The sequence below is a fragment of the Falco rusticolus genome, chromosome 3 (genome assembly GCF_015220075.1).
Source record: "Falco rusticolus isolate bFalRus1 chromosome 3, bFalRus1.pri, whole genome shotgun sequence".
NCBI classification, from domain to species: domain Eukaryota; kingdom Metazoa; phylum Chordata; class Aves; order Falconiformes; family Falconidae; genus Falco; species Falco rusticolus.
Window position 1 is genome coordinate 111,311,058 of NC_051189.1, and position 137,222 is coordinate 111,448,279.

At 47.9% G+C, this 137,222-nt stretch overlaps 10 protein-coding genes and 1 long non-coding RNA gene across 27 annotated transcripts; 5 read left to right on the plus strand and 6 right to left on the minus strand.

The window, feature by feature from the left end:
* The first annotated feature begins 4,357 nt into the window (after positions 1-4,357).
* LOC119144174 (natriuretic peptides A-like) lies at positions 4,358-5,047 on the plus strand. The gene is made up of 3 exons (XM_037379146.1): positions 4,358-4,468; positions 4,597-4,897; positions 5,022-5,047. Exons 1-3 carry the CDS (start codon positions 4,358-4,360, stop codon positions 5,045-5,047), a joined length of 438 nt encoding a protein of 145 aa, XP_037235043.1.
* Positions 5,048-7,930: 2,883 nt separating this feature from the next.
* Positions 7,931-21,812, plus strand: LOC119145125 (natriuretic peptides A-like). Its single transcript, XM_037381255.1, has 2 exons — positions 7,931-9,456; positions 10,980-21,812. The coding sequence occupies exons 1-2, from the start codon at positions 9,337-9,339 to the stop codon at positions 11,295-11,297; spliced, it is 438 nt and encodes a 145-aa protein (XP_037237152.1). The 5' UTR covers positions 7,931-9,336; the 3' UTR covers positions 11,298-21,812.
* On the minus strand, positions 18,209-37,471 carry CLCN6 (chloride voltage-gated channel 6). 3 transcript variants are annotated; one of them, XM_037381237.1, is made up of 23 exons: positions 37,366-37,471; positions 36,526-36,585; positions 35,473-35,538; positions 34,867-34,932; positions 34,096-34,162; positions 33,582-33,688; positions 33,216-33,342; positions 32,551-32,618; positions 32,384-32,442; positions 31,675-31,807; positions 30,680-30,793; positions 30,242-30,408; positions 29,205-29,331; positions 28,711-28,837; positions 28,196-28,349; positions 27,942-28,101; positions 27,690-27,796; positions 26,910-27,096; positions 26,138-26,295; positions 25,146-25,302; positions 24,367-24,474; positions 23,571-23,696; positions 18,209-22,220 (listed from the first exon to the last, which is right to left on the minus strand). In XM_037381237.1, exons 1-23 carry the CDS (start codon positions 37,447-37,449, stop codon positions 22,140-22,142), a joined length of 2,610 nt encoding a protein of 869 aa, XP_037237134.1. In that variant the 5' UTR covers positions 37,450-37,471; the 3' UTR covers positions 18,209-22,139. The 3 variants fall into 3 exon arrangements, with proteins under 3 accessions (XP_037237134.1, XP_037237133.1, XP_037237135.1); XM_037381236.1 differs by having other exon boundaries at positions 34,867-34,935; XM_037381238.1 differs by lacking the exon at positions 37,366-37,471 and adding an exon at positions 36,759-36,916 and having other exon boundaries at positions 34,867-34,935.
* Positions 37,472-37,532: 61 nt separating this feature from the next.
* Positions 37,533-48,340, plus strand: MTHFR (methylenetetrahydrofolate reductase). Of its 3 annotated transcripts, none has more exons than XM_037381239.1 (12): positions 37,533-37,659; positions 39,985-40,236; positions 41,340-41,578; positions 41,883-41,993; positions 42,186-42,379; positions 42,859-43,109; positions 43,876-44,010; positions 44,317-44,497; positions 44,887-45,069; positions 46,515-46,616; positions 46,859-46,978; positions 47,500-48,340. In XM_037381239.1, exons 2-12 carry the CDS (start codon positions 39,995-39,997, stop codon positions 47,695-47,697), a joined length of 1,956 nt encoding a protein of 651 aa, XP_037237136.1. In that variant the 5' UTR covers positions 37,533-37,659; positions 39,985-39,994; the 3' UTR covers positions 47,698-48,340. The 3 variants fall into 3 exon arrangements, with proteins under 3 accessions (XP_037237136.1, XP_037237137.1, XP_037237139.1); XM_037381240.1 differs by lacking the exon at positions 37,533-37,659 and adding an exon at positions 38,058-38,184 and having other exon boundaries at positions 47,500-48,062; XM_037381242.1 differs by lacking the exon at positions 37,533-37,659 and adding an exon at positions 40,343-40,429 and having other exon boundaries at positions 40,122-40,236.
* Positions 40,136-46,922, minus strand: LOC119145126. 2 transcript variants are annotated; one of them, XR_005103309.1, is made up of 3 exons: positions 46,808-46,922; positions 46,521-46,653; positions 40,136-40,243 (listed from the first exon to the last, which is right to left on the minus strand). It is a non-coding gene; the product is annotated as an uncharacterized LOC119145126 (long non-coding RNA). The 2 variants fall into 2 exon arrangements; XR_005103310.1 differs by lacking the exon at positions 40,136-40,243 and adding an exon at positions 41,600-41,885.
* Positions 48,341-49,309: 969 nt separating the features above from the next.
* On the minus strand, positions 49,310-67,202 carry C3H1orf167 (chromosome 3 C1orf167 homolog). Of its 5 annotated transcripts, none has more exons than XM_037381234.1 (21): positions 67,053-67,202; positions 62,623-64,701; positions 62,053-62,096; positions 61,248-61,467; positions 60,899-61,074; positions 60,314-60,411; positions 59,764-59,950; positions 59,171-59,352; positions 58,664-58,850; positions 58,266-58,488; positions 57,549-57,730; positions 57,287-57,383; positions 56,746-56,888; positions 56,022-56,230; positions 55,114-55,258; positions 52,703-52,970; positions 52,075-52,183; positions 51,592-51,823; positions 51,348-51,483; positions 50,461-50,571; positions 49,310-49,740 (listed from the first exon to the last, which is right to left on the minus strand). In XM_037381234.1, exons 2-21 carry the CDS (start codon positions 63,904-63,906, stop codon positions 49,681-49,683), a joined length of 4,293 nt encoding a protein of 1,430 aa, XP_037237131.1. In that variant the 5' UTR covers positions 63,907-64,701; positions 67,053-67,202; the 3' UTR covers positions 49,310-49,680. The 5 variants fall into 5 exon arrangements, with proteins under 5 accessions (XP_037237131.1, XP_037237128.1, XP_037237130.1 ...); XM_037381231.1 differs by having other exon boundaries at positions 62,623-64,472; positions 67,053-67,190; XM_037381232.1 differs by having other exon boundaries at positions 49,312-49,740; positions 59,764-59,947; positions 62,623-64,472; positions 67,053-67,190.
* Positions 67,203-69,036: 1,834 nt separating this feature from the next.
* Positions 69,037-78,144, minus strand: LOC119145124 (angiotensin II receptor associated protein). Of its 3 annotated transcripts, XM_037381251.1 has the most exons (5): positions 78,073-78,144; positions 73,242-73,276; positions 72,903-73,014; positions 72,091-72,289; positions 69,037-69,929 (listed from the first exon to the last, which is right to left on the minus strand). In XM_037381251.1, exons 1-5 carry the CDS (start codon positions 78,097-78,099, stop codon positions 69,823-69,825), a joined length of 480 nt encoding a protein of 159 aa, XP_037237148.1. In that variant the 5' UTR covers positions 78,100-78,144; the 3' UTR covers positions 69,037-69,822. The 3 variants fall into 3 exon arrangements, with proteins under 3 accessions (XP_037237148.1, XP_037237149.1, XP_037237150.1); XM_037381252.1 differs by lacking the exon at positions 78,073-78,144 and having other exon boundaries at positions 73,213-77,919; XM_037381253.1 differs by lacking the exons at positions 73,242-73,276; positions 78,073-78,144 and adding an exon at positions 73,110-73,204.
* A 2,174-nt stretch (positions 78,145-80,318) lies between these two features.
* On the plus strand, positions 80,319-103,966 carry MAD2L2 (mitotic arrest deficient 2 like 2). Of its 3 annotated transcripts, XR_005103308.1 has the most exons (10): positions 97,704-97,802; positions 99,657-99,708; positions 99,943-100,061; positions 100,580-100,651; positions 101,536-101,636; positions 101,758-101,852; positions 101,963-102,036; positions 103,053-103,145; positions 103,457-103,705; positions 103,806-103,966. XR_005103308.1 is itself a non-coding variant. In XM_037381250.1 (9 exons), the coding sequence occupies exons 2-9, from the start codon at positions 99,669-99,671 to the stop codon at positions 103,496-103,498; spliced, it is 636 nt and encodes a 211-aa protein (XP_037237147.1). In that variant the 5' UTR covers positions 80,319-80,437; positions 99,657-99,668; the 3' UTR covers positions 103,499-103,966. The 3 variants fall into 3 exon arrangements, 2 of the variants coding, with proteins under 2 accessions (XP_037237147.1, XP_037237146.1); XM_037381250.1 differs by lacking the exon at positions 97,704-97,802 and adding an exon at positions 80,319-80,437 and having other exon boundaries at positions 103,457-103,966; XM_037381249.1 differs by having other exon boundaries at positions 103,457-103,966.
* On the minus strand, positions 83,630-97,681 carry DRAXIN (dorsal inhibitory axon guidance protein). 3 transcript variants are annotated; one of them, XM_037381244.1, is made up of 8 exons: positions 97,482-97,681; positions 97,012-97,091; positions 90,022-90,500; positions 88,483-88,670; positions 87,831-87,942; positions 87,385-87,474; positions 87,049-87,138; positions 83,630-85,007 (listed from the first exon to the last, which is right to left on the minus strand). In XM_037381244.1, exons 3-8 carry the CDS (start codon positions 90,476-90,478, stop codon positions 84,895-84,897), a joined length of 1,050 nt encoding a protein of 349 aa, XP_037237141.1. In that variant the 5' UTR covers positions 90,479-90,500; positions 97,012-97,091; positions 97,482-97,681; the 3' UTR covers positions 83,630-84,894. The 3 variants fall into 3 exon arrangements, with proteins under 3 accessions (XP_037237141.1, XP_037237144.1, XP_037237142.1); XM_037381247.1 differs by lacking the exon at positions 97,012-97,091; XM_037381245.1 differs by lacking the exons at positions 97,012-97,091; positions 97,482-97,681 and adding an exon at positions 93,511-93,633.
* A 604-nt stretch (positions 103,967-104,570) lies between the features above and the next one.
* Positions 104,571-109,404, minus strand: LOC119145119 (F-box only protein 6-like). Its single transcript, XM_037381243.1, has 5 exons — positions 108,586-109,404; positions 107,826-107,952; positions 106,409-106,504; positions 105,951-106,086; positions 104,571-105,260 (listed from the first exon to the last, which is right to left on the minus strand). The coding sequence occupies exons 1-5, from the start codon at positions 109,280-109,282 to the stop codon at positions 105,114-105,116; spliced, it is 1,203 nt and encodes a 400-aa protein (XP_037237140.1). The 5' UTR covers positions 109,283-109,404; the 3' UTR covers positions 104,571-105,113.
* Positions 109,083-114,706, plus strand: FBXO2 (F-box protein 2). Of its 2 annotated transcripts, XM_037381248.1 has the most exons (6): positions 109,083-109,188; positions 110,528-110,799; positions 111,881-112,007; positions 112,104-112,199; positions 112,576-112,711; positions 113,114-114,706. In XM_037381248.1, the coding sequence occupies exons 2-6, from the start codon at positions 110,550-110,552 to the stop codon at positions 113,246-113,248; spliced, it is 744 nt and encodes a 247-aa protein (XP_037237145.1). In that variant the 5' UTR covers positions 109,083-109,188; positions 110,528-110,549; the 3' UTR covers positions 113,249-114,706. The 2 variants fall into 2 exon arrangements, 1 of the variants encoding a protein (XP_037237145.1); XR_005103307.1 differs by lacking the exon at positions 109,083-109,188 and having other exon boundaries at positions 109,586-110,799; positions 112,576-113,010; positions 113,114-113,231.
* Positions 114,707-137,222: the final 22,516 nt, after the last annotated feature.

Below are 137,222 nucleotides of genomic sequence, written 5' to 3' on the forward strand. Positions count from 1 at the left end.
ATGGGAGCAGAACTCCACAAGCAGCTCCATGAAAATCAGTAAGGGTGCTCACACAAGTGTCTATATAGACGGTCACAAACGAAGGCACAGCTGTTCACTTCCAGCCTTTTGCTTGGAGCGGACAGATGGGCTACACAGTTGTACTCCTCCCGTTTTCTTGCCCACAAGACAGATGTTCCTGGAAGAAAATATTCTGGTAGCGAGCCTATTCCTAACAGGACCCCTGGATGTAAACTGCAACAGAGCACAAACATCTATGCAAAGCAAGTTCATCAGCAACCCTCTAGCCACACGTGCTCTGAATCTCTGGCAGTTCAGCTCTCCCTAAGAAAGCCTGTCTGCACAGAGCAGCTAGAGGTCTAGTTTCTGGGCCTGCTGCAATCGCTTAAACTCTGTGATTTGGTTCTGCTCCTTTTAACCACAATTCCCATAGAACAAAGATGACCCAGGAGCTATTAAGAGCCAAATTAGAAAAACTTTGCTCTTCTCTCATGCTATTTTCAATATATAGTTCCATCCTGATGCCACAGACTGCCTCTAGGAAGGACATCAGTACAAGCTCATAAACATATGTTTCTACACTTAAGAGATGACTATCAGACAGCAGAAAGCACAGAATGACTGGTTAATGGAGATACTCTCCCCTTGCATAAGCTACCAACAGCTTCTCTCTCTATTTTCTTGCAATCTTTTACCCTTCCAATCTCTTGTACATTTAGAAATTACCATTAATTCTACCTGTCTATGGCTATTCCATCCCTCACAATCTTTCTCTCCTCAGACCAGTAGTTACGAGGCTATCAACACAACGCCTGAGCAAAAAAATTCAACAACATATCCTGAAGGCTTCTCTAGTTAACAGTTTTTGTTAAGTCTTCTGCTGTTTAAGTTAACTTTGATAACAAAGTAGCAGCAACAGTGAAAATATCCTAAAGAGACACTCGCTGGCAGGAGTAGTCTCATCACTTACATAGGCAACCCTGCGTACAAGCTCTTGAACAATGGAATAGTCCATATAATGAATTTACTACACTCTGTGTTGCCTTTCCTAAGCAAAGCAACAAGAAAATGAAGGATTTCAGCAAACAGATAAAGAATTAAAGCCGGGAATGAAGGATTAAAGAATAAATCAGCGTTCAGCATAATTCACATATCAGCAGACAAGCTATGCATGTCTTAAAAGAAACACTACAGTCTGATCAGTGTGAACAGCTTTTCTAGATGGAGCCCCATAGACCAGACTAATTCACAGAAAAATTCTCCTGGAAGTCTGGAGTCTTGCTGGGCCATACAGATAACACTCTCCCTTGCTGTAGCTTCCATCATAGAAAGACCTCTGCCCTACAAAAACATGAGCAAAGAGATTTCTGATTCATTATTCTAACTTAACGCACCTTCATACAGTCAGAAAAGGATTTTTCACTTCTTTTCCCTCTATACCACTAACTCATGCTCAGAAGCAGCAGACATCCTTACTTGTGGGAACACGACAAGAAGCACCCAGCTTTCTTACATAGAGTGCCTTGTCAGGCGTGCTAGCCCCAGGGCTGGCCCAGGTGCAACCTCTATGGGTAATCCACACAGCCCACGGACATTATGGTGTCAAACAATGAAGAGCTAGCATCTTGTGGCAGTTGGTGCTAATGGGAAGGTTACAGTCTCCTTCCTGATAATCCTGGGTCTGATAGCTTGCTCCCAGCTCTCAGTAATCCCAGGAACAGGCACATTCTCATAGGCATAAAAGTTTCTGGATAATGCAGTTTCACTGAAACTCCAATGAAGGGCTACTGGAGTTTGTTTCCTGAACATCCTCAGCCTGTTTTCAAACTCAGCTACGCTAAGATAAACTGTGAGTCACTGAAATTATTTGCAGATAAAATAACAGAGGTCAGAGGAGGTTGAAGACTGAGCTGTGAGCACTTGTGAACGGAATCCTACAGAAGATGAATAAGAAACAGCTAAGAACGCCAATTCCACAGAGCCCGAGCCAGTAATGTGCCATCCCATCACCTGGCATTTTGTGTGAATATTTTTAAAGCCACTTTTCAGAAAGCAAGAACAATTTCTTTCACATAAAAGACTCCATAATTAGATCCCTAGGACTGAAGCCAGGTGTGTTTGTACTGCAGGTAATTTGCTGGGTTCTATTAGCATTTAAATCATCAAAGGCAACCTTTGAAGTTAGCATTCCAGTCAGATGGTGGAAGCTCATCTCTAGCTGTGTCATTTCCATCTCCACTAAACAGCAGTGCATGAATTTACAGATTGGGATTACAGAAGTTGCTGAGGAGAAAAGCCTGCAATAAAACCACTCCTAAACAGAAAGAAACATACAGATATCTTTCTCAAATGTGTCTGCTTTAAGGGTACCTGTTTATAAGTGATGTTAGGCAGCAATCAAGATTTGGTCTGATCCAAGACTCAAGATTGCTCTGCCTAGTTTATTATTAGAGGGCTAAATTGTATTATTTCCCTTGGTCATCACACAGATCCCATACACTTTTACTGCTTTATCCCTTTCCATTCCTGTCTAGTAAAGGACACAAAACTGAAGATGATGCACATCCTTACCTTAGCTATCTGCTCTCATTCTGTATCAACATAACACTCCCACCTGACACAAGCTTCCTTCGGTCATGTACCATACATTCAAAACATGCACCTCATTTCTCTGCCAGATTCTTCTTTGCTCTGATGCTTTAAACAGAACCACTTGCCAACTGTTAAGACTTCCGAATGCAGAGATTATTGTCCCACAACAGCTGACACTGCTAGTTTGCTTCCATTCTAAGATAAATTATGTCACCTGTAGGTAGATTTGTGGAACAGAAGGACAAGAAAATAGAGAAAGGAGATGTAAAAACATAATGTATATTGCTGCTTGTTCGTACAGCACCTAGCAGTAATAAGTCCACAACAGCTTGGTTCAAAACCCTCTGAACTCAGAGGAAAGGCTTTGTTTGGCTTTGCTGAGCCTTAGGACAATCTCTGAAACAAAGGCCCAAGCAGAAACTGGTACATATCAAGTGAAATCAGAGAGATTTATGAGTGTACTGGCTAAGCAAAAAAGGAGGGCAGAAGGCAGACTCTCAGTGTAACTGCTTTAATATTACCCAGGCAGTGACTGAAAGAACCCTGTCTGCTGCTCTTCCTGCTGGACATCATGGGTTCTGGCACTCAGTCTGTAAGGATCTAACAGGGTCATCTTGACTTGCACCCCAGGATCAGTGGAAATTGAACTCATTTATAGTTGAAATCTGCCACTCACACAGGAGAGATGCTGAAAGTTTTACTGAAAGTTAATAAGAAACTGCTGTAAAGCTCTGAGGCAAAATAAGAGAAAGTTTCATACAAACAGTCTGCCTGTTACAGGTGCCAAATTGGTAATTCAGAGACTTTTATCTCGGGAGTCTAAATCCAAAGAGCTACAAAATCTCTTTCTTGGCACAAGGCCCCTGGGCTTTCTAGAAAGAACATTTGTTCCATCAGAATTTCACACTCCAGCCCAAGCTGTGGGGGCCAGAAAACACCATCATTTATGGGAAAGATGGTGGGATGTCAGGAGCAGGTGGTGACTGATTCACCGCTGTAGCCAACGCGTGGCTGGAGAGCAAGTGAAGTTTATAGCAAAGCGGTCAGCTATGCCATTGCTCAGGGCAGACTTAGGCCACTAAAAGGTTAGTGCCTGTTACCTACGGAGGGAAGGGCTTGCAGACAATGACTGAGGAAGTCAAGAACCATCACATGAACTTGCAAGGAAGATCGCCTAAAGCCAAATCTCAGGACATGGTCTATTCACACAGCACAAAAATATGTGTACTGGGAAAAAAAGGCAGTTGGGAGCTGCTGCAGACAGGACAATTTCCAATTCCCCCCACTTCTCTCTCCCATGGAAGAGAAATGATGCCCTTGGAGGAAATCAGCGCCCTGCTTGGGCCAGCTCAGAGCTCCTGCATGCCTGCAGATGTGAGGCAGAGCAAACAGGCAGAAAGTGCAAGGTCCTTTCACTGCATCAGCTTCTACCTAACAGTGATGGAGAGTGTAGGGGGAGGAAATCACTGGGAAAATGAGTGCTGCCAGGAGGGGAGGGTATGACTCAGGGCAGTTCTCTCTCTCTGGAGGAGTTGCTGCACGCAGGGGACCCCCCTCTCCTGGAGGGTCACCTGTGGGACCAGTTGTAACCAGCTCCCTTATCAAAGCCGGGGGGCAGAGTGCGCACTGCGGCTCCTGCGGGGATCTGGCAGGAGGCAGCTGAGCTCCCTCTGGGCAGAGAGTGGGGATATAAGGAGAGGCATCCATGGGCAAAGCAGCGCCACGGTGCCGAGCCGGGTTAGGACAGGATTAGGACAGGCCTAGGATGCAGCTCCCGGCTCTGTGCTGCGGGGCCTCGCTGCTGCTGCTCGCCCTGCCATGGGCTGGAGCACAGCCGGCCGGCGGCGAGCGCGGTGCGGAGCTGCTGTCCCTGCAGGTACCGGGGCCGGGGCGGGCCGGGGCGCCGGGGCGGCCACCCCCGTCCCGCCGGGGCGAAGCGGGCAGGAGCGGGGCTCGGGTCCCCCCGCCGCGGCCCTCGCCCCTCCCCTCTCCCTCCCTCCCCAGGAGCTGCTGGAGGCGCTGGGGCAGCTCCGGGAGGAGGAGGAAGAGGGGGAACCGGGCTTGGAAGACGAGCCGGTGGCCGGGGCTGAAGACGGCGGCTCGGAGCGGGACGCCCCGGGGGCGGGGAGCAGCCCGCCCGGTGTCCCGCTCCCGGTGCCCAGCCCTCGCCAGCCGGCGGAGGGGCAGAGCCCGTGGAGGAGCCTCCTCTCCTCCCACAGGCGGAGACACTTCTCGGGCTGCTTCGGGACGAGGATGGAGCGGATCGGCGCGCAGACGGCGCTGGGCTGCAGCCAGCACAACGCCCGTAGGTGCCGGGTGAGGGCCGACGGCGCCGGGCAGCGGGGGCGGAGCGGGGCGGCCGGGGCAGCCGCTGCCCCCGGCTGAAGGCTCCAGCGCGGCCCCAGCAGCGCTCTGCCCTTCTCGCCCAGGTTTCTGGAGGAGAGGGAGAAGCTGAGGCCGGGACGGGCTCCCCCGCGGTTCCTGCTCCTCCAGGCCGGTGTCCAGCAGCCAGGCTGCCCGCAGCCCCCGCGGCGGTGGGGTACAGAGCAATAAACTTTTCTACAAAGCCTGCATTGCCTTTTGCGAGTGTTTTTACGGTCACGGCATAGCACACGGACAGGAGATACAGCAATCCCCTCCAGAGCGCTCCTCTCCCTCTGCCCTCAGGGCTCGGTCCCGACCCTGGCCAGAGCGTCCCACCGGGTTGGACAAGCCTTTGCCGGAGGGTCGCAGCATCAGGAAGGATGGTTGTCCTTCCAGGACAACGAGCAGAGAGTGCTGCACTGAAAAGGCACTGCCAGGCACCGATGCCTTGTCTGGGCCCGTGGCAGTGAGCAGGGATGCCTCTCCCGACGGCTTCACTACTGCGAGCTGTGAATCCTCCAGGAGGTGGGCACCGGGCCTGGGGTTAATCACATCCCTGTCCGGGGCCAGCCCGCCGGTCGCAGCGCCGGAGCTGGGCGGCGCGGGGGCCCGGACGGACGGGAAGGCAGCGGATGCCGGGAACCGGAGGCTTCAGCACCCGGGACAGACGCCGGTCGCCCCGCACGCGCAGCGCCGCCCCCCGCCTGCCCAGGGCCCGGGCCCGGCGCGCAGCCCCCCCGGCCCGGCGCAGCCCCCCAGGGCCCAGCGCAGCCCCCCCTCCCCCCCGGCCCGGCGCAGCCCCCCCACCCCCGGCCTCCCCGGCACAGGGAGCCCCGAGGCGGCAGAGGGGCTCACGGCACCGCCTGGCACCCAGCTCCGACGGGGCGCTGCCTGTGCCAGACCTGGGGAGCCCGGCAAAGCAAGGGAGAGTATCACAGAGATAATGTATCACCATCAGCGGGAGAAACAACCCATGTTTGGGATGACCGTAAGCTTCCCCCCCATGGAAAAAGTGAGGCACCACTCAGCCATCAACTGCAGCACGGCCTGTCCTATGATCTCGGTGCTGCATGCCCCGCACCGGACACCATGACATTTTCCTGTTTCCCACACCAACAGCCTTGTCTCCTCATTTCCTTCTTTAACCGAATTGCAAGGCAGAGAAAGAGAGCTTGAGTGGGCTACAGCACAGTCTTGTCGAAGGGTTTAGTCACTGGGAGATGAAAGGAACCCAAATCCAGCCTTTTCCTCAGAACAGGACTACCAAGGCTGCTTAGACTCAGCTACACCCTAGCACTCTCCAGCTGCAAAATGGCAAGAGCAGAATGGATACCACTGGAAGGATGTGCAGCATGTAGTGGCATCAGTTAGGACAGATCTATCAGCAGAAGGAATCCACATGACACTAGCACCTAAGCTTACAGTCCTTAACCTTACACAGCTGAAAACTAAGGACATCTCATGACAGCGCTGGGAAAGGGGCAACATCACCCTCAGCTCCATCCACGTACCATCCCCCTGCTCACAGGGTTCCATGCACAGGGCTGCCAGCAGCACCCGTGGTGCTCTCACTCTCTGCTCTGAGCAACCATACCCATACCGGGGAAATGTGCCAACTTCCAAACTCTAAAACCACTCGCAGTATGCTTTTTATAAGAACCTGCTGCGCTGCTAAGGCTCCCAACAGGGGTTTCACTAGGCAAATGGCCAGTGCCTGGATCTTGACTATTCATTGCTGGGCCATAAAGCCTGAAGTTCTTATTAATCTTGCCAGAGTGATGATATTGAAACCCCACAAGCAAACAAACAAGTAAGCTTTATGGCTTCAACAGTGATGAGCTGAGTTCTGACATTTTTACACTCCATTTGCTCTGGCAGAACTGTGAGATGGATAACAGAGGGCAGAATTTTGCTTTGAAAATACGGTAGCTGCTGTGACTGTCAGCCATTTTATCCCATATACATACTTCCATACATACAACGTGAAATAGTGGACAAAAATCTCCCCATCTTAGAAAAGCATTGCCAAGGCTGAAAGCAGACACCTACACCTCATTTATCTGCTGTAGAATATGGAAGATGGAAAAGGAACAAACCAGTGAAAGAAAGGAGTGTCTCTGGGTCCAGGTTATTGAATGCAATCCTAGAATATTACATTGTTTCACAGGGACAGGTCACTCAAAGCTAAATATTTTACGCCTATGACTGATACCATGTTCCTCAATTTCTTGCAGCTGGGTTTGTGCCCCAGAGGTTGCTTTACAGATGTGCTGAGCTATCAGGCAAAACACAGACCAAATGACAGAGAACATTTTTGCACAGAGACAGCACTAGAGAATACTTAATGGGGGGAGGGGAGGGGGTATGAAAGCAAAGAAACAAAAATTAAAATAATAACAGATCCTAGGTATTTTAAATTGGACACTCAATATTAATGAATAATTCTGAATTATTTTCTCACAGCGTCACAGTTTACAAACTGGTTATGCCCTGACACAAACACACACATACACACACCCAAGAGCAGCATTAAGATAATACTTGTAACTAAGTAGTGAATTATACTGACACTGCAGTATGGAGTGTTAATTAAAAAAAAAAACCAACAAACCTATCAGGATCTTAGTTCTTTCTTATAACACAAAAGAAGGATGTGTTGAGACATACAATAATACAGAAAATGAGTAATGCCTCCATGTACTGAAAAAAGAAAGCATTAGTGAAAAAAAGGGAGTGCTCTTATAATAAAGGGCTTCATCAGAACACATGCAGAGTTGGGCTGACTTCAGGCTATATTAGGAAAAAGTAGCCTTTGAGCTTGACTTCACAACCTTGAGAATGTCCTTTCTAGTATAATTTTGGTAGCTGATCACGTGAACAGCGTGTGCACACATTTGTACACAAACACCATGTTAATTTAAGACGTAAGAAATATTTTATTGTTCTATTCTTATTAAGAAACTGTACTCAGGAGATTCTTTCAAGATTTATATTCATGTTAAAAGTCAACAAATTATTACTAGACTGACATATTCAACATGCTCATATATTAATTCTTGTTTCAATTTAGAATAATAAGAAATGTTAGGAAAATGCAGGGTAAGCAATACACTTGACTATTTAGAACTCTTCTGCAGTTCTGTAAAAACAATTTTTAGTTGCACTATACGCACAAAGGCAATGCTGGAAGAGGAATTTGCAGGAAATCTGCATTTTTGTTATTTCTCATTTAAGCATAGGCAGTTGTTAGCTAATCGTGAAAACTTCAGCTCTCAAAGAAACAAATAAATACTTTTAAATATACTAAACGAAACATTTAATTTTAACCCCTCCCAAAACACCCATATACACAAATTTGTTCATTCTTCCTTGGGGCCAAATTCTGATACCTTTGCTGAATAACAATGAAAACCATCTATCTAAAGTTCTCGCCGAGCAAGTTGCTTTCTTGTATGACGGTACAAGAAGATTATTCCTGAATCTGATAATCTCTTCTTTAAATTTTATTGATATGGGGGCAAGTCTTACCATCGATGTTTAAAGAAATCCCATTGATTTAAATGTTTAGCTGTTAATAAAGGCTAGTGTTTTTCAACGGTGCCGAAGTTGTCGAGGGGGCTGGAGGTACTTGATGTCCCTGCGGAGTCAGTCTAGAAGTTACCGTCTGTATTGAGGTGCAGATCAGGGCGCCTCTGTTGTTGGCAACATACAAAGTCTCAACGGTGATACCACCTCAACAGAAACGGGAAAAGAGAAGTGTCCCAAACCTGGGATTTTCAGCACACTCCACGGTATGTGGTGGCTGTGCGTATTCCATATCTAGAAGGAAAGTGTGCACAACAACTTAGGTGTCCTAGAAGTAGATATATCTTCAGCCTTTACTCTTCATCAAAGACTCATCTGAAAAGCCTATTGTTTTTTTTCTGTAAAAGGCAATTTCCCTGTGGAAAGCTGCTCACTGAGCAGAGTTTAAAGCAGTTTCAGGGTCATTTCCCATCTCCGTAAATCTGACCATAGGGGTCTCTTGAAAGAAAATCGCTAAGAATTTCCAACTGGACTATGTAATCACAGCGCCTGGTATCAAGAGGAGGGGGAGTGACATGAAATCACTGACTTGTGACATACATTCCTCAGCAACAGCAGCTGCTGCCTAATGACAGCTAATAAAGGGAATCTTCCCTTGACAGAGCTGCATGCCTGCAGTGGGACTGGAATGTGCCCCAGATAAATCCACTGATAACCTAGGAAGCAGAGATCACACCCAAAGAGTATAAAAGACAAGCTTTGGAAGAGAGAGGATACAACAAGGAAGAGAGAGACCTGAAGAAACATCTCAGAAGAGACAGCTTGAACCTTCCTATTCCCAACAAGCCCAGCGCCATGGACACTAAAGGCTCATTTTCCTGCGGCTTCTTCTTGCTGCTGCTCATCCAACTTCAGTCCAGCAGAGCCAACCCTATTTACAGCCTCAGCCCTGCCAAAGAACTGGCCAGCATGGAGGTGAGGACTCTCTCCTTTTGCAAGGTTAAAGTTTTGGGGTGCTTAGCAGAGTGTGAGGTGGCGTTTTTGCCTTTCTTTCGCATGATCGGATAGCCACATCAGTGATCACATGCCAGGTACAAAGTCTCAGTTCCTCACAGGGGTTCAAAGAAGCTCTATAGAGCAATATCCTCTAGTGTTCACTTGATCTCCTGGGTAGCAGTGGGAAACAAAATTCTGATGTTGTGGGATGTCTGCTTTGGGGTTTCAGTTCTTTTTCTCTTAAAGATTGACATTCCTGAGAGTAAAGTCCCAGAGAGGGAAAAAATCATCTCAGTAGCTCTATAAGAACAAATAGAAAACTTTCAGGTGGGCTCCTGTTTACCCCACTAAATGGCAGGAACAGTGAAGCAGGACGGCTTCTAGCTTTGCGGATTTAAGAGAACTAACTGGCTGCATGTGCATGGGAGATGAGGTGAAGTGGAGCATGCAAAGTCAAGCTTTTAGAAAAGTTGCTAGAGGAATAGTATGATCATTAAGTGTGACTCAACCAGAAAAGCTTCTAAAAGTATGAAATTACCAGGTGCATATTTTAATGAATTGTAGAGGACATCCACTGTTGCAGGACTAATACAAGCTTAAGACTCAGTCTTGCAAGGTGAAGTCTGAAAGATCAAACCTTTCCTCGGACTGGTACCAGTGACACGGCATCAGATCCTGCAAACAAACTGCTTAAGATGATTAGGACAGTGTCAGCCAAAGCTAAAACTGCCCCACACCTCTAGGCTGTTTTCAGCAGCTAGCTGAGAAGAGTGGCTTCCAAATGCATTCACTGTCAAGCAAGCCATAAGGCTCACTCCTCTTCACCCTACTTCTAGAGATGGACAATTAGATTCTTCTAACTGGTTGAGCTGCCCTTGAGGAGGTTACCTGTTCCCTGTTACACAAAGCTTTAAAAATTACAGAAAATGGCACCCAGGAAGAAGTCATATAGCAGACATAAATTTAGCGTACAGCTATTTTCAGGGATATGGATGTTACTTTAAGGAGCATCAATCCTGCAACTCCAGGGGCAGAGCTTCTCCAAGTAACGTCCATTGAAATAGCCAAGGGTGACAAACAAGCAGATGGTCTTAGCCAAAAGAAAGAAGAGAAAAACAACTGCTGGCAAGTAGCATTGCAGGCAACTGCTGAGAACATGGGAGTGGACTATGGGTTCAGAGGTACTTTGGGTACCATTGGCAGGTTGAGTTGTATTTCCCTGTGCAACTTGGACCTTGCTTTTTTTTCCTCTGCCAAGAGCTCTTCTAACCTTGCTTAGTGGCAAGCAGCTGCATTCAGCTCTCAGCTAGAGCTACTCATAGGTGGAATTAATTTGAACAGGGATTTATTGCAGAGGAAAGAGCTCAAGTACCACCAGCAACCCTGATGATCTCCCTAGGGCTGGCTATGGGACCATTGATGAATTCAGAACTGGGTGACTGGAAGAGCTAGCAAATTACCACAAAACCAGAAGTTTCATGAAATTAATCCTTCTCTTGTAGGCTCTGCTGGAGAGACTGGAGGATAAGTTTGCAATGATTGAAGCCCTGGAGTCCAATCCTGACCTGCAAGAGCCCAAACCCCAGGAGGAGATCTCACCAGAATTCATAGATGATAGTGATGACCAGAAAGCTGAAGCTAGGCTAGCACCCATCACCCCTGTGTCCTACAGGGACTCCTTCCTCAAGAGACTGAGGGGACTGCAGATGCCCAGGATGATGAGAGATTCTGGCTGCTTTGGGAGGAGAATTGATAGAATCGGCTCCCTGAGTGGAATGGGTTGCAATGGTGAGTCCCGGCTAAGCCATTTCACTGAATAGAACAGACTGCATCTGCGTCGTGTGACAAGGGAGGAGCAGGTTCTCTTTTAAAGCCTTATTAAGACACAGTACAAGAAAGAATTTTAACCTAGTATTTAAGCTAGTACTGTTTTTTCAAAAGAAAACCTGCATCTATTGATTTGCTAGGTAAAAGCACTGCTGTCAACAGTTGCTTATACTGAGAGAAAAACAGATTCTAGTAACACTTCTTTCATGTTTGGCTTGCAGGTTCCAGGAAGAATTAGGACAACCTCCCTAGCCCCTACTCTGAAGAATGCTTCACAGTACCCGTTCCTCCCAAGATGAAAGCCGGATGCTTTCTACGCTCTTCAACAGAAAGTTATTCCTATTTTTATTTATTTATTTATTTATTTATTTGATGTTTTTTAAAGAACATTTCTTACTCTAGCACCAAGAGACCATCTTTAAATAAAACTAACACGTTAGACATCTATGCTGGACCTCTCTCCTGTCTGTTCCATTAAAATTTCTTGTATTTTCCTACAGTCAAAAGCCTATGTTTTATTGGTACTCCAGTACCCACAAGGCTGGATCAATCTTACACGAGACGGAGAAAATATGAACTTGGTAGAAATGAAAACGAGTTTTTCACTGTTTTTTCCCCCTGCACTAAGAAATTATAACAGATTAGCAGGAAAAAAGCTTGCTCAACATTGAAAGACTAACATGAGTCCTCCTCTAGACAGTGTTTCAGTAACAAGAGAGTCCTTTTGCTGCTATAGATTATTCAGTCAAGGAAACTGCCACAAATCCCTCACGTAAGCAAAATTTACATGAAAAGAAATAAGAAAAATCAGAACACTCCACAAATTTCAAAGGGAGAACAACTCCACAACCAAAGGGAGGAAAGGGAATTCACTGTATATGCTTTCTAGCACTAACCAAATAAAGGTTACAAGCATCAACAGAAAGATACATTAACTGTGTCTTGTCTCACTCTGCATGTGGCTGAGGTGCCAATCCCCAGTGTTTCCTGATGGATCCTCAATGGGCTGGAAACCTATCACGGTATTTCTCATGTGACGGCAGATGGGATCACTCCAATTACAAAGCAGCTTGTACATAACATTTACCACTTTCTGGGTACGGCCCTTCATAAAGTTGTTCTGAACACGGCTAACGGGAACACTGCAAGTCTGATACAGGTTTCCTATAAACCTTTGTAGCTAGGTTTCACAACTATGATCTGAATCTGGTCCAAACCTCATTCTCTCCCCAACCCCAAATAGGGTTATATTGCCAAGACCACATCCAGTTAGCACCCCAAGGACCACAAATTCCCAAATCGCCACAGCAATGGCATTGAGCCCAGGCTCAACGCAACTGTCCTGTGATTGCACATACCACTAGAAACTACATTATTTTGCACATCTAATTTTAGGTCTTGTTCCCAGTGCCCATTACTCAAGTACCCTGGAAAGCTCGTTCAAGGCCTAAGAACACAGCAGCGCCAGGACAGGCTCAGCTGCAGCAGAAGTCTAATTATGACTTGGCTTATGCATATGCACACAGGGAGAGGAACAGTACTTGGTCACAATAGGCTATGGGGAGGCAGATGTGCCAGAGCCATGACAGCTGCTGACAACAGCTCTCAGCAACCACAGCCACAGTGAAACTGTAAGTCTGAGTGCTGAATGGCACACCACTCCTGCACAGGCCTGTTTACAGCCAAGGCTGCTGTACCCACTTTAACAGAGCTTATGTCACACATCACATTTCTGACAAGCTGCCCTCCCAGTCACTCCCTGTGCTGCTGATATGGCCTCTGAGAGGAACCTGCATGCTACCCACCACTCTGGGCCTTGTGATTCCTCCCTAGGAAGAAGAGCAGAAGCCCACTCTGAGGGAATAATTTTGCTCCACTCTGATGTGAAACAACAGCTAGTGTGGTACAAATCACATGTCACAGCCTCTCCTGCAGCAGCACCAGCCAAAGATAAAACACTCTGTGCGACAGTGCCCACACAGGTTTCCCTGGCAGGAGAATTGATTCACAGGTCAAGACTCCCAGCAGCTACCATGAGTCATCTCTGCAGTGAAAAGCTACAGTGACTTTGCATTTACTCAAGAGATGGTTTCACAAATCCAGGTGGTGTGAAGTCACCCTTTGGGAAGCCTTCATGAGGACAATGAGGCTTTGTTTTCTCCAACAGGCTGTGCAAACAGCCCTGCAGTCTCCTGTTTCCTGCTGCAGCAAGACAGGAACACAAACATGGATCCTTCCACACTAGCAATGGGCAACAGCCTGACTTCCCATGTGCTGCTCTGAAGGACAGTAAAAACAGTCCTCGTACTGTAACAATAACAGCCCTTGCTGGAGCCAAATTTTACCCGGTCAAGCAAAACTTGTATAGACACTGTAAATTGTCCCTCCCTGTCTGCCCCTCAAGGCACAGAACACTAATTAGTTCAGTGGAATGTGCTAAAAATGGCAAGAAGAGTTGGTGCTGCCTGACCCAAAGCCAGGTGGGTCCAGTATTAACAGCAAGCCAGTTCCGGGTGGAACAAGTCTGTATTGGCTTGCAGACAGCATGTTAATAGACCCTGTGGTCTGGGAGAACCTAATTGAGTCGGCAATCTAGGAAAAAAGCATCTCTGTGGCTGGATTTTTACTGCTACTCCCATAAACACACTGAGCTGTAAAGCTGCCCCAGGGAAATCTCACAGTCAGGTCAGAATAGGACTTCACACAGAAACAAGCAATTGCAAAAGCTGAATGAGAGAAACCTAGTCCCAATCGGCTGTACAGACAAGGAGCATCACCCCCAAGAACAAGCAAAGCTACCACTGTTGCTGTGAGAGCTGGATCAGAGAGAGCAGGGAACAGTCTTTGGAACAGTCAGTCCCAAACAAGCACTCAGCCAAAAGCAGCCCACTGCTTATGGAGAAAGCAAGGACATCTGAAAGCTAAATATCTTTCCAGAGCTGCATTAATTGCCTTCTAAAGAGGGTACAGAAATCCTGTGGCCAAGAGGGTTCCTATAGAAAACAGAGTCCTGAAATCCTGCCCTCCCTGTCAGGCATCAGAGTACTTTATAAACCTTAATCAACCCCCACAACACAGCATCTAAGATACATGCAAGTGCTATCATGCTCATTGTGCAAAGGAAGAACTATCCCAGTGGGATCAGAGAAGGACCAGGCTAACACTCTCCACCCAGCTCTAATGACATTTGCCACCTCCTGCAATGCCAGACTTCATACTTCCTAATAGCTTCTGGCAGTAATGCTGACTGGCAGCACGTAATTCAGCAGCTTTCTTTCCTTTGAACTTTGAAATACAATAATCACACTAGCATGCTTCATGCACACCGTAAGGCAGGAGCCTCAGATGGAAAGGTGGTCTGGCTGGTGTGGGTTTTTTTGTAAATTAGATTTGAGGGTTTCTTTCCCCCCTCAGACATGGCACTATCCCTTTCCAGCTTCCCACTAGATGACACGTTTCACAGAAATCCCAGTCTGCAGGCAAGAAAGCCAAGAGGAGCTGTCACCACTGCTTTGTTTCTCTACGAAATCATACATGAAGTATAGGACACGTCCTCCGCTGCTGCAGAGAGGTGTGGAGCTGTGCCAATTTGCATAACAATCTGGCCATATCCATCTTGCTTGACTTACTTTCACTGAAGCTTGGCCCCCAAAGGCCTCGGCTGATTGACATCTACTCGATAAGCGTGTTGCAGTCATCCTAGGCAGCAACTCTTTACAGATGATAGTACGCTGGCTCCATGCCCAAAGACAGAGGCTACCAGCAGTATGATCATACAGCTAGCAGAAAGCCTCTTGACAGCTCTGCCATGCTGAGAACAGCCTCTCCCCAAGTCTCTCACATGCTCACCCAGAGGTACAGCTCCCATTAGATGGTTGGCACCCAGTTGTCCAACACTTGCCTTAATTTTTACACTCAAGAAAGAAAAGTCCAGAGGCATTGCTGAGAAATAAGGAAGGGGGATCTTTTCCTGTGCTTTTGTCACACCTTTGAGCTGTGAAACATCTTGGAACAAATCAAGAACATTTCTTGCAGCAGATGTCCCTGTGCTGTCATTCCCTGCTGGAACTGAACCATTGCCACTCCAGTGACAGCTGCTATGGACAAAAGACTTTAAAAGGGAATCTTCTGCTGGCTGAAATCCCCAATTCCTTACTACAGCAAGTGATAGAATGCAGTGGGCTTTGTTCTTTGAGTCTTATTCCTGCTGTGGTTGCAAACATAAAGAAGAAAGGTCTCAAGATCAGTCTCATAGTGAGAAGGAAAACATCAGAGCAAAACAAAAAGGCAGAAAGAAATTGTGACCACAGGATGGGCTCTTGTACTTCACTGCTGGCAACCAAAACCCACTGCTGCCTTTTGGTCCTTTTCAGTTATGGCCTGTAACAGTTTCTGAGGCCAGCCTTCCCATCATCCTATCTGAATGAAATGAAAGGAATTACTTCGACTGGAGTTCCTAGCTCAAAGAATCCTGAGCACATTAGTCCCCCTCTAAGCAGTTGTAACCACAGAGGGAGGAAGGAAGATTTGTAAGACCTTCCCCCTACCTTCCCATCTCCTGAATGCTCTCTTGGAAAACCAGCAGAATCCTGTATAGAAAAAGAAGCAGAACTGGGAGAAGGGAAAATTTTAAGAAAGTCAAAGGTAGTGAGAAGGCAGCTAGGGCCAGGCCTGCAATGCTGGGAAATGGGAAGAAGCAAAAGAAAGGTAAAAATCAATGTGTAAATTCAACCATCCCACAGTGATACTTTCTAGTATAAGCACTAAGGAGCTGTTGGGGGAGTCAGCAAGGGTCTCAGGGTTGTCCTGTCTTTTCTGTTAGTCAGGAGTTCTCCAACACAGTACTGTTTTTTGTGTTCATCTATTCAGACTGGTATATGTGGGTTCCAGTCTCCTGCTCCTAGATGCTTAAGAATCACTAAAATGTGTGTTAAACCATACATGGCCCATACAGTGACTCATGCTTTTATTTCTGCCTGTTTATTTCTGTTTTGAAACAGACTGGAGAAAGGGACATCCTGCTTACTTTTAAGCGTCTAAACCTCACAGACTGATAGCCCTTACTTCCCAGACGGTGGTGGAACTCACTGCCGTCTCATTCCAGCTATGAACAAGCTTTTTCGCACACTGCATGTGAAAAGCTACAGTGGAAGCTGAAGACACTGCGTGTATCCCATGGCCGCTGAAAAGCGCTTCAGCACCCTGGACAAGAAGAGCAGCTTCATTCTCTCATCTTACACGCAAGCACAGCCAAAGCTCGGGGCAGCCATCCGCTGTTTCTTCCTGTGCATGCTGCACGGTACACACCTGTATGTGTATGCAGACGTGCTAAAGTAGGCAGCTTGTACCCTGCCAGCAAAGCAAAACAAAAATAATAAAAAAAATATCTCACTCGACAACACCCAAGTTCTTCTGCCAGATGCACAGTTTACAGGTACAGCGATCATGACACATGGTTGGGTTTACTGAGTCTGTAAACCTCAGAAGAAAGAGATTTTAATCTAAACATGCAGTTTGTTGCTTTAAGCATAAATGTATTACACAGCTTTTCTAGTAACCACCCCTATCACCCACGATAAAAATGCAAGACAAACCACCATTTGTAACTATTTTTGATCTCTCCCTCTTGGCAAGAAACTTTACTGCTTTTATTCTCTGCATTAGGAATGACCTTGCATATAATCTTGACAACCAAAGCAGCCCTAAAGCTAGGTTAAAACCAAGTGTCTGTACCTGCATCAGTCCAGCTGGCTGCTTTAGTAGGTTTGGCTGCAAGAAAATTGCCATTACACCAAATTGTCAAGCTATCTCTGTAACCATGGACACAGCTCTTCCACCCTCTTTTTTCAGGGGTAGGAGGTGAGAAAGTAGATGAAAGACCAGACAGTCTATTATCTCCTTTGCTGTTACGCTAAAGTGGCAGTTGATGTACCTCAATTTTAGGAAAGAGATTCTTCTCTCATTCCCTCCTACACTACTGGATTTAAGCCTTTAGGCAGGAGCAGAACTCGAGCGGAGTTTTCCCCCGCTCTTTTCTCCTGACGACTCTCTTTACCCCGATTCCTTGCTAGGAGCACAGCTTAAGACCACCATGGCACTACTTACTTAGCTCCCAAACACAGACATTCTGCCATCCCCTCCCATCAGACGGTTTTATCTATTTCAGGCTCTCCCTATCATTATGTACACACCAAGCGAGAGACTGAGGGCAGGAGCCAGATAAGCAGCTAGCTAACTTCATATTCGAGTACATCAGAGTGCCCTGTACAACACTGCTACCTGATCCAGAAAAACAGCACAAACGTGGAAAAGCAGTGAGTTTTTTGGGTCAGATATTTCTGCAGTGTTCAAAGACTGTACTTAGATTTTTGGCCTGTAAGCATGTGATGGAAGTTCAAAAATTGTCACAAGTTCTTTCCTGTAAGGTAGACAGCAGGATAAGGCAGGAAAGATAGCCACAAACTAAATAAAAGCTAAAGATGGAATTAACGATTTTTCACATCCTGGAGAAGTTATCTGTAAAACGTGAGGTGCAATACTGCACTCAAAGCCTTTCATTCACTTACTGGGAAGGAGGGGAAAAGCAAGAGTTCTTAGGTAAGAAAAGCAGCCTCTAGCACAATGTGCACAATTCAGCTCATTATCAAGCAGTTGGTAATTCCCTCTTTTAAACAGCTGTTGTGAGAGAACAGTGGTCACGGCCTGAAGGATTACACCCGTGCCTATCTTTGCCCTGCCTCAGAGCACCTTCTGCACAAACTGTTAGATCCAGACAGCTCATAAACAGCAACTACTCATCTACCTCAAATCGTGCTCTTGGATAGTGCCATGTTCTACTAGCTTTGTTGTAACAAAAGGGCAAAAGTAAGACAACACTAGAAACATCAAAAGGCCTTGAAAGTGCTGAAGGAGACACACAAACATTTTACTCTCAGACATGTTATGGTTACATGAATACTTCCCAAGTGCCATAGCTCAAATAAAAATATATTTATACAAATTTAAAAAAAAATACAATTTATATACACTGTGGAATTAGCTTACATCATTTCATAACAAAAAACAGTGCAAAAAAACAACCAAATGGAAAGGTAAGTTGCTACCATTGGAATGGCTCACAGTAAGTTAACAAGTCAAAACTGCATAATTAACACTGCACAGGAAACCATGAGGCAGGGAAGAATGCCCCATACTACCCCCTAACTTTTGCCATCAATACTAATCCAGTTCTTGGTTACTACTCCTTTAGTGTTGCTCTGAGTTAAAGGTTACAGGCACCTATGTTAGAAGTAATTTTGTTGGTAAATCACTAAGCAACAAGAGCCAGAGTAGAAGCAGTTAGTGTGTTGTAAGAAAGGAAGTAAGTGATCAAAGTGTGGGAAAAGACTGATTCAACACAAGCCCCTTTGCATCAGTCCTCAGCAGAAGAGAAATGCTGCATCTCCAAACATCAGATGAACTTGTAATTCCCTTCCTGCAGGCTACATAACAGCGATTGCACACCGAGATTTCCCTTTGAAGCAGCTGACAGGGTCATCCACCATCCTCACTTAAAACTTCTTTACGGAAAGAGTGTGTTTTCCAGCTGGAACATTTGATAGATGCACAGGCAGAACAGATGGTGCTGACAGCAGGCTGAAGGCAAGTGGCTTTCTCATGGGGAAGCGCAGCTGGTGCTCAAACCTTGACAAGATTTTTAGCCTGTTCTGCCTGGATTGCCTAACTCCAGGCCTCAGTAGCCATGACAAGACATCCTGCAGCAAAATACACTGCTGCAATTTGTGTACAGAAATAAAATAGGACATGACCAGCTCCAGGCAAACAATCTTAAGGAGCCCTATTCATGCACAGGAAGAGAAGGAACCTTCCACACAATCATTCAACAAGAATAAGAAGAAACGGTGAGACACGGGGCATTCTCGACAGGTGCTCTGACTATATGGGATTGCTAATTCCACATTAGTGTGATCTGAAATCCCATCAAAGCAGGATTCTTGTGATTTGTAACTGTCCATGAGCACAAATCCTTTGAATGAATGGCAGGTTAACAGAAGTGTATTTCAAACTTGCAGTCCAGCTTCAGGAAGTGCAAAAGGGTGCTGAAAGTTTCTTGAAATAGCTCAGTGCAAGACCAGAGCTCAGGGAACACAGGCATTTTAGAAATCATCTGCAGAGACTAATCAGAGAGAACAAACATCCTTACTCACAATGAAAGAACTTGCGAGTTCAAAGCAGTAGCCAATGACAATTCATATGCTCTAAGGAACATGCCACACCTGTCCCAGCCAAGAAGCCCAGGTTGAAGGCACAAGATGGATACTGGCTGTAGGAAAACACCTTCGTTTTACTCTCGGAACTTTAAGAGCTTGTGTGACTTACGTGAAATGGAGCTAGGATATTCAGAAGTCAGCAAAACTATTTTAGTGGAGGAGACAAGAGCTTTTGCTGCAAATTCCAGAGCAAGAAAGGGAAAAGAACAAACATACTCCCTGTTCTTTATGGATAGGTCACTTCTCAAGCAGTGCTGGAGAGTGGCTGTAGTTAACAGAGGGTCCTGGGAGACACACAGCTTCCTTTGCAACAACCGCCATTGCACATACCACAGCCAACTCTTGCCTTTGAGGAAATGGTATAAATACATTCTTAAAAACAAACACAGATCTACCCTTCCCCTCTTAATGAGGCAGCAGGTGGGAAAGAACACTAAGTGAAAAAAGGGCCTCCAGATGTGAATGGAGAGGAACAAAAATTAAAATCTAAGTGCTTACAAACAGCTTTGCTAAAACCAAACTTTCCAACTGAGCCATGTCATGCACTGTATGACAAGGACAAATTCTACCCTAAAACTTGGCCTCAGGAACCACTTGTAAGACCAAGTTTCCTCTCATCTGCTGGACGAAAGTCAAGAGCCTCCCATGACTCAGCTGCCTTTACTGCAAGCACAGCCAGAGAATACATCTGTCTACCAACTACCTGCACTGCAAAGACTCCATGAACATTTAAGAGTTCCAGTGACTCAGAGCCCTATATCAAGACCATGGCTGGTGATGACCTGGGCACAAAACCTCCTCCTAACCCTAACTGTAGTAGGGCTTGGCAGCCAGCACTTTGCAGAGCAGTGCCCTGGAACAATCAGCTTCTACAATGTCACTCAAAGAGGCTGTTTTAACAGATTTTGTGTTTTGACACATGTAAGGAAAGGGTACAACTTCTTCAGGCTTAGTCAGGAAAATCTTCAGATGAGTTCCTGAATTCAAAAAATACAATAATGCTCCATTTCCTTCTGCCACAACTCTCATCTAGCTAGCTCCTTACGGCAGACAACAGGTTAACAGGAGTGCTCAGAGGCTGTGTACATTCCCCAAGTTACTAGGCCCAGTCTCCGGGCTGAGAGAATGCTCTGTGCTTTATCAAGCCAATCAGCTCTGCAGCCCCTGGAGGCACAATGCTGGCTTCCCACTGAGGGTTATCTGTATGCAAAACTCAGGAAGGCAGGTGCCTGCTGGAACAATACAGGTGCTGGCCAGGATGGTACCTGCTAAAGCAGTGAACTGGCTGCAACTAGCTTCTAAGTGCGCATTTTACCCTTACAGATATTCAGCTGTAGCAGTTCCAAACATTATCCCAAGCATTTTTAGAGCACAGACAGCCCCACTTATCACCCTGCAGCAGATCCTGCTTGTTAAGTCACCAGCACCAAGTATCGCTCCTGTATGGCAGCCTGAAGTTACGCCAGCTCCTCTCATGACACAGAGATAATTCAACCAAGCCAGAGACAGGGCATCAGTTCTATCTGCCTCCAGAAAGCAACACTTCACCATGCCCTGGGGATGTGGGGTTCCCTGGTCTCCAACCCTAGCTGGAAAGGTGTCCCAGGCTCTTGCTGTTGGATCACAAGGACAAAGTGCCTACAAATGCCAAGAAATGCAGGAGTGTCAGGGTAGTGACAAAGTGGAGTGCCACAAAGTGCCTTAGAAGAGTCTCTTAAAGGGAGATAATTGCAACAGCTAACATGGAAAGAGATCTTCCTTCTCCGAGATGCTCTGTAAATGTATTAAATATTTATAATCCCAAAGAGTAACTGGAATTGAACTGTTTTGAACTCCTGATTTGCTGAGCTGCTCTCAAAAGTCAGCTGCTGTCAAAAACATCACAGCAGGGACACTTCCCCATGAAAGAGGGAGAGAAACTGGGAACACATGAAGCCAGAGTGGAAAGACACAGGCAACTTAGAGCACCCGCAAAGAGAAGTATACTTCCAAAGAGCTGGATTTTTTAATACCACTTTTGAGGAAATACATCCTCCTGAGCAGCTATTTTACAACTGCAAACTTCAGTACCTCTTCTTGGCCTTTACAGAGACCCCCTTCTCACACAAATAAGGCAACAGTTGCAGGAACAAGGGAGGAAGAGGAAAAGGGAGACATACAGGACGATAGGGAAAAGATGCTGCAGTTCTCTGCATGGGACACAGCGGAGCTAGATTTTTTTTTCCAATCCTTAAAAAAGTAAACCCAAAATGGAACAAAATAGTGGAACGTACAGTGTAAGGACAACATCTGATGAAAGGAGATAACTGGGGCATGGGAAAAGAAAAAACCTGTATCAAGAGTGGTCAACCAAGTGCCTGAGACCAATCAACAGCTCTGGACTCAGGCAGCTCCTCTAATTCTCTGGCTAGCAAGATGTTTTCCAGCTCCCCAGGCTTGATATGCATGTGAGAAGCCAAACGGCAAGTCTTGGGCCTTGTGGGGTCCAAGCAGAATGCGAGCGCGTGTGCAGGCTTGGAAGAGGGAGGAAGCCACACCAACAGTGGGGCAGGGTGGGCAGGGGCATCAAATGGTCTGATAGTGTTGTCTCAGTCTTGCCTGCAGAAATTCGTGGGTCAGGTTGTGCCGAGTGATTATCCCAACAATCTTAAAAGAGGAAGAAAAAAGGAAAAAAGATACAAGTCAGTACCACAAATGTGCCACTAAGAGGCGTGCATGGTAGAGCTGCTGTTCTTTTCAATCCCCCAAAAAGAGGGAACCTGCAAGCAGTTCTTCACCAATGCTGAGTTTGAGTGGGTTCAAGTTCAAATCTCAACAAACCAATGCCCCTCCCTCTCCCAGCACTTATCTACAGGCAAGACACTGCTTTAACTACACCCAAACGGACAGCTTAACCATTGCTATCGTGTCTGGCCACAGCAGAAGTTACCCCTGCCTAGGAAGAGAAATTCTGTCCATGTTAGACATCATACAGATGTATCTAAATCCTTTGGAAAGTGAAAACTACAATTGGCAATAGCAAAGCTGTCTCTTATTGCTTCATTAAGACACATTTCTGGTATCCCACATGACATAACTGCAGAGAGCTCATATTAGATACATTCTAGGAAGCTCTAAAGACCAAAACAGAGAAATGGCCAAGTCTAGCTAAGTGGTGACTGCACGCTGACCATCACTAGCTGGCAATTCACAAAAGGGACCCTCTCCCAGCCTGTTGGGGAAAGAGTCAAAGCCACATGCTTCAGCTGATGAAACACCTCAGTGATTTTACACATTGAAAAAGTTTAGAACTAGGCTGCTCTCTAGTACTAGAAGAGCATCCTGTACTAAACATGGAACAAGTCAACATCTCTTGTTTTCAATGCACAGGCTCTGCAGAGCAGCTATTAGAAACCCCAAGAGGCAGAAAAAGCACTGCTGTCTCATACAAACCAGTTCACTCAATGGAAACAGTTTCTCTTCATGTTTTTAGGAAGTTACTGACACCTACTGGGTATTCCTGAGCATTGTAGATGGCAAAGACACAAGCACAGTGAATCAAGCGCAGATCATTCAAAGACTCCTTTCTTTTGCTGCTCCTATGAGTAGGAACAGAATGCAAGTTCCCTTCCAGCAGAAAAACCTCCTGCCTCAACACACAGGAAATTCTGCTCCTGTCCTTGAATAAAGCTGTCAAAGAGGAAGCCAAATTAGTGGCCTCTGATGAGCTCAAGGCCTCTCAACAGGTACAAGACAGTAAGAGCTTTTACATGCTGCCAGCCCGAGACAGGAGAAAGACTTCGAGGGAAAGCAGGAAGCAGGCTTGTACACAAAAGATGGTAACAAAAGTCACAGTAATCAACAATGCTTCAGGGCCTTGAGAAGATCACATTCTGATCTCTTTAAAGCATTTCTGTTTGATGTTAGAATCTTAATTCTCCCAAAGGTGGAAAACATTGCAAAAAACCCACAGTGGCTTCCTTGCTCAGCCAAGACAAAATGGAGATAAAGACTCACCTCTCCAACTGCATTCACAACCGGCAAATGTCTGAGTCCCATTGTCCTGAACAGGTTGAAGACTTGTGACACATGAGTATTTGGAGAGACAGCAAAGGGCGATGGGTTCATGTATGGAGTGACATCCTATGAAAGACAAACAATTATATTACTTACAAGAGGAATTTTCACTATCTCTGGGAATCACAAACAAGCAATTCCTGTAAGTCCTCCAATGCACTGATCTCTGGACAGGGTACTGGACTGTGGGCATCTTCTATTTCTCCACAAAGATGAAATTCTCTACAAGAACATGAATTTGTCACAGCTTGTTTGAACACTGTAACCCATGATCTTAAGAGCCCAATGCTGCAAAAAGCCTCTGAGCAGGATAAATGCAGGTCCATGAAAATAAGAATGGATATTAGAACTTTGGCTTTCACAGCAACCTTCCTGTCACAAAGGTGATGACAGGCCTGCCACTGACTGAGCTGCCAGCACACAGAGCTCCAAACAGGTATCAGCAATTTGCCTGTTCAATCTCACTCGGGAAGGAGTCTTAATCTAGAAGGAAGTTAAACTAGACAGGCAATGTATGAATCAACATAAAGCACCTGTGTGTGATGTTACCCCATAGCAGGTATGAGGCTTGATTTCCACACGCAGGCAAGGCTGACTGAATGCCTGAGAAGCACAGGATGTTGTTGGTCACTGCACCCAAGAGTGGGCTTAAACATGTCCTCAGCCTTCTATAAAGGCTTGGGACAGTCCTCAACATGTACCAGGAAACACTGTCAAACTGCAGTGCATCTCTTACCACTATCATGCGAGGGTTCAGCAACGTCAGGTCCAGGTCATGGATATCTGGATAGCGGGGGTAATCCTCTGACATCTCTGCGTGGGATAGACGAGGCTGACTTGCACTCTGCAATTAAAACAAATCCCGCTGAACTGATGTATTGCTGTCCCAGCTAGTATATGGGCTGCAAGCAGCACTTGCTTACCCAGACCTCACCCCACGCCCACAGATAGCACTTCTGTAGAGGCGCACTCCTAACAGTGCTCTCAGAATGCAGTGGTGCAGGCCCAAACCTACACAGGCCTTTAGTTGACACAGCAATGGATCTGCTCTCCAGACTGACAGATCTACACGCATCACTGGAGGGCAGCAACATTACAGCCTTGTGGAAGATGGGCCTCAAACAAATGCTCATGCTGATCTCGGCAATACAGGTGACACTTCTGGCAAGACCTTGGTTCGGAGCAGTAAAAACACACGGTATACACTGCTGTTGCTCTGTTTGTATTTAATATCTGCCCTCAATTCTCCAGACAGGATTGCAACTTTATGCAACAAACAGGTCTGTTCGTTTGTGTTTTAAATGGTAGCTGTCCTCTTTTCCTGGGGATAAACACAAATTCAATTCCCTTTATTCTAGAGCTGCAAGGGAGAATTCACACTACCCATCTACAGCTTGTAAAACACAGATGCATCCCTTAAAAAGTGTAAAAATAGGTAAATTCTTTTTGTCAGCCCATAATATTTTTCCCAACCTAGGGATGTCTCTGCTACAATTCCTGATTAGGAAGACTCACTGACTGGCTCTCGGAGTAACAAACACCCCTGACAAGGAGGGTGACCAGCTGTGAGCGCAAGATCAAGCCATGGAAGGTCAAAGGTCTGAAGCGTTCCTCCATGGTCCACTCTTCACTGGGAGACTGGTCAGGGTACAGGTTGGGGTAGGGAGTATATCTGTAACAGTTTAACAGTACATGTTATAAGTTGCATGAACTTAAGGAGAGATACATACCCCTGCCTCCAAAATAACAGTGATTTCAGTTCTTTGCAACCTCCTGAACATTTCAGGGACTCTGGCTAGAGGCAAGCAAGTCTTTTCTCCAACAAACAAAATAGCAGAGTGGTGGGTTGAGAGCCATTACCATGGGTGCAGTATAACAACAGCAGCAGAATGGAGACAGTCTCCTAATTCAATTTCAAATCACTTGCTACTAAAGCAGCTTTCAGTGCCGACTTGTTCAGATTCTAGTAAAAGCTGAAGCATCTGGCAAAACATCAGGGCCAGGACTCTACTTTCAATGTCACTAGGTTAGAAACTGACTCACTAGGCTGGGCTTCTGCTTGGAAGCAACTACAACACAAGCCTGGTGACTCAGCCCAGTTACCAGAAAGCTGGTATCACTATTATGGCACCAGGCCATTAGCTCCTCTCTTAGGAGAAGTGAGCTTTGCAGAGCCCTCAGGTTTCTGCAGACAAGAGGGCGGCATCAGTTTCTACAGACATTTTCCCAGGTATTCCATCCTCTCCAGGAAATATTCCTGGACAAGTGTTTGAAGGAAATGTAAGTTAACAGGTTGGACACCATCAAGGCATTAGCCTAGGACTCAGTCACAGGTGGGAGCCCTGGCACTGGCTCATGAGACCCAACAAGCCACTTCTTCTAAAACACGGATTCTAGCACTGTTTCCTCGGACATATGGAATGACTGGGACTGTATGAAGCACCACAACACATCTCAACATATGGAAACACCCTGTTGCCCTACATTTGTGCCTACCAGGATCTCACCTTCTCTCTAGCATCTGTTGCAGCAGATCCTCCTTTTCTGGTGGCTCCTCCGTTGCTATGTGCTCGTCACACATGTTACGCAATTCACTTGATGGGTAGGATTTCATAGACTGACTACGCTTACGCTGCTCTCCAGCTCGGGTGAGGATGCTGGATTTCTGGATACAACAAACAATTCTCAGATACTCACTAAGCAGGTCAACAGCTATCCAAGAGTGACTATGAACTACTTGATCATAACTTTATGTCACCAGGTAAGATGTTCCTTAGTCAGTGCTGTTTCAGCACTTGTAAGTATAGCAATAGGACTGTATTCTCCTTGGAAACAGAACCTAGCGTTTAGGAACTCAAGCACCCTTTTTTGCTAGAACAGGCATGTTCATTATTCATTCTGACTTTAAATTTTAATTTTCCCAAGAGACTAAAGCATCTGCCCCACTACCCCTCCTACAAAGCAGGAGTGTTTAGGCCCTTACTACTGATGTCAATGATGGGTTCAGTATTTCAGTGCCAAAACTGAACATTTTTTTCCATGTCTATCCTAAACAGGTTACTTAGCCCTCTTAACTTTTGCCTCTAGGAATGCAGCCCACTCCTCTGCCTTTACCATGACCCAGAGAATGGAATGAAATTGAGTCCCTGAAAATTTTGTATTGCAGTAGGTGCTTATCTCTGACCTGAATTCTGCACTGACAAAAAATGAGACAACAAAAGAAAGGGCCTTCCACCTGCAAAACAGAGCTCTCTACTCTTCAACTTATCAACTTTTTACCTTGAATTTGATGTTGTTACTTATCAGTTGATTTCCCTTCATGAACTCCCTCTCATTGCCCCGGTTCTCAGTCACTACAGGGAAGGCATGATGGACAGTTGTGCGCAGGATGCTAACAAGGGACTGGATCCTGGTGTGTGGGTAGACATACGTCAAGTTGGGTTCCATGATGTCACTGGCTCGTAGTCTGAGGAAACAAAAATCCAAGACTGCTGCGTGCATCACATGTGACAGAAGGGTGGTAACAGACAAACAAGGAAACACACCAGCCCCAAAATGAGATCCTGAAGGAGTCTGCTGCAGTTTAGTTCTGCCAGCTAAGGCAGGACCTGTGTGCTCACCTTCACTGTGTCATCAGTGGTGCTGGCACAATTGACTTGTTATTTTTTTTAACATAGCATTACATCCAATGATGCACTATAAGCAAGGAAAAAGTTTCCAACACAGAAGGTGTTTAAACCTGGTAAGATGACAGGTTGGAAGAAGATGAAATTCTGCAAGAAGCCAAGTCCAGTGGAACACTTTCACAGCTGAACCTCACAAATCTGTTCCTCAGATCTCTACCCATCCACCCCTCCTCAGAAAGGGCTCCAGCACCTCTTTCCTGCCACAGGCCTGATGCACAACTCCTAAATCTTCTCACAGCAGTCCTCCTCACAGCTGCTCCTCTCAGAGCACCCAGGTTCATTGGAGATGAAGTATCATCCCCCTGCATTACAACATTCTAAGAACCCTACCACAAACTCTAAGCCACAGCCCTGCCAAGGGGAGCAGACTTACTTATCCATTTCCACCTCTGTTTCCCACTCCAGAAGAGGCACTCCTCGCAAATTCACATGGATGTCATAGATGCCTTTGTTGAAAAAGTCTCCTGTCCATTTGGCTACCTGCAGAGCAAATGGAAGGTCTACTGAGTTGTTGCTCCAAGTGCAAGACTCCCTGGTTTATCACAGTCCTGGAAAGAAGAGAGATTCAGGGCCAGCACATGTCCAAGCAGTCTGCAAGAAGCCAGAGCTAAGACCCTGCACTCACCATAAGGGTGATCATTATTGGGAGCCCGTAGGTGATCTCGTTGGTGGATTCAATTAGGATGACAGTCAGGCTAATTGTCATGCGAACCACTCCTCCCAGGAATGCTGCTGCCCCAATCAGCGCAAATGTTCCTGAGTAGATGTGATCCAGGCCAATGTAGCTAGGGCAAAACACAGATCCCAAAGACTGGAATAACCTGAGCTCAGTATGCATCTGCAGCACATCTCTCGCACGCATACGCACACTCAATGCACCTTTTGAGGAGGTTGGCGACCAGGCGTCCGAAGGCAGCCCCACAAAGCAGAGACGGCACAAAAAGACCACTGGGCACAGAGATCCCGTATGTCCAGCAGGAGAGTAAGAAATAGAGAAGGAAGAACAAGGACAGTGTGACTGGGCTGAAAGTACCTGCAACACAAGAAGAATCATGACTAAAGGGGCACAGGCCTGTCGGACAAAGACAGTAGTCTTGCACCATCCACCCCTCAGCTTGCAGCAGACTCATCTCACAACAGCTATTTGTCTCCCAGTCCAAACATACATGAAGACAATGAATAAGTTGGAAAAAAAAAAAAGAAAAAAAAGAGAGAGGAAAAGTAGGCCTTTCTTTCCATGGAGGAAGCTTTCACCTGTTGTAATAGCAGTGCCCCAGAGCCATGAAGGCCTGGAGATGCTCTTAGCCCTGTGGTTCTTACGACAAGGCTGTTTCAAGCAAGATGAAGCTCTGAAGCCTAAGCATGGGATAGGGTACTACCTCCTAGCTACTCACCATCCTGGTGGAAGAGCTGCAGGATAGCCGACTCCTGCGGGTTGAAGAAAAGTGTGGCCATGTCATTGTAGGTTTCGTTTGGGCAGAAAAAAGTTTTGATGCTTGAATTCACATCCTCTGACACACCCTAACACAGGACACAGACACAAACAGTTAAAATCCACTCTCCTACATTAGCCTTTGGGTGCAGTGGGACTAACCTTCTGCATAGGGCTGTCAGCCCACACTTTGGGAAGTTCAGACCAAACACCAAAAGCAGAGCTGGGGCCTGCAGCATCAATGGGCTCCCTGATTCACAGTCTGAGCTGCTTTGCCAAAATCCGAAAGCACAAAGGATAGCTTTCACTGTTACTCTAAGTTCTTGCAACTGTCTCCAGGCTTTCACTGAAATTTTGTTATGTACTGCATGCTGTCAAAAGCTCATACGTGCCTGTGCTTCTCTGGAGGATGAACAATATGATGGGGACATATAATCTTCATGCAAGATCCCTCACCTGCAGGCTCAGAGTGTCATTGCCATTCTGACTGGTGGAAGACATCTGCCGGCATTCCCCCAGAACCATGGAGGCTACAAAGACCACGACCGTGGTAGTCAATGACACCAGCAGGCTCTCCAAGACTCTGCAAGTACACAATAGAAACCACACACTGAAGCCACACTCAGCCCTGTAACCCAGTCCCAGCTTTGCACATGACTGGTAAGGCTGCAAGCAGCAGCAGTCACCACAGTTTAACATCAGAAGCAGGGGGGACTCTGCAAGTCAAGCTGAATTACGATTTGGTTGCCAGGGATTGCGTTAACTCCCCTTGTTAATTGCCTGCCCCAAAAAGGCTATTTCTGCCCAGAGAACACATAGCAGTCACGTATAAAAAGCCACAGGGAAGGGTCTGGTAATGAGGCTGTTCACATGGAAACCATGTTCTGTAGATCCTTACAAGGTAAAAGGCTAGACAGGACTGGACAAGTTGATGTATAGTCTCTCATAATCTCTTTTCTAATTGCTGAAACACACGTGTTTTTTTAAACCTGGGCTTCTTATTTAGGAATTGTCTAGAGCAAACAAACAGCTGTTTTCCAGAATTATATGGCAATTCTCTCTCTAAATAGCACAGATATTAGCTCAGTTGTGGATTTAATTAACCAAGAAAATAATAAAAAAAAAGTGGGATCAGCTATTCCTCCCACATCTGCTTTGTAAAAAAATAAAACCACCAGATGAAGACAAAGCCCTGGTTTGTTCAGCTATAGCCTTTATGATAAAAAGCTCCCTTCGTAGCCCTTGCAAGGGGGTTTGCAGCTCTCTCTGTACCACCACAGCAATTACAAAAATGCACAGGGGCTGTAACATTTGGTTTCTGGTGTTCACTTTCAAGTTCGAGTTCTATGGAGGCTTCACTTTGTGATTTCAAAAAGAACAGGTCTAAGATTTCCTCCAATCCCACTCACTGGGTCTTCTGGACTGATGCTTTTGCTTTGGGACACTGAACACAGATCAAGAGATGCCTGCACAAATTCAAGAGGCACAAATACCTGACCAGCTTTGGCTTGGGATGCACGTTCCGCATGCGGTACTTCGCAAGTCTCTTGTTCAGGCAGTTGAAGGTGGCTCCAAGAAGGCCTCCTACAATCCCCATCAGAATGAAGAAGCCCAAGTCCACAGCCGTCCAGAGGTGGCATTTCTTATCAGACTCAGAGCACTACATGCAGAAAAGCATAAAAAAAAATTTAAAAAATCATTACAGTAGTTGCTGCAATTTCTACCAATGCATCTGTCTTCGCATCAGGAGACTTTTAGCTGCTATGACCAAAGGGGAAGAATTCTGTCTTAGGCTATCAATGTATTGCAGCTAAATACCAACTGCCCTTCAACGAAATACAAGCATGTATCAGAAAAAAAACCAGAAAGGAACACTGAACTGACAAGAGACTGGAGGCTGGGGTGTGGGAAATAACAGCACTAAACCTTACCTTAAACTCCCCAAAGTTCAGCAGCCCAGGGAGCTGGAAAGACCCCCAACTTCCAAACTGAATTCCAGAGCGGAAGAAATTCAGGGTGAAGGTGGCAGCCATGGAACAGAAAAGCTGAAGAAGTAAAAAATAAAATAGGAAGTAAAGACTCCTAAAATTAAAATTGGCATAGTTCACTTCCTTAAAACTTATGCCTGGGGAAGAGAACCTAAAAGCCTTCTCAGGCTTTAGCAAAATAATTCACTGTGGTTTAACACCCATTCTCTGCTGCAAAAGAGCACAGAGCTACAATGGACTACTAGAATCATCTGATTTGGTTTCCTGCACAAGAAGTTAGGAATTTCACCTAGTAATTCTTGCAGTAAAAGCTTTTTTTTTTTCTTTTGCAAATATGTTAATTTGCAGTTGCAAATCAATTACAAGGCACTAACACAGCTTGTTTTGGAATTGAGGTCTTCATTGGCTCTGAGCAAGTTGCTATGCTGGCCAGTCCCCTGGCTTCTTTTGCTGCTGCTGAGAAAGAACAGACTAACTGAATCCCATCAACAGGATGTTTGGCATAAGAAATGCCAAAAGTGTCATGAAATCCAACACATGTTTAACACATTTCATGAAAGTAGGCACTACAGGCAGGGAAACTGCCAACCTGAAGGCACAGGGCATTGCTGCAATACAGCTCCCCAAGGCAGAGAAAAGCAGAAAGAAATGCACCACCTGCCTACTCTGCTCCAAAAGGATGGGATTGCAGAGAGCCCAGGCACAGAAGCCCTTTCTCCCAGACATGCTAAATCTACTGCCTACGGAGCTGTCCCATAGTTCCAGACAGTACTGGACTCATCTCTGCTCTTCATCTGTAGTAATTCTGGAGTGCTGATAGAGCAGGCAATCTCTCTCCTGCCAGGAGAGCTCAGGAGACAGGATAATCTGAATGCCCTCATGGACAAACCCTCCCAGCTCAAGGAAGAGCCACACAGAAGAAGCCAGTCATCACTCACCACTTTCCATGTAAGTCCCTGGTTCCAGAAAGAGGAACCTTCTTCCAGGCTGAAAAGAGTGCCCCCAATTGGGGCTCCAAAGGCAGCCGCAACCCCTGCAGCAGCTCCAGCAGACACAAAATCCCTTTTATCCCTGAAACAAAAAGGAAAACAATCTCAGTTTAGTGAAGTGGAGCTCTGGAGACACCATCAGGTAACACCATCTATTCAGCAAGTCATTGCAGCATCATGCTCTTTCTGTAGAGCCCAACACAGAGCAAAACTCTGGCACTGCACAACTGCCCAGTATACAAAGAACCATCCTACAATGTGGGACTCCCACATCACTTGAAAGAATTACAGAGAAGGAAGGGCAAGATTTTGTTCACATCCAGGTGAACCAGCCTCCTCTGTACTGTATCTTGGTCATAAAGGGTGAGTAACTGAGCTTGTTCTCAACAGTGAAACCATTTAACCATTCAGATTAAAGGTTTTATATGGGTAGAGATTTGCTGAGTAGTACATGAGAACATTAATGAACATGGAGACCAGAGCAGAGCAGCATGAAAGAGTCAAGTCCTGGTGTTGCCTTGCTGCAGAACGAAACGGCAGGACACTAGAGAAAGACTGAAAAGACAACTGACTGATTCATCCCAGCCCGCCACCCCACTCCCAAGGAGGTCTGCTCACTCATCCTCCTCTCCCCTCCTCCACATCCTGGGTACAGTACCTGTCACTGCGGAAATAGGGAAAGTTAAATTGGATCTTCCTCAAAGAGATGCTCTGGAACTACAAACAAAGTAAAGATTTAGAAACATAGGAGATGGAAACTCTGTCCTCACAGTACCCTTACAAAGCAGTGGTGTGACCAGGCCAACGACCCAGGCCAGCACTAACCTGTGGCAAACCCGCACCCACAACAGCACCACTGTGAATCATTGGACCCTCCTTCCCGACAAAAAGACCTGGAAAAATAAGACTGATGAGGCAACACACTCCCTGGGCCACCCTCCCTTGGTGACAATGCCAGAAGAGATCAGCTCACCACTCCCATGCCATGGCACAGTCCCCTGTGCCAAGCCTGCAGGCCTGCAGCCCCTCCCCCCTCAAAGTGAAGGACAGTGCCGGCTCCTGCCTCCTGCCCCCTCACCCCTCAAACTTGCACTGACCTCACGTGGGTGGAACCACTCAAAGGCAGCTGTTACAAGGACTCTGAGCTCTCCAAGATACTCTGCCCTGATGCCTGGAACATAGCCTCCTTCAGGCTGCTCTAGACAATGTGTTCTGGAGAATTCTCAGGTCTCCCTCTTGGACTGAGCCACAGCACCACTTCTGACTAGCCCACCCAGAAAAGTACCAGTTCCCCCAATAGTCCTGATGCTCTGTCTATTTTCTACTCTATATATGCATTCAGGGCTCATGATTCTGCTCCAGTCCATCAAAGTAATTTCACTGGAAAGACATGAGAAGCCATTTGTGCCCTATGTACAGCAGGGACAGAATTTTTCCACCTTTGGTGAACCCTTACCCCAACAAGATCAATACAACACAGCCCTTCTTACCTCCTGCCACACTGAAGAGCACTCCCATAGCTTTGCACACCACTGTCCGGAGACGCACAACTCCTGGAACTTTTACCCCATTGAGGTAGCACTTAATTTCAGGAATTCCTGATCCAGCTGCCACAGGCTGCAGAAAAGAAACACTGATGTTGTGCTGCCTCGATTTCATAGCTGACCAACAATATCTCATCAGAGAGTACAGCAAGGGACCAAAAGACCCTGCTTAGCTAAATCAATCAGCACTGTGAGGCTAGTTCAGTGTCTCAGGGCAGAAAGTGCTTCTAGCAAGAAGGATATTTCATACGCAGGACCTGTGTGAGAGGAAAGGGAGGCTGCGTAAGGAGCTGCAGTGGACGTCAATCTTACTTGGATCAGGACCAGAAGGCTGGCAAGAAAAACAAAGGTCAGGTTGAACCCCAGCAGCTCCAGCAAGGACAACGCAAGACAGCCCTTCTCAGTGCATTCTTCCACCGCTGCGGGGACAGTCAAGGAAAACAACGTTCCCCAAACTGACACACAATAATTTGGTACTGTCTGGTGGTCCCACTGGCATCACGAGCCAAGCCTGCTCTTCCTAATCCAGCCAGGGCAGCTGACACAACCCATCAGGAAGCCCGGCTTCCTTTTCAGAGCTCAAGACTGAGCTACAAGGAAGGGAAAACGCTCATTCCTTCAGGGATCAGCCTTTGCCTATGTTCATGATATTGGACATATTTCTTGGTTTCAAGGGCTGAATTACATAGGCAAGATGAAAACTTGATTAATCATCAACATGACTGATAGCAGAAGTTTGAGAGTCAGCTGTTCTGAGCAAAACATGGAAACAGAATGGAAAAGGTCACTGAGTCTAACAGGAACCCATACACTAGGTGAAAGATACAGCTTTGTACCACTCGGAACTTGAGCTGGGTAAAGAGCCGTACGAAGAAATCCACAAAGAGGCCCACCTATGAAAAAGAAGACAGATTTGTCATCAGAAATTACTACATACAGGTAACAAGGGCCACCCTCTAGTAAGTCCTACCAGAAGTATGCATGCACGGGAGGACAGGATGAAGGTGGAAAAAGAAGTATTGTTCTGAGCAGAGTAACTTTGGAAGCTGAGATTTGCAGCCTCCCTCACTCTGACTGGGACAGATCCATCCTGGAATTATTCCTGAAGAGATGCATTTCAAGAGTACTAATCTAGCAGCATTTTTAACACCCACAACATACTTCAGGGTACAGAAGAAAGCTGGTGTTTAACTGAGGCATGCATACAGTCAGCAGAGCTAATTTTCAAACACTCATGAAAGCACGTGCTGTGACACTCGTACTGCCAAACATCAAAAAAAAAATACAGTTCAACTGTAAATTGGCATCCTTTTTTATTAAGTGCTCACTTTGGACAAGTTTTACTGTAAGCAGAGTTAAAGGACTTGCCAAAATACTTTGCAAAGAAAGCACAGCAAGTTCTAAAAGAAAAAAAGCCTTCCTGGAAAATAATCTAGCAAAACTGTGCTATAATTGCCAAAACACAACTCCAGCTACTAAGCTCTCCAATTCATGAAAGGGAATGTTTCTTATTCTTTATTCCTCAGCCACTGACTTCTAAATCATTCCTGCTTAGTCTCCTGAATTTTCCTCAACCCCCAAACAGCAAGATCCTTACCAGTCCTGTGCAGACTCCAATAGCAAAAACCATCACCCACTTCACTGCTTCGTATCTCTGGGCTTTCTGCTTAGGAAGAAGATTAAAAAAAACAAAAAACCAAAAACCAGCCAAGTCAAAGTAACATAGAAATGGAGATCAGAAAAAGGCCAATCTTGGATTCCACAGTTCTAGTACAGCTAGAGTAATAAATCAACAGAAGATGGTGACAACAGCAAACTGACAATAGGGAACTGAAAGTCCTGAACATCTTACTCACTTTAAACCCGAGGATCAGAACAGATGCTGGGAGCTATAATCCCCACATGTATTTTTATTCTTTTCATAGAGAAATCAAGTAGAATTTCTTTCATAAAGAAGAAAAAACCCACAAAACTTTCTGCAGTGGAGCATACTTAGAATCATAGAATGGTTTGGGTTGGAAGGGACATTTAAAGGTCATCTAGCCCAACCCCCTGCCATGGGCAAGGACACTAGGCCAAGTTGCTCAAAGCTCCATCCAACCTGGCCTTGAATACTTCCAGTGATGGAGCATCCACAACTTCTCTAGGCAGTTTCCACTGGTTTAACTCTGAAGCTAATGAAGAAGAAAGAACAAGGTCCTACCTTGTTGTCCATGCTCTCCAAAACTTCCAGGTATGGGTCATTGATACAGCGATCATAATCCAAGCTCTGAAAGAATGCCAAAAGGTCAATTTGAGAGAATCAGCTGCAACAGACTGTGCAAAAAACTATGAATAGAAAACATTGTTAAAGGTTACAGAAGTCACTACTACCCCCACAGTAGGTTTTGCAAACAACAGTAGGAGAAAGAACTCTTGCAAACAACTTAATTTAAATATTTCCAGCAGAGCTAGATCCTGCCAATCAGGAAGTGAAAGAACAGAACAATTTCACTGCCCAAGCTGAAACAGACAGGGAACTAAGCAGGAATACAACTGATTCATACAACTTTAAATTAAAGAAGTCACATTGTACAGATTTAGACTTTACTTAAGCGCCCCCAGTTTGACAGCGCAGGGGATAATGTCAGATCTTTATATCTAACCTCTCACTACAACAGGAACACTAGACAGGAATTCCCCTCCAGATGAATAGCATCAATTATTAAGCTTATCACAGCAGGGAGCTAAAAGCAATATAGAGTTGCCCAGTTGTACTTACAACATGCAACGGGCTTCTACCTAGATCAACTTCACCTTTTCAAGCCAAACAGGAACAGGCTAGGCTAGTGACATCCACGCTGACAGCAACTGCTCTAAACAGCTCAGGGCCACCATACGGACATGCAAAAAGCAAACATGTCCTGTAAGAAGCAGGACCCGATAGACGGGATTGATCTGCTGCAACACGACAACAGACATCGCAGTAAGGCAATGGTGACCAAGTAGCTACAGATGCTTTCTACAGTCATGGGGGAAACAAGACCACTAGGCTTGAGCTGTGGATGTTCAAGCTCTACTCACAGGGCTTTAACCCAGAAATGTATAACAATGAGGAGCAGTTCTTTGCAAGCACAGCAACTCCAGGTATCTTTGCTGATGCCAACGCAATCTAAGTAGTGATGCATTCTGCCCCATTACAAACTCAAGCAGATCAAAACCTGCCTGCGGTTCCTTTCACATTAATATCTCAAGCTCCTATCAGCTCATTTCTCACCTCATAGTCTTTGCGTGGAAGGATCTCATCCTCCTCTTCATGCGTTTCTCCTAGGATGGTCTGCAAAACAAACGTGGGGAAGGAAAATCAGCAGGGGAATGAATGCTTGTACATGAACGCCTCATAACCGTAGGCAGCCAAGCCAAAATCAGGGAAGGCCTATGCCACTGTTGCATATAAAGCCAGCGTGGATTGCCAGACCACCACTTTGGGGTAACGGTATAGGGTGTTACCTTAAAGCTTGCTCCTCAGCAAGAACGCACCACACTACCACACTACTTCTGTATGGGAGCCTCCCACAAGATCACACAGCCGAGTACTAAACCTACATGCCAGCTTCCTTCACAGCAACAGGCTACAGGGAAGCACCGGACAAAACCCTGCACAGATCGTGCTGCCCTGTGCCGGCGGCTGGGGAGCCGCTGCCAGAGCCACCCCGCTGGCAGGGCCCGCTGCACCGAGAGGGCAGCAGCAGGGCAGGCTGCGGCGCCGGTCGCCGGGGCAGGGATAGAGGCCGAGCCCGGGCAAACGCCGGCTGAGGCACCGGGGCAGCGCGGGCCGAAAGGGCGGGAAGGGGCTGAGCCGCGGGGCCGCGCGCCGCCTGAGGAGCCGGGCCGGGAGGCGCCGCGTGAGGTACCGCGCCGCAAAGCGCCGACACCAGGGGCGGAGGCACCGGGCCCAGCGCCATAGCAACGCTCAACACCCCCGAGCCGCCCGCCCTCGGGCGCTCCCCACAGCCGGCGCGGCGGCGGCGGGGCCGGCCCAAGGGCCTGCGCCGGGGCGCCGCGGGCGGACACGAAGCCGGGGGCGGCCGGGAGGCGCGCGGGGCCGCGGCCGTACCAGCTCCTCGGGGGTGCGGCTCTCCCGCTCGCCGCAGCAGCGCGGGCAGCAGCAGCAGCACAGTCCGGACCCGCACCCCGCCATCTTCCGCCGCCGCCACCGCCCCTTCCCGGCCCCGCCCGCCGCCGCCGCGCGTGACCCGCCGTCTGGCCCCGCCCCACCGCGAGCTGAGGTCACGGCGCCGCGTGGGAGAGGGGCGAGCGACGGCCGCGCGTCACTCGCCCCGCCCGGCCGCCCTTAAAGCGCCGCGGGATGGGGCCACCCGCGCCGTGCCGCGCCGCGCCCCGCTAGCAGGTGAGCGGGACCCCGGGAGGGGGGCCCGACCGCCACCCCCGCCCGGCTGCCCCGGGCCGCGCTGCCGCCAGCGGGTTCAGCCGAGGCGAAAGAGCGATCGGGCTGCAGCTTGATCCCTGCCTGGCCGCGAGGGACAGGGACCCCCGCGGCGGCAGGTACCCCCGGGCGCTGCCCGCGCCCCTTCCCCGGCTGCCCGCGGGGTGCCGGCCCCCCGGCCCGGCCGCGGCCCCCCCGGCTGGCACGGCGGCCCCCGGCAGCCAGGCCCCGGGCGCGGGCGGTGCGGGCCTGGCCGCGGTACCGGCAGCGCACGGCGCAGCGCAAGAGCCCCGCCGGCACGTCCGCGCCGGTCGGCATCAGCGTGCCGGCTGCGGTGTAGCAGAGACAGAGGAGCAGGAGCGCTGACGCGGCTGAGCTGGCGGGTGTTGAAGTTTGCCTTACTTTGCAGCTGGTTTTGGTGTTTAGAAAATCTTTTTTTCTTTTTGCAGTAATGACAACCTTCTGCCAGCAAATCTGGTGTATCTGACGGTAGGGGAACAGCTCCGAATGCTGCCTTTAGACAGAATTTAAGTGGGATCTTTGCCTTTGTGGTTCTTGATTGCCAGTACAATAAGGACCTTTCCTCAGGAGCAGGTCTCATCCTGTACTATAGAGACTGAACCCTTCCTTTGTGATGGGTGTTACATTTCAAGTGCAACAACAGAGGTCCTCTGATTTGCCAGTGTGGTGTGGCACACTTGCTAGAAGTGAGGCACTGGGAGCTGACTACACGTAATTTTGCACCACTATCTTGAGCTTTGGGATAATTCTCCAAGATTAGTGCCACGTGGATATCAGGGAAAGTCCTTCCAGAGAGCTTGGTCAGGGCTGCTACTGTGCTTTTGCTTCACTTGTCAATAGGTCTGTGCTGCTGATTCTTAACATGGCCTGCTGTGTTGGTAACACAAGAGATTTGAAACTTCCTCTTGGCAGCAAAGGACTGCATTCCTTTCTCATAGCCTCCTGCCAGCTGGAGAGGTCCCCAGGCGGTAAAAGTAGACTTTCTCCCAAAGAGTTTTTGCTTGATTGGCAACTCAGTGTAAACAGTAGAAGAGGAGTGCAAAGTCTTCTTGGATGACCTAAACCCACAGAGCTTATGATAAGAACAAAGTGCACACTAGCTTGCACAACCATTTCCTCTAAAACAGACTCCAATGTTATGTAATGCTCAGAGAACATGGTGCTTCCCTGTGACAATTTTAGGTTTTGGCAGGTATGTAAGCAAATAACGTAGTTCCAGGTTTTATGGTAGCTCTTCTCTAATTATCTGTAATCGCTACGTCATCTTACAGGCATAAGGTGACATGCTTTTGGGAGCCAAGTGGAGTTGGGTATCTATCTGTCCTCTACACCACTGATTTGCAGTGGTTTTTTACTTTCTGTGAAGCCAAGGAAGCACACCTGATCATGTTGCAAGCCAGGAAGAAGCAGATGGTCTCCTCTGACCTTGTTTCCAAGCAGCCACATTTGGTGAGGAAAGGACCACGAACGGCATATCTGGTCAAGGAAAAAGCTGAGTGTGTGCAGTGGTATTGGCGCAGGGGACAGTTTGTGCAGTGGTATTGGCGCAGGGGACAGTTGTCTGTGGAGATGATATGTCTTGTGGAAGAGGGCTGATGTTTGGAAATACAACTGGCTGATGCCAGCAAAGACAAAACAAAGGGCTGTATTTGTGGGGATAGCCTGACCAGAAGGTGGCTTTTTTTCCTGACCTGGGAATAGTTTGTGCATTCTTGCGTACCTGCCCCATTAACACTTGCTTTCCTATCTACACTGTCAAGAAGCACTGCCTTTTGGGAACAAACAGAACAGAAACCCTGAAGATGGACACAGTCGAAGAAGCAGCTGCTATAGGAAAAAAAAATAAAATCTGCTGGCATGTCCAGCCCAAGGGCACAAGAACAAAGGGCAAACAAAAAAACATGTGCACCTGATGCACATGGGTGTCATTGCTTGCTAGGTTGTAGTGAGGACAAAAGTGATGTTGACTCTTTTGAGAGCCAAATTTGACTCAGCAGGCACAGAAGAGCTGCATCAAAGTGGCATGAAGCCATCTGCTATGTTATTTCTTTCAGCACTATCTAAACACGCTTTCTTTTACTGTGTTTTCACCGGGTCCTCCACTACAGCTTATAGTCAGGGCTGGCAAAAGGGTGACTCTTTAATGATGGTTAATGTTGGGTCTTAGCTTAAGCCTACTTCATCTGCTGCTCACCCCAGCAGTAACTGCTCCTTGCTGAGATCTGTGTCCTGCTTCATACCCACTATGTTCCTGTTCCCCTCCTCCAGAGAGCTCACCATGGTCAATGAGACCCAGCATACCTGCACTGCCGGTTCCAGCTCCAAGTCTGATGGTGGCAGCAGTAGTGGAAGCGAGAGCTCCAAGGACAGTTCGCGCTGCTCCACCCCTGTCCTCGATGCTGACCGTCATGAGCGACTGCGGGAGAAGATGCGTCGACGGCAGGATGCTGGAGACAAGTGGTTCTCCTTGGAGTTCTTCCCTCCACGCACAGCCAATGCTGCTGTCAATCTCATTTCCAGGTGAGGGCTGCAGGGTGGGAGAGGGGAGAGTTGAGATGTCTTTGGTGGAGGGCTGGGAAGTAGCTAATGAGGCAGGCTTTGTCCCATGCTCTGTCTCCCCTTCCAGGTGACGAAGCAGGTAATGGGGCTGTGCTTTCCTGCTGAGGAAGGTAATGGACACCAAGTAACTTGTCGTCCCTGGAGGCCCTGAAGAGTTAAGTGTCATGGTGGGGTTACTGAGGAGGCCAGACTTTCCTCTCTCCCATGCCGGTGAAAATGGAGCAACCCCACTGTCATGCTCTGGGGCTGAACAGAGTGCTGGAGGACAATAGAGCAGAAAAGTACCTATTAAGACTAGAAAATATTACTTGTTGGACAGTGTGCCAATGTCTGTGGAACAGAGACTCCCACTTGCTTTCAGAATCATACAGCCACTATGGTTTGTGCCTTTCTCCTACTGAAAGGCCACATTTAGCCTCTGAGGTAGGTGTCCCCATCTACATGCTAAATGAAAGGTCATAGTTCTCAGCAGAGCTAAAGGTTATCCTGGAGCCCCAGGAGCCACCATGTACTCACCTGGAGAAGAGAGTGTTTTATAACTCTTTCTGTAACTGCTGTATACCAGTGCCAGGTTTACTTTAAACAGAAGAGCTTGTTTCCAACCCAGAGCAGGAGAGAGACAGGTTAGGGGGAGCCTTTGTCTCTTCTGTTAAGCATGCCTGGGGGCACAACAGAGATCTAGTCCATCTTTTCATAGTTGTGGCCTCTGGACTTAAACCTGGGAACAGGGGTTGCAGCATAGTCTCCCATCTCAAAAGGAATGGCATTTGCGCTGCTGTCAGAAGACAGCATGCTGGGGGAGGAAGTTTATTCTACAGAGAACATTTAAGTTGCCTCTTCAAAGAGATTGTGAGCTTTTCCTCATACAGCCTTAAAGGATGACTTTCCTTATTTACGTTTGCCACCTCCTGAACTCCTAGTTTGACACTTTTCTTGGTCTCTCCTGCTGCTGTCATGCAAGCTCTCTTTGCCTGTTGCTGGCATTCCAGCAGTGATCAAGATATCCCAGGCAAGGAGAGGGGAGCTGGCTACCTGGTAGGCTGACACAGCTCTAACTTCCACAGGTTTGACCGCATGGGAGCAGGTGGTCCCCTCTTCATTGATGTGACTTGGCACCCCGCAGGGGACCCCGGATCTGACAAGGAAACTTCCTCCATGATTATTGCAAACACTGCAGTCAACTATTGTGGCCTGGAGACTATCCTGCACATGACATGCTGCAATCAGACCAAGGATGACATCACAGGGCATCTGCAGAAGGCCAAGCGGCTCGGGTTGAAGAACATCATGGCACTGCGTGGAGGTGAATCCTTTTGTCCTGTGATGCGTAGGGCTGAGGTTGTACTGCTGTTGCGTTCAATTCCAGAGTAAAAATTAATAAATAAGATTTAGAGGTTCCTTCTGGTGCAGGAGTTAAATGTCAAGACTGCATTTCACCTGAACCCTTTGTTTGCAGTCCTTCCAACTCAAGCATAGACAAAAGCAGTCCATGGGTAAAACGGCAAACTTGGGGGTTTCATCTTTGTCTTCCTTTTGATAGCAGGAGGTTTTCAGCATAGGATAGTAGATCACAAGTCCAGCAAACAGTTGGTTTGTTCTCTTTTCAGATCCTGTAGGTGAGGAATGGGAGGAAGAAGTAGATGGTTTCAACTATGCTGTTGACCTGGTCAAGCACATTCGCAATGAATTTGATGATTACTTTGACATCTGTGTGGCAGGTAAGTGTCTTTAATTGCAGTCTGAAATAGGGAAATCAGCTCAGCAGTCCCTCTCTGGACCTGGGCAGCAAGTGACAGTACAATCAGATTGGCTACTTTCTTTTGTCTGATGTGTTGTTCTGCCTACTAGGGTTTCACCTTTTTTTTTTTTTCCCCACCCCTTCCCCGCCCCCCCTCCCTTCCCCTGCAAAGGCTACCCCAAGGGTCATCCTGAAGCAGAGAGCTATGAGGCAGACCTGAGGCACCTAAAGGAGAAAGTCCTTGCAGGAGCAGACTTCATCATTACGCAGCTTTTCTTCAGATCAGAAACTTTTCTCAAGTTCATGAAGGACTGTCAAGCCATTGGCATCACCTGCCCCATTATTCCTGGCATCTTCCCCATACAGGTGAAATCCAGTAATTCTGGCTTGGGGAGGGAATGAGGATCCAGGATGTTAGGTGTTTGTGGGTCAGGGGCTGAGAGAGGTCTGTAAATATCCTCCATGAAATTTCTGGGAAGTGAAAGTGCTAAATGTGGTAAATCTGTAGGTGGTTTGCGGAATTAAACTCTTAGGCATGTAATAACAAGCTTTAAAAGTTTTCTCTGCCCATATAGCAAAAAAAGATATAAAGGATAATGGTCTACCAGTCCTAAGGTATTTACTCATCACTGTCAGCATGCTAGGCTCAGGCAAAGAAGTGGGAAGAAACCACCTAAAATGACATGACCAGGACTGCCTTACCATACCAGAGATGGGGTTTAGGAGTAGAATCCAGGAGCCCCAATTCTAAATCTCCTGCCACAAAATTGAGATCAAGTACCTGTGTTGCTGGGATGTTAGAAAAGGGCCTTGGAAAAATGAAAATCCCCTGCATCCTCATCCAGGGTTACCACTCCCTGCGCCAGCTGGTGAAGCTATCCAAGCTGGAAGTGCCTCAGGAAATCAAAGATGTGATTGAACCCATCAAGGACAATGATGCGGCTATCCGGAACTATGGGGTGGAGCTGGCAGTGTCCATGTGCCGGGAGCTATTGGATAGTGGCATGGTGCATGGGCTCCATTTTTACACACTCAATCGGGAAGTGGCTACTACCGATGTCCTTAAGCGCCTGGGCATATGGAAGGAGGACCCTAGGTGAGCAGATTATGCTGGCTTCTGTTAGTTCCTCTTTCACATGCATCCATCCATCTCATCTACTGAAGGCTCAAGCAGTGGATGGCTTGGCACTTCTCTGCTGCTTTTTTTTTTTTGGTGGGTGTTTTTTTTTTAGCATCTTTCTGCACTTAGAATTTCACCCATCCTGCAGGTCTCAGACAAAAGCTGGGAGGAATAGAAGGGACAGCTGAAGGAGGAATTTTAGTTAAGTACCTTTAAAGTAGCCTGTTCTGGAACTTTAAAAACCTAGACTCTTTAGAGCTGCCACTTGGAAGAAACATGTTTTTTGAGGTCTGTCACAATCCCTCCTACAAGCTAGGTGCTATGTAAGCTCCTACTGTAGACTTCTGATGTTCTCTGAAGCTCATAAAGGGAACGTGGACTTTCCTCCAACTCCACAGGCTTTAGCATAGACAAGAGGAAGTGGAGGAAGATAGATACCTGTTTTTTTCTTCTTAAAAATAAACTTCATGCAGTGCTTTTCCCTTACCTCATCCAATTTCAGGTGTTAGTCCTGAACTTAAACATTTAATAGACACCTACTGAGCATCCTGTGAGGGAACTGAGTGGGAAAAGATTTTCCATAAAGAAAGAAAAGCTTTCTGTCCCACTTCTTGACAAATAGAACTCTTCTCAGCTGCTGTTGCTTGCTGTCCCAGAGGCAAAGTTCTCCAGGGGAAGGGCTTCCAGCCCCTAGTGGAAAGTCAGCAGAGGACCTGTGTTAATGTCTGCTCCTCCAATGCAGGCGACCTCTGCCCTGGGCAGTCAGCGCTCACCCCAAGAGAAGAGTTGAAGATGTTCGACCAATCTTCTGGGCCTCTAGGCCAAAGAGTTACATCTATCGAACTCAAGAATGGGATGATTTCCCCAATGGCCGATGGTAAGCTGTCAGCCTGCAACGGCAGTGAGGTAGAGGTGTGGTATGAAAGCCTGCTCCACAGCTGGTCTGTCGTTTGTGGGTGTCCTGGGCACACTTTGGGCTTGACAGAACAGGTGGCTTTGTAACAAAATGGTCCCCAGTTGCTTGGATTTGCGTGGTAAGGAGAATGGCACCAAGGTGTTGAGGCTTTTGGTCTCTAGGTGGATTTTGTTGGCTACTTCTTTTCCTGGGTGGCTGTCTCCCTGCATCACTAAATCAGCTTACTTCATCAGTGGCCTGTTAATTTTGTGTCTGCTCCCCTTACAGGGGTAACTCTTCCTCTCCAGCCTTTGGGGAACTGAAGGACTATTACCTCTTCTACCTGAAGAGCAAGTCTCCCCGGGAGGAGCTCCTGAAGATGTGGGGAGAAGAGCTGACTGGTGAGGAAAGTGTCTTTGAGGTCTTCACATGTTACATCACTGGAGAACCCAACAAGAACGGGCACAAGGTGAGTGGTGTCCCAGGAAGGGGTGGTCAGTGTGACACAGACAATAGCGCATATTTCCTTTTGCTCCTGGTACCACATTGTTCTTCTGAACAAGAACTGGCACTTCCCTGTCCAGAGGGCCTTGCTGAGATAGTGACTGAAGGGAATCCAGCACCCAGAGCTAGGGCTCAACATAAAAGGAAAGCTGCTACAGTATGACGGGACCAGTACCTATAGAATTCAGCAGTCTATGAGTTGAGGATATCCTGCCCCTTGAACCAAACCTGGGAATTCTCTCCTGAAGCAGATGTGTTTGAGACCATTAGAGCACCTCTGAGTTCCTTCAGCATCCAGATGGCAGCGAAAGGGTTGTTACAACCATTTTAAGCCATCTCTTCTCCTCACTGTAGGTTACGTGTATGCCTTGGAACGATGACCCTCTTGCTACTGAAACCAACCTTCTGAAGGAGCAGCTGGAGAAGGTTAATAGAAGAGGAATTCTGACCATCAACTCTCAGCCGAACATCAATGGCAAACCATCCACAGACCCCATTGTAGGCTGGGGGCCCAGCGGGGGTTATGTTTTCCAAAAGGTACTGCACTACTCTGGGCTAGGCAGCAAAGAGTTACACCTGAGCTGGGTCTCTGTTAGGTTGGGAAGTCCTAGGCTTTCACCCGGATAATCCTTCTGCCTGCTCCTTATCTTAATGCCTTCTTGCTGAGATGAGGCAAAGCTCCTTCGGTGTCTTAAACAGACTATGTCATCTCTATGGCTGACTTCATAGCTGTTTTCCCCCACCTGAAAACATATACTGAACATCTAGAGAGTTTTTGGGTGGTGTTTTTTTTGCTCTCAGCAAGTAATTATTGATCATTTCTTTCTAGAGCAGGGCATTATTGGTCATTTCTTTCTAGAGCATCTGATCCCATTCAGTGATGTAGGAAGCACCCAGGTTTTTCATAAAAATGGGAATCGATGAGGTAGCATCTCTACCATCCAGCTTCTCATGGTAATAACTGGGCATTTAAAAATTCCCCTGTCTGTCCTGTAAGGCAGAGTTCTCCACCAGTTGCCCCCACCCCACAGCACTCCTGCTGTGCTGTTCAGAGCGCTGCCAGGTTCCCTCTTGGGCCTGCAAGCAGTCTTACCTGCCAGTTTGCCTCCTACTGTCATGCATTTTCAGGCCCTAGAGCCTTGCCACTAATGTCTGTGATGGGAATCTCCCATCAAGGTAAATGCCAGGCAAGTGGCTCATACTAGGAAACAAAGCAGCCTTGTTCAAAAGGGATCCAAACCGATAAAGCCCTGAGACCAGCAGATGGCAAATGCAGTTATGTTTTCAAAGGAAAAAATTCCCCCGAGGTGAAGGGAAATCCATCATCTCACACAATAGCCAGGAAATGGGGGGAGGGGAAGCAGTTGTTGGGAGCAGCCAAGCACAGAGCAGCAGTAGATGGAGCAAGTGCAGAACTGGGTTGTGTATGTATACAGGGAGAATTGGGAACAAAAGATGAGGACAGGGAATGGTAGGGTGCTTGGGAGAGCCCAGCTGAGACCCCCAGCTTCTGCTCTGGCCAGACTGAGCTGCCTTGGCAGGACACTGCTGTTCATAGGGTGCCATGTACAACAGAGGCCAAGCTCAGGCTTCTTCCAAGCACTCCACTCTGTCTGGCACAGACTGCTTCCCAGGCACAGCCACTGTGGTTAATGCTGGAGCTTATTCCAGCCTGCTCATGTGGGTGCAAAACAGGAAGCTTGTAGCTGTCCTGAGCTGACTGCTCCTAGGCCATTACCTCTGCTCACCCCATCTTTTTATTTCTGTTTTCCCCCCCATCCCAGCTCTCTTACTAATTTGCTCTGCCCTTTGCTCAGCTCTCCTCTGTAGTACATGTTTCTGGGAACGGACATACAAGTCTTACGCTGCCTGGTTTCCAAACAGCCCAGACTCTGCCACTGTCCTCTTGGTTGCCTCTATTTGTCCCAGCCCTGCCATGAGTTAAGGCTCTTAATCTTTCCCCCTTCCCCATCTCCTTGTAGGCATACCTAGAGTTCTTCACCTCCAGTGAGATCGTCATGGCACTGCTGAAAGTGCTGAAGAAGTATGAGTTGCGAGTGAACTATCACATTGTCAATGTCAAGGTAGGCTGTTGTTTACAGGACACTTTCCTTTCACCACCTTAGGAGAGAGGTAAATATCAAAGATTCAGATATCACTATGATCAAAGTGGGACATGAGGGCTAATGAAGGGAAAGTGAAGCAAGTCAGCTGTGATGTGCAGCAGCTGTCTGACCTTAACAAGGAGAGGGTAAACACACTTATTCCAACTCACTTAATCCCTCTTCCAGTGGTTGCTTCAGAAAGGTTTTCTTTCCGTTGGCAGGGACAAAATATCACTAATGCTCCAGATCTGCAACCCAATGCTGTCACCTGGGGCATCTTCCCAGGCAGAGAGATCATCCAGCCCACTGTAGTGGATCCCGTAAGCTTCCTCTCCTGGAAGGTGAGTCCTGCCCTCCTGCCAGATACATTGCTGTGCTGCCCTGAAAGCTTGGTCTGGTTTGGTTTTAGTCTGTGACGCTTCTCATAATTGAGTACTGTTGTGATACTAGCTTGCAGAAGTCCAGAGATTGCTCCTTCTGCTCCCTCGGTGTAAGGAGAACTTTGCTTCGGCCCTTCACAGGCACCACGTGCCCAGTAAGAGGATGCTTGGGAGCTACCACTGTCACTGTGCTGGCCCCAGAGCTCCGGGCAGCGGCTCTTCCTCCCTTCTTCCACACACAGGGGCAGTGTTGAGCCATTTTTCTGCAAACGTGTCTAAGTCCAGCCCCGGGCACTTCCCACTGACTGGAAAGTGTGAGGCTCCTTGCTCACCTCTTGAAATTTTTACTGATAAGGAATAAGCCACAGGCTGGCCAGGCATGCATGACAGTGATTGTCCTAAATGAAGTCATATGAAAATGCAGCTGTTATATGTGCATTACACCACTGCCAGCATGTTTGGGTTTTTGTTTTCCTTGGTAGGATGAGGCCTTTGCACTGTGGATCGAGCAGTGGGCCAAGCTCTATGAAGAGGAGTCACCCTCTCGCATGATCATCCAGTACATCCACGACAACTACTACTTGGTCAATCTGGTGGACAATGACTTCCCACTCGAGAACTGCCTCTGGCAGGTTGTGGATGATACTTTTGAGCTGCTGAACTCTCCGACTCAGGAGTGAAGATTCCTCCTCTAATCTCTTACTCCATCCTTCCGTCCAGTGACTGCAGGGAGAGAAAAAGCAGCTCCTGTGCTGATAGTAGACCACACACTCCTAAACCCAGTGACCAGGCTAGCTCTCTGATCTACCCACACTACATGCTCTTCTGTCCCACACACAGAGATGCCCTGACCCTTTCTCACTGAACAATAGTCTACTTGAACCTCTGAGCTGAGGCTCTAGATTGAGCTTGAAAAGGCCAGCTCTGTAGGATGAAGAGGTGCTAATCATGGCTATGTTGATTACAGTAACAGAAAAACTCCCATGCATCAATGTGATAACTCAGTGGGATTCTGGTAACTTTCTTGTGCCAGAAATGCTGCCTTGGAGGCAGAAACACTCCTGTCAGCAGTGCCTATGCAGAGAGACTATTTTAGGAATTACCAGCCCTGAAAGGAAGCTCAAGTTTCTTTTAAATTGCACTCCTAAGATTTATTTCTTCATAACTGATCCTATCAGGCTCTTTTGCACTCACTCCAAAAGAAGGTATAAGTCTTCTCCCTAACTTTTCTCCTGTTATTGTATTTCCTGTTTTCTTTTTAATAGAAAAGTTAATTTCATATAGGAATCACACTATTTCTTAGATTAAATACATTAAAATATACAGGTGTCTCTTGTACTAGTCCATACTCTAGTTTGCAGACAACACCAATCTTTGCTACTTACAAATCAGCCTGGCACAAGGGAAGATTTTTAAGAAAACCAATTGTTTATGGAGCAATCCTGCCTTCACTTTCAACACATGCCCTTAGTAAAGCATGGACAGAGCTCCATGATGGAATATAGAAAGCTTAAATCCTAGAATTTACCAAAAGCAACCAGCTACAAACTTGGGCTCAGTTCTGGGAGGTCACAGGAGATGTGGTGGCCTTCCAGTGCCTGTAGGGAAAGGTGGCATATCTTTCCTGATCTAATGACTTTTTAACAGCCACAGGCCCCACAGTGTTGAAATAAGAGGTTAGGGGAGCTATGAAGGCTGCTTTGTGTACTTAACAATCCTGCAAAGCTACTACAGGCTAGGAAAACAAGACCCTGGGGCCGCTCCCAGTGGGATTTTGAGATTCCTGACCTGCTGTGAGCATCTCTTTCAAACAAGCAAGGAAGAAAAGCCTTTTCCAGATTCTTCAGACCCTCTCATTACAGCTGTCTGAGACTGGGCTCATATATCCAGGGTAATTACAGGGCATCAATCACAGAAGCAAGTAATGGGAAGGCTGGGGGTCAGACACGCCTGTCTTGCCTCAGCAAAGCTTTTGGTGCTCAGCTGTTCCCAGCAGGTTCCTTCATCCCTAGCCCATTCAGCACAGAAAGGAACCAGCAGGAAGCAGTCAAGAGGTTGGCCACCCACTGAAAGCTTTAATGAAGAGCTGATGGACCTAGACAGGGGGAGGAGGTGGGAGCCACGTGGGAAGCCACTCCCAGGGAAACAGCCAAATCTGAAAATAAACACCTGTGTTTGGACCTACCAAGGACAGTCCAGACTTTGGAATCGACAGGCTGTAGCGTTTGCACCGGCAGACTCCTGCTCATCTCTTTTAAGACTGATGTATTTTCTTACTCCCCTGTGTGACACTAAACTCCTGTCCAGGAAAAAAGACTGAGTAAAGGGACAGCGTATAAGGTGTTTTTTTGACCTTTAATCGGAACACCAGCAAAATCAGGGTCCAGAGGAGAAGGGAATACAACCTCACAACAAAAGGGAGTAACTTCTCAGTTTGTGCTTCTAGGGAGGTAGGGTATCAGTCCTTTAAAGAGAACCTTTAACTAGGTACCATCTCTTCCGGGTTGTCCTTTGGCTAGCACACTTCTGGCCTGTAGCACTGCTTCTGTCACGTGAGCAGAGTGTTTGCTTTCTTGGTTGGCAGGACCAGCTCTTTGTTGTGACAGCCAGCTGTATCCTCCACGTGTCCTGAAAGAGCAGCAGCTGCCGGCAGGCCCCACCACTCAGCAGCGTCCTTTGTCCTTGAGCTGGAATGCTGTTAGCTGGCGCCACCTTCCAAAAGCCTTCAATAGTAAAGTGGACAAATCAAAGACTCGGGTTACCTTTGAGGGGTTCCACCCACTCTCCCAGCACCCATCAACACAGCTTTTTCTCCAGCAAACGCCTGTGCCAGCTGCCTCCCCATTCACTCAGAGCCCTTCCCTGTCTCCCCTATGTTCCTGTAGCCAGTAAGTTAAGTGCAGAGTACAAACCCACGTGAGAAAAGGAAGAGCAATGTCCCCTTCTGCCCTCTAATTTCAGTACCTGCTCTCATCTCGTTAGAGCACATAATCCTGCATGGAACTTTGGGAGGTGGGCACAGCAGTGAACTGGCTATTTGAGATCTAAGGTTTTGCCTGCTCGCTCAAATTTATAGTGATTTGCCTGTCCCTGGGTGCAAGGCAGCACGGTCCTCCCACACCAGTGTGGAGCCTGTTTCTTCCCTGAGTGGGCTCTTGAGAGGCAGGGGATTAGTGGATTAACATCTCTGATAACAGTGAGGAAGGGGGCACATGTCACGGAAATTGACTGCTGAAACAAAGCTTTGAAAAACACCCAGAAATGAACCCATATAAAGCTGGAAGCTATTTCCCTTTGTTATAGGCAAGTCCCATTGCTTGATGTATTCAACTTCTCACGAGTGCTTTGTGCAGGGAGAGAGACACAGGGAATGCCAGTTGTCCCTTTGGAGTGCTTTTTGGTCCACTGAGGTCCAAAGACTTAAAGCAGTCATAAATGCTTACCTGAGATAGTAGGCTCCTGGCTTCCTCCTCCAAAAAATTCTGTACCACACAGCTTTGCAAATGTCGTCGTCTCCACACTCTCCAGGCGTTTTCTATCAGTCTCTTCTGGTCCTGCCCAGAAAAGAGGCAGTGCACAGATTAAATGGTCTCTGGCAGGAGAGACCCTTCTTCACTTCCCCTCTAGTTCTATCTTGCTTCCAGTTGCTTCCCCAGGTCCCTCCTGAATGACTTTGCATTGGTAATGAGCAAAACTGACTGCTAACAAAGCTCTTACTGAACTACTGTCTCCTGCAAATATTGTGGCTGATTAAGTCACAGTACCCTGGGGAAAGAACAGCACCCCATCAGTGCTTCAGCACAGCTCCTCAGTGACTGTGGATGTGCTTGCTACACTCACATCACTGTACTGCCCCGTGGGCAGGTCAGAGCACATCTCACACAGCTAATGCCCAAGCAGCCAGACAGATACGGGTTTGTTCCATAGGTGGCCAGGGCCTCAGCAAAAGGGGAAAGCAAGTAACGGCTCTTGGCAGGCTGTGGACACCAAAGGGATGTATCAGGAATACAAGGACAAAGACGGCAATACTTGCTGTGAACCTTCTGCACAGGCTACAGACAATCTATACAAAGCATCCTGTCTCAGCTTCCCTTCCGTAAGATGGAGCAAAGCACAACTAAATATGAGGATATGCTAGTCTGCCGTACTGGCATTTCAAAGAGAAAGACAGAAAAAGTAGCCACAGCAGCAAACCAGGATTTCTGGCGCACACTGGTACTTTTTAAATCCCCAGGTCTCATCTCCCAGGATGTATGTGAGGCTGCAAGCACAGTAGGCTCACCCAGTAACACCCATCACTGCCACCCTTGTGGCAGCACCAGATGCTCACCAACACTTGAGCCAGTATCACCACCTTGCTTGCTTCTTTCCACTGGTGCCATCCCCTTGCCAGACAGTGCAGTCTCCTGTCACGCAGGCACCGGCGAAGTATCACTGTGCGATGCCACCACCTCACATACTTCCTGCTATAGGGAAGAGGGGAAAATGAGCTTTATCAGCCCAACAGCCCTACAAGGGAGTCCTTTCCTGATGGGAGGAACAAGAGAAAGCCCAGAGCCCTCCACTCCACTTACCCAAGCCACTTCTCATCCCACTCCTCCAAGTCCACCTCTGCTTTGTTCTCCTGGATCCTTGCATGTGCAGGGGAGGGTCCCACCACACCAGGTCTCACTACCAAGTGAGGGAGAAGCAGCCTTTCAGCCCTGTTTTGGTTTCTGTAGATCACCAGCCAGCGGTGAATGGCACTGGGAAAAAGCCCAAGAGGGGCAGCTAGTGCTGAACCCTTTTCTCTGCCTCTTCTGCTTTCTAGGAAAGAAAAGAGGAATCACACAGGAGCTAACCTCAGATCAGGAGAAGGAGAGACCAGAGCTGCTATAAGCCCTTAGTCCTTTGGCTCCTGAACTCAGAAGCAACCTACTCAGAGTTCAACTGCCATGAGCACCTACTCCACAGAGGAATCCCAGTCATCTGCCTGACAAACACTACTCCCCTTCCCTCCTCACTCACACTCCACACATGGCCCCATGAAAGGAAAAGAGGTGGGGGCATCTTCTTACTCATGGACCAAGACAGAGACATCTTCCTGTTCTTCCTAGCACCTATCAGGGTACTGCGCTGCCGTGAGCACTGGGAAAAGGCAGCTGCTTTTGTCCAGTAGTTGCAGGCCTGCAAACAGAAATAACACAGCTGCAGCCAAGGCTAAACACAATGTGCGCAGAAAGCGCACGCACACACACACACAAACTAGCCTTAGAGATACATTCATGCTCATATCCCTGCAGGTAGTTTAATGTGCTAGACCCCAGGCTGGAAGCTGCACAGATGAGATCCCAGCAGGACTGACTCAGGCCTTCCAAATCAATCGACCTCTTTATGGTTTGCTGGCTGTGAGTCTTTGGAAAAAAGCTGCAGCTCTGACAGCTCGCCCTGCTCTGCAGGGACAGTGATTATCCCACCTCATCTTTGAGCACAGAGGAAGGAGCGCGCTCATCTCTCTGGTCAAAATGTCCCTATTCCTTATTGCTGTGCTCCAGATGGTTGCTGCAATCAACGCCAGATTATGGTGATGAAGGCAGGGACTAAGCAGTCACCATGAGTCAGACCAGGTTTTTATACAAGCCTTATTAGTATCTTAGTGCCTAGTGACTCACTGAGGTCTTCATTGGGACCTTCATCTTTTCTTACTTGTTTTACAGTAGCCACAGATCCTAGATGCAGGGCTTGCTGTCCTCTTGAGGCCAGTCGCCAGCGGTGACAGGCTTTACCCCGAGAGGGTTCCTTGCATGTGTGGTTTCTCTCTCCTGGCACCCGTTGTTCAGCTCTTAAGAATTTCACCCTCCACTCAGTAAAGCTCGTGACTAGGAGACGGTGCTCTCTGACCCGTTTAAAACAAGAGAGGGCTTCCTGCTGCCTCAGTCTACAAGCAGTGACCTGGGCCCAGGTGACTAGGCACCTGAAAAACAATGCAAGCACAGAAAAGCAGCAGATGCCTAAACTCACATTTCCATGTCAGCACCGAACAGGCTATAGACCAAATTCCACTTTCTCACCCCACCCTGCAGTGTCACAAGTAAGTGGTCAAAGCAAGTGGAAGAAAAAAAGGCTGTTCCCATTATTCCTTCTGCAATCAACATTTACGTATCTTGCTCTGTGATACTTATTTTTCCAGTGCTTTGTCCTTGGGAGACATAAGTTCAGACTCTTCAACTACAGTTTCTTTTGTGAACAACTTGGCCTCGCTTTGCTTCAGATTCCCAGCACTTTTGGCTCCTCAAAGCCCAGGAGCATGTCTGCTTCCTTCTGGCTGTTCTAGCATTTCTTCCTCTTCAAAGGCCTCTGCAAACTGAACACAACACTTTGCCTACAAAACAAATGCCTTTTCTTTATGGGATGAACTGCTGCTAAAATCTCCTTCAGCACGGAACCCAGCTGACTCCTTAAGCCTGCTTGCTGCAGAACCAGGCTGCATTTAAGACAGCAACTTGTTGTCAAGATTCAGATTTTAATTTTTTTCTTGGCTGTCACAAACTAAGGGCCTGCATACACGGGATGTACAGCTAGAATCTTTATGGAGACAATTTTATTCCAAAAAGTCAGTGTCTACAGGAGTTGTTATTAACAGCACTGTAAATCTGCACCCACAATAATCTCTCCGTATCTTACAGGCTGATGCACAGGAGGCCAGTTTTCCTCTGCAACCCCAGGAGCCAATCTGCTTTTAACTCCTGGCTTATCCTTTTGGTTCCTTGTTCCACTTGGACTTTCATTATGCAAATCGCCCCATTGCACCATAGGGCAGAGGTGTAAATACCCTCTGCCTGGCAGGCTTCTCTGAAGATCAAGAGAATCTATTGCAGGTTATCCTAGCATGAAAAATGCCCCCCTCAGAAGAGACAGGGCTCAGCCTGTACCATATCCAGGTGAGAAATTAGAAGCACTCTCTCATCAAAGGAGAGCTCAGAAGGAAGATTAATGGTGGAGACACACTCTACAGGAAGGAGCAATATTAAGGACTTCTCTCAAACACACTTCCTACTAGGGTGCCGCCGCACAGACCGATTTGCAGAAGAAAACGTAACCGGGTGGGGTGAGTGCAGAGTCTAAGCTTCACAGCCACTAAGGTTTTACTGGGTTTTTAGTTGTTCTTTCCTCTGCAGATCTTTGTCCCCTCTCAGCCCAAACCCACAATTCAAAAGGAAATCCGCTAGGGCCAAACCTGCACTTCTTGTGCCTTAAATGAATCCTTGGCGTAAATAATTTTATTCATTCTTATCCTCCTGACTTATCTCAAAGAGAACCACCTGAACAATTCCTGCTTCACTGCAGCTGGACACTTTGCTGTGTTTCAGGCAGGCAGTAGCCTCACACAACATAAACCACATAAATGAAACAATTCAATGAGACAGCTACTGAACAACAGATGAGAAAGATAAGAAGTTAAGGATTGACAGCAGACACCTTGTTCTTCAGATTAAACTAATATGTTTACAGGATCTGCACCATAACATAAGACTCCAAAACATACTACAGCTTCACCTACACTGCAACTTAACACTGAGATGAATTGAATATCATGGTTCTCCCTTCACAGGCTTTACTGAATATTGCTTTTCTGCAGGAATATATTGAACTCAATTTTTCACTTTAGTTTAAATTTAAATCAACATGCTGTGTCCAGAATTGGGAACATTCAGGTTTGTAAGCATCAGACCTCTGCCCACTATTTCTTTGAGCAAATACTGAATAATTCCAGTGGAAATTAGAATTTCACTTTTTTAAACTACACAAATTTGTTTGCATCTCCTTTGCTTAGTTTACAAATACCACACTGCATAACTAAGACTGAACAGAAGTTCTGGAAAGAAAAGAAGTTTTGAATGAGAAGAACAAGATGGGGAGTGGGAGGCTATGGATAACAGATCACTTAACATAGCAGCAACCCCAGGGTAGCACTTCTACAAAAGCTCCATTTACACACAAGTTATCTGTACTTTCAAACCCAAGCTCTGGTAAGAATACACTGAATTATCCGCTACATAAATTGTTCTTCACTCAAAGCTCCCCTCAGAAATACCATCTGAGAGCAGGAAACAAACCTGTGCAGAAGATGACATTCCCAGAACTGAGCAGCATATTTCTGCTTTCTTGTTTGGCAATACCATGTCTGCAGGACCAACCTCTTCTTCTCCTGGCAGCTGTACTGAGCCCATTGCTGCTGCAGCTCTCTCATAGCACGCCTCCCTGTGAAAGAATGCAAGAGCTTGCTGAGCCCAACAGGGTTTTTTTGCCACCACAGAATCCAGACAAGAGCAAAGAATACATCTGCTGCAAATACCAGATGGGATATCTATGATATCCTGTCCTCTAGCAGCTGAAGAGATTTTTCAATTCACCTTGTAGGTTTTTGTCTGCAAGGCAGTTAGACCTTTTTTCCCCTCCCCTGTCCTTTCCCAAGCAAGTGATCACAGATCAGTTCCACTTTCATCTGCAAGGCAGTTTTCCATAAAAAATTGGGAGTATTCCTTCCCTGGCACAGTGTAAGTACTTGGCACTTAAAGCACGTGGAGTCCCTTGAGGGACAGAATCAGGACTGTTAAGCAGTCCCAAAAGAAACCGCTGAAGCAAAGCCTGGCTGTTGGGTCTGAGGAGTCGTGTTTGAGCTCGGAATGCTGCATCTGAACTCTGTTTAACACCCCAGCTGCTGAAATGCACTGCTTGAACACTCCTTTGGTAGTGCAAGTAAAGCGAGATCCACCCCTTTTCCAATCAGCTGCCAAAGGAGCATCTCCCCTAGCATAAAGCACTAGGAAGCAGCAGGGCACATGTCCTGCTTAAAACCACAAGAAGGTGGTGACACAGGCGCTTGCTGACCCCTGGACTAGTACGTGCCATTCCAAAGGAGCAGCACACAAAGTTACAACAAGAGGTGGGACTTTCTCCATCCCAACCACCTCCACAGCATCCCTCTCCTACAGACACAAGTGCTGCTGATGGCATAACTCACTTTGCCAGCAGGAATGCCAACGCTGTAGAGCATCAGCAGTAATCTGGTGAATATGACACCTGAATCTCTGGTCAGCTTCCACTTTCTGGGCCAGTCTCTTCTTCCACAGGCTGAAAGCCATCTGGCAGCAATGAACTCGATGTTTTAGGGCTGCTGCTGCTTTTCGCTTCTTATTTTCCACGACCCAGTGGTGCCAGCTGAGAAAGGCTCTGAGAAAGACAAAGGTCATTGCACCAACTATAGGAACAACTCACACAGATTCACACCCTTGTAACTGCAACTTTAATAATAAATATACACATGAAGGAATTTAGGAAATACACCTGATCTGTTAGCATCCTTTCCCCATTAAATGTCAGAGGAAACGATGGACAGGGCAAGTTGTACAGTGTTCTGTCCTGGCTGTGCCAAACCTGTTGTGATCTTCAACTTCTGAATGAGTAGAGAGCAAGGCCAGCTCCATGGATAGGAACTTACCAGGGCTTGTTATCAGCAGTTCTAGGCTTGCTTTAATTTGTGAGGCACCCCATCAAACCAGAAATTACTGCGTTTATGTTCAGATATAATAATTTTGAAGCAGGAAACCCACAAAATAATAGGCTGCAAAACTCCCACTGAAGACTGAAAAAAGATAACTAGAGGAAGAGTATTCTTTTAAAAAAAACAAGTGTAGAGCTCTCAAAACAGACAGCTTTAGGAAACTTCTGGAAAGCACAATACCTACCGAGACAGCTGAATGAGCCTGCAGTACTGCTGGGCCTTTACAAGCTGCTGAGTCTGAGCTGACCAGACAATGAAGTACCTCTGCAGGCAGCATTTCTCTGCTTGGTGCCAGCAACTCTTCACCTCCTTGTCAGAACTACAGTCCTGTAATCCAGAAGCAAAAAAAGGCCTTGAACTACTGCTGTAACACAGTTACTCCATGCAGCCAGGCCTTTCTCCTTGCTACTGTAACTTCCATGCTTGCCTAATTTCCTGTTGCTAACCCACACACGCGGCATGAACACCCACACATGAGGATCTAGCACCTTCCTTTTAAATTCTTGACACCTGGCTGATTTCCAGCTTAGCTGGCAAATGGTAGGAAGAGTTACCCTGAGAAGTGCCTCAATCTCCCAAACCTTGTGTCTGAGAGAAAAGAACAAAGACAAAACAGCAGTGAGACTTCCATATGCTGATACTGAAACCCAAAGGCTCTTTGGTAAACTGGGCTTTGCAGAAACCACTTGTACATTTACATGTCTCACACCACCTTTCAGCCTTACCTCTTCCCATGCAGAGTAACTGGTGAGAGGCTGGGCGTTATTGTCTTGACTCTGCAGTGCCAAAGACTGGAACTGATCTCCCACAAACCAGTTTCTTCTGCAAGACAAAAGTGTCAGGGGAAAACAGAAAGAAAGAAGAGTATGAAGTACCTGGAAAGATGGTGTGAGGTGACATGGGAGACTATCCTGAAGGAAGGAATTCAGCCAGACCAAACAAGGGGACAGTGCTACGAGCATCCCAGAGAACCAGTCTCCAACTCACCCGGGTCCAGTGCTCTGTGGAGAAAAGGAGGCCTGCAAGTACAGCTCCCCACCCAGCTCAGCTGGCAGCTCTGCGCATTGGTGTAGTTGCAGGAGAGAACTGTAATGTGGCATGTGTGCAACATCCTCAGCAGCCAGAACGGAGGAGAAGCCCTGCTGACTGCTGTCACTAAAACTGTATTCCTGCAGGTATGGAGGGAAGAACATGCTGTGAGGTAAACGTCCTTGCACTGGAATCACTCAGCTAACAGTTCTGACCATGCCATTTACTCCTCTTTTTGGCAAGGATTCAGGGAAATCCAGGATGCATCCAAAGGAACTGCAGGTTAGCAAGTACAGCTCTGGAGTGCAAGCATATTGTTTCAACACTAGTTACTTCTACCTGCGAACAGGGGGAACAGGCATGTGCACTTGAGGCTTTTGTACCTCATCCCTTCCACCATGCAGCCACAAACAGAAGCAAGCATACAAGAGAACCTCACTAGCTCAATACCTTCCCATATCACTAAATGATGAACCAAGGAGGACACAGAGTGCAGAGACTTTATGATTTCTGATTACATTTAAACTCCACAACCAACAGGCGCAGTGCTCTTCAGGCCTAAATACTAAGCACAGTTCGCTGATGACAATGCCATGCTGAGACAGAAATTTTCCCCTGAAAAATCCCAGCAATATAATACCTCAGAGCAGTCTAGATGTATGAAGACCTTCTCACCTTTTCCAACGAGCTTTGAGAGGCCAGAGTAGCTGGAGCACTGCTATCAAAACCAGAAGATGTTGAGAAGTCCTCAGAAAAGAGCGTGGCAAGAGGCTCTTCATAGGCAGTCCTGTGCGACTGCTCAGGACTTTGCTCAATTGTCTTCAGCATGAGACACTTCTGGTGCCATAATTTCAGAGCTTTTCTGAGTCTACACTGCTCCAAAGTCTGAGAGAAAGAACTGAGACAGAAGATATGGAGACAGCAAAGTGACTGAAAAGGGATACCAGAGGGAGACACTAGTACAGACGTGACAGATGACGGATGGTAAAAGGGGTTCTTCCAGAAGGACCAAAAAGTCAAGAGGACACTACTAACGAGGGCAGGGCTCCAGGACCTGCCTCTTCTTTACTCACTTAGCTCTGTGATGCTCACACAACCTTGCTTTCCACAGCAGATATACTCTCTGGAGCTTCACCTTTTGGCAGAAGTCATCAAAAGAGTAGCTTGTTTTCTCTGGAAACCGTCTCTCTGTAGTCCACAGCAGCTGATTTTCAGGCCTCTTTGTCACAGTCTTGTCAGCTACAGAGCTTATAACTGGTCCTTAACCAGTTACAGAAAGCAACAAGAGACAATGTTTATCAAAAGGCATTCCTAAGAAACTCAGCCCAGCCCAGCCCTCAAACTGCTTCCTTTCAGCAAGGTTTAAGACTTTGTTAGGTTTACAAAGCAGAGCAACAAATCTCCCTGCAGCTTCACTGACACATCCAGAACTCTGCCCACTCTGGCTTGTTAATATCATGTATCATCTGAGCTTCTCTGTTATCAGGCTGTTTTCTGCTGGATTTTACCATACAAGAAGAGGAGGAAGGAGCCTAAGCACCTCCAAGTCTTAGATTCTGCACAGACCCCAAGCTCCTCACCGTAATTCTGCCCCCATCGTAGGAGGAGGAAGTTCACCATTGCCTGCTTATTGCCTTCTGTGACCTGCAGCATCTGAACCCACTGTTGGAAGTATTTCCTCAGTGATACTGCTCTGAGATGGGCCAGGTTGCACCTGTAAAGTGCCTTCTGCTCAGCAGTCTCCTTCCATGTACTGAAGCACCTGAGAAAAATGAAAGAAAACAGAACAACATGGAAAACCACATGTACAAGCTTGTCTCCCCCTGAAACTGGCTTTACTTCAGGAAAGACAGACAGAAGCTGTCATCTTCTGAGCTTCTGTTTATTTCATTAAAAAGCCGCTGTCATGCTTAGAGCACAGCAGCACAGTGAGTGCTTTCAGGTTTGATCTTTCAGGACATCAAAGGTCAGGACCAAAACACTTTGGCAGTACAAGGAAGGCAAGCTGTAATGTCTCTGGCCACAGTAATTTCTTTTCCTGTGTTTATCCCTACTTTCATGTTTATTAACTCCTAAAACAAAAGAATAGATGGCTTTAAGATGGAACAACACATCACCCTCTGTGATTCCTTGGACCTTCATGGGGAACAGATTTTTCACATGAACAACTTACCGGGAGACCAAGTTTCTTTGGATGTGAGTTGTCAGTGCTACAATCCGTTTCATTTCTGAGCATCGGGAACACCACATCCAGAAAACACTTTGTAGCTGCTTCTTTTCCAGCAGAGCACGGGCTTCCAAAAGTCTGGCTTCCTCTTTGCTCAGCAGCTCCTTCTGCAGGCGCCACAATCTGAAAGCTGCTATGTTGCAGGGCAGGAAGAGATTGACAGGAAGAAAAATACCTTAGAAGAACTTCAAACAACTTGTGTCATACAGCAAGCATCCTCTAGTTGAACTCCAGCTGTCTGAGGAAGGGCACCTAAGGGAGACGGCTGACATTGCTGGAGTAACAGCATCTGCTGCAGCTGAAGACAAGGAACAAGGCAAAAGGTGTATGACACGACAAGTGGGCCACCCTCTGCCATCAGAGATACTGGCCCAGCTATTTGCAGGATCAGGTTCTGTAAAAGCCAGATCAAAGCAACAACTAGACCCAAACCAAGAAGCATGGTGAAACAGTGATTACATCCAAGCTGTTCCAAGGCTACGGAACACGTGCTTACCAGCTAGCCGTCTCATATCTCTGATTGCTTCAGCTCTCCAGCAGAACTCACTTCCTCTCTGCCTACGATGAAGCTGTGTCCACAATTCTCCCTCCACCCTGAAAGAGTCACAAGCATGCTTTAACATCCGTCTGTCCAAAGAGGCATGCACAGAACAGAATCCAGAGCCTTCTTTCTCCTTAGGTAGCTCTCTGGTTTTGTCTGGACTTGTTCTCCTGCCTTCAAAATCAGAAAGCACAACAAAAGGTTTTTCTTTTGACACCTCTACTGTCCTGCTAGATGCTGTAGTATTGCCTCACTCCATTCTCATTTACACCTGTATCACATATGCAGGTGACAGCTGAACTCAAGAAATAGTGCAGAAGTATTTCTGTCAGACACTCAGATCAGATTGAAAACACTAGTACACAGAAGCTCTGAAACAGGATTGTTTAGTTCTTAAAACTAAGTAATTCTTGCAGTGCTTATCTGCAACAATTCATCCAAGGACCTGGAAACAAGTCTGCCACCCTTTAAGAAAAATTTCTTGTGGTGTTTGTAAACCTCCACTTGTCCAAGATAACAGAAAGAACATTTTCAGCTTACCTACAAGCCTGCTCAGCTTCCTTTGAGTATCCTACTGTAAGCTGGTGCTGAGCTGAGGTTGTCATAGTTGCTAATCTTCCTACTCCAAAACACCCCACCGATGAACTTGGGGTATAAGAATATGGCTCAGGCTGCAGAGCTTGCTTCTTGCTCTGTTTTTCCACAGCTTCCTTCCACTGAAGGAGAAACCACATGATTACAAACTGCAGGCTGAGTATCAGGGTCCACATCACTGAAATTCATACAGGGTACCCCTTCCTCCTCCCTATCCAAATAGGATTTCTGCCTCCTCTGACTGCACAACAGAAAACTCATGGCACCACTTTTACTGTCCCTAGCCCGTCCTCACCCTGTGGAAGCTGATAGCTAGCAGAGCCGAGGCATGTCTCTGCTGGGCTACCTCCAGCTGCATCCTCCTCTGGTGCACAGCCCACTGCAAAGCACCAAGGCCTTTCCGAAGTAGTTGCTGTCTGTAATGCTGCCTGGCTGCAGCCCTTTTCCAGAGGATGTGTTTCCTCCAGGCTTGGAAACACCTAGTTAGCATTTGTCTGTCACACAAGTGCTGGAAACTTAAAAAGAAAAAAACAAAAGTGAGCTCCAGTTAACACAAAGGAAAGTTAAACACAGCCGGGAGATGGCAATCAGAGTTCAGCCACCAAGCAGAAAAGAGGTATTTCAAGTGGTTCCCTCTAAAGAGTGGAAAACCTGCAGCCTCACACCAAATTAAGGTATCACCATTGCTAAATTGGTAGCAATCTCACACACATATTATCCACAGGTCACGAATTTGAATCCCATCTCATGGACAAGACCAGTTCTTGATCTTAGCTAACCATGCAGTGAGCATGCTGGAATTTGCTGCACCGAAAAGCGGAATACCTGGTACCAACACTTTTTCATTGCTAGCAACAACCAAGGTTGAATTTAGAAGCTAGAATTTAAAGGATACAGATATTCTTTTTAGAGCATGCTCCATTCTAGTTGGCAACCCTTTGAAGAGAAATGGATGCAGCCCCTGACCCAACCATGGCAGAATAATGTAGGTTAAGTCCTAAACCCAAACATTCCTAGGAACATGGCCTCCTTAGCCACTTTGCAGCAGTTTTCCTCCCCTGTTATGTACCAGCACACTCACACAAAACCAGTCTTTTTACCTTTGCTCGTTCACCTTCAATGACCAGAAGCTGTTCTCTGAGACCTGCAAACAGGCAAAAGACAGTAACTCACATGATTATTCTCACTACTCTTGAACAATTTGTCTGTGCCCAGCATGGCAAGTCATTTTAGATGAAGACCAGAACAGTGCTTCCTCAGGGTAGCATACTATGTTGGATGCCTTTGACACTACTCCCACCATTGCTCAGTGAATACTCTTACATACTTCAGACATGGAAAAGCCTGAGGACCCTTCACAGAGTAAGAACCAGTTTAATGCTTTCCCTCTGCATACGATCCAGAGAATATAAAAAACAGGTGTTTACATTCCCAAGACCAACCAAGTTAACATGCTGGTCTTCAGGAAGAAGCATGTGAGACAAAGTTGCATATGTTGGGATGGATCAGGACCATAAGAGAGGACATTCTGGCCATTCAGTGCCAGAAAAAACTAAGGGACAAGCATCCCCATCACCGTTGTACCTTAACTCTTTACCTCTAGCAAGAAGCAGAGACAAGTACATGTATTATCTGTGAGTAGGGATGCTACACAGTGAGCCCATCCTCACCTCCCTGGACACAGTTTCCTGTGTCTGGCTCCCTTCTTCACAGCACCATGGTTCTTTGGCACTCTTCTCCATAGAAGGTTCTTCAGACTGGTCGAGATTGGCATCAGCTTCCCAGTTCCTCCAGCTGCTTTGGTAGGAGTATTTGTTTCTCCTTTCTTCTCTGCTCACACTGATACAATCTATGTCAGAATACTCACCAAAGCCTTCCTCAACCTGAATACCAGATGGGCTGGACTGGCTGCTGTCCACCACAGCCTTTCTTCTGGCTGCTTGTGATCTAGAGTCACATACCTCTTCCGAGCATTTGCTGGACTTAACACAAGGTTCAGAGTTGTTGACTTCTACAGGTTTAATATTAAGCTGCTGGACTGGTCTAAACTGTTTATCTCCAGGAGAAGTGGCTGTCATGCACACCTCCCTCGGAGTCCTATACAAGGCTACACCAACATTCATCCGAGCCTCCCCTAAATCTGTCTCCAGTGACAGCTGCAGACCCTCTGGATACAGACTGGCTGGAAGGTCTTTCTTCCAAGATACAGCACACAGGGATGCCCTGTTAGACAGCTCTTCTTTAAGAACCTTTTCAGGGGAATGACTTTTTGTGTGAACACAAAGACTACGAGTTCCCAGAACTGGCTTTGCCTGTGACTGACACATGAAATAAGGGGAGCAGCTGTAGAAGGAATTAACTTCTGTATCCACTAGCCTGCCAGAGCACAACCCAGATGCAAGGGTTTCTGGCTGGCCGTCACCTGAAATTCTGGTTCTCCATGTGTTTGAGCCAATATATCCATATCTGTGAGAGACAGAGAGAGGTTCTGCATGACTCGTCACTGCATTAAGGCGCCAGTCTTTAGCAAATGGAACACCCCATTTCCATCTTGCCTGGGCAGCCCTTGTCTTTACTCCAGCTAGCTGTTCTCCTGTGCTCAGGATACTAGAAGCTGATTCATCAGGAGCAAAGCACAAATTGCCACTGAGTGGAGAAGACTTGGGCTCCAGAGGGAGGGAGCCCCGTATCCCCATCAAAGCACTTTCTTGCTTAAGCTTCTGGATTGAACAGTAAAAGTTCGCAGAAATCTGTGAGGAATGCAAAAGAGACTGAAAGGAGTCTGAACTAGATGGATTGAGATCCCCCAGTGTCAGGGCTGAACTACAACAACTGTTCACACTTTCACTTGAGCTCCTTGAAGAGGGACACACCACTAATTTGTGCCTAAGAGGGGAATCTACCGTATAAGATGACAAACATGCATTGACCAGTGAAGGGTTCACGGGATCCATACAAGAAGCAGCAGGAGGCTGATGCTGTTGTTGGTTTTCCACTGGATAGTCACTATTCTTGTTCCTACTTTCTAAATAGCAATGGCAAGCAGCATGTATGGGGCAGTGACCAGCTGCCTTTGCTTTCTGATGATGTTGCTGAAGAAAGTCAATAGTCTTGCTCCTTCTCCCTTCTAAACTATAAGCCTCAAGGTGTGAGTGTCTCTGAGGAAGATTCACAGCAGGGTGCACTGACAATGCAAGGTGGGGAATTCTATGAGCCACACACTTAGAGCTGTGCTGCTGCAGCCCGGAGCAGAGATTATTCTGCTGCAGGAAGCAGGAACTGGAGAACTGACCGGTGGTGTCCTGGAATGGCTGAGAAGGGCAGGAGAGATTAGTCTGTCTTAGACTGGGATCTCTCTTCCCAGCTGACAGAGGTGCGGTACACAGCCGGCCTCGTTCTGCTGTTTGGCTGGGGGTTACACTGCACGCTGCAGCCTTAAGCCAGTGATGAGAAATGTCTACTCCACTTCTAGTGCCCAAATACAGATCAACATTCACCTTCTTCTGAATGTTTCTTTGCTCTGAAGAAAAATAAGAAGAAATATAAACAAAGGAGCACGTATATTTCTCATCACATCTTGCCCAGTTTGCCAAAGGCTTTTGGTACTTTCCTTATGAATTTCTTGTCTCCAATTCACCAGCCTCAGTCCTGAAAGTATTATGGACACTACTCTCTTCCTGTTTCTCAGCAGACAATCATGTCAGAGCAGAAATGACTGAAGGGGACAGACTCAGTTCTCAACAGAAAACCTGGAAAACAAAGACTTCCAGCATTATGCATGCACCTGCAGCCTCAAAAAGAGTGTGTTGCTAGCAAGGCTGAATTATCCTGCTGCCAAGACAAGGTAGCCTGTAGCTGCTTTTCCAGAATGCTTACATCTAACCAGATCTGCGCGACACCAAACAAGAACAGGTCTAAAAGAAAATGTTTTCACAGAAGTCATTGCAACATGGTACCAGCTAGAGTACAATGCTTACCCGTCCTCATTGACTGGAAATCCAGCTAAGATCTCCTCCACACTTATATTTTCTCCAGGGATGACAGGAAAGTTACTGCCTCAACTTAAGGTACTGTTTAACTGCTTAACAAGTGAAAATTTGTTCACATGTCATGTGACAGCCCTGCAAAGGTTCAAGGCTATGCAGGCCAACTTCTTGTCCACACCAAAGGATGAAAAAATGTTTACACACCCAGAGAATCTCCGTTGTCCCCTTACCTGGAAGAGTTACAGCACAGATGGGAGCCACTAAGTCAGATGGCTATACATACAACGCTCATGCTGAGCACAGATCTGGAAGCTGCTGCTAACAGGTAAGTGCAATTTGAGGGGACTGTGCTTTCATTCCATCGAATTTTAAAAGCAAGTTGTCAGTCACTAATTCTAACCAACATTCTTTTCCATGCCCCTTTTAAATGAAAACAGTATTGTGAAAAGGCACACACACCTGTATCATCTTAAAAAAACCCTAGTCAATCTGAAAAGAGACAGCACAGCCTATGCAATCAGTGCCCATTGTCTTTTTCAAATGTACTCAAATACCAGAAAGCCTCCTGTCAAATTACAGTTTCTGAAATACGTTTATATCATTCCTTTCTAAGAAAGCACCTGAGCCTCAGTCATCCCTGTCTGCAAACAGCCTGCTTGTCCTTCTCACATGCAAACTCTTTTAGTAATCACCACAAACTGGAGAGTAAACTCAATTAATAAAGCAACTGGAAATAGTCATGCAGCGTTGCAATTATCCTTGGGAACTGCCATTACTACCTTTCATACATCACCAAGTGTACCATGAACAGAAAGATTCCGTTATTTTTTTGAGACAAGAAGTTGGCAACTACAGAGTGAACGTGGCTGCCTTCTTTAGGGTGCCTATCACTGCATGAACTATAACCACAAAATGCAGAGGACTGGTGTTCCATAGAAATACTCCTTGCACCTCAGGAATATCCAGCCAATGTATCACAAAAGGGTGCTATAAAGGATTTGAATTGTGAAAGGACATGAAACCATCACATTTATCAGTGCTGTTTTGCTCCATGAACACCTGGAATGTGGCACTGGACTACTTTATGCTCAAGAACCTAGACATCACCTATTTTCTCGATGACCCACATGATTTTTTTTTAGTTCTCCATTTCAGTCTTTTCTGCCAGCTACCAGGTTCTCACCACGTTGCCATGATTATTTTAGGTGGTGTTCTTCACATCACTCATTCCTGATTTCAGTCCCACTGAGAAGAGAGAGCATCCTTTAAAAATCATGTTCGTCTGCCTTCCCAAAATTACCATTCAGGACTTCAATATAACCACTTTTAAGCAGTGCTTAACCTTACTCAAAAGGCAACAAGATTTTATGAAGTGCTTTTTTAAAACTTCTTCTAAGGCAAGCTGCAGATTTTGTGAATTGCAAAATCCATGACCAATGGATTTCATATTAGCTTTTATGTTTCCGACTAAAATATGTAACACGTACTTACTATATATATACTTTGCAGCAACACACTAATGCATTAAAACCTGAAACAAATCCAATTAAGCAAACAAAAATTAAACCGATCATACTTCTGTTGTTATAAGCAAAAGGAATAGCACAGTTCATGAACAGTAAATCAAGCTCTTTAAAGCAAATGCCACTTTAGCATTATAATAATGCAAGACCTGTAAGAAATACACAGGCACTGCGTAGACCATGGGGATTGTCCCATCCCTGCAGACCAAGGCTGATCCATCTCACACTGCAGGTGGGGACCGGCGGCCAGCCCAGGATCACACTTCACGTGCCTCAGGTACAAGGCTTCTCCCCCACAGCTCAGCTTTGGGAACCAAACCGCCACCGCCTGAGCCCCCCGCTGCCCCTCACCAGCGGCCTTCCCTGCACTGAGGAGGGCAGTTAGTGCTCTGGCAGCCAGGGAAGAGCTGCACAGCAGTGCCTTTGCCTGCAGCCACCCCAGATCCAGCTGCTGTCCCGGGACGTGGTGGGCAAGTGGGAGGCCTGTGGCCCACCGACCCGGCTCGTTGGGAGCCGTTTGAGGCCAGGGGCACCCAGGCGCCCCCAGGTGCTCTCCGTGGGCACGGTCGCACCCCTCCTACAGGCACTTACTCGCTGCCAGCCGACACGGTGCTGGGCCCCTCCAGACCCTCAGGGACAGGCCACGGCCCCCTCTGTGCCCACGCCTCCTCTGCTGGGCCAAACCTGCAGCCTCGTCCCCCGCGAACGGCCGCGCCCCGGCAGCGGGCGCGCTGCAGCTGGGTCACCGTAAGCCGCTTATCCCCGCGATTAGCGGCGCCCCTGCCCCCAGGGCTGCAAATGGCCCGTGGCTCATTAAAGGCGTGTCCGAAGGCGGCCCAGAGGGGCGAGGCCTACCTGCAGCGGCCGCGCTGCCCCCCGCCCCGGGCGGCACCTCTCCTCACGCGCAGCGCCGGGCCCCACGCCCACCCCCAGAGCCCGGGGCGGGCTGCGGGGCTCGGGCGGCGGGCTCGGGGCTGCCCCAGTGCCTGAGGGCTGTCCGCCCTGCCGGCAGGCCCCGGCCGCCTCCCTCAGGCCGCCTGAGGGGCGATGCCGCTGAGGGAGGCACCTGCTCGGGGCAAACTGGGTTAATCCTAGAGAGCTGCCGGCTCCTCACGACCCGGGGATTTGGAAAAAAACAAGCAAAATAAACCTGAGGAGAGCATGGCACCTGCTGCACGTCTGGGTGAGGAGACCCAGCCGAAGGCTATGCAGAGCTCCCCGGTGAAGCCAGGCAACCAGCCAGCACAACCAGCTCTGTGAACCCCATGCATCCTGCTAAACCAGGTACTGATCCACGAGCGCGTTGGTGTTTATCCTAAGGACTGCTGAAATACACACTCTCCTCAGAAGCCAGGAGAGGCCCCTTGTTGTTACCGTCACCCCTCAGAGTCACTGCCTGAAATAGGCACCCCTAAGGGACAAATGCCAGCCCTGGCCTTGCTCTGCTCCCCTGAGCTCCCAGGTGCTGAATTCTCCTTAGAAAAGCTCACAGCAAGTCAGCTAGGTGGGCATTTCGTAATGGAGAGCGACCAGAAAGGCCTCACTAGATACAATTGTGCAAATACCCAAAAAGCATTAAATTTTAAACAGCTGTTCAGTCTGTGCTTCACAGGTCTAGAGAAGGAAAAACCTGAGCATTTAAATGCATTATTCGGGGATCTATAGTGTCACTGTACAGTTCTGAAGAGCTGAAAAAAACATGAATACAAAGGCCTGCTCTGCAACTCCACAGGCTCCAGAAATTTCTGCCTACCTATTCTTCCTTCCTCCCCATCTGACCATGAGAGCTGACTGATTCCTATTCCTGTGCTCTATTGCATGGCAGCCTGCAAAATGAATGCACAACACTCACCTCAGGAAAGCAAACCAGACTGTTGCACTTGTATGGCATTTACCATGTGTTTGGTCCAAGCATAAATGATGATAGTCCAGGTACAGCAGCAGGTCACTGTAGTGCTTGTGCAGCACAGTGGGGGAAGCATCAAGTTTGTGTTTAAAGTGATCAGACTTGGGAGAAAACTGCTTGGTTTTAAAAATACAAATGGCATGGTTCTAGAGGTTAGAGCAAAGTTAACAGGGCTCTTGGTCACTGCAGAATCAATGCAGCAGCAGGTCTTGTCAAGAAAAATGCAATTGTAGAATAACAGATGTAAACTTTGAAAATTAAACTCCTTCAGAAAAACACAGTTCTTTCTAGCACTAGTATTTCCATTCTGCCAAAGCTGTCATACTCTTTTACTTCTGAAGAAGAATCTTGTTTAAATTTCTTTTTTTTTTTTTTTAATTTTACCTGAAAGCCACAGCAGGGCAGATTTACTGTGCGTAAGATTAGACTTTATAGTTTGTCACGCCTCATGGAGATCACCACTGCGGTGTAAATAAACCCATCTTTTCCTTTCCTCAATCTTCGTTTTACTAGCTCACCTTCCCACCCACATATTTACAAGCAGCATGCTCTACTTGTCTGAGTAAAGCTTAGATGTAGACCTTCCCCCATAACAACTCTCCCAGACTGCCTGCCAGTCCCAAACCCTCAGGAATACCTACATTTTCAAATAAGACAGGTGACCAGTAGAAGTTTTTCTAACACAGAAAAACTGTGTTCCTTTTATATTTTTTTCTTAGAAAAATGTAGTATTTCAAGTTCTGTTAAGATAGTTAAGAACGTTTCAGCTGAAGGCAAAAGGACATTTCAAGGCACAGGATATCTATAACCTACATCCCTCAGCCATTTTAAGTGTCCCGAAGGACATTCAACTTGCATAAAAACATCAGTGAATAAAACCCAAGACTAGATACTGGGAGCACAAGCAGCTCCCTGGCCCAGTAAGAGCATCTTTATACCAACCCCAGCTTTGTGCAAACCACTACAGCTAGCATAGAGAGCTACAGTCATAAATCTTAGTTAAATAACACCATCAAAAACAGCACACAGGAACTCCCAGATGTTTCCTGGAAATATATCTGCATAAAAGCAGGCTAAACCATTGTTTAAGGGCAGTCCATAAGCCTTTCAAAGATAGCTTGTCTGGGAATATTTTGAGTGGTTTCTTTGCAATAGAGAGGATGCATGACACAAGGCTTGGAAGACTGCAGAAGGTGCATCCACTCACGTATACAGAGCGGGAGGGAGGAGAGTGCGGGGATTACAGAGTCACAGTGTTTAACATAACATCTCTTGAGATCTTCTGAACTTACTGCAGCAACCCATCTGCCTATCCTTCAGGGAGGCAAAAGAAATGAAAAGTCAGATCCTCTCCTGTTTGCTCTGTAGCAGGTCTTGCTCCGTAGAACAGACATGGGAAGAGCAGAAGGCTAGACTGGGCAAGGGAAGCATCCATTCCCTGTTGCAGAGGGGGCCTCAGTACGGCTGCTGAGCTGTCTTGCTTGAGTCAGGCCACTGTGGAGGGGCATCCTGCTGATCAATTGGCTCATAGGTGCTGCGATCCTGGCCTGCACAGGTGACACCTGAATGGAGACGGAAAAGAAGATTGGGGAAAAAACAAAAGCGCAAGAACTGAATCCTCTAAAAGAAACAACAGCTCCGACCATACCACATTAGCTGCTCTACCAGCTCTCCAGTACCTGTGTTTTGTGATCCTCACTACACAGGCAGGAGGTAAGAAAACTCACCCTTCCAACAAAGGCAAAATAACAGATGCATTTGAACATGCCTCTTCATTCCCTGAGAACTGCTCTCTTAGTAGCCACATGGCTGTGTGAGAGCAAGACCCACAATACTACATAGCAGCATAACAGGCTCCTGTAATAGCATATTTAGCATATTTCAGCAAGATCAAATTTATGAGATGTAGTGGAAAAATGAACAGACAAAACCATGGCTAGCTGACAGCATAGGTGCAAGAGCATGATTCATCCATGAACCACTCTTCCCAACAACGCAGCTATGCCTCAAGTGTGCCACACCACGGCACTTGATTTGAATCCAGCAGTGCTCCCAATTGAACAATTTGCCTGTGGTACAAGACTGGTACTAAACTGTGTTACTGTCCAGGGGATGATCAGGGAAAGAAGAGACAGGCAGGGAATGTGCATGGACACCTCTGCATCTACAGGCCAGGCGTCTGCCATGGCTAGAAAGCAATCTGAATCAAAGGTGGGCACCAAATCATATGAGAGGCTTGGTCCAAGCAGCAAAGATGCTACCAAAAAGGCGTTTTATGGGGAAAGAAAATGAGACAGAGAAGACTAGGAAAAATGCAACATTTAGGTTCAGAAGGATAATGCCAGGGCAGAAAAATGAGCAAGGAAATTTGTCAACCACATTCAACACAACGGCAGCACAGTTTGTACTGAAAATCTTGTGAGAAAGACAGTTCAGGAGAGGATATGCAACTACAAAGTGTCTGAATTCCAACCTGTGCCTAAGAGGACACTCTCAGACAGTATCATGCCTGTGTTGGGATAGTGTGGTTGAAAGGGAGTGCTCCCAAACTCCAAGCAAGGGGATGAACTCCACAACGATACCTACACTTTCCATGGGATACAAATGTCAAATTCCACTTACAAGCACAGTGAGCAGCTAATAAAAATTGGCACAACTATGGCAAGGCACTGCATTTAACTCACAGACATCCTGACCCAGTTAAGACTGATCTGTCAGGCATTTGCACAAGCACTGATGGAGAAGACATGCACATTCCACTAGCAGAGATGCACACAGCACATAGCAGCCCAAGCCATGGTTTCCTTCCATGGCCTCTCAGCCTCTCCTCCTCTTCAGGTATCTGCCTTTTTTCACAGGAAGCGTTATCTTCTTTGCTAGCATCCAAGCAGTGCAAGTGACAGCTTTTAAACACTGTAATGCAGTTATACCATCCATTACCCTTCACAGCCTTCTTAGGAAGGCAAGAAGATAACTGTGCCAGGCTGGTGGGTTTGCCAGCGTGAACTCACACACAGCAAACAGTCCCTGGCAGCTTCTCCAGCATGAACTAGCACCAGGCATGCTTGGCAAAAGTGACTAAGACCCTGAAGATCCAGCCACGGCCCCTTCTCTCCAGCAAGCCTACCACAACCAGAACAAAAATGAGCGCCTCTAGGCAAAGTCCCATGAGGTAAACATCAGTCCCATTTTCCGGGTAAGGAAATGGATGTTCAAAGCAATCAAGGTAGCTAGGACATGGGAGGCCCACAGAAAGCATGGAGTTAGAAATCCAGCTTCTTTCCCTCTCCTGCATAATCTAGCTAGTGGGGATGCTGCCCACCTCCCCCTAGAAGGAGAAGAAAGGGTTGGCAGAGAGAGAAGGATACCCAAAGGCTTCCAACAAGCACACACAAACGCAGGAGGAGGAAGAGAGGAAAAGCCTCTCAGTTATACTAAGAGAGTCTGCAGTCTCTCTCACAATACCATTGTGGGCAAAATGGCTGTCAGACAAGGACTCCAGGTCTGCAAGGGAAGAGAGGAAGAACATAAGTTTAAGGCCTAAGACACACCAGAACCACAAAATGGGAGAAAAGACATAAGCAAGAGAGAAAGCAGCACCCTCACTGGAAAGGGAGGCAGAACCCAGATGCGCAGAGCTTAGGCTGAAGGGTCCAAAGTGCAAGGTGGTCTCCCCAACACCAGAGCAGGTGGCCCACGCTGACGTGGGAGCAAGCATCCTACCTATGTTAAAGGTGTACTCTCCTCCACGCTCCCGATACATTCGATACACCAAACAGCAGGACACAGGTTTGAGGAGGAGGCTGAAGATGGCCATGCCTATACTGAAACGCTTCGCATCAGTGAGATGGTTGTTTGGAGGGTAGAAGACAGAGATGTGAATGATGTCTGTGAGGACCGTGAGCAGCAGGCCAGTCAGGAACTGGAAACAGAACAGGACATCGACTGAGTACCGACTAACCACTAGGAGTAACAGTTACATAGTCAATTTCCTGAGAGATTTGTGTTCACACAATCATGCCTCTGCCCCAGTATCAAACATTGCTAACCCCCGACACTGCCCCAGGTAGACAGATTCCTAGACAAATGATCCTGTATTTCATGCATTTTCTTCACATCTGTCAGACACCTTGTGATACACTCCAGGATTGTTTATTTTTGCTTGCCAATCTCTTTAATGTTCAGAGAAGGGTTTTATAAAGCCCCTCCAACTCAAGCATATTAAATGCTCTGAGTCCTCTTCTGGAATTACAAGTCACAACAGCAGGTCAAAAAAAAGTAAGAATCAAGCATGCCTCACCTCTGAGAATGAAAATAAGTGATAGCGAAAGCTTCTCACCATGGTTTACAATGCCTATAGATTTATATGCTCTCTTAAAAAAAAAGAAAAAAACACAAAACAATGCAAACAGGGAATACAACTTGCTCACTGTTTATTGGGAACAGCTGAAAATCATCACTGAGTCAAGGGAGCTGTCTCTGCTCTCCACCCTCTCCCTGAGCAGCCTGGTGGAGGCAAATACTCTCACACTCACCATCACGATGGCATCAAGGGAATCTCGCTGCACAATGGCCCAGATCCCCACCGCAAGGACACTGAAATTTCCCCAGGCATAGGAGGCTGGAAACATGTAATTCATGCATCCCCTGCCAAACAAGACAAAAAAATATCCAGCCCACATTCACAGTAAGCCTGCAACAGTTTGTTTGCATTCATCACTGTTCCCATACAAACATCTCACTCTTAGATTTAGGGTCTTCTTGCACACAGACAGGCACAAACAGGGAGTGCTGATTCCCTGAGAACATCCCATTTCCTCGTATCAAAGAATACCCTTTTCTCACCCAGGCCAGGCCAGTCACCAATCACTCACCACACTGTGAGCAGCCAGTGTACCAGAATGATGGCCTATGAAAAAAAAAAACAGAGAGGAAGACAGGTCAGCAAGTTGGGAGAACTCTGGAAGGATCAATGTGAAATGCACCATCTTGTTTCAGAGGGACGGTTGGAAGAGTACCCTGGACCCATGAACCAGTGCAGAAAGCTGGCATAGCAACTGGGACAGTGAAGACACAAAACCATTTTTCTTTGCTTCTGTTGCTGAGTATTTCCTGTGGTGCTACACTGTAGTCATTCATTGTTGTTGTCATCTCTGTTGACAGTTGATTCAGGGCCCACTTAGTCTTTTCTAAATGGGTTATTGATTTTGGAACTCCAGAAGAGTTTGTACAGAAAGCCGAGCAATCTGATTCACACTATGCTAGCACAGTTTATACATGACCAATCTGCCATCCCATCACCAAGTCGTCCATGGAAAGTCATGCCTGCAGCTCCCAGAAATTTCACTCCAGTCCTCAGTAAATCCTCCTTTTACCTCCTTCCAGTCTGTTCAGAGCAGTGGTTCAACCTCACTGCAATATTAACAGACGTGGAGGCATCTTCTAGGAATCTGAGAACCCAATCCTGCCATAGTACACAGCTCTTTTCACTCCCAGTGAAGCCACCAGGGCCCAAATGCTGGCAGTGCCCTAAGTAGCAATAAAATAATGCTGTCACAGATTCCGTACTTTGCAAATGTTCTTAATGGTTATGATCCTTGTGCTCAAGGGGACACAAAGCAAGAAGGAAGCATCTTACTGTAATGAGTGACACAAAGATTCTCTTCACCAGCACCTGACATTTCTGTAACCATGGAGACATACTCTACATGTTTGTTAAGACAGCAAATAGGAACAGAATATACAACTTCAGTCTTTTTCTGTACCTATATCCATGCACTCACTTGTTTTTGAGCCTTCTGGCCAATCACAACAAAGGGAGATCACTCATTCACTTTTTAAACATTTGTGAAGAGAACAACATGGAAGACAGGCTCTACTAGCAGCCTCATAAAAGAAAGGCTGAAGCCTGGACATATCAGAGGATCCACAGGAAGCTATGACTACACACCACCAAAATTCCCCTGAAGCACTCCTGCCACATACTCTGTCCTGCTCCCCACCCCCCCCCCCCCAAAAAAAAAAGGGTGGGTGGGAAGAGTGACTAGCAAAATGCTAAATTACTTAGTGGACACAGGAAAGCTGTATGCAGATAGGAGCATTAAGACACTAAAAAAATTTAAATAATTAAGATCTACTGACATCCTGCTGTATTCATTGACTTGAAACATCTATCCATGCTGTAATTTAATACAAAACTAGTTCCTCTATGAAGTTGTGACATGAGTGAAGCACAGCCAGGAAATCAACAGGAGTGACACATCTGCTCATACTAGGAGTGTGAGCAGTGTCTCATACTGCTCTGCCAAGATACCACAATGTAGATGTCTCATGATAAGACAGAGCTCTTGCTTCACTGCAGTACCCTAGTGCATCTGCTGAGCATTCACTGAGTAGCCTAGACTTTGCTGTAACTTCAAACATGGTTTAAACAGATTTTTATTAATGATTTTTTTTAATTGTTCATGAAAGCCTACAAAATGCTTCACCCCCACCCCCTGCTTTCCCTTCTCCCAAACTGTACCACAGAGACCAGGCAGAAACTGCTAATCAGTAAAATACAAGATGTTCTTGGATAAGAATGGAGACATGCAAATAGCATTTACTCAAGAGACCAGGACAACATCAGGGAAATTCTTAATTAGGTAGTATTTAATTGCATGCTACATACCCACAAGACCCCTCAAGGCTCACCAGTTAACATAATTAGGCAGGGTAACTTGTTTTTTTTTTTTTTAAAGCTGTCTAGATCAATATTGCATTTATTAAATTAAGAAAACTGCTCAGCCATCGGCATAAAGTCAGGTAAACTAGGGCTGACAGTATGCGGGACCGCTGAAATAAAAACAAGGTGTGTTCCCTTCCTGGTCACTAGTGCAATACTCCTAGGACTTGAGCTAGTGCTGAGAGCAGAAAATAAGAAAGGTGGGACCTTTGTCCCCATCCCTTCGGGGCAAAAGGATGACCATGTGATTAAAAGCATCCCATTGGAAACTGCAGAGACCTAAGGGGAATTCCTAGCTCCTCTGCAAATCCCAGCATGTGATGGAACTAATTGCCAAGCATAAAAAGTGCCTTTCTCTAGTCAGGTGGGAAATGCTTTGGAATAGGAACTCACTCCTTTAAACACACTTCAAAACAGAACCTAGCACAAGGTTGAATTTTGACCAAGTTAAAAATTAGCTGGTTCCAAATTACAATTATTTTCTTATAGTATCTAACTTCTTATTTTACTTACTTTTTTTTTTTTTTTTGAGAGAGAGCAAGTTCATCTACTCTGTGAGTGACATATTCACCTGAGGATATACTACCTGAAATACAGATGTGAGTAGTCACCTGTGAGTGAGCTACCTGTAAGGATGCTCCTTATTATTGTAACAGAGTGATAATGAGAGTGGTTAGGCAGTGGAACAAGCTATCCAGTGGGGTTGTCATGGCTCTATCCTCACAAATTTTTAAGTCAGCTGAATTTTGAGTTGAGCTATTTGATCTAACTTTGAAGTCAGCTTTGCTTTGAGCAGGAGGTTGGGCTAGATGACATACAGAGGTCTCTTTTAGTCTGAATTATTCTATGATTCTATGACCTAGCATTTAAAAGTGCCCAAGCACAAAATGTACATTTTCAGGCAGGTGGATTGTAGGGCATTGCGTCCAGGCTTGATCAAACTCAAACTCTGTATATCGAGGCTCTGCATAGTTATTACAATAATCATAGGTGTCAAGCATTCGCTGTAAAAATATGGCTATGATGCTTCCCACATGCTTTGCTGAGCATTACTATTAGAGCTGAGCCAGTAAATGCTGTTTCATGAGCATGTTCCTCATCCGCTCTAGGGCAAAGCCTGCTACATTAATTTTATAGCTCTGCAAGTAGCTTAAAGAGAGACCTCAAGGCTAAGACATTGCTATGTTCTGGCACAAATACAGCTCAGTCATGCAGTTTTCTTGGAGCTACTTCTATCACGAGGCTCATCTTTCTAATCTCACAGAAACTGTAAACAGATCACGCCAATGAATAGCAGTACTGTGCGTTACTTCCAGTCCCCTTCTGAATAAGAATCTTTCTCACCTTTGCAATAGGCTTCAGGGAAGCAGGCCCTAACTCGGGAACAGTACAAAGATGCAGGTACAATTATTAACTACCCATTCCCCAGCTCTTCAGCCCCACAGCAGTACCAGCAGACTCGACAACAGGGCATTTCTAAATCCTGAAAACAGTTTGCCCAGGACAAACTCACTCTCATCTAGTAAAAGATTTGGGAATGGTTGTCTGGAACCAGAGAAGAAAGGCAGTATTTTGGTTGTGTTGTCACAGTGACTCATTTGTTCAAGAAGCCTGTGTTTTTCAGCTCCCCTATCTCCATCTCCCGTGGCAGAACATGTATTTCATGTTAGTAAACTTTTTAATTAAATGTCATTTTTCACTACTGTTTTAGCACAAGGGAACAAAAGAAAAATCAAACCAAGATAAAAAACAAAGCAGATGGCAAGATCTTTTTATCTTCCTAGTGGCCTGGGAATAACACAGTAGTTCAAGCTCATCAGAACTAAGTATCAGCTAGTTTCCAGAATACGATATAATCCACATGCCAGGCCTTGAAAAACCCATTTGCTTACTTGTCTCTGACAAGGGAAGTTGCTTTTCTTGGTGAACTAGCAAGAGGGGCAAGTCATGATTACATGAAGGCCAAGCTTTTATTTAGCACAGCCACATGAAAGCCTGCCTGTGCAAAGCTGAATTCGTAAAAGTAGCCAAGATGATAGTATCCTCCCACCCAACCTGTAGGCAGCCTGCTCCAAGGCCACTGCTCACAGCTTTATGAATCAACAGCAGAAGAAAACTGAGGTGATCAGTGATGCTCTCATTCTCCAGGCAAAGTTTTAATCAAAGAAAGCGCCTAACACTTGCCGCACCAAGCAAGATACGCAGCATAGCAAAGCTGGAAAAAGGCACCCCTATCTAGAAAGCTCAGAGTTCTGAGAATATAATAGGAGAAAAATAAAAGAGGAAAATTTCACCTGTCTGTATCAGCTAAGTCTTTAATACCAAATATCAAAAGCAAAAAAGTTATTTTAATGTCCTCCAGCTTGTCTGCAAGGATATGCTCCTTCCCAAAGTGAAAAGCATAACATAACTGTGTTATGCTAAGTCCCTTATTTGCCATTTCTCTGGTTACCAGACGCTCACGAAAATTTTCCGGTGTCCCTCAAATGCCGCTCGCCCCCCCCCGCCCCCGACCGGGGCAGTTTCGGTGTGTAGGCGATAACCCCACGGTAAGCGCGACCGCCTTCCTGGGACACCCGTCCCGAGAAGCCCAGCCCTGCCCGCTCGGGGCTCACCCCGTGCCTGCCCGGGCCCGCTCGGGCCGGCTGAGCGAGGAGCCCCGGGGCCCCCAGCCCAGCCTCCGGCCGCCCCAGCCACGACCCTGCGGTAAGCGAGCGCCGGGAGCCGCCGCCCGCCCGCCCGGGGGACCAGGAGCTTTGGCACCGTTCGTCCCTGCGATGAACACGGCTTGGCCCCGCCGGCACGGGAGGCCAGGCCAGGCCGGGGAGGAGGGCTGCCGCCCCCGCGGGCCGCCGGCCGAGCCCCGGCCCCGCCGCCGGCGGCTGCCGCCTCCGAGCCCGAGCAGGCGGGCGGCCGCGGGGCAGCCGGTGGCCCCTCCTGGCCGGGGGAAGGCGGGAGCGGCCCGGCCCCGCGGCCCCTACCTTCAGGCTGACGGCGGGCAGCTCCATGGCGGCGGGGCCGCCTCACGTGGGGCCGGGCCGGGCCCCGCCGCCGCCACGGGCCGCCCAGGGGAGGGAGGAGCCGGGGCACCGCCCGGCCCCGCGCCGGCAGGGAGGTGGGCGGCGGGGTCCCTGCCCCGGCCCGTGCCCAGGGCCGCGGCAGCGGGGGCGCGGCGGGGCAGGCGGCCGGAGCTCGGGGCCGCTTGGGCTGGGAGCCCCAGGGCCGCCGTGCGTCGCACCGCGCCCGTTGCCGACACGGACGGGCCCCACGAGGGGAACGGTGTGTCTGGAGCAGGCTGCTGCCTCCAAACGTGCAGCCGAACGTTTCTCCCAGCTGCTCACACCCATCGTGCAGCTGAGGGAAGGGCTGAGTTACCCTGTGGCTGCACTCGGTGTCCGGGAGGGCTAATGCGTGTACAGGACTTAGCGGCTTTGGTGGGGGAAGAGAGCGCTTTTGTGGACACACCAGTGACAAAAATGCGAGGAGTGACAAAGAGACTCTCGGTAAAAAGCAAGGTGTTTGCTGTGCTCAGCTGTGTCATGCCATAACCAAGCCAAGCTGAGGTCAGTCGTTGGGGCTGAGCACTGGAGTCTCCAGCCATGTAGCTAGAATGGCTGGCAAGTACTTGGTTGCTTCCTTTGGCCCTAGATTTTTCCCTACAGCTAGATGACTGAACTTTTTGCTTAAAAGCCTGGTACAAATCATGAGTTCTTCATTTCTCATTCTGAAAGAAAGCTTGTCCCATTTTCAAGCTAGGGAAGTTGATAAGTGATCAACCTGACCCCGCACAGTGCTGCTGTAACTTATCATTTCCTGCCCAGTTGACGATAGCAGTCTTCTCCCCAAGTACGGCAAATTAACTAACAAAATCAAGAAGTCAGGATGACACCTGACAAACCCTCCCTTGCTTGCCCAATGTATCCTCTACTTGTCTGCAGTGTGAGACTACAGTGTTTTACTGGGTCAGTTGCTTTCTTGACATCATTTATTCTTACCGAAAAGATGGGACCTCTAAGGAATGAGCAAGGAATCAGAAGTTCATTGCAGAAGCTGAATGTGGAAATGTATGAGTCATCCTTCAATCTCATTTCCAGTTCAAGCAGTGCAAGGTTATGCATGAAAATTGCGCAGTGTTGAACCAACACTCAAGACATTCTCAGACAAGCCACAAATGTAGTCCTTGCTAGCCTGTCCTTCACTGCACCCTGAGTGCTATTGACTGCTAGTATGCAGCACGCTTGAAAATCTCCCAAGGCAAAGTATTAAATGTCCAAATGCAACAACCTAGAAAATGCTAAACAGAGGAAGCTGTAGAACAAAACTGACTGGGTTGCATAGTTCAGAACAGCAGTAAAAAAAAAAAGAAAAAGGCTGTGAAAGTCCCCCCTCGGAATCTCTGAATGTGCCACTTTAACAGATGAAAGATTGAAATATAAGTCACCTATTGCCACATGACACATCAGATGAGACTTCATTTCCATTTCTGTGTCTTGCAGAGAAGCATGGCTTCTATTCACAGAAGTAGTGGCATCAGATGGGATCAATGGTTAGTGGTCCCAGTAATGTCAAGGACTGGATTTTACCCTAAAAGAAGATGTAACACCGAGGGTGGAGGGAAAGATAAAGAGAGACTTTGAAAAGCCATATTGCTGGCTCACTGTTTGGGTGCAAAGTGCAACAGGGATGCCCTTCTGCCAGGATAGGTATCTATCAAAGGAGAACTGTTTGTTAGAAAGACAAATTCCACTGTCCCAGTTTAAGTATGAGCACTGCTTGGATGCAGCAGTATGTGGGCGTCTTTGCTCCTTTCAGCGTTCTCACTCAGAGTGAGACAAAGTCTCATTATCATTTATGCAGCATGAGCCATAATTTGGATTGATGTGACTGCTGTTTAATGCAAAGCATTCGTTTCCCCTTGTACAATAAAAGTACTTAATTTTGTTCATCAATGTATTGTGCAATTAATTCAGCCCTGCTTATTATAATCCTGGGCTTGCATGTCATGGACTCAAGGGACTTAGAAATGTCTTAATGATCTCATGGATATGAAAACAGTGAGAGCTATGATAGACATTATGCATTTGCACGTCTCTCACACCTATCTGATCTGGGGGGGGTGGCTCTTTTTTTTTTTTTATCTCTGCTTTGCTTTGCTTGTACCTTGTAAATTGCCTCTCTGTGTAACCTGCTGTCTCTGTTCCCTTCCCTAGGCTTGATAACTCAAAGCAACATAAACATGGTGAGAAAGATAAGCAGCAGCTTAAAGAAGACCTGCAGGGAGAAGCAGACAACCCAGGAGACCAGAAACAGGATACAGAGATTTTTCTGACTAGAAGACTGCTCCAGGTGAGTTCAGCTCACTGCAACTAATATCCAGCAATTAGCTGCTTTATGTCAAATATATCGGTGGTATGTCTTGTGCAGGCTGAGTAAAAACCTAACACACAACTGGCTTCCTTCCTGACAGCATAGAAGTGAGGCTAATAAGGCAAAAATGCTTTCCTTTGCGTTTTCAGGACACGGTACCCTTGGTGGGTAAGGTGATAGCAATTCCATGGGGAAGCAGAAGAGCTAATACAATTCCTCCTGCTGTCCTTATCTAGCCCGTGGGGATGGACACAAGCTCACCCCTCACAGTTCTGCCCTTCTCATCCCTCACTTGGGGTATAGTTTGAAGGTAACTAAAAACTGCAGCTGACACCAATGCCTTTGAGTTGTGCTCCTGGCTACAGAGCTGAGAGCAATGAAGGCATCAGCTCAGCACAAATCCATATATTATCAATAGCACCTTTCTGAATAAGCAGTGGGGAAGGGCATAAAGAAGTTGTCCTTGGCTCTACAAACTCCCTTTTAAATCCCAATGGGAAATCAGCAAGCAGAAACATTATTCGGATTGGAGGGGAAACTGAAGGCATTTTGCAATGTCGGAGGGGAGCCTCCTGCAAATTCACTGCAAAACAGTCTATGGCAAGATGATTTGGGGAGTGGAGAGGGTTACATTAATGTGATATCTTGACAAGCGCGCTTGAAAGTAATTTCCAGTCTCAGCAAGGAAGGGCTGCTCCTCTGTTTTTCTAAAAATCTAACTAAAGCTTTGAGATGTAATTGAGGGACTACTCTTCAAGATTCACTGGCACTCTAGAAGGTGAACTGACATACAAGGTTTGTGGGCTACGTATGATAACACTGAACATTCCAAGAAAACAAAAGGCCTCATTTTTCCTGATAAAAAAGATATAAAATGAATGCCTTTTCCTGGCTTTATGTAGCAGAGAGTGACTGGCATGGTGGTATAGCATGGATTTGAAATTGAAGCACTTTCACAGACTGTGGATTGACAACAGGGTGATTACTGGGGGCAGGGGGAGGAGAGAGGGTTTCAATAAAACACCCCCAAGCTAAAATGAATGCAGACTATTACAGACCTGAGACAGAATGATTCCCAAGTGTTTTAATTTGTGCTTCCACTCCTTGTCTCTCTTGCAGTCATCATTTTGGCAACTGCCAGCAACATCCCTGAGATTCGGCAGCATTTGCAGAGCAGGCAGCTGCTGAGATGATTATGTCAAATCAGCACGCTGTCCTTTCTTTTCCATGTCTAATGATTCTCACCCTTGGAGAAATGGTTTAAAATGATGCATAACCCTTGGACTCATTGTGAGGCTGCTAACAGCAGTAGCTGTAGAGCAGGAGTTTGGGTGGGACTCTGTCACTCACCTTTCTTGTATGTATGCCCTGCAATTAACTTTAAAAATTATTCCACAGTGCCCTGCTATGGCTGGTTTGGGCCTGATCCAAAGTCCTTTCAAGACAATAGAGTATCTTGCAACAGCTCTGGCTTAAGCTCTCCGGGGGCGATAGAGAAGCTGAGCTTGTGTGAATTCTTAATTTGAGTTTCTCAAACAATCAGTTGAGAAGAACATATAAATCAAGACTTGCTTGACATTCGTGTCTCTCTTGTTCAGACCTAATGCCCCCAAAGGCAGAACTGTCACTGACTGCACTGTGACTGGGAGATACTGGGAAGGAAGGGGAAAGTTGCTAAATGTAACCCAGTGATACTATCGCTCTGCAGCTGCTGTCATGCCCTTGAGACAGCACAAAGCAGCACTAAAAAGCTTTGCTACATTCAGAAGTGGGATGTATTTGTTGTAGAAATGTTGCCCTAGGGTTTTATATCACAGGCTGGTATTGCATTCTACACCTTAGCATGTTATTTACTCAACAGCTTTCCTTTGCACTGCAATTGCGAAGTCAGTAGTTGATCTGGCTGATACATAAATTGGGTTGTCTGATTCTTTTCACACTGCTGTGGCTGTGCAGCATGTGCCTGGTGCTGCTGCTCACCCTTTCTGCTTCACCTCTGCAACATCATAGTTTGATTCAGAAAGAACGAATCTCAGTCATGGGCTCTTTTTCTGAAACTCCAGTGTGAACAATCAATCCAGTAATCCTGTGACTTGATTTATAAAAATTAACTCGATTTGTACTGACCTTACACATTTAACTAATCCCACCAATCAAGAATGATCTGTTCTTTATATTCACAGTTAATAGCAAACCCAAAGCTGCAAAAGCAAGGGCTGAAGAAGCAAGCCTCCTTTTGGAGTCTGAAAGCTGTGGCTTAAAATTCAGACTTGCTGCTTAAACCTGCTTGTATTTCACATGATTTGCACCACAGCCTTGCCCAAAACACTGCCCAGGATCCTACAAGGATTTTGTGTATTGTATGGGGCAATGAATACCTGGATCACCAAGGATAAAGACCCCTGCAAAATTTCCTGCTTCCTTTCATTTGCACAGTTCCAACCATATCTCAGTTGCTATACTGGAAAGCAGTGTGGTATCAAAACCTGGCTTTGATAATGGCTGTGCACGTGATTCTCATCTGGTGTCACACAGACCAGGGTTTGAGAGCTCTGCCATTGACTGTGATCAATTAAGGCCTTTTTCCCTTTATGCTTCCACTGACAATAGCAGTGCCAGCACCACCCACTATTCTGTATCTGGGCTGAGGGTGAGGCTGCATTTCTCTCTCTGGGTTAACAAATTGTACCCCTGCTGCCATGGCATAGAGCTGGAGCCAAACCACCTTTCTTTACTCCTGCCTTTTGGGCTAAGACTGTAATGCTGTAAGCAGAAATTGAAATAGCTACATCCATCCCAGTGGCAGGTTTTGCCTAAATGCTTCTTTACAAATTCCTCCTTTAGTGTACCTCCCAGCAGTGCAGGTGTATGCGGGTCAGAACTAATATTGTATTCATAATGTATCTCTGTAGTCATGACTGGGCACTCGTCACATTAGAGGCATAAACTATTATGCTAGCAGCATTTGAGTGAATATACAATGCACTAACATTACAACAGAAACAGGAGTGCAAAATGGAGATTTGCCTACCTAAGTGGAACATGGAGTTTTAGGGAAGCAGTATAAAGAGGAGTCTGACCACAGCACCAGGATTAATATTTCTGTTCCTACAAAAAGTGCTCCAGGTTCTTGAATATAAAAGGCTTCAGAGCTGTCTCTCACCAGAAGCTAAAGTATTGGGGCATTAACAGTAGAAGAGAACATCTTTACCAGCTAACACTTTTACCACAGGTAGCTTGTGTTGCTCCAATGTATCACTGAAGTCAGTAATATAAAGAAGTTTTAAACATCTGGATGGCTATACCGGGCAGAAACTGATTGTTAGCTGCAATTTGAGTGAGGATACAGGGAAGCTTGGATCCTCAATTTGGGTAGAGAAATTTTCCTACCCAGTGGCACAATTGCTCTGTGTCATCAGAGCTACCTGCTGGCCAACTCCCCTGTAGGCCTTTTTGGCTCTTGCCACATCCTTAGGTGCAGTCAAAGAAGTGGAAGAGTTGCACAAAGGCTGTCTATCATATCTTTATTTACATATCATGGAAACACACATGCAACATGTCACAGGATTAACTACAGTGGAACAGTCTGTCCCTAACTCCTGTTAACCAAAAACTTTATTTTTGGCTCACTAGGAAAACTATCACTTCCCCAGAAAGCTCCTAAAAATAATCATTAAAAATAACAGACTTGGAAGGATAACTAAATGAGTGAGAGCTGCAGGCTGGGATGTCTTGCCACATCCTTGCAGAAACCAGGTGGTTCTCTGGAAGCAAGAAAGGAAGGAAGGAGTGGGACTGGGTGGTCCCAGAGAAGACAGGTAGGAAGTGGTAGGGCGTAACAGCTAGGGAATATCTGTCTGTGCATGAACAAAGGATTGACAAGAGCTCTGTCAGAGGGTCCCCTCCCACCTAGGCAGCCAGCTTCCTGCTGATCCCATCTGTTTCCCGATTCCCATCTTTGGTTCCACCTGGAAGCTACAAGTTTCCTATCCTCTAGGAACCTCTGATCTTTAAGGAGGATCTACCTTTCTTCTCAAGCAATAATTAAGGGGTAAAGTTTAAGCTCACATCCCCTTTGACCTGAAGGATCTTTCATATCTTGCCTCTGTTGAGAGGAGGAGATGAAACTGCAGAATGTTTTCCTGCCAGAACCATCAGAACAGTAGTCATGATCATCTCTTACTAACGGGGAGAGGGGGACCCAGCTCAATGGCAGGAATGTGCTGAGGGAAGGGAGCGGGGGGAATACAGTCTTGGTATGAAAAAGGCTGAGGCCACTCTATTTATAATTAACATGAGCTTCAGTCTAGTTGGAACCTGGCACATTCGGAGCCTGCAGCTTCAGTCATTTGCTTGACTTTTTCCTCTAATTCCCATTGCTAGGTATGAACAGTTTGACCCCAGCTCCTGACCATCCAGGCAGGAGTCCCACCCTCCTAAACATTAATGAATGATCCCTGCTCTCCGTTGGCCGATTCAGGCTCCACGCAGCGCCCTTTCCTCCGGGTCACTCTTCGGTTCCGGTGGAATTTGGCATAACAGCGTAGCCCTATGGAAAAGACATGCATAAGTGAGCAGGAGGGACCAGGGCTCACTACAGCAGCTGACATCAAACAATTAGCTCTGAGCCTCAGTTTGTGACAGGGCCGGCTGCTGTGGGGACAGTCCCGGGGCTGGGAAGCCTGGGCTGTGTCAAATGAGGTGGCAGAGAAACACCTCACATGGGCAGGGCACATTGCTTTCTGGGCCCTGATATTCTGTTTGGCTCACTGTTCTGGTTTGGGCTTCATTGGCTCAGGCAGGTTTCACTGGTTTTTTGAAACACCAATGAATTATCCTGATTGTTTCCAGTCATTTTATGGAAGCCCTGCTTGGTTTCCCCCTATTATTTCCCATTACTGTCTAAGTGATCTCTCCATTGGGAAATTACTATAGACTTAAGTGCAGCAGCAATGGCTAGGGAGCTCCCCTTGCTATTTATTTCTCTGAATCTTCGGGAGAGGAGGGAAACGACTTTGAAGCATTATTACTGGGAGGTCTGATCCAAAGCTCACTGCCAATCTCCTTCAGTTTCTCTGGTTTTGATGCTCAAAGTGGAGGGTCTGAAGGAAGCTATCTGACATAGCATTGATGAATACTAAGGGGGTGGGGGGAGGCATTTTATTTATAAAAAATATGAGTACATATTCTCCCATGGCAGTGGAAGGCAATGGGAGCCTCTGGTCAAGGTAACTCATTGGTTTCTGGCACTGATAGATTTATGTTTCGGTCTCTGTTATCTGACTTCATTACACTAGAATGCATAGCTCGTTGGGCCAGACAGGATGCAGCCTATGTGTAAATAATTCTCATGAAAGCCCTGATTTTCAACAGCCCAGGATCTGGTCACTGGAATTGGCAGGGGCTGATTTGATCATCCTAGAAACTGCAACTCTTTCTACTTCCAGAGCAGGCAGAAGATAGCAACAGTGCCAGCACCCCCAAAGCAGGGGAGGCTGAGGATTTATAGCTTTTGTAATGAGACAGCCCATAAACTGTCCTTGAGTACTCGTACACGGGAGACCTGGCCAATGTCACAGGTCACTGAGCAGCCTTTTGGAGTGCATGTCTCTGGGCTATGTTGAGACTGGCTACCTTAAAGCTGGGTTTCTGCCCCTCATTATCAATCCCCCCAGGGCAGTCTGGCCTCCCAGAAGGACAGCACACAAGATCAGAGATCTGCTTTTATCTAAGCATCTTGTCTATCTTATCTGGACCCTTCATCTCTGGGGATCTTTTTAATGCTACAGAGGATGCACATTTGGCATCAACTTACAAATAGTTCAAGTATAAAGCAGGGCCAGGGGCAGCCCTCGTTAGGCTTGCAAAAACAGTTTTCTAGGCTGATCTGTCAGAACATCACATCGTCTCTGATGAGGACCTTGAGGTGTTACACAACACGCCCAAGGTGAAGACTATTGTTTAACGTTACAACTCCAGGAAAGCAGTCTGTTTAACTGGTTAAAAAGTAGGTGAATGACCTGGTCAAAGTCACTAGGTACCTAACACAGGTCACAAAACTTGGCAACCCGAGTTTTGTTCTGGCAGAAAAGACCCAGTGGCTGGACCTGATCCTGAACATGTTTAGACTAGAAGAGTGCCTTTCAACATCTTCATAATGCAATGGTCTGTTAAAGGCTGCTGTGGATTCTTCAGAAATAGTTTTAAGAAACAAGAGTCTATGTCATGCCCACGCCTATGAAATTGCTATAAGTTCAGTTGAAATTAACTCAGGAAAGCCATATTAGGCATAATGTTAGGTAAAACAAGGGTAGTGGTCCATTTTTGTAACCTGTGATACTTGCAAACACCATTGAAGTGTTAAAATATTGTGGCTTCTTCTGTTAGGCTTGTAGATATCAGGATTTTTGTTTTCAAGAAAGAAAACAAGATATCCTGGATGACTCAACGGTCACATTGTGAGTCAATGGCAGGGAAAGGCTAAGAGCAGCAGAGCTTGGCTCCTATTTTCACGAACAAACCACTATCCCAAGTCAATGCAGCCAACTACAAAGCCAGCTAGAAGAGAGAGAGCAAAGAACTGAACTCACCTTCAGTGCACATACAGTCATCGTAACATTTGTTGTTAAGGCCTCGATTGTGTGGTTTGCAGAGGTGTTCACGCAAGTCACAGCAAGAGCCTGCAATGCAGAAACAAGGGTCAGCACAACTCATTTATCCCCTTCTCTTGTAGGGCTACTGATACCCATGACAGTGCATTGGTACAGACATCATCTGTTCCCACAACACGCCTAGAAAGCCTTTGCCCTTCCCTCTGCATACCACTTCCTATCAATATTAGATATCAGGATACTTGTATTAGAACATGGGCTGAATTTCAAACAATCTTGTGTTTGGAGAAATGACTCTACCAAGCCGATCCTCACCTGGGAGGCAGTCAAGGTGATGATCACATGGCTCTCCTTCAGCCGTCACAGTTTCATTTCCACTGTTGGGGCTCTTACTGCGCCGTTTTTCTAAGGAAGAAAACAGATGCTGATAGAAAATTTCATGCTACTATTTTTAGTTGGGAGACCATGTAGTTCCAGGGTAAAAACAGCTTCAAATTTCAAGAGTTTGAACTCTAAACTTTCATAGTCTAATCTCCTCCCTATTTCTCAACCCTCCATCTATCATTTCTCCTCTGCCCTGAAACTATGCATCCAAAATGAGAAACAATCAGAAACTGAACACAAAACACAATCAGCATTGTGCTTTTTCTCTCTTTCCCCACCACTATGATCTCACATCCTTCAGCACATCTGCGAACACTAACCGTGGGACAAGTCTTACAGAATGGTAATTTGGGAAAGAGGACAGGGAGGTTTAGCACCTTTCTTTTTAGCAGATGGCCACATTTCTGGTTTGAGATCCTCATAATCTGTCCAGTCAAAGAGTGCCATATCTAGGGTGGGCATCACATCCCCATCTTGCCTGAGGCGGGCCTGCAAACCACAAGAAACCAAACAGACAACAGATTACGCTTCTGTAGTGACACTGAAGTCTTAGCAAATTTTTCTGGTGCTTTTAGATGTTCAGAAGCCTTTATGATCCCTCCGTTCCTGCCTCATCTTGTCCACTGGGGATTCTTGGCATCTCATTTTCAAAAGGGAAGAGCTTTCCCTTGTTGCAGCTGAAGGCAAGAGGGAAGTTTCCACTGCTTCTATGTGAGGACAAAAGGTGAGCAAGGAGCATTAGGACATGCTGCCTCTCCAGCCACATGCTCCTGCTGCCTCTCTGGTCCTTGAAGCTGAGTGAAGATGGCTAGCTAAGGGAGAGGTAGGGCAGGGAAGAGAAGCAACTAAAGGAACCATTTATGAAGATGAGGTGTTTAGATGTCTCCAAGACAGAGAGCTGTCTTTGAGGGAGGGCTTTGGTGTTAAGCAAGCACTTTAACTGGAAAAAAAACCCAGAAACCGGACCTTATCTGCAGGAGATTTCTGTCGGTGTCAGAAGTACAGTGCAGTTACCAGCTGTCTCTTTACCTGTGACCGTGGTGATGTGGCTGGAAGAACAGGAGGCTCTTCTGTGGAAACAGCTAGTTCTAGTGCAGTGATGAGGAGCATGGTGGGAGTCAGACTTGTAGCTTCCTCTGCCTGAAGGTTTTGAAACTGTTCTTCAAAGCTTTCAGGTTTCTTGTACAAGGAGCTTGGCCCAACATCAGGAGTCTTCCCTGCAGAGGGCAACAGGTACAGTAGCATTAGCTTTTTCATCCCTTTTCTCCCTGTGTGCCATAGATTTGAGTGAAAGGAATTCAGATTTCATCCAGCCACTGGCCAGTGTTCCACCACCCTGAGCTGCTGTTTAGACCAGTCATATGCTACTAAATTAACTTGATAGGCCAGATCCAGAGTATATGCATCTTGATTTTTACACACTTAAGTGTGTAAAGCGTGTAAGATACATAATCATACCTTCTTGAAGATACGTCTATCTCTTTCTTAAGTAGTAAAGGGTTTCTTCTTCTGGTCTCAAGAGTCCAAAATGCACCTGTTCAACCATTTTTAAACCAATGGATTAAGCTGCTGCAAATACCTGTGAACACACCCTTATTTGATTTTAGTAGTGGGTTATTTCAATTTAGCTCAAGTCAGGAACTACCTAACCTGAAAAGAAAATATCTTCACAACCTGATCCCTGCTTTTCCAAAGTATTAATTTAAATATAGACCTGAAGTTAAACCAAAGAAACAAGTCCTGTTTTGTAGTCTGAAAATACTGCTTCAAAACAGCTTTGTTCCATACTCTTCTATATTGCTCAAGTCGTTTAGTCAATCCCCCGAAAAAACAATAGAGTTTTCTTACTGATGCAGGGAGGAGTGATAGCTGGGACTCAGGGATACTGACACCCAGATTGTCAAATAGCATAGACTGACAAAACTGCCTGGCTTTCACAGAACTAAAGATTTACCATTACCACACTGAGCATACCATACCACAGAGACACATACCCACAACTTGACCTGCAAAGGAAAGCAGTCCCAGTCAAAAACAGGCAACATTTTGAAGCAATTAGTGCAGTATCACATATGCAAAATGTATGTTTTTTTGTATCTCAGCATAAATGTAGACCAATACAAGCTCTGATGAGAGGAAACTGACTTTCAAGCAAAGTAGGGGTTTTGTATCATTTGTAATTCTGGTCATGTTTTGAAGTCAGTGGAGAGACTAAGCCTGGCTTAGACATGTTTGCTCATAAATTGAACCATTTGCTAAAAAAGCAAAAAACTAAAGCAGGCCACCCCAAAACAACCCCTCAGGTCCTAGGAACTTTCAGAGTCCCCCTGTAAGGCAAACCAGGTCATTTTCACAAAATTGCAGCCAGCAGTAAAAACCTCTGGTTCTGGAGTTCCCCTTTTTTCTTGTGCCTCTTTTGTTTGGCAGATTTCTCCCCAGAGCAGGCACAGATCCCACACCCTCCACACACCCATGTGGCTCAACCACAGCTGCATCTTCTTGCCCTCATACAAGTGACACTCATTTCCAGGGACCCAACAGCCTCAGCTTCCCCTGGAGCTCAAATACCTCTGTGGTGTTTCAGCCTGTCCCTGCGGCTGTGTCGGCGATGCTCTCGGTTCTGCTTCTTTCCTCTCTCAGACCCAGGGGACTGGTTCTCCCTCTCAGGATACGGGAACTCAAACCCCAGGAACACATCCTTATTCTGTTTCAGGGCTGCTGGCTGTCCCTCTGCCGCCAGCTCTTCCACACCTGGAGCTCCGCTACCCATTCTGAGAGCCTCTTCCCCAGCCAGCTGCCCTCTAGAAGCCACGGCATGGACCCTCTCTTTCTTGGCCAAGCCATGCTTGTGGTGGTATCCACTTCTGGGCTGCTGCTGCCACATCTCTTGGTTCTGAAGATGGTTGTTGTTCTCTGGGACATTTTTGAGCTTTGTGCCAGGGTCCAGTGAGACTGCAAGACTGATGTCGGAAAGAACCAGCACACACAGGAAGAGGAAAGGAGAAAAGGTGGAAGAAGTTGCCATAATCCTGGGTGCTCTGCCTCACCTGCAATTAAAAAATAAAAGAGGAAAAAGAAAAAGTAACTGACTTCTAGAAGCTGTAAAGGCAAGCAAGATTCAGACTTAGGATACTTAGATGAAAACAGTTATGCTGTCCAGAGCTGGAATGGAGTTTTTCCCTCCTTGGTTACCTCCTCCTTTCCCAACCCTGGTTACAGCAGCTGAGACACACGTGCAGGGCCTGCAGGGCTGAAAGGTCCCAGTTTCATGTGCAAATGAGGGCCATCAATCAGTAGGACATTTCCCTTTGATTACTCACAAGCCCCCCTACCCTCCCATTCACAGCCTACCATCTGAGGGGCTGGGGAGGCTGGCTCCTGCCAGCCACAGCTCCGGAGCCGCCCGCACAGCACCAGCTGTCTGGCTAGGGCTGCTTGCTGCCAGGTTGGCATCCTGGGCCTGGCTGGCACGGGCCCCTCCTCACAGCTGGTTTCCTTGCAATGAAGATGTCAGGATGAACAGAACTGGAGGCAGATGGTGGCCTCACAGGACCAGCAACAGCCCTGAGCAGCTCAAGGCAGGGAGACATGTGCATGCACTCACATGCTGCTTCAGGGTAGCTGTAACTGGTCAAGGGAAAAAAAACACACTGGAAATTTTGGAATGATACCTCACAGCATAGCAGAGAGACAATATCTGCTGCTGTCAGCAGAACAGAGGATGCTGATCTAAAGATCAAGGGGCAGGGAGGCAGTCTGAGTTTTCTCTAGCTTGTCCCACTTTCCTTTCTTGACCCTGCACAGGTCACTTCAGCTCACCCCACCAAGGTGAGCCTGTCACTGCAAGAGGGCAATTTAAGTCCAAAGAACACTGAGACTGAGTCCCTCAGCACAGTGGCTGCAGACTGTTCTCATTCATTCTGCTTCACTGTAATATTTTTGAGGGTCTTCCTTCATCCCTGTATTTGTGTAATAAGACATGGCTTTGGGACACTGCACAAGTCAGTGCTTTCTCTAAGTCATTCTCCCCTGTCCTTTCCCACAAAAAGGGGAAAGGGTTTTTTCAGCATTTCCAGTGCAGTCTTTCACTTTGGGGTAGCTTTCTTAGACTGTCTCTCTCAATCTGGGCAGCATGAAGGCATTCTTAAAGCCAAGAGTTCCCTGTGACACTGACTGTCAGAAAACCAGGCCTATGCTTACATTTGAGAAATACTGTCACAAAGTTACAGCCACAGCTCTTCACTCAACCTCCTCCCCATTTTTCCTGCACCCAAGCCCCCAGCTGCACCTCATTTCCATCTGTCTGTTCACCAGCTGAACTGTATTGCTGCAGAATTACAACAGCTTGTACTCTTTCCTCCACACGCTTCGCTGCTCGACCAGCCATTGTCACCTGTGAAGGGCAGCAGGTAACATCCTTTGAGGCCAATCTCCATGCCTTTTTGTGGAGCTGACAGGACACACCCTAAGATAGCCTCGCTTTCCTTTTCTTTCAGCCTGGGACACGGGTGGAATGTCTTGAGTCAATGATAACTCTGCCATCATAGCAGCCCCAGCCTTGTAGAGCATCTGGGGAGTTGAGAGGGAGATGTCTTCATCCTCTTAACTGAAAAGCCTGCTCACTCACTCACTCACCAGACAATTCTGCTTTTCCAAGATTCATCTCTGTTATTGCTCAGAGCCCAGGAGCAAATATTCAGTTCAGACCTCCCCTGGAAAGAGGTAGGCAGCACAGGGGCCTTCTCTTTAATGCAGTGTCTGAAAAGCAGGTCTTTCTACTGGCCACAAAAGACAACAAACTCCTACTTGAGGACTGATTTGGGAGGTGCTGCATAGCTCATTTGCTGAAGGTGTAACACTATGAAGTGGTATTTTATTGGCAGCTACCTGCAGCAAAGGAAAACCAGACCAAAAGCTAAATCTATTAAAACAACACTTGAAGTCCTGCTTTAAAACCAATGGAACAAATAGCAACCAGGCAAAACGCAAGCTCTGCATCCACAGTCTTTGTTTTTTCCTAGGATTTTCTGTTTAAGAACCAGGCAAACTAGCTGGATCAAGGCATCACTCAGAACAACTCAAAGAGCTAGACACAGCATCTTACCTTTTCATCTGTAGGCAAAATACCAAGAGGAGAGAACAAGTGCAAAGAGAGCGCGAGGCAGCTGTCTCCAGTCTCACTCACAGAGACACAGGCCCTTTGATGGTGAACCCGACAGACAGATTAGCTGCAGATTCTGGTTTTCAGCAGGAGCTAGGAAGCAGCTAAATGCTGCAGGGCAGTTAAACAAAAGGTCTGCTTCAAAGTGTAGGGGGCATTTATTTAAGCTGCCTAGCTGTCTTGTTGGCATGACACAGGATGAAAATGCAGCTAGAGCATGTGGGTTGCCTCGTCTCTGCACTGGCTGAGAGGGCAGGCTAACATGCTGTGTTCCTGTGTCACTGGGAGTCTTGCGTTAATAATGCAGATAAGTACCTGTACTGCACTATTGTCCAGGGAGAGCTGAGCTGTCCACCAAACCAAAATGGTGCATGGACAAGTTTGGGTACCTTGGGTTAATGTAACACTGCTGTCCTAGAGGCGCAGAAGCCCCAGCCTTCTTTTATCCGCTTGCTTCCATGCCCTGATCTATCTTTAACATCAGAAACCTCTTCCTACCTCCTTCCTTTTTCTTACCCTACAGAAGCCATTAAAGTCATACTTCCAAAAGGCAGCTAGACAGCACAACAGCATCCCTGGTACCCCTTAGTGCTCAGGTTCCTCAATGTCTGAGCACCCAAGTAAATTCCACCCTCTCCTCTGCAGGACCACAGTCCACAAAAGAAGCCCTGGGTTTGTTGCTGTAGGTGACAGTAATGCTCTCACACTGCTGAGGCACCCTTTCTCCAAAAGCTGAAATCCTGCCCTGAGACCTATGCCAGGCAGAAAGAAGTCTGACTTTGTGAGGAGATGCCTTTCCTACACTGATCTAAACCAATGAGTTTAAATTATGAGTTCAGAATCCATCCTCTTCTTAGGATTTGTATATTAATAAAGGAAATAGCTGAAGTACTTACCAAGTTAAGCTACCCCTGTAGTTCTTCACAACGCCAGACCTGCATCCTCCTTGCTCCACCCACAGCCTTGCACTTCCTTTATATAACCCCAGGATTACAAGCCACCTGCCTTCTGAGGTAGCAAATCTGCCTACTAACAAGAAAGTGTGCGAAGCACAGATAAGGTCTGAGAGCTACCTAGGGTGCCAGCTCAGGGCTGATGAGTGAGTTGCAGTGCTGTCTCTCAGCTGCTGTTTCTTATCCATTTCGGGTTAGTAGTGGATGGTCACAATCTTGTACGGGAAATTGGAGGTGGGAAGGGGTTGCATCTTGGGTAACTTTCCCTGTGGGCAGTCTCCTCCGGACTTGTGATAAAATTGCTATTACTCAGCTCTCCGCTTGTAATTCTGCAAGGCAGCCACAGACTGAGCAGATACACAGAAACTCAGGCAGTCCTATAAATAGGGTTATATCACCTTGGCTCTGAAATAGGCTCTGAAACCGCTCCTGCTGCATTTGTTTTGTATTTGACAAAGCAGGAACTTTGTCTACATATTCAGATTCAGACATTTAGATTGTCTACATATTCAGATTCACATATCTCACTTAAAACATGATACCTGACAGTTCTAGCTTTAACTTTTCACATAGGTTCTTCATGTCACATCCAAGAGGAACAAAACTCTTGGACCCAGAAATAGAGAATATCAAGATCCTTTATCACCCCAGAACACAAATGATGCAGTTTGTATGCTCGAGGGCTGAACCAAGCTAGACCCCAGCACATACGCTGGGCCAGATTTGGCTCTGATAAGCTCAGACTTTGGCAGGCGTGCGTAAAGATTTCCTGGGCTCCAGACAATCCCAAGCTGCAGCAACAGACAAACTGTATGTGCATCTACATGGGTGTTGTGTGTATGCGCGTGTGTGGCAGGGATGAGGATGATAGACAATAAACCCAGTTTTGTGTGCCAGGCTCCCTGTAAATAAGCCATAGGGTGATGGATGGGCTTGGGAAGGCCTGAAGCAGAATGGACAGGGTAGGTTCTATGGTGGCTGACATGCAGAGAGCTGGCTGGAGCCAGGAGGATGGCATTGTGCAGATAAATGAGATTGCACTTCCCTGCTGGGTCTCTTTCCATCTGTTTTTCTGTTTCTGGAGGCAAATGCTGGGAAGCTTCACAAACAATCTGCTAAGAGACCTTCCCATTTCAAAGGGGTCTCTCCCAGCTTTCTAGGGTCCCCAAAAGCAGATAGGTAATCTTATATGCACCCTTCTCTTTTCCTCCCCAGGGCAAAAGTAGTAGTACTTTTTCCTCTCCAATATTTCTTGCACACTCACATAGTAAACATTTTTTTTTTTTGCTGCTGGCCCAAACATCCTTGGGATAACAGAGCAGCAAAGTCCTCGGCTCACAGGTCTCCAGTTCTTTTGGGTCCCTTTTTGGAGCTGCCCTCCTTTCTAAGGTTTCCTGTATCCATCGTCACCTTTCCTCCCTACCTTGCCATTCATATATATCTGACTCCACAGTTTCCTTGTCCCTCGTGACTCTGTTTGGTGGGAGAGTTCCCCTGTGCAGATATTTAGGCTAGGCTACTCGAATCCCACCCCCACCCCCCTTTGAAACATCTGCTTTTGTTTGCCTGTGTTTTTTTCTCTCACAAATTCACTAATTGCACTAACGGCACAAGAGACAGAACATAGAGATTCAGGCTTGCAGGGGGTTGAGTAGTAGCTGTAGCTGCCCCTGTGCTTCCACAAAACATCTCTCTGGGGCAACTCGTATCCAGTGGCTACTGGAAATTCGTTGATGGTCTAGAACTGGGGCTCTGTTTTTGCTGACCCACTGGCGCAGGCAATCCCTTCCCCTCACCAGGCAGCCCTGGCCGACAGACTGCTCTCTGCCCTCCTAACCACTGAGGACAGAAGTGGTTTGTTCACGCAGCACGACCTGGGGAATACCTTTCCTGCAGTCCAGACTTGCGAGTAAGCTGGCAGCTTGTACTTGCCACAGTCACTGCTAAGCTCCAGCACCCTGGCGCAGATGAACAGCTTGCAAAGCCAAGTCACTATGTGCCTCGCGCCTTCAGCCTCAGCCATGCCACCCTTTCCCCTGTGCCTACCCAGACCTGCACAGAGAGCTTCGCTGTGCTCGGTGTCCGGGTGTGAGCAGGGAGCGCGCAGCACCAACATCCTCCAGGGACCGAGCAGCCCAGCGAGTCCCGTATTGAAGGGGAAGAGGGGCACATGCATGAATATGCAGAACCCTCTGCTCTGCTTCCCTCTGGGACTTCACGGAGTGGCTGACACAGCCATCATAGGCGACCTGCTATCAAACAGAGGCTACTCTACCCAATAATGAGATTAAAATAGCAATGAGTCTGAGATTAGCATCCAAGATATAGTCGCTTGCTGTCAGCACAGCAGAGGAGGCTCTCCAGTTTAATGCACAATGCTTAGTGACAAATGAGACACAATCAATAGAAAAAGGTCATTGCTCACCCGGCTGGAAAGCACCCGCCAGTGTGACAGGGAAGAATGGGGGCAGATTTGGTCCGATCTTCGGGGTTGGGGGCGGGGGGGGACGGACGGACGGGACGGAGAGGGGAGAAGTGGATGTGTCCCGACTGGCAGAACAGTTAGGCTGTGCTTTCAACATTTTTCCTTGCATGTCATTCTCACTTTGAACCAAACGTGTAGGATTAATGCCTCCTTCTGTAAGGGAGAGGAGATGGGAATACAAACCCATTTCCATTAAACCCTCTGGCTGACGGAAGACTTCAGGTGTGAATTGGATAAATGTCACTTAAATCCTACATGATGAATTACTAGCTGTAACAAACCATTAACTGATGCCAAATTGATTTAATTCAGAAACGAGATCTCACTTCTATCAACAGAGGAAGAGCAGAGAATCACCGGTGGGTACCCAGGGGCTGGGCGCACGGCAGCGCGCGGCTCTGCCAGCACAATGACTCGGTGGGAAAGGCTGCCCTCGCCCCCGGGCCACCGGCCCCCCAGCTCTGGCTCAGGGCCAGGGCACCCCGGGGGTGGGCGAGGGGCTCGGCAGCCACCTGCGGGGGGGCGACCTCTGTCCGAGGCGACTCGGCTCCCCGGGAGGGAACCGCGCCTCGGGAGCTCGCGCGCAGGAGCCCCTGAAGCAGCCGGGACTCGCAGCAGGGTGGCGGGACGCGACCTCCGAAGCCCCCCCGCACCCCCCCTCCCACCCCCGGACGGTGCTGCCCATGGCGCCGGGGGGCAGAGCCCCGAGCCCGCCGCCCGCGGGGCTGCCTGGAGGCACCGCGCACCGGCGCTGCCCGAGCGCGGCTGCCAGCGCCCGGCAGCACCGGGGCGGCGGTGCTGGGGGTCCCCGTCGCCCCCAGCCTTTGTTTCCCGCGGGGCGCACCGAAAGTGGGAAAGCGCCCCCCGCCGCTCCCCAGCCCCCGCGAAAGCAAAGGGAAAGGGGCTGGGAAGCGCGCCCCCCGCCCCCCGGCCCGGCGCGGGGCGCCAGCGCTGCCTACCTGTCGGGGCTCCGGGGGCGCGCCGGGCCCGGCGGGCAGGGCAGGGCAGCGGCTGTGCGTGCGGCGGGAGCGCGGGCAGGCTGCGGGGCAGGGGGTGTTCAGACCCGGCAGGAGGAGGGGGAGGAGGAGGAGGCGGAGGAGGAGACAGGGGGAAGGCAGTGGGGGAATGTGGAGGAACTGGGGACGCCGGGAATCCCGGGGGAGCGGGGTGCATGGTGCGGGCGGAGCGGGGCTGGGAGGGGCGCGGGATGCTGCGGGGGGTGCGGGACAATGCGAGGGGCGCACGGTGCGGGGTGCCCGGTGCGGGGCGGGCGGAGGGGTGCGGGGGTGCGGGGTGCGCGCTCCCGCGGGGCCGGGGCAGGAGCGGTCCGTGCCCCGGGCGGGGACCGGGCAGACAAAGGCCGGAGACAAAGGCGGCCCGGCCCGGGGCGGAGGGGGGGTGTGGGGTGTGCAGCCGGGCCCCCGCTCACCTGCGCCGCACGGCGGGGCGGGCACGGCGTCCCCGCTTCCCGCAGGGCCCCCCGCGCCGTACGGGAGCGGGGTGGCAAACCGGACCGGGGCCCGGCGTACCCCCCTCCCCGCCGCGACGGAGGGGGTCTGCGGCCGGGAGCCCGCGGGGGCGGCTGCGGGGGGCGCGGGCGCGGCGGGGACCGGTCCATGCCCCCGCCCCGCCGCCGCTCCTCCCGCCGCCAGGGGGCGCTCGGGCCGCCTGCCGCTCTGACGTCACACGCCCGCGCCGCCGCCCGGCCACCCGCGCTGGCGCCGCGCGTGTGCGGCGGTAACGGGCAGCGGTGAGGGGCAGCGGCGGCCGGGGGGAGCCGGGGCGGGGCAGCGGGCTCCCCTGCGGGCGGGGCGGGCGGGTCTAGGCTGTCACGGTCACTGGGGATCCCCGGTAGCACGGAGGGCTGTGCTGAGGGGAGCCCTGTTGCGGGGGCAGCGGCTCGGGAGTGCGGGCCGGAGCCGCGAGGCGGGGCCGTGGTTGTGGGGCGCAGCCAGGTGACTGCTCTGGCGGGGGTCCGTGGGGGGCAGCTCTGCGTGAGGGGGGTGATGCCTGGGTGAGGCCGTGGCCCTCAGCCTCTGCAGACACCGGTGGTTACGCTGCTCCGGTACGGAGCGTCTGTACAGACGGAGTCACCGCGGCTGGGGTGCTAGAGAGATGCTTCGGTATCTTAAATTTTATTTATTGTAGCCAATCGCTAGTATTCCAGGCAGTCATTGTATCCAGTGGCAAGGTTCTGATCTCAAAAAGGAGAGGACAGTAGCTCCCTGTTTTGTGAAGGCTGAATTTACTCTTTGTAGGCCTGAAAACCGTGGCTCGTTGCAGCAGACGCAGGCTGGAACCTGGGGGCTGAGCGGCTGGCTGGGCCGCCTGCGGCTTGCCGGAGGGCTGTGCGAGACCCCGGTGTTCCCAACGGAGCAACACGGAGCAACACGCCCGGTGCTGCGGCGGCACTGAAAGACACGGTTTAGGAACAGTGGTGCTGCCGTTAGTGGTTGGTTTGCATGCACGCAAGGAGTATGGCTAAGGCAATGACACAAGACTTGTTAAAATAGAAAATTATACACACAGTAGCTTGAAATGTGTAAGGCCTGGGCTCTACCGTGTAAGCGGAGTTGGAAAGTTGAACGGCCAGCTGTTGGGTTGTTGGCACACGATACTCAATTTGGTACAAGGATGTGCTGCCCTTTACAATTGTCACAAATTTCAGGCTCCCTGGGGGAGCGGTCATGACATCAACCTGTCAGAGCTCAAGCAGTGTCTGGGTGATGCACTTAGTCATGTATTTTAGTTTTAGGTAGTCCTGTGAGGAGCACAGAGTCTGACTCCATGATCCTTATGGGTCCCTTCCAACTGAAGATATTCCGTGAACCTGCGTGAGAGATTCCACGTTAATTATGCAGCTGTGCAGGGTTTGGTGTCCCTGGGAGTAGAGAGAGACTCTGGAGCTGGTGGTGATGGACAGCAGATGAGAACCTGTGTTGTGTAGTGTCAATGGAAGATGTGGATCCTAGCCCGAACAAGCAATGTTTCACGGTGGTGTGAGACTAAATCCATAAAACTGAGGAGTTCTTGTGTCATAATTGGACATAGGTGTTAGAAAAGGGGTATGGTCCAGTATGTTACAAGAACACTTGTGTGTTTTTTAAAAAAAAAAGTATTCCTTGTGCTACTAAAAAGCGATTGTCTAAACTTTCCTGTGTCTTAGGAATCCTGAAGTCTCCAGTCCTAGCAAAATGTATCAAAAAGGGAGGGAGAGAGTGAGGAACTGTGAACTGGACAGCTTTTTGCTTTTTTTTTTTTTTAATTAAAACCCAGGTAAAAGCCCCAGGAATTAAATTACTCATCATCTATCAGTCTGAGGTGTGAGCCAGAGCACAGCAACAATGCCATCTTTGCACTTTTGCAAAGTTTTTGCACCGCAGGTGATTTCTGACGATGTATCGTTGGTTATGGAGGGTGCTTAAACCTTACACGTGGGCCCTGCAGATTTGTCGTGGCAGTGTTCGTAGGCTTGTGAGTAAGCACAGAGAGCACTTTGTTGGGTCTGAGCGCAGCAGCACTAGGGAATGGATGGCTCCGTGAGCTGACTGTGTTAATAATACAGGGGCCAGAGGATAAACGTTGCTTTTGTGATTGCTTTCAGGTTCTGGGAAAGATGACCACTCTCACGCGGCAGGACCTTAACTTTGGGCAAGGTAATGCTTTTGCTGAGCTGCAAACCAGTATGCCTGCAAGGCCTGTCGGTGCATGAGCTCGTGGGATTGTTGGAGGGTTGCTCTATCCCTAAACTTCTGCAGCTAAGGGGAAGCAGGTGAAATTTATGCGGGGAAAAATGCCTTAAAAAAAATAAAAATTCCTACGAGTACATGGTATTACTCTGCACACTTCCCCCCCTCCCCTCTTCAGCATCCTTTACTTTTGTTTTTCAGTGGTTGCAGATGTTCTTTCAGAATTTCTGGAAGTCGCTGTGCACCTTATCTTATATGTCAGAGAAGTTTACCCTATTGGGATCTTTCAGAAGAGGAAAAAATACAATGTACCTGTCCAGGTAGGAGATTTTCCTGGAAGCTGACAGCCACGTGGACAAGCAAAATAGCAGGGATCAGTCAACACCTGAACAAACTAAATCACTTGCAGAGTTTGTTTTAATGTGCAAACTCATTTTTGAAGAGAACTTAGTTCCTGTCAAAAGGGAAAACAGCCCTGTGGCTGAGGATACAGCTGTACTCATGGAACAAGCAGATCATGGACAACAGTAGTAGAAGGCTCCCCCAGCTATGTGCAGTAAGGTAACATGAAAGCATGCTTCCTGGGAAGTAGAGATGGTTGGAATATACTATTCCCAATATAGTGCAACTGTGTGGGTACAGTGATCTGCCTCAGCTAATTAACCCTTCCATGAAAGAGTTACTGGTTTGAATTGGCAACTCAGTGGTGAAAAATGCTATTTGAAATGTGACTCAAGTGCCTGGTAACACCCTGGTGCTTCTGTTTAAATCTTGCCGTGTAGCATTGTCCTGGTTCACGTCAGAATGCAGCTCTGACTGTTCCCTGTATTTGCTACAGATGTCCTGCCACCCGGAGCTGAACCAGTACATCCAGGACACGCTGCACTGTGTGAAGCCACTGCTCGAGAAGGTAAGGTTATATCAGGGGCCTGGCAAAAGTACTGCAAGTGGGTTTGATAGAAAGTAAGAGAACATAAATACTGCCTTCTTTACAAATTAGCATATACGATATACTAGCTGATAAAGTTACTAACAGAAATAAAAATAACATCCATAAACTTACTTTGCAGTCGAGACCCTGCCTTACTGCTGATCGTTGGCATTTAGTTGCATCCAATACATGCACCTGAGGATATATATACATCTATATATTTTCAGTTAATCATCCTACATGTTAACTTAATGTTCTGCTTTTGAACATTTTAAGTGTGAGCACCTGTCTGGCAGAATAGTTGGAGTGCTTTGCTGTAAGCCAGCAATCAAAGGCAGTTTCAAACTCTAGGTTTTGTAAGAGAAAGGTGTGACCATATGAAACATTTCCAGATGTAGGATGCTGGCAGATTTTGTGTTCTCTGCTCTTTACAGACAACCCTAACGCACATTTAGAGACTGGAAATAGGTCGATTCTACATTGCGGTGGTACAAAGCTGCTGTATTTGGCCATCAGTCTAAGTGTGTCTTAACTTCTTCCTCATTGTACGTTCCTGAGTGATGCAGTGAGATGGCTGTACATTTTCTCCTTTGTTCCAAAACCGTATCTAGAGAAGCATACTGTTTAGTGTACTTCATCTCCCTGGGCCTTCCTGATAAGCCAACATCGAGCAAAAAGTGGCTTTGCAAAAGCATTTTTTTCTGGTCAGCAAGAATAATCTGACAGTGCTCAGGCTTTGGATAACTGCTGGTGCTCTGAGCCACAATAAGTAAGCATACTCCCAGTTTACCAGAAGCATGCAAAGTGCACTGGGGGTAGAAGACAGCTTGTTTTAAGGCAGGTATTTTTCGATCTTCTTGCAGAATGACGTGGAGAAAGTTGTAGTTGTAATCCTGGATAAAGAGCACCACCCTGTGGAGAGATTTGTCTTTGAGATCACCCAGCCACCCCTCCTTTCCATTGGGTAAAGTTTCCCTTGCTGCCTGCCCAGGGTGTCCCACACCTGCCTCTGCAGAGCTGCTCTGGAGGCAGCTCCAGGCCGCAGCGCTCTGCTGCATGCCAGTAACATGCTGTCTCCTCAACAGTTCAGAGTCCCTGCTGTCCCATGTGGAGCAGCTACTGCGTGCCTTCATCCTGAAGATCAGCGTGTGCGATGCTGTGCTTGACAACAACCCCCCAGGTAGACGTCCACGGAGCCCAACCGCGTGGCATTGCTTGACTTAGACAGTAGGCAGCGTCCGACCCTCTGCTGGTTGTCCCCTGCTCTGGAGTCTCCTGTTTCTCTTGCAGGTTGCACCTTCACGGTTCTGGTTCACACACGGGAGGCTGCCACACGGAACATGGAGAAGATCCAGGTGATAAAGGTGAGTGATTGTGAGCAGCCGAGCAAGCTGCAGAGCAAAGTCTGGAAGTTGCAGAGTTTTGGCCTCTCTAAGGCTAAGGCCACTGGGTGTTTTGAAGTTTGCTTCACATGATGCACTTCACAACTTTGCTATCAGTATGTTACAATGGTTCCTGCTGGTGAGGTGACTGAGCACATTCACCACACGCTGGCCACAATTGCAGGCAGTAGCTGCTTCAATGTCTGACCAGGTTGTAACAATACTTCCCACACAATGCCTGCTCAGCCACTTGAAAGTACTCTGACATATAGGTACTTGAATTTCATCAACAACAAAAAAAAGCCCTTGTCCCACATCCACTGTGTGTGGGTGGCTGATTCTTTGTAAGTAGCAAGAAAGACTAAGATTCAACTAACTAGCAGGTTTGGGGTACACAAAGACATTGGATCTTGATGATAAGTGGGTGCAAATCTTTTTTAAAGCAAGATTACTTTTTTTAAGAATCCTTGCTTAGGTGCAGGGAAATGTATGTCCCCTGAGCCAAGTTGTTTTGGGTGTCCTGCACAATAAATAAAGCTAGTGAAGTGTAAATTGTTTCAAAATGGAGGTCTGCTCTGTACTGCTTAGTAATGGAAACTGGTAGTGTAGTAGGCCAGCCTTTAAACTTGCAAAGCAGGACAGAAATCCACGCTCTTGAGTGTTTTGGAGTTTGAGTTAAATGCTGGTGTAGCGAATAGAGCATGCTAGCTTAGGACAGCTAAGAGTATCCTTTAAAGAAGTGAGATGTCACCTTTGGAGTAAGTACAGCAGGTTAACATCACAGTTTGATGCTGTAACCGAAGATAATTATACAGAGTCTCAGGGCCACGCGTGCAAGTGTTAAGTTTTGCTGTTATGAAAGGTTTGAGTTACCCATTTTTCCCCTCGGCCATTAGATCTCTCATTCACTTAATGCTGACCTAGTGCTGAGAAAGAGCTCACCTTACAGCGTCTGCCAGCCCCTCTGCAAGTAAAATGCCTTCTGTTCCTGCCCCCAGGATTTCCCGTGGATCCTCGCTGATGAACAAGACGTGCACATGCATGAACCCCGGCTTATTCCCCTGAAAACAATGACATCTGATATCTTAAAGGTGAGCAGAGCGTGCTGGCCCAGGAGGTGGCTGAAACCGCGTGTAGTTCCAAGCTTTGTCTGCTCTGACACCAGCGCTGCGGTTTTCTTTAGGGCGACCGTTTTAATACTGCTGAGCAGTAGCTTAGTCTTGCCAGTGCCTGTGCCAGTAACCAACACAGGGCAAGGCTTCTCGTAATAAAAAGGGAAACGGGGTTATGGGAGGAGGTACAACCTCTTCCTATTCAGCCTGTTGCAGACACTTTTTTTTTTTTCCATTCACCAGTACCCACTGGATATAAAATGGAACTGATGCTTGCTTCTCTCCTCCAGATGCAGCTATATGTAGAAGAGCGAGCCCACAAAGGCACTTGATTTCAAATCTTCCTTGCCTTCAAGCCTCATCTGATCTTCCAGTGGAATAAGATCTCTCACAAACCATACCTTGACAACTGTCTCTTCAGCTGGCCTTCTGGGTGAATGTAGAGCAGCTGCTGCCTCTTTATTTCAAGTGCTCTTACCACTGTATATAGAACTGACTTGGAATGTGGAGCCAGAGCCTGTTCCCATGTACATTCATGTGTGAGTATAGGTTTTGTTACCGTGACCCCCTGGGGGCAGGATATAGGTGACTGCAGCGTGCAGCTCGTGCTTTGTACAAATCTAGTTCTCACCTTAATAGGGCATCTCCATTGCCCACTGGTGGTGATACACAGCGATCTGTTACGTGCTCCGCTGCAGCAATGGACTCGTGCCGAGGGTGAGTGAGGCCTTACGTAGTGTCTGTCCACTGTGACTGTCCTGAGTAGTCTTCAATAAATATTAAATTTTACCCCAGCTGAACCAGGCTGAGTTCTGTCCAAATCAGCCTCCCCCCTGAAATGACGAAGTGTATCTATCTTGTGTGGAGCTTTCTGTTCCATGTGGGGCTTCCACCACTTTTCCGTACCTTTTCTGGAACACATGTGGAACGTGACAATCCCTACGAGAGCTTCTGCAGCCTCAGCCTCTCCCCTTCCTGTGGGAGAGCTTTCTCCCACAGGTGGCATTAATGAGGTGGGATTTGTCTGCCCAGCAAGGACGCGGGCCAAACGTCCTAGTGCGAACAGAGAACAGCCAAGGGAACTGTGGTTAATCCTGCACCTATCAAAGCAGATGGAAGGCCTCAGTAAAAAGTGCAAGAATACTCTCGACTGAGGTTGTGCGCTGCTTTAACAGTTTATATAGGGTTACACTGGTCAGTACAAACAAAGTACTCTGGTAGTGCGAAGGTAGTACGGAAAAGGCCCAGCCCAGTCAAAAGGCACTTAGGCTGTAAGGCAGCTGCCGTAAGGGATTTCTTACCTCCTCTTTAGCTGTTTATTCCAACAGCGATGGGCTGTAGTTGGACAGGGAAGGCACGTACCATTTTGATCATACACGCTTACAGAAACAGTAAGGAACTAAGTACCAGCAACACAGCTTTTATGAAAAAGGATTGACAGTTTCCTTATACTATGAAAGGTCTGACGTGAAAGATACATGTTTTTATACATAAACTGAAACAGGAAAATACCATACAAAACAAGTCTCTCTGTAGCAAAGCCCTTGACAGCATTAGTGATCCAAAGTGAAAAAATTTTAGCCTTATCTTTCTTAAGTTCCATAAACAGGAAAAGGTTTCTATTTAAGACTTACTGTTTGTCTGTAGTACAGGCAATATTAACTAGAAAAGACAGATGTCATATTTAATTGTCCTAGTCTTCCTCCTGTGGAAGGGCGCTAGTAATTGCAGTAACATCCATGGTACAGGAGGATGGAAGATGGAAGACAGAAATCTTCAAGGGGCTAGGCCTGCAGAAGTTCTGCTGCGAACAAGGAGAACTAGCTGCTTGTACGCGCGATCAACTGTGCAAGAAAAGCCAGGACCCACCCAGAGAGTACAGACAAATAAGTGCACCTGAGACCACCTGGTTACAGTCCTGAGGTAAAAAGGACTTAGATTTTGTCTTCATAACAATGTCAGGGGCCCAATGGTGATGCTGCTGTTTGTCACTCGGATCCCGTACCATCCTGCCCAGAACTGGGTGTCTTGGCCTCCGTGCTGAAACCAGATGTAACGTACTCCAGCTGGGTAATTCTGGAAGGTGTGAGAAATCTGGAGAGAAAGAAGAAAATTCCTGTTAATTTGCCTAAATAACCCAGCGCTGACCTAGAAGCTGGGACAACTGCAGTATGCGAGTCTTGGTCTTGGGAAAAGCTCATCCTAAGACAGCTTTCATTGGGAGTGCATCATACCCTTTTTGAGGGACAGGAAAAAAGCTGCTCTTCTGCCCTGAAATCCTCTCCACGTCAAACGCAACATGAAGCATGATTCTTAGGTATGTTTGTCATGTAAGCAGCAGTGTAATGGGGAAGCTACAGCCAATCAAACCAGTTAAACACGTTTAGCAGTTTAAGAAAAGTAATGTCTGCAGTACTTTATATCCATACAGTAGTTTTAAAATAAAGCTTTTTGATCCAACAGAAACAAGAACTGTGCTCTTGGAACTTAAGTTATTTGGACAAAAACTTAAGTGAAAAACAGAAACAAAGAGACCGAGTTAAAACAACACGGAAGCCCAGGGGATGATCTTTAGAAAATCCTGGGTGCCTACAAAGCAGACCTTGCTCTTTCAAAGCACTGCTTCAGCACTGTCAACAGCAAGGACTTAACTTCTGTATTGAGCAGAGGAAGCTGAAGAGCAGAGGAAGAAGGTCCACTTGGGACTTCTGGCCAAGTAAGACTTGCAAGATTCCGGTGTCACAATACTGATGTAAAGCTGCTGCCCACAGGGCTGCCGCTTACCTCTCTCCATGCTGCATCATTCCACTGCTCTATAACCACTGGCTCAGGGCGGAACTCCTCAAGGACAATGTAGTCTTCAGAGAGCAGCCTCACTGTAAGCTCATAGCGACACCCGCAGTCAAATCTGGCAGCATACCTAGAGGCAGGGGATAATCAAGAAGCAGGGCTGTATATACCGTGTTTGGTTTTCTTTAGTGTTCAAAACCAGTCTCCACGGAGATCCCCATCTGCAGAGGAAAAGGCCTGTCATCTGCACAGCTATGAAGAAGTTGTGGAACTCCAGCTATCCTGCTCTGCTACCTCCTTATAGCCCTTTGCATAACCCTGGATTTATCTTATGCTTTACTTGAGAGCTACAGCTCCCAAAGGGTATAGAACTGATTTTACAGCATGAAAACCTTCAGACGCCTAGCTTTAAGTCAGTGCCAGAAACTCTAGTTTTCAGTGCATGTACTTACCAGTCCTTGACTACAATTTCAGGCCGTTTCTCATCCATCAACTGATTCCAGTATCCTTCTTTCTGCAGGGTAATGAGTTGAGATTTGAAGCATGGCCTGCAACAGCAATAAAAATATTCACAACTTCAGAAAACACATCTCTTCCCTCTCAATGTCCATACTTTCCCTGACAGCTTTACTCTCACCAAAAGCCACCCAGACCGTGAAGGCCTGTGAGGCTGATATGGCTGAAGCGTGCCTTTTTCCAGAGCCAGAACAAGACAAGGAAGCAAAAGGAGTAGCTTCACCCCCAGACGAAAGGAATAGTTACCTACAAACTGGATTAAGAGGGGTCCTTGTGCTTGCATAGCATATATTGGCAACAGGAAACTACTGCTTAATGGATGTAAAAAGCAGCTAATCCTCCTCTGTTGACAGCTTTTATTGCAGCTGTTAGCATGACAACCCCACCTAAACTCTCAGAGGTTACAGAGCTTTGACTTTGTCAGGTAAGTGCAGCTGATTAGCTTGCCAAACCTTAACCTTTGCCCACCCCCTTTGGGTAGGCAAGAAGCAGGATCCCACGTGGATTATAACGACTATAAAAGTTACATGCAATTCCTGGCAGGGGCAGAGAATTCTAGAGCGGTTTGGGTGGGAAGGGACCGCACAGAGCACCCAGCTGCAGCCCCTGCCGTGGGCAGGGACCCCTCCCCCCAGCCCCGGCTGCTCCCAGCCCCGTCCAGCCTGGCCTTGGGCACTGCCAGGGCTGGGGCACCCACAGCTGCTCTGGGCAGCCTGTGCCGGCGCCACCCTCACCGGGAGCAGTTTCTTCCCAAGATCTAATCTCAATCTCCCCTCTTAGTTTAAAACCATCACCCCTTGTCCTATTGCTACAGGCCCTACTAAAAAGTCTGTCCCCATCTTTCTTATAAGCCCCCTTTTAAGTATTCAAACTTAGCACATGCTGTGGTTAAGTCTCTCAGCAGCCCACCCGTCTCTTTAGACTAACTAGGATAAAAGTTTGTTTAGCCTGGAGAAAAGGAGGCTCCGGGGAGACTGCTCTCTACAACTGCCTGACAGGAGGGTGTGGACAGGGGGGGTCGGACTTTTCTCCCAACTAACAAGGACAGGACAAGAGGAAATGGCCTCAAGTTGCACCAGGGGAGGGTTACATTGGATATTAGGAAAAATTTCTTCACCAAAAAAACATGTAGATGTGGCACTTTGGGACATGGTTTAGTGGTGGACGTGGCAGTGCTGGTTTAACGGATGAGCGGACGATGATTTTAAAGACCTTTTTCAACCTAAATGATTCTATAATTCCAAAAGGTTAATTAAGCTCCTTCCTTTTCTGACCTGGCGCAAGCCTTCTAATCATAGTGCCTTTGCAGACAGGAGGAAGCAGCTCTCCCAGCTCCTGGAATCCAGCTCTTACCCATATGAAGTGACAAAGTATTTGTGTACTTTGGAGCCTGGCATCTCTTTTCCATGAGGTCCAGGCAGATGCTCAATCTTCCATTTATCTCCTTCATTCTTGTCAAGTTTCCAGTGCTGAAAGTTCTCTAAAAGCACAGACAGTAAAGGTGAGCAGTAGGACCTCACTGCAGTTTCTAGTAGTATCTCTGCTTTTGTCAAAGAATTGGCTACAGAAGAATACTAGGAACCTACTCTGATGAGTTTTCAGACACATTCTGTTTTTCTTAAAGCTGAAAGTGACTCCTGTCTTCATGCTGCCATTACTCTTAACGTGGCTGTCAGCAGCTAGGACAATAGACGGCAGCTTGCTGACCACATCAAAAACTCATAATCAGTAATAAAGCAGAATTACTGTAGCCATGCTAGTCAAGTCTTTGACAACAAGAATTCCCCAGCTGCCCCGTGTTTAATCCCAAGACCTGATAGTTTTATCACCATATTGTACTTGCTGTGCAAATTAACCGTCACCGTCTGCTTGAGCTGGGGCCTTCGTGACTCCAGATTTTTCTGGTCCCAGCCATAGATACGTATTTACCAACACTTCACGCCCCCCACGGCAGTTCTGCCGCAGATGTTCACTCGTGGGTCAGCCCCAGCGGAGATCCCTCAGCAGCGGGACAGTCGTATGACACCAGCGGTACGTGAGTAATGCAGGAGACCAGCTCATTCTGTCTGTTGGGAAACTCTCTTCGCCCTCTACAATAAATAATTAAACAAACCTTCAGCACAGGGGTTTTTGATTAAGTTCCTCTTCAAGCTGCAGAGAATATAGAAGATCTTCCAGTCGGAGATGCTTCTGTCCAGATTCTGAAGGTAGAAGCCCTCGCGCTGGCACTTGCGCTTCCACAGGGTGGTCAGGTCCACCACGGCCCGCCACTGCGCGCAGACCAGCCTGCAGGTGCGGAGCAGGTCCCGGGCCGGCAGCAGCGACAGCAGCTCCACCAGCACGTCCTCGGGCAGGTCGCAGATGGTCGTCATGGCCCCGACAGCCGCCGCGCCGGGGACCCCGGGGCACCGACGGTTGCGGGAGACAAGCAGCGTTTGCGCGAGGGACCGCGGGACCGCGCACCGCCCCCCGCCGGGACGGGGCCGTGCCCCCCCCGCCCCCCGCCCCACCTGGGCTCGGCCCGCGGCGGACTCCGGACACGGATGTGAGCGGCGGCCCTTCCGCAGCGGGCGGGGCGGGGCCGCGCAGGAGGCGGGGCGGGGCCGCGCAGGAGGCGGGGCGGGGCCAGGGGCGGGGCCTTCCCCCCCCCGCCCCCGCCGGCCCTGCCCTTTATCAGCGGGGCCCGGCCCAGCCGTCACCGACATCAGCGCCCGAGGTAAGCGCGGCCCGGGGGCTCCCTGCGGCGGGGCGGGGGGCAGGGGGGAGCGTCGGTAGGGACGGGGGCTGCCCCGGTGGCGGGGCCGTGCCATGGAGGGCGGGAAGGCCCTAGCCGGGGTGGTCGCCCTGCCGTGCGCGGAGCGGGACCTGTGAAAGCCCCGCAGCAGGCGGAACCAGCAGCGTGGGTCGCGCCCGTGTTTTTTCTAAAATCGCATTTTATCCTTCGGGACTATGGCTGAGGGTTGGAAAGGAGGGGGGTGGGGGGGTGGGGTGGGGGTGCTGCCCCCATAAAGCCAGGGATGCTAAGTGACAGCTGCCTCCCGCTGCCTGCGCGGACCGGGAATGCCCAGGTGCCGTTAGGGCAGTGACTCCCTATTTCGTCCCTCCCCGCCAGATCTGGCGCTGCCTGTGTCACCCGGTGGCGTGTCAGGCTCCCTCCTGCTCTGTTCCTAGCGCTCTCCGGGGCTTAACGAGCCCTGGGGCGTTGGGCTGCATCTCCGCATTCGCTGCGGTCTCAGCAGCTTCCCCGCATCAGGCCTCAGCCGAGATAAGAGCCATGTCACAGTGCATCACCCCAGGCTGGTGGCGACACGAATCTGCACACTCATCTGCCCTTGCTCCTGCGGCACCTGGCGCTGGACTCGAGCAGCAGAGAGCTGTCGGAAGCGCAGAACTGGCCCATGAAGCTAAAGCTCACACCTCTGACTTAATTGCTCAGGTTATAAGACCATAGGAAAAGGAATACTGGAAACTATCATCTGAGCTATCTTCAGTTTTGCTCAGACCTGGACTTTATACAGGCTTATGGTAAGGGGATTAAGTGCCGGCCCCGTGAGGCCGTGCCTTTCAGACGGGGAACAAACTGCTGCAAATGTGGTTGGCAAGGTGCTCCCCACTGATAGTCAGGTACTGCTCTGCAGCGTTTGTATCAGTGACGCTCTTAAAGGCCGAACAGGCACCCAGATGCCTCCCTCTGCAGAGGAAGCAGATTTTTGCAACAGCAGAGATTTCTGGAAGGGCTGATTCCAGTCTGGGAAACTGACAAACCATCCGCAATTGCAGATGTCAGCTACCTGCATTTTGTGGATGGATTTAACTAAGGGCTTCACCTAAAACATAAAATATTAGTCTGCCTATGTGCTTCAGGGTATTAACTTAATAGAGGTCAGGAGATCTTGAGGTTAGGAAGCTATCCATGCCCCCCAAACCATGCTCTAGGGTAACATGCTTATTTTCCCTTTCTTAGACTGCATCAGTGTTCGACATCACTGAGGGTGGGGGACCCCATGTCTGAAGGACCACTGTCACCATTCCTTTCCCCCTTCTTTCTCACAAAGCTCTACCCAGCCTGGCCCAAGGATGGAGTCCCTCCCTGAAGCAGTCCTGATCAGAATTCTGGCTTCCATACCTGCGGTGGATTTGGTGCTGGTGTGCCGCCTGGTCTGCTGCCAGTGGAAGAACCTGGTCGATGGAGCTGCACTTTGGATTCTGAAGTGTCAGCAGGAAGGCCTCACTGGAGCAGAGTCACAGGAGGATGCAGAGAACTGGCAAAACTTCTACTTCCTGAGTAAGAAGAGGAAGAATCTCATCAAGAACCCTTGTGGTGAAGGTGAGAGACAAACATAAAAGCCCCAAGATTTCATAGAGATCAGTCACTGGAAATTGGGCATCTCCAGTCCTTGAAAAGAGATCTTAGTTGCTATCAGGTTGCAGCATTTTCTTCTTGCCCAAGAGTCAAATCACTTATTGCATGCAGTCAAATCATCTAATGGGCATGAAGGCCTTTGATAATCAGCCTTTGCAAAGGGCTTTACTTGACATCAACTTTATATAAGCCCCTGCAGGCATCCAAATCCCATTTGAGAACTAAAATGTCCTTTGCAGAACCCCTGTCCCACACAGTAATGATAGTGGCATCTGCATTTCTAGACTGCTTCTTGCCAAACCATGACAGGAAAGATCAAGCCTTTCCCCAACTCAGGAGCTGGTCTGCCTTTAGCTGACCGGACACTTGACGCTTCCTTCCTTGACACAGCTCAGGCAAATCTTGTTTTACCTTCCTTGCTACAGCCCGTGTCAGAGCTGTGCACATATCTATCCCATTTGCCATTTTTCTGATAACCTATGAACTTTGCTTGGCAGTAAGCGGCAGTGGCCAAGCCTCACAACCCAAGCGACAACAAATACATTTCACACATCATAGACCAAAGCAATATCAATGCTGCTTCTCCATTTTGTTTACAGATTATTTTTCTGTAAGCTTTTCCAACATCTGGGTTCCCTCTGGCTACAACTAGAAAAGCCCAGTGTTTAAGGCCACACTACTGCTAGAAACATCACTTAGCAATTTAGAAAATTTAGAAATAAAGCAATTGGCATCTCTCTGCAGGCTATTTCTACCTATGCTGACACACAGTTCAGAATACCTCAATAATTTCACTGGAGTACTTAAAGCCACGTGTACATAGCCGTTTTGGTGGGGCATGTTAGATTTGTTGGTATTAAGCTCAGCCAGACTAAAGGTTTTTGCCTCACCTCTACTTAAACATCTCCATAGCCTACATACAACACTGGTGCTGCATCTAACCGCGTGCCTTTCCCAGGCCAGAGCAAGGGTCCAGTGGGAGATGGTCAGGTTCCCCTGGCCCACAGAAACAAAGACTCATCTGACTCTTTTCTGCCATCTGCAGAAGACCTGCAGCACTGGGGAGAGGTAGAGAATGGAGGCGATGGCTGGAAAATTGAAGAGCTCCCTGGGGACTTTGGAAAAGAATTCCCTAGTGAAGAAGTCCATAAATACTTTGTTACATCTTATGAGTAAGGCTGCTTTCTTCTCTTATCCAGGGAAGGGGACATTTTTGGTTCCCCCAGTCCCAGAGAGACTGTGATACCAATTAACATCTTGTGTTTCAGGTGGTGTCGAAAGGCGCAGGTCATCGACCTTAAGGCTGAGGGCTACTGGGAAGAGCTGATGGATACAACCCAGCCTAAAGTTGTGGTAAAAGACTGGTAAGTAGCAAGGATGCCTCAGAAGCCCGGCAGAGAGTCAAGAAGGAGAAGGGAGGGCATATACCTGCACTGGGCCTTAAAACCTCAGCTGCCAGAATCCCCCAGGTGTGGGACAGGGCACGGTCTCGGCTTACAGCACCCGCAGGCAGCTCCCACGACTTCAGACTGTTGGTGCGTGTGGCCTCTGAAGAGCAGGTTCCTGCTGTGGACGAGGGGAGGTGGTGGGCTGGGGTAAGAACCATTACAGATCTCCACATCAAACCAAGGCTGCAGGAACCTGATGAGACTGGTAGAGCCTGCGTTCAGCAAGATGCAGCTGCATGCTCTGTCTGCAGAGATCATGCAGGTGAGGCTAGCAGCTTGGGTCTCCTTGCAGGTACGCGGGACGCAGTGATGCTGGCTGCCTCTATGAGCTCTGTGTGAAGCTGCTCTCGGAGAATGAGGATGTTCTGGCAGAGTACAAAAGTGAGACCATTTCCATCCCACAGGACAACGATGCCAACTGGACTGAGGTGAGTTACACCTGTGAGCTCAGCAGGTGACACCCAGCCTGCATGAATCGGGAATATTTTCAAGCAGAGAGAAGCAGGAGAGTTCAGGAGGAGAAGGTTCTGTGGAGCCAGGTGATTGAACAGAGATTCTAATGGGAGGCTACCTTACGTAAAACTTGGAAACTTGATGAGCCACCACTGCAGGTGTAAAATGAAGGAGATGCCCAGCTGGGAGAGGTTCAGTGGCCTCTGAACAACAATGGGATCAAAGCTCCTCCCAGTAACTCCCACTGCAAATGTCCTCATTGTTACCCAGCCTGGTAGGTATGACTGGGGCAGGTGGGGTTGAAGGCTCTGTGTGCTGAAGGGTAGGTTCATGGTGTTTGACGCTTACCAACAACCATTTTGTCTCTCATCCCAAAGATCTCTCACACCTTTTCCAACTATGGGCCTGGGGTCCGCTTTGTCCGCTTTGAACACGGCGGCCAGGACACGCTGTTCTGGAAGGGATGGTATGGCGTACGTGTTACCAACAGCAGCGTGACTGTGGAGCCATAGCCGTGCTGAACTGAGGCCTGCATGCTGGAGCTGACTTCCCTCAGGGCATCTCACGGCCTTTGGATGGTTTCTGCATGGTGCTGCTTCCAGGCTGCAGAGCACACAACCTTTCTGCGTATGAATGTGCGTGCAAGGTGCCAGGGGCCACCACCCATCTTTCCTCAAGAGGACTATGCAAAGAATGTGAATAGATTGGTGAATGTACCACACGACTCAGCCTCACCATTTGCACTGATGTTCTCCGTTAGACATGAAATCACCTAAAAATCCTGCAGACTTGACTCCTCTCCTAAGCCGCTAACCCCTAGTACCCAGCCTGAGCTAGACACCCATCCTGCCTGCTTCCAAGAGTTGGGCATCCCTTAACCTTAAAGGGTAGTTTGGGCATATTTTCTGAAAGTCAGGGGGAGCTGGGGGAGCAAAGAAGCATAGACCTTGTGCCTGAGAACATACCAGGGAAACCCAGAGCCCTGTCACATCTGTCACCAACCGCTTCCTAGACCTGCAGCGAGAACCTTAGCTTCTCCCATTTATAAAGAGATGTCTATTGCTTGCCATACAGGAGCTGTAGCTTGGCTGCCAAGTGCTCTTAGTTTCATTTTTAGTGATAATGCAAAGCACTAGGGATTGGATCCCTTTCTCTTACACTGTTCCCAGCATCCATTTATCAAGGAAAGTGGTGAGAACTGAAACCTCTCTGATGTCCAACCATGGGGCTTCACTTGGTTCTCTCAGACAGATGGCAACTGAGAGTAATTGCTGGGAGAGAGATGACAAAGACTTAGGGAAAAGGGTTAGAAGCAAACTGGGGAGGGGGTCCAGGAACAGGCAAAACTGACCTTACCTACCCCTTCCTGCCCTCTGCATGCTTCATCTAACAAGCACCCTGGTCACCCAGTATGACTCTTTGCAGGCAGGAGATATTCTTCACAGAGAAAGCTGTTGCTAGCCCCACTTGATCTCAGTTCTTCCTGCCTGCTAACAGGGCCTGCACTCCATATGCTTGCTGACAAGACAGCACTTCATACAGGCTCCCACTAGTGCCTCTTGATATCACTCAGGGCTGTGAGCCACCGTCCTTAACAAAGACACCTAAGCTTCCCCTGAGCCAAGCCTGTCCCTGCTAGTTTGTCTTCTCAGAAGAGCATCCTCTTAACAAAGCAAAGCTGGAGTTGCCTGGAGTGATAGGCACTTCCATTTTTGTGTCTAGCTTCCCTTCCTAGGCTGCCAGCACATACATACCTGAATGCCACTTTGCGTCAAAGTGCACCGTTACAAGTGCAGTGTACTACTATCACCTGTAGCCAAAGGAGAGAGCTGAGCTAGTCACTTGTGCACACTCTGCTACATTGGGCTTTCTGTGCCGTGGCACCTGGATGCCTAGGGCACACTGGCTTTCCAAACTACAGCTGTACCAAGCCAGAATGCAGGCAAACGTAATAAAGTGACATAATTGTGTGTGGATCTTCCCTTGTGTGCTGGGTATGCGTGTCCTGTGCTTCAGCCTGCTTCTTCTGTTCAGTTATGTGGAATGATGTCAGCCAGTCCTATCCAAAAACTAATTATTGTGCAATACCATGAGTCTCCCAGAAAGAGGTACGTGTTCTGTTCCCCAGCCCAGCAGCCTGAACCTGTCAGAAGCACCTAAAGGGCAATGGGATTGCAGAGCAGCAGCACAGCTGCACTTACACATAGTGAGAATTCACACAAGGCACAGAGGAGGTCCAGGAAGGCTCCTACACAGCCCAGCCCTGACAGATGCCCTCCAGGTCATCTGTAACTGTAGCTCTACTGTGAGTTCAGCCTTGGTTCTGACCCAAAAGAGACCAGAACAACTTCCCCTCCGTTAACGCTGCATACACTGTCACACAATGCTGCTTTATTCACCACTGCCTTTAGTGCAGCTGACAAAATCGCTAGTTAGTATTCACCTCGCTGCAAATTCTCTGCCCCATGGAAGGACCAAGGCCTCCATCTGTCCCTAAGGAATCAGTGCAGCAAGGGGAGCAATATTCCACATCTTGACACGATAGTTAAACCGAACCTTTCCTAAGCCACCATCACACATCCAGGATAAACTGCAGGATTAAGCCTTCAGGCATTGTGTCCCTTGCAAATACAAGGCAGGGCCATGGTCCCCACTTCAGGATTATCCAGGCTGAACTACCAGGCACACACAGGCTCCCCGGCAGCAGTACAGTGAATGCAGCTGCACAGGGGCGCTCCCCCCACCCTTGCGCCAGCAGGCCTGATGTCACCTTGGCTCCTGACCGTCCCACTTGCCTCCAAGAAGTGCTTTCCAAGACACTTGGTGCCTTGCAGCTTCACTGTGGCAAACAGCTACCTCTGCTCCACAGAGCTTCTTGCAAGAGCTGCTGCTGACCTCAGGGGAGCGATTACCCCTTGCGCTCAGCCGCATCAGCGCTGGAGTCTCAGAGCGAGTGCCTGGGTACTTGGCAGGGGAGCTGGGGGGGGGAGATCTTGCTCACATTATAAAAATAGTGTTCCAAATGCCTTTTGAATTTTGATCAAATACCAGAAGTCTGAACACACTGAAATCTGCACTACACATACATCCAATTCTAAGACAATTCAACTCATCTGTCAGAGACAAACAGAGCACAGGAGGTTAACAGGCTCTCACATGTTACAGACTTCATGGAAACAGATGATGCAATTTCATAGGATTACAGAAAGTCAGTGCCACTGTGACAAACGGGTTTAGATGTATTACAGCCCATCAGCGGCTGGGAGCTTTACCACATGCAGCTTCAACGGGACCTCCTTCTGCTTTCTGTTGTGCCAATACCAGCAAGCAGCTCTATGACATCACACAGTAGTTTTTGGGAACATTGATGACCCATGCAGACGTGTACTGTACAGACAGAATGAGTTCTGTCCCCAGGTAAGTTATAACTGATATTCTCATCACCCACACTCAGCATTTAGAAATCTGAACATTAAACCACAAAAATTTAGTGTTGCTGGAGCATTCATGCTGGAGAAAAAAAAAAAAAAACAAAACCAAAGCCACACAAAAGGGTCTCCTCCCAGTCCTGAACGTGGCAAGAATAGCTGTAGAAAGGGCTCCTAATTTCCTTCACACACCCCAAACCCGCCGTGCACCACAGCCATCTCGCGGACAGACCACTGCTGAACTTAGTAGTGAGCTACACTGAATGAAGAATGGAAATGTCCTCTGAAACACCCCACGCTGGAACAAAACAGCTGGATGAGAAGAATTAGAGAGAGAGTTTAAGATGTGAACTACTCACTCTGGACCAAGAAACCAACATAAACACATCTCTCAGCCTGGCTGCTTTAATACTTGGAGGCACTCAGAGAAGCCCTAGAGAGAGCAGTTCGCTCAGCCCTTTCCTGCTCTTAGCGGCTGGCATCTGATGTCCTGGGTAGCCAACTGCATTCTGGTGGCTGCGGTTGCACAAGATCTCACTGCAGTTTTCTTTTCCACAAAGCCCACCACAGCTAGTCCTGGCTATAAATGCCATTATACTTAAAAGGTTGGTTGGGTTGTTTTGTATTTGGTTGGGGTTTTTTTGTTTGTTTGTTTGTTTTTTTTCATAATAGCTTCTACAGCAAGTCTCTTGCAGAGGAACAGAACAGAGCAAAATGGGGCCCCAGCAAGGAAGAACTAGCATACATCTCATGTCACATCTAATTGAATTTTTCTATATGAAGCATCAATTATTACCCACCTAGGAGGTTTGTGGACAGATGGTGGAGTTTGCTCCCCCATCACGAACTTAAGACTGGGGATGGGAGGAATGGGGGATTGAAGGGGGGGAAATAATCTATCTGACAATTCCCTGTTGCTTCTAGCCCAGCTGTTCTAGCCAGTTGTAAAAGGGAGGATAGTTCAGGTGACTGATTCCCCCTAAACTAAACAGCTTGTAGAGGCTGGAAATGGCACTGCCTGAGAGCCAGGGTAGCTGGGCATCAGCCACACCTGCAGCAGAGGGTACCTACAGCTGAGATGAGCATGGTTACAAATGGCATGGAAAGCCAGTGACTTATCCTTGCATTTGGGCACACAAGCCTGTCGGGAGTAGAAAACTTCCAAAGAACTGGAAGAAACATCCCTGAGGCACACACCTCTCTTTGCAGTTCAGACAGAGCCATTCCCATGCCTCCTTCATTGCTGCCCCTCCATACAGATATCTCAGGGAAAATCAAAGTCCGCAGGCGGGCAGCGCTGGCAGGGAGCTAACCTGATTGCCTGCTTCTTCATCTAGTTGGCTCCTCCTGATGTCCTTGGGGCAGTGCCTGCCCTGTCCTCACCTCCCTACACAAAAAAAGGGGGGGAAAGGGCCTAAAGATGCTTTCCTACCGGGAAGCCACTTAGGAGGCAGGGAGCACAGAGAGGACCGCTGCAGGAGCTCCACCGGGAAGTGTCACGGCAGCCGGTACACGCAGCTCCTGGCCGAGGGCTGCCCGACGTGCCCCCTGCTGCAGTACAAGCCTGCTCCGGGAGCCCGCAGCCACGCACAGGAGTTGCAGGCGTGACCCCCAGCGCTGCACCAGCGGGCCTGTCCCTGACCACGGCAAGTCCAGCAGCCCCCCAGCAAGGCAAGAGTCCCAGCTATGTTACACATGCCCCTGGCTAACGTCCCCTGCATGCACTTAGAGCAACTCATCCGGAGCTGCCATCTGTGCAGACCCATTAACCACAGCGCACTCAGTGCTCCCAGGAAGGCAGAGGAGCAAGAGTGCTCACTGGACTGACGGCTCGTGGGGGGAACACATCTAACTGCAGCAGGAACGGGAGCTCAGCACTAACCAGGGAGGGGAGCAAGCCTCGGCAGCGAGATGCCTCCTGCTGAGCGTGTTGCAGATGTAGGAACCGCGTTGAGAAGGACCAGGGGAAAGGGAACGTGCTGGGAACTGCTCTGATGCTCTGAGCCAGCTGCCTGGCAGGGGGACGGGGTAGCAGGGGAGCCTGGTTAGCAGGATGGGTTGTACGAGCGCTCACAGATAAAGTGCATTGAAATGCACAGGGGCAGACAAACCCACAGGCACGTGCAGGTGTCCACAGCTATGCGGAGCATTTCAGAAACCACCGATGTGGCCTTCCCGCGCCACCAGGACCAGGACATCCTTGGACACTCACTGCCACAGGGACCTGGCATGGCCTCTTGCCTGGCATCAAACAAGACCCACCTCTGGCTGGATCTGCCACGGACCCCAGGACGTTTCCTTTTGGCTTCCCACAGCGCTTGTCCACACGTGTGCTCAGGGTCGCTGCTGCATAAGGAGCTAGGAGGTGTGGGCTAAGAGCATCATGGCCCGCTGCCCTGCGGGAAGAGGCTCGTTTTCCTCAGCACAAAGCTGCTGCTCTGAGGAAGGGCAGGAGATGGAGGTAGAGAAAGGATGATAGCAGAGCTCTGCTACTTGCAATCTTTCCAAAAGGTCCCGAAGTCAAGCAGTGCCATTTCCAGCTCACCACACACCATGCAGCTCCTCTCGTTAACATTGACACATGAAGCATTGCAAAACGAAGCAGATAAAATCCTGATCTAGATATGAGTAATGACTTTGCATTTTTTTGTAAATTAAACTTAATCTTCTGTTGACTGTGCTATACAAGGAGAAATAATGAAACAGATTAAGATGAGATCTTGTTCACTCTTGCTGAACAAAAGCCAATTAATTGCCAGCAGGATTATTGTGAAGTCTTTCTCGTCTTAGAAATACAATCAGATAGAGTCTAGGTGCTGGTGGGAGAAGAGCCCTGCTTATTGGAGCAGTAACTCAGCCTGGACAGATGAACACAGTGCAAAGACTCAGTTAACCACATGGAGGCTCCTACCTTGCTTTTTCCCTACTCTCTCTTGCCAATTTGCACACAGGAGAGAGATGCTTTGGAACCAGTACACACATGCACACCCCCAAACCACAAAACCCAGGCTTGCCTACTCTAAGTCCCCTTCTCCTGTCTTATGGCAGACCCCTCCCCACCTGTACATTGCTCCTGACGCAGAGTCATCTAACCTTTTTTCAAAGTTTTCTGGTTATGAAGGCTTTACCCCTTGCCAATCCTTTCTTACAGTCCTTCTCCATGCTGAGATGTTTTCTCTCTGTTATCCAAGCTAAATCTCCGCTGCAGTCTCTCTGCTGCTTGCCTGGTCCACAGCAGAGCCACCTTCTACCTGTCTGCCATAATGACAAGCAAAGGAGATCATTCCCACCTCTTCTCATCTGTCCTGTTCCTGACACAAAACAGACCTCTGGGGAAGAGCAGGGATTGTAGAAAGAGGATCCAATATCATTGCTCTTCCAGGAAAATGAGGGAAGGCTCGGCACAAGGGCTGACTATGGGATTTGATGAAAGACTTCAGCACTGTAAGGCACATCACTTGGGAGAAATTCCCGCACTGCTGGGTACACTCACCACCGTATGGCAGCCCCAAGCCACCACTAGCCTGTGGGACACAAGGAAAGATGCAACAGCTGTGGTGGCACTGAACGGGGGGGGTGATGCACCACACAAACAGTTGGCATGAAGCAGCAAATCCTAATTCTAGCTGGGAGGCTTCAGGGTAGGAACAGAAACCAACAGCAGCATGCCTGGAGAAAGGGGAACAGCTGTGTTGGACTCACTGCTCCACCAGTAGCATGAAGCTAAAAGCTGCCTACCCTGACAGTTCACGACAGCCCCCTCTTTTCTGACAGTACCGAGAGCTCCACACATCCCACCAGGGAAGGAATCTGTAACAGCCAGAAATAAAAGACATTGAGTGAATTTGTGGACAATTTCTTGGAGAAAATACTTCTTACTTTCACACCAGGTTAAAAAAAATAAAAAGTAAAATTAAACCCTGTCAAAGCCTGCAGCACCGTCATTGACAGACAAAAATGACTTAACAGAAAAAAAATGGGCAAGGAAAGTGATTTTCTTTGCCTGCATTGCCAGGGGAATTAAATCTTGTTTTTTTCCCCCGTCACCACCAAGTGGAATAATCCAATATATTAAAACTAATGTGCTTCTTGTATTTATTGCTGTGTATTTGACCTAACAGAGTTTTATTCCTACATTAAGAATAAAACCATTCCGGAAGGCAAGCTGCAAAGCTGTAGATCAATTACTACCTTCTCCAACAGCTGAAAAGTGAGTTATTTCTTGTAAAAGGAAAAAAGTAGAAAATAATAACAAAAATAAAAAACCTCCTTTCCCCTTGTGCAATGAGTTCTGCACTGCAGATCTGGTGGAGTTAGGCAATATTGAGTTTGGTTTCTAAGCAACATTTTAAGAACTCAGGCAGCAGCCCCAGTAGCCCTTTTCAGATGCTTGCGTCCCCCACCCTGCACAGCGCAAACTGGCCGTCACCCACCGTCAGAGGGACCCAGGGCTGAGGAGACCAGAGCGCACAGCTCCAGCCGCTTCGCACCGCGCCCTCGGGGACCGTGCCAGGTTCAAGTGCACCCAGCAGCAGACACACAGCACTCAAGTGTGAGAGGGCTCAGCAGGAGTGGACGCAGGCAGGGGGATAACTCTCTGATCCAAACCCTCCTCCTCATATCCAGGCTTGGGGAAGCCCCCAGTTATGCCAGGCACAGGACCACCCTGTCTGGGAGGGGTCCGGGCCAGCACACACAAGCTGACCCTTCTTCCTTACTCATAAGGCTCTGGCACTTTGCTTGGGGCGACTAACTGCCACCTGGTTCTGGGGAGCCCCACGGGCAACACCAGCTCCTAGGTGACCCCACTGGGGGCTGTTCCCTGCAATGCTTGAGCTGAGACCCCTCAAATCCGCCTTTCACAGAGAGCAAGGAACACTGATACTTGCTGATGCCAATGTTTCTCATGACTTGGGTGACATCACCTGGAGCAGCGGGTGCTGGAAATGCATCACGGTACATTTGAAGAAGCAGAGGACTTCTTTCTTCTCCAGAAATTTTAATGGTAGCAGTGATTATGAGGAGAACCAGACAAAACAAAGGAAATACTGATGTGTTGCCATTGGCTGCTTCAGCTCAAACAAACGAGAAGCTGCTGTACTTAGGGTTTAACACACTCCTGACAGAAAATGAGATGCTGCTTATAGACAGTTATGAAGGTCAGCGCTTCTGTTCTTAGCAGAGAGTCTGGGATACAGTATGAATGGAAAAGAGGGGGGGAAAGAGGCTTTGATACAGGCAGGCAAGGCTAAAAGGCAAAACCACTTTAACACTCCACGCCCCGCAAAAGAAAACCCCAAAACCCAAAAGCATGGGATGCATTAATTCCTGATCTGTATCTAGACAGTGCTTGCTCCAGGAACCAGGGTCATGACAGACATATGTGCTTCTGAACCATCAGCAGATTTTCTTACTTTCCCCGAGCTATTATCCCTCTTTTAGCACCGGGATGGCAGAGACATCAGCCTGCCTTAGCCAGGAGTCACACAGGAGGCCTGCAAGTACAGCCAATTCCAAGACCACAGCCCTGTTCTCTGAACCGCGTTGCCTCCCCAGCCAAACCTCACTCACTGCTTCATACGGTCTCCAACACAGCATGTGGCCATGCAGAGTAGAAGTTTGGACACAACCAGCATACGTTCAGAAAAAGCATTTCAGTTGTTACGACTTCAGTAAGACAAAGCCATTCCTCTAAGTGAACAGGGCTTAGTTTTTTATTCTCCCTTACGCTATCATGATATCCACAGTGTTTAAGGCAATTTGAACAGGAGTAACTATGAATTCCTATACATGCATAAGTTCCACTTACATTTAACTGCAACCTTCAGCTCAAGTGCAACCAGTAAATATGAAAAAATTAGTCTTTTTAATAGCTGCTTGGATTTTTTTTTGCTGCTGCTTCCCCCCCCCCCCCTTTAAAGTCTCAAGTATCTGTTTTGTACATGCAGCCCTAACTCTCACTTGCCTGGGAATTTTTAAGTTATTTATCAGGACAAGAGCTCTCCCTTCATGCGTATGCCACCTAATCCTTTCATTTACTGTACTTTTTGCCTGCACGCAAAATGAATGACATTTCATCTCATTGCTAAGCCCCATCAGTGTCAAGGTCTACCCCCCTCAGTAACAATACCCAGCTGGTGTCAGATGGGATTCACATGAGCTTCCCCGCCCCAGCACACCACTGCTGCACATCTGCGTGGCAGAAAGTAGTTGAAAGGGTTGTTACGTCCAGCAGGTAGAGAAACAGCCAGGAAACACCCCAGAGTGTCTGGAGAGTGTCTACCACGCGAGGCAATAAAACGGACCGTGCTGCCTGTGTCAGAGAGCAGCACCGTGCTGGCTAGTGACATCTGTCCTGCAAGACACTGTCTTGCCGAGCCCCTGGGTGTCAGTGCCAGCCAGCAAACACTCCTCAGGCGAGAGCTGCCAGGCTTCAGCAACACCTCTGGGTCTCCTCCCTTACAGCTTACACCCATCAGCAATGCTGCAGGCTTCCCCTACACATACACCAGGAGCTGCTGCCTGCGGAGACCTTTGAACTTCCTGAATAATTTAATCATGCCCATTTCCCCATCTCCCACGCTGCAGCCTGGCCAGGCAGCGAACCTGCATCTCCAGAGAGCATTAAAGCTGAGAGGCAGAGGTGCTGCTGTTTTCCTAATGACTTGTATACTACGACCTAAAACCCCCCAGCCAAGCTTTTCCAGGCTGCTTTCAAACCCTTCCTTCGTGTTTGCACCTCCGTATAGGAGCAGGTGGGAATAGCCAAGGTGGGAGCAACTCCTGTCCAGAGGAACTGCTGCCTTCCTTTGGACTGTGAGTAACTGTTAAGTTTCATACTTCAATTCGCTTTTCTCCTTTGCTCTCCTGGAAGCCTTCAGGAGGCTTTCCTAGGAACTAGAGTCCTGCAGAGTTGCATACCTTACAAAGACACAGGTAGACCTTGCACAGCAAGCACAAACAAAAGCGGACAGAGCACAGTACAGGGGCTGTAACATACAACAGTCCAAGGACGCCAATAGAGGCCCATACAAAGAGCCACAGTGTCTTCTCTGTGTCCGTAGTGCCCCAGAGAGAGGGCTCTGCTCCAGCTCCAGCCACCTGACCTGCTTGTGAGAGCAATGCTACAGCCTCTGTTTCACAGCTGCATCGGCACCAATGCCTCCTGTGCCATTCATCCCCTCTGATCCATTCCTCCCCTGACACCAGCGACCACTCCCTGATCTGGGTCTTACCTTTAGCTCTGCTCATCACATCCCCCAGCCTGGCAGGCTCCCACAGAAAGCTTGTCTTCATCAATATGCACAGCAGCAACTCCCTGGCTCATCTGCACAGGTAATCAGGAGTCTGAAGCTGGCCTCAGAGACCACTTGGCCAATTAGCTACCTGACATATCACAGTCCCACCTGGAAATATACCTGGAGAAATTACCCTATGTGTATCTGCAAATCCCTAGATAAGGATGAATAGCACCTTTAGAAAACAGCAACACCCCATAAAAAAACAATAGGTAGAGCTTGCAACACCTGCCTTTGTACAAAGGGCTAGGGCTGGAGAAAAAGGAAAAAAGAGCAAAACTCCAGTGAGAAGCAAACTTGGCGTGCTTCCTGGCACATGCAGGCATGCATGTGAATGCCATAGTGTGCAGGATGGTAGGTAGGAGACATGTTACCATCTCGTTCAGGCACCCAGCCCCAGCACAGACAGGACATGCTGGCCTGGTTATCAGAGACCCCATGATGCAGAGGTGATAGGAACGTGACCCAGATTTTGTCTGATGAACAAGGAGTGACACTGCTATAGGGCCCTGACCAAAAAAATTAACCAATATCCTTGGTACTCTGGAGACTGGCAATCTCAAGACAGACCTAGTCCCCGGCCAAACTGCTGGGCTCCTCCTTCCCAGCATGGTCACCAGGGCTTTTGTGCATCCCACTGCAGTCTTTTCATCCCATGTTCACAGCCAGGGAAGGAACCAGGTGACAGACATCAAGGACAGCTTTGATATGAAACTAGACACCATCAATCACACCATGAGTCAATTGACACAGAGTCCACGGAGGCATTCATTTGCCACCTGGAAATCTTTTAACCACAGCTCTGAAGACTGTTTAATGACAGGGATGTTTCTTTACACTGTCTCTCTCAAGAATTAATTCTAGCAGCTTCATTATAAAGAATAAATAACAAAGGCACATGGCAAAGGACTCCTTGAAAGTCCAGGGGGACAAACTTCTGCTCCTAAAGAGATCCCAGGCAAAAAAAAAAAAAAAAAGAAAAAAAAGAAAAAAAAGGAAAAAAAGAAAAAAGTGTAATGCTTCTGAAGAGATCAGTAAATAATGAACAGGAAATCCCTTCCCCAGCACTGTCATTGGAGTGTTATGAATAATTCACAGCTGCTAAGGAGAAGAGGAAAAAAAAAAAAAAAAAAAAAAGAACAGAAATGCTTTCCTGCCTCCTGGGCCCTCCCTCCAGGACCAGCACAGCTGGTGAAAGTGAAAAAGGGCTCCAGCACATTCCTGAACACCTCTGTGCTGCTGGAGTCAGTGTTGCTCTGCGCAGTCTCCCTGCGCGGCTCTTTAACATGTCACTTCATTTTCACGGTCTCAGATGCCCACTTACAGACCTTGAGACAACTCTACTGCCCGATCCTATCCTGGCCAAGCACTGGGGGAAATAAATCCATCCAGAGGGATGCTCGTGGAGTACAGTGAGGGGACCAGGGCAGACGGCTGGCTGTTGACACCTTTCTCTCCAGCCAGCCAGGTCTTCTTTGTGAGAGCTCCCACCGTGTCAGACAGGTCTGAAAGCTTCAGTTCGCTGAGCTGCCTCACTCTGTGGCTTATTCTCAACAAATAACAACACACTATCCTCTATAGCCTCTTTCATTCCCACAGCTCAGAACGCTTTAAGCTTCCCAACAAGCATAAATGAGCTAATTAAATGACGATGCTCCTTTGAGGTAAGAGAAGGGTATTAAGAGATCCCCTCAGATCCCACTGAAATGCACCACCTCTGGATGGTATTAGGAGCTGGGAGAATAACACAGAACAGTTATGCAGGCATATTTTGCTTCCTAGGCCCCCTCTAAGTTTTGAGCCAGTCAGGTTTTTCTCAAATTATACTATCTGAAATTAAGTTTCCACCATAAATACTATGAACAATTTTTAGAATGCAGTTGCAGGAATCAGAACTCCTTGTTATTTTGATGACAGGTAAGAGGAGACTTTCCAAGTCCCGGGGATCAGATTCAACAAAGCCCATAGATGTTATCTGACAGCAGAGCTGGTGTTCTCTCCTGGTAGCTCTTAGGACAGCCTGGCTTCAAATTCTTCACTTCATTGCATGTCGCTATAGATTAGCTCACCGCACCCCTGCCCTGCAAAGTTAAAAATCAAAGCAGTGCTCCAGACATAGAACAATTTACTGCTATCAGAGTTGTTCACATGCTTTTTCTACACCAAGCTAGTTGCACCGGAACATAACATACAGGAGTTAACTTCAGTTTGCTTCTGTTCCTCCTGGCACCCCTGTTCACTCACACTGCCTCTTGGCACACACTTGCACAGGCCAGTGGGCCGCAAGCGACCGATCGCCTTGGCCAGGCAGTGCCTCCTTCCCTTCTCGTGACTCTCCACCTTCTCCTGGTTTGACTGCAAGCAAATCGGGCTCACCCTTTGCCACAGATCACAGCACTGAGACCCAGGACAGAGCAGGCAACGGGGATCTCCTGCGGCACAGCTGGTAGGGTCAGCCCAGCTTCTGCGCCAGGGAAAGCATCAGCCTTTCAACACAAATGATCAACTGTGCAAAGCAGCTTCCACAGGGAAGGGGGAAATGAATTCCTCCCTGATCCCCCTCCTGAGCTCAGCTTATCCCTGAAGCATGAGATTCAATTACCCTTATCATTATTGTAGCTTGCCTCGCTAGAAATGTTATTAGCGGTGATGAAATTATCCAGCCCTGTTTTACACTGGGAAGAAACACAGAAGACTCCTCACGACAGCTGTGAGGAAGCAGGCACTCTCCTCGGCAGAAGGAGAAAGGCTCTGTAAGTGCCGCAGCCGCCCCCTCTGCCACAGAAGTCACCAGCTGAGCACCATAAGCACACAATGGCCAAGTTGTCCTGAACTACACCCTCACACAAGCTGAGACTCCCAGCTCTTTGTAGCAACACAGTATGCAGAGCCGGCCATCAACATTGCAATTCCCAGTCCCATCCCCTTTTTGAGCTCTGGCTCAAGCTGGGCTTTCCCAAATTGTACTACTTGAAAGGAATTTCCTTCATCACCATCACACGTGATCCCTGACCTGGAATTGTGCTGGGCAGAACTACAGTTGTTTCACCTGGGTACAGAGGTAACAGGAGATGTTTCTGACCTAGGGGATCATAAGCTCTGCCATGCTGGAAGCACACATGCCTCCAGAAAAATCAGGCAGGATTTCATCACTGGAGATCAGGAAGTGATCTGGAAGCTGGCAGCCCTATAGCTTCATCCTCAGGTACCCAGACTGGCTGTCCACCATGGTTGCCACACAGAGAGAAGAGAAGCAGGACCTGAGTGCGGAAAGCCACAAGAACCTGGACACTCATGTACTATGCACGGGGGACAGAGGGAGAACACAGCCTGTCTTCCAGGGCCACGTACCAGGCACTGGCTGTACTGAGTGAAGAGCAGCTGTGACCACCACACAAGCAAGGCAGCAGACTAGCCTCAGGCATGCAGCAGTTGGGGTGGCCACAGCTTCACTCCTGCCTCAATTCCAGAGCAAGTTCCACGTGGGCATCATTCTGCCTGCAGGCCACCGAGGTTCAGAGTTCCAGGCAACACGGGCTTCAAGAGCAGCACTTACCCAGCTGTGTGACACAACTAGCACGCTGCTTCCCTTCCTCTGCTGCTCCCTACCTGTCCTGGGAGAGACCTGGAGGCAGAGCACTTCTCCAAGTGGGCAGCCCTGAAGAACTACAGCTCTCAACACCCCTAAGGACTTGCAAACAAAGATCAAGTGTGTCAGCAACCAGCACATCCAGTAACTAATGAGAAAAGCAACCCAGAGCCATCAGAGACACAATTAAGTTTGAACGAAACCAGTAATTCCCACCATGCCCTTTATGGTCATCTCTTGTTAGGTTTGGGTTTAAGCAGAGCTGGAAAGAGCTTCAGTCTGGCTTGCAAGAAGCAAGCAAACTATGAACAGTGCAAGGGAGAGCTCATGTGTGTAAGTGGATTTGGGGTGCCCTGGTAAAATAGGAGCATGCATGTGTAAAAAGAAAACATGTGTAAAAAGATAGAAAGGACAGCTGCAGGCCTGCAGGTCAATGTGGCTGTGCACGGACAGGAACACAGGCAGCTGTGCTGTGCGACAGTGCGTCATGCATGGGCAGAAGCAGGACAGCAATGAAACACAGGTGGTATAGCACTGCAGGAGTGCAGCACGGATGCATGTGGGGAGAACAGGGCTCCTGCCAGAGTGTCAGTGCACAGGCACAGCTATCCATTCCAGAGCTTGAGTACAACCAGGCACAAGGCTGGCACCACCATGCTGTATACACCAAGATGTATGCAGTTGGTTATGTCAGCCAGGCATGTTTTCTAAGATTATGCATAAGGTATTGCCATCAGGAAGCTGGGATGGAGCAGAGGAGTGAAAGCAGGCAGGCGCGTACACAGGCACCTGGTCAGCCATGGAATAGACGGGGTGCTCAAGTCCAGGTGTCACTGCATTTGGAAGTACGGTGTTGTGACTGTGTACGCACACATGTAGGCATGCAAAGTGACACTTGAGAAGAGCAGCATGTTGGGCATCCTGTGCACAAATCTGCACTGGGGGAGTTCAGCGTCTCACCTCCTCAGTCTCTGGCTTCCCTCTGCACACTCAGCATCCCCTGAAGGGGCTTCCCCTTCTTCAGCCAGCTCCAATCCTTCTTCATCTCCTTCTCCCTTTGGAGCAAGTTTAAATTCATCACTGTTTTTAAGAAAGCACTTAAAGAACAAAGCAGAACTGATAGCTAAATTAAACCTGCTGAGAGTGCTTGTTTAATTGAAAATGCCATCTGTAATTTAAATGTCAGAGCTGGGATGGTTATTAAAACCCTTCTTGATTACTGCGCCTCATTTCACAGTTTCAAAACAGACAAGAAAAAGCTGCAAATGGGCCACGTAACACAGCACCACCAAGTAATTAATAAGCCTCCCCACCACAGAGCAGTGGGGGCCAGGCCAGCTCAGTCCTGCCCCACAGCCATTGCTCCTTTTCTCCTTGTCGCCCCCAACAAGGCTGGCTCCTTGTCTGACCCAGTGCCAAGCTGCTGGGAGGGCAGCAGACGCTCCTTCCTCCTGGAGGCTGCACAGCAGAGCCAGGCAGAGCAGCTGGTGAGTGAATCCATCTCTCCCAGGCCCAGCAGGTAGAGGCCCTCTGAACGCCGGGCAGAGCAGGGTCCCCTCCCAAGTTCAGCTGCAGGCTGGAGAGGAAGGTCTTGGTGTCCCTGCACCGGCCGTGTCCAGCTGGCAGGCACATGCTGCCTGCTCCCTGCTTCTGCCCTCAGCAAACCCGCTGGCACCCACAGGGTGCTGCCTTGCTCTCCTGCTTTGCACACAGCGTGCTCTGCCCTTACCTGACTGCTTACCAAGGCAAGAGGGAGAGGTGGCGGCTGGTGGAGTGGGAGGCGAAGGGACAAGCTCAGGCCCATATCAAGGTCAGAGAAAACAACACTTCAGCCTGATCCCAGCTAGGTTACTACCAGCTCTGATGCAAAGGAGGGGAGAAAACAAATCAGCGTCAGCAGCCACTGAAGTAGCAGCACCAAAGGCAGGTTTGCATTAAACAAGCACCATCCATCATTCCAAGACTACAGTTAATAAACCATGGGGCTTCAGTAAATTACAGCAGGAGCCAGAGGAGCATGCAGGCTACCATAAGCACATGCTGCAAAGTCATCTCCTGCCTGCTCCCCGTCTCCTGTGGCAGGAAAGCAGCCAGCACCCCCCACCGCTCGCTGCCATGGAGGAGACCTGTAGCAGTGGAGCTGGCTTCAGAGATGCCCAGACAAACCTGTCACCAACTTTGGGTACAACACCACACCTGCCTCCTCAGCCACTGGTCAGGCTGGGGGTGCCCCAGTGCCAGCAGGGTATCTGCATGCCATGCAGACCCCCTTCTTCTGTATGGGTACTGCACGCAGTGGAGAGGCTTGTTAAATTAATCAGTACTGCAGTGGGGGCACTGGGAGCACAGCTAATTAGTCATCAATGGTTATCCTGAGAGCTGGAGACCTTAATGATTACCGGGCTACAGCACTATTGCCAGCTGCCTCTTTCCATTTCCACTACTTGCTCACTTTGCCATTAGGTTTAGTCTGGGGTGGTGGGTGAAATCCATCACTCCTCTAACATCAGGAGAAAAGAACAGAGAGCAGGCAAAGCAGCGCCGAGAGCTCTGCCCCCGCTCTGGACTCCCTGACGCAGCCTGTCGCATTCCCGCAGCAACAGCGCAGATCCACAGTGTAGAAAAGCAGCTGATGAGGTTTTGCGCACAACTCCCTGCACCCCAAACCTTGACCTTCCTGGTTGTTTTTAATTTTATTCCTTAGCTTCACAATGCAAAGAACATAAAAAGAAATAATTGGGAAATTAGAAAATGCATCAAGAGATGAGCTGGGACAAAGGGTAATTAATATTGCCCCTCAGCTAACTCTATGAAGTCCACTCTAATTAGACAGTAAAGCACTCTGCTTTATGTAAAGAAAAAAAAGTGAGTGCAAACAGATTCATAGTACAGAAAACTCAGCCCACAAGAAAAAATGCAGTAATTAAAACCATAATAAGCTGTAACAATTATTGCAACTTTTCAACATGTCAGGCTGTAGCATTAGAAATTTAAGACAAACTTAATGGTACACTATAAAAAGAGGAAAAAGATCACGGGGGAAGGATTTGCTGGCAGCCAGTGCCAGAAGCTGATCTTGTCCATCAATGACCTGCCAGTCACCAGCAACAGTCAGAGCTCTCGGCAGTCTCCCAGCGAGCACGAGGTGGGCAGGGGCAGGCAGCAGGATCCCCCCAGATCCTAGTCTCACCAGAACAGGCACAGAGCCCTGGGAAAGGCCGTACCTGAACCGCCCGACACCTCCATGCTAGCAGAGCCCCAGCTTTAGCATCCCAAATACGCAGTCCCACAGCTGCTTACAATACAAGCCATCAGGGTTCAGAAAGGCACTCGGAAGCAATTTCTCTGTATTAGAGCTCAGTGGGGGAGTTTGAAAGTGTTGTCAGAGAATTATAGGACCACCAACCTGCACTAAAATAGAGCACCTGCACACAGGTATTTTGCTTAGGAGAAAAAGGGTTGTCAGGAAGCAAGGAGGTACCTCCCTTGTATGTGGATCTCTATTCTGCCCAACAGTCCCATGCCCAGGTACCTGACCTGGCTTTTTTTTATTTTTAAACTTAGGGACTCTGGCTGGTGGCAACTGGTAACAGGCAGCATGCACTCAGTTGCTCGTGGGTTTAATGAGAGTAGGGTTCACACAAACTCAGTCTGGACGAGAAGCTTAACTTACTACTTACTGTGCATTCTATACAGTATAAATCACTTTTATTATCACTTTTGTGAGAAGTCAAGCTACTCAAGGAACATCCCTCTACTAATCCTAAAAAATACCCTAAGGATTTTTCCATTCTGCACCTGAGCATGTATTTACATGATGGATTCATTACACCTCATTGAGTGAAGGATGGTGCAGTTTTAAGAACACTTATAAATATGTATTCACCTGATAGACTGGAGGAACTAATCTAGGTTTGAAAAGGTCCATAATTATGAATTTACAAGCTCTTCTCTAATTGTCCCTAAGGGATGGGGTAGCAATGGAAAAGTAGATGAGGATCTAGAGCTACAGGGGGATTGTGCACAACATTAGAGATACTTCTGAACACTGCAACTCAGTAGAAACACCAGGTTTTCAGAGAATGTGGAAAAAGCAGCATTAATACAGGAACTGGGCCAATATTTTGGGCATAGAGGTAGTCCACATGGGTACAACAGATACAAATAACTCACGTTTCCAAGACTGTTCCCTCCCTCCCTCACCAATGCCACCTTCTCTTAGAAAAGCCACTAACAAAACCACAGCCCAGCTCTCCTGCTAAGCAAGCCACATAATTAACAGAGCGTTTCTATACTTCTAGGTCTTCTCCCTCCAATTTGTTTTAATTAGAGATTCTGCTGCTGGCAGGGGACAGCAGACTGACAGCCCTGAGAGCAAGAAAAATAAAAGCGCCATAGTTACACACAAAAGCATTGCAAGTTTCTCCCATCCTGACCCTTTTCAAAGGGGAGAGGAAATTTTGGCCCACTAGCCTCAGCTCTGGGGCTCCAGAGGAAGCTGCTCCTGCCCCCCTGCAGGTGTCTCCCCTACTCTGGCCAAGCAGCTCCCCGAAGGCAGACCAAGCAGGTCAGTGCCAGCAGAAAGCTCTGGAGCGGTACGGCACGAACAGCAAAAGCGACTTGCTCTTTCAGATAGAAGCTCATCAGGCAATTCCTCTCCCCCTTTCCTTCTTGGAGCACACCCATTTATCCTCCTCTCCGGAGAGGGAGCAGCCAGGAGGTGGGGAAACACCCTGGAGAGGCAGCGACTCTGCCTCCTGGCACACTCCATGCCCCCGCAGCGAGGTGCTTGGCTTGCACAGGGGAATTGGACCCTTAGGATCAAGCACTTTGAAATTCCTGAAGAAACTGCATTACCCTTCCTTTTGATTTGTGCTTTATATTTGTGCACCTCAGTCAAACGCAGATTCTCTTCCCTTCCAAATTACCCCGAGATGCTGAAGTTTCTAATTAACCGGAAAGGCTTTTTATTCCTTACAACTCTCCAGTTATGAATAATGATACTAGCTCATAAATGAAAATTGTCTTTCTATTTAAATTCTGTAATTTTGGGTGGGTAAATGGGGAAAAAAGCAAGCATGAAGCAGTGGCCCTTGGGTCATTTGCAACTTATTAATTTCAAGCAGAGCTCTTAGCTAGCTTATTAACACTGAGTATACTGCAGTGGAATTTAATGGTTAGGATATTAATTACCTTGCAGGCTTTCATATATAGAAAATGGTTTATTTTCATGTTACAAAGCAGTAGTAGCAAGGGGATCGTTCACCAGTCTCAGCTCTGGGCTGTGCTAGTCCTTGCAAGGCTGGTTCTAGCGACAATCAGATGAGGGATGCCCTGAGCCCTCAGCCTGGTACTGTGCCTAAGCAGGATGCCCTGTGACAGCGGACTGCCTCTGAAGGGCTGGGTCCTGGGGTCTTTTCCCGAACTGAGGCAGCCTGGAACAAACCCACAGCTCTATACCTCACAGCTGAAGCCGGCATGGATATATACCACACTTCATATGTCCATGGCAGTGCCTTCTGCCCCTGCTGAGAGTCCCTCTGGAATCACTCTGCAGCAAAATACTGCAGATGCAAAAGCTGTTTCAGTACAGAGGCAGGACAAAACTAAGGAACTGCCTCCCACCAGTCCCAGGACACCAGCTGCCCACTGGGAATGAGCCCTCAGGAGACACAGCCGCTGCTGCATCTTCCACCCACGCCAGCTCGAGCCCCAGAGGGTCCTGGAGCTACAGGTGCTTGTATGGGTGAGCATTAACAGCCACAGGGGCAGCTGCAGAGCATTTTTCAATGCCAGTGTACTTTGGATATTATCTACTTCCATCAATTTTAGTGTAATTCATAAGACACATAAATGGGCCTTTCACCCATGCTTAGAGAAGCCACCTGCCTCTGTCCCACATGCCATTCACTCATTAAGCTCAAATCACATGGCTGTCTATGCAGAATGCAGGTCAGCCAATTGACTGTAAATGGAAGCAAATAAAATGCAACAGCACTTTACAGTCACTGCTCAGTGCTCTGCAGTATTAGCAAAGGTATAATGTGTCTTGTCCTGGTATTTTCTCTTGAGGAAGAATTCCACCTGCTCTGGGATTCAATACAAGAAGAACAGTCATTTGCACGTCTGTTAAAGCAACCTGACCTCTTGCAAACCACACTGCTGCCAAGTGACCACCTCCATAGCTGTGCTTGTCATAAAAGATAGTCACCCTCTTGCACAGTCATTAAAAGAACTGATTAAAAAAAGGGGTAGAATTTCCCAGCAGATCTCAATGGACAAAATTGGACTATATATATAATAAAAAAGTCTTTAATATATAATCAAAGCACTGGAAAAGAAATGCAGTCTCACTGCTAAACCAGCAACTATTATCACAATCAGGGGTGTTCATAGGTGCCCCTAAATCTAAGCACAGTTGCCCCTCTTCACCCATGAAAAGCCATGGCTATTTGCGTAATAACGTAATGCATGTTTTTCAGATGGCATAAGCATTTGTCAAAGGATGGAGAGACAGACACCATCCCCAAATGCTTATATCTGACACACCACCTGGGGCTATCAGCAAAGGAAAGGAGCACAAGGTGGAGACTGCAAGACAAATTATTCCAAACAAAGGAGGATACGTTAAAAGCGTGATGTTCAAGGTAAAGCACCAGAAGTGAAGACAGCAGCATGTCCCAAGCTCTGTTGTGGGACCAGAGGGGACATCTCAAACACCACACGGTGCCTGCCATGTTTGTTCACTCAAGGCTGAAGCACAAAGAGGTGAAGGCATGTGGACGAAGGAGAGACGGGGAAAAAAACCCAGAATCCACCGAGGTGGCTACAGTTTTGTGCTGGCAGGAACCACACACTGGGAGTGTAATAGCAAAGCCGGGTCTCCTCCCAGGGCTGCACCTCACTCTTTGGCAGGGAATAAAACCAGGGAGTGAGCCCAAAGACTGCACTTAGGAGTGGGGACAATGAGAAAACCTGTGAGGAATCACAGCACAAGAGTGAGCACAGCACTGTAGTAGTAAAGTAAATGCAGAGAGGACAATTACAGGTTAAAATTATGTTTCCTTCCCCTCCCCCACTTTCTTGAGTTTTTAAATCCTGCTAATTCCCCCCCTTTAAAAATAAAACCCATTCTTTCATATGCTCAGTTCTTCAAAGAAGTTAAAGGATCTGGCACTTTCTCTCTCCTTTGTACCTTCTTCAGATGCATCTGTTAAATATGGAGGAGGGCTCCTTTTATATTCCCAGCTCAAAAGGATCAAAACAAGGATCTGGGGGCTGGTGTCTGAATTGTTACCAGGGCAGACACCCCAAAGCATTGATGCTAATCTGATCCTGCCTCTGTTCTCTCTCAGATACTCCCCAGCTCCTTCAGCCCTGTGCATCTGTCCTTATATCTCCACTATTTCATTGGGGATGGGGGGGTTGGGAATCATGACCAAGGTGGCTAGATATTTCTTGTCCTCTACTATTTTTTCCTCAAGTGAAAATGTCATTTCAGCTAAGCTAAAGTCTCAGAGATGGGAGAGGATTTTATTTTTAATAAGAACCCATATATTTGCTAGAGAAAGCAGGGGATGTGGATAAAAGTTGAAGTTGTTTCAGTGAAAAGAACATGTTCTGATTGTTATAGCTCCAAAGAAACCAAAGTTTCACGTCCCACCTTAGGCTAGCATCTCTGCAAACGACTTTTTGCCAGCTTTGCCTGCCCCTCGGGCCCTGGGTCACACCAGCCTTTGTCTGACCGCACACGTTTGTGCTCAGGCAGGTGGGGACAGGTCCAGGGACCAAGGGAAAGCCACACGATACAGCACATCACACAGCACTGCCTTCATCCTCCTCCCTACAGTCAGGGGGGAATCGAGGTGACTATTATCTTGGTTTAATGAGGGTTCATTAATTCCTCTAGGCAGAGGTTCCCCAAGCAATGACAGCCCAAGGGTCAAAGTACTTTTTGCACTGAAAACAATCAAAGCAAGACCATGCGGCTGAGTCTTCCCCAGCTTTAATGGCTGTTCACAGGGCATTTCAGGAGTCTCTTGTTTTGTGACAGCTGGAATTATGGGCAGTTCTACTAAAAGGACCTTTTTATGGTGCAGATAGATGCTCTAATCTGTTTTAATGGCTTCTCCAGCAAAGCCTTTGACACATTCTCATTATAGTAATGCTTTAATGCAGAAAGCATTCATATGATTAGGATAAAGTCTTCAAGATCTCCTCTTTATGGAGGTGGGTTTTTTATTTCAACACTGTTTTTCAACTCAGCAGGACCAGCTTCAAAAAGCTGCCTTGTACAGACCAAATTGGACCAATTCCATCCTTTAACAAAAAAAAAAAAAAAAAAAAAAAAAAAAGAAACCCTACTTCCTAGTTACTAGGTCAGCACCACAGCTGGTGTAAACATGCATTGCCCTCCTCCACAATCCAGGCCAAGTCAGAAAAGAGTGTTTTACAGTCACGCGGTTTTGACTCAGGATATTATCCAGTGCCCACAGACAGCAAAATATACAGTGTTCCTACCCAGGAGCGAGCAAGTACAGAGCCCCTTGCTCCTTCCCACACCCAGACCTCCGTCCCCTTGAGCTCTACCCAGAGGACAAGGTAACCTTCACCTCATCACATGCTAGTTACACGCCCAGACCCACCTTTCTTCTAGCTCCACTGGTTACCTACAGGTACCACCTGCCTCTTGCTGGGCACCTTTGGGTGCAAGCAAAGAAGGAAAAACCTCTATAGTCTACATAACCAGTGAGCAGTTTTCCCAGTCTCGGGGAACTGGTTTAAAGGGAGAATGTAGTACAAGCAAAGCTGAGCTAAAGCAGTTAACCACGAGGTCTTTGCTCTCCTGTCAGCACCAAGGAGCATGAATAGATCAGAAACACAATTTTCAAACCTGGGAAATTTCAGCTGCCTGCTAATAGGAGGGGATAAGATCTGGCCATCCCCACTGACCACAGAGCATGCTTGGAAAATCAGAAAATCACCTCTGCCAGTGGAGTGGTTTCCTTCAACGCTGTTACATGAGTGTAAGCGCCGAGTGGCTTGTGCATGTTGGCCCTGAGAGGCCAGCCTGGCAGGTCTGACAGCACCGGCCTGCTCCCTCAGGGTATGCCCTGGTCAGGCAGAAATTGCAGAGCTGGCTCCTGACTGTCAGTGTGCAGCACGCTGAATTCTGCAGAGAGCCTCCACCCAGCGCAGGTAAGGCAGGGGAAAGACAAATTAGATGTCATCTCTAGTTTTCTCGTGTCTAAGCCCTTGGCATCAGAGCAGACAGCTTGCTCTGCCTGTAGCAAGAGCCTATCACAGCCAATGCAAGTGGGCTCTGTATTTTGTGGTGCGAGACTGAACAGTCAAACCAAAAGAGCTGCATGTGCCAGCCCAGCCCAAATCACACCACCTCTGAGCCTTGCCCCAGGGATGGCTCTGTGGCATCAGCCTCTTTCCACCCTCCTGCACTGGGGGAGGGAGCCAGCAACTGCACCATTTCTTTTGTGGAACTCCTGCAGCTGAGCACCGCTCCTCACCACTAGCACAGAGCAAAGGTCTTGTTACGGAACAGCCACGCATTGCGAGATATAATTACATTTCCAGCTCTATTACTCTCTTCCTTCACCTATAAAACAGATCCAGTGAAGAGAAGAAGCAGCTCCTCATTTAGAGAGGCCTGGAAGATAACCTGAAGGGATAAGGCATCTTAAATAAACTCTGAGATTCCAAATTTTCTCTTTACAAAAACCTACACCCCAAAGTCCAGCTTGTCAGAGCACAGAGGTGGAGGAAGGGAAGTGTTTGTACTGTCATGCAGCCTGGCCCATTTGAGTGCTCCCAGGTCAGACCCCATGGCACTGGCTATCTCCTCCCTCCGCTAACGCATAAATTAGTCCAAGTCCCAGCCTCAAGAGCCCTGAGTTAGCTTAATTGGCAGAATAATCTCCTTCACTAAAATAGTAAAAAAAAAAAATTCTTTCTAAAGTCTCAGCTAGTCTCTATGTTGTGTCCTAGCATCACCTGGCTGCCCCAGCCAAATAAAACTCCCAGTGTCAGCAGCAGAGCTGAAACACAGCCAGTTCTGGGGGAGAGAGTCCCAGCATCCCTGTGCAGGCATCTCAGGAGTACTTCCCACTCCTTGTATGAGAAACAGAAAGACAAGAGGGTGCTCAGCAAGCGTGGC

Coding starts and splice junctions, on each gene's coding strand:
- LOC119144174 (XM_037379146.1), top strand. CDS start 4,358: ATGCAGCTCCCGGCTCTGTGCTGCGGGGCCTCGCTGCTGCTGCTCGCC. Junction 4,469..4,596: donor CGGAGCTGCTGTCCCTGCAG/GTACCGGGGCCG, acceptor CTCCCTCCCCAG/GAGCTGCTGGAGGCGCTGGG. Junction 4,898..5,021: donor CTGCAGCCAGCACAACGCCC/GTAGGTGCCGGG, acceptor CTTCTCGCCCAG/GTTTCTGGAGGAGAGGGAGA.
- LOC119145125 (XM_037381255.1), top strand. CDS start 9,337: ATGGACACTAAAGGCTCATTTTCCTGCGGCTTCTTCTTGCTGCTGCTC. Junction 9,457..10,979: donor AAGAACTGGCCAGCATGGAG/GTGAGGACTCTC, acceptor CTTCTCTTGTAG/GCTCTGCTGGAGAGACTGGA.
- CLCN6 (XM_037381236.1), bottom strand. CDS start 37,449: ATGGCGGGGTGCGGGTCCGGACTGTGCTGCTGCTGCTGCCCGCGCTGC. Junction 32,619..33,215: donor GCTCTTCAGTGTGGCAGGAG/GTAAGAAGGGCT, acceptor TTATTTTTCCAG/GTCTTTTTGTCGGGAAGGAG. Junction 26,296..26,909: donor GTAACAACATCAAATTCAAG/GTAAAAAGTTGA, acceptor TGTTGTATCCAG/AAATCCAGCATCCTCACCCG.
- MTHFR (XM_037381239.1), top strand. CDS start 39,995: ATGGTCAATGAGACCCAGCATACCTGCACTGCCGGTTCCAGCTCCAAG. Junction 40,237..41,339: donor GCTGTCAATCTCATTTCCAG/GTGAGGGCTGCA, acceptor TAACTTCCACAG/GTTTGACCGCATGGGAGCAG. Junction 41,579..41,882: donor CATCATGGCACTGCGTGGAG/GTGAATCCTTTT, acceptor TTCTCTTTTCAG/ATCCTGTAGGTGAGGAATGG.
- C3H1orf167 (XM_037381234.1), bottom strand. CDS start 63,906: ATGGATCCCGTGAACCCTTCACTGGTCAATGCATGTTTGTCATCTTAT. Junction 58,489..58,663: donor TGTGAGCATCACAGAGCTAA/GTGAGTAAAGAA, acceptor CTTCTGTCTCAG/TTCTTTCTCTCAGACTTTGG. Junction 51,824..52,074: donor GTCTCTGTCTTGGTCCATGA/GTAAGAAGATGC, acceptor TTTCTTTCCTAG/AAAGCAGAAGAGGCAGAGAA.
- LOC119145124 (XM_037381251.1), bottom strand. CDS start 78,099: ATGGAGCTGCCCGCCGTCAGCCTGAAG. Junction 73,277..78,072: donor TGCCCGCCGTCAGCCTGAAG/GTAGGGGCCGCG, acceptor TTTTTTTCATAG/GCCATCATTCTGGTACACTG. Junction 69,930..72,090: donor AGAGTACACCTTTAACATAG/GTAGGATGCTTG, acceptor GTCTCCATTCAG/GTGTCACCTGTGCAGGCCAG.
- DRAXIN (XM_037381247.1), bottom strand. CDS start 90,478: ATGGCAACTTCTTCCACCTTTTCTCCTTTCCTCTTCCTGTGTGTGCTG. Junction 87,475..87,830: donor GCCATCTGCTAAAAAGAAAG/GTGCTAAACCTC, acceptor TTTCTTCCTTAG/AAAAACGGCGCAGTAAGAGC. Junction 85,008..87,048: donor TGACTGTATGTGCACTGAAG/GTGAGTTCAGTT, acceptor TCTTTTCCATAG/GGCTACGCTGTTATGCCAAA.
- MAD2L2 (XM_037381250.1), top strand. CDS start 99,669: ATGACCACTCTCACGCGGCAGGACCTTAACTTTGGGCAAG. Junction 101,637..101,757: donor CCACCCCTCCTTTCCATTGG/GTAAAGTTTCCC, acceptor TCTCCTCAACAG/TTCAGAGTCCCTGCTGTCCC. Junction 101,853..101,962: donor GCTTGACAACAACCCCCCAG/GTAGACGTCCAC, acceptor TTTCTCTTGCAG/GTTGCACCTTCACGGTTCTG.
- LOC119145119 (XM_037381243.1), bottom strand. CDS start 109,282: ATGGCACGGCCCCGCCACCGGGGCAGCCCCCGTCCCTACCGACGCTCC. Junction 106,505..107,825: donor TACTTTGTCACTTCATATGG/GTAAGAGCTGGA, acceptor TTGCTGTTGCAG/GCCATGCTTCAAATCTCAAC. Junction 105,261..105,950: donor ATGATGCAGCATGGAGAGAG/GTAAGCGGCAGC, acceptor CTTTCTCTCCAG/ATTTCTCACACCTTCCAGAA.
- FBXO2 (XM_037381248.1), top strand. CDS start 110,550: ATGGAGTCCCTCCCTGAAGCAGTCCTGATCAGAATTCTGGCTTCCATA. Junction 110,800..111,880: donor CAAGAACCCTTGTGGTGAAG/GTGAGAGACAAA, acceptor TGCCATCTGCAG/AAGACCTGCAGCACTGGGGA. Junction 112,200..112,575: donor AAAGTTGTGGTAAAAGACTG/GTAAGTAGCAAG, acceptor GTCTCCTTGCAG/GTACGCGGGACGCAGTGATG.